This window comes from Ammospiza nelsoni, chromosome 6 (assembly GCF_027579445.1).
Source record: "Ammospiza nelsoni isolate bAmmNel1 chromosome 6, bAmmNel1.pri, whole genome shotgun sequence".
Classification (NCBI taxonomy): Eukaryota; Metazoa; Chordata; class Aves; order Passeriformes; family Passerellidae; genus Ammospiza; species Ammospiza nelsoni.
In genome coordinates this window covers 62,349,922-62,486,821 of record NC_080638.1, presented here as the reverse complement: position 1 = coordinate 62,486,821, position 136,900 = coordinate 62,349,922, and the positions used below count along the sequence as shown (strand labels likewise).

The window sequence follows — 136,900 nt, the reverse complement described above, 5'->3', positions numbered from 1 at the left end:
GCTCAAATATCTCCCACACCCCCTCTTCTCCCACAATATGCAACATATTAAACCACTTTCTATTGTCCATCAGATGTTTTGAGCCTTTGCCTCTCCCGTTCTGGCTTTTCTCCACCTCCAGAAGGCCTCCTATTCTTCTGCCTTTACAAATACCATTTCTCCCATGGAGCTGAGGCTCAAAGAAACCCAAATGTCAGGCAACACTCAGTCACCATCCCTGGGGCTGGTGACTCTGTGGTGTCAGAAGTAACACCCTGAATCGTTTATCCACTGTTAGTCAGCACGAAGAGACACCAAAAATCCCAAATAATTCATCTGATGGGTCTGACATTTCTCTGGGAAACATCTATTTGGGAATCATTTACTGGATGGAGAAAAAAAAAAAAAAAATCCCCAAATTCTACCATCAATTATTCCCAGCTGCTCTTCAGGCCCTTTTGGGGGAGAAGCCACTTGATGGGAAGTGGAGTTGTTGAACTCAGCCTGTGCTGGTGAGTTCCAGGTGGTGAAGGAGGGGAGGGACACTGTGCCCAGCACCCTGTGAGATTCCAGAGGGGCAGGGAGTGCTGCAGCACCAGCCCAGCCCTGGCACATCCCGTTATCTCCCCTGCCCCAGCCCTTCCCTCCCCAACGGCTCCTCGGGAAATTGGCTCCCAGCCCATCAGTTTTCCCTCTCTCAGGGGGAGGAGGAGCTGCTCTGACGGGCTTTTTGAAGGAACTGGGGCCTGGGGCATCCCTGAGACACCCTGGACAACTCCCACTCTATGGATGCGCCCTGGTGGGGCTCTGGAGCTTGGCAAAAAATCCCCAAATTGTGGAGTGGAGAAGGAAATGCAGCCCTGGGGATGGGGCTGGCCAGCAGTGCTCAGGGGTGTGGGGATGGGGATGGATTTTCCTACTGTGGAACTGCCAGAAGCTCCAGCCTGGGCCACCCATCCCCACTGGATGGCACTGGGATGCTTCACCACCAACCCAAGTGGTTCCAGAGTCCTGTCCCCACCCCACAGCCCCAAAAATGCTCTGAGGTGGGTTTATTCTTCATCCCCATGACCAGGAGTATGACAGCAGCAGCTCAGGGAGGGGAATGGGCAGTTGATTTGGGAATCCCCCAAATCCCATGGAATGGAGGTGACTTGGGAGCTCCTGGAAGACACAGGGTACCTGCAGCCAAGGGTGCTGTGGTGCCCCTGGTGCAGCCCCACATTCCCTGTGAAACAAGGATCAGGGAGGGCCCCACTGAGGAGCCCCAGTTCCTCAGGGAGGGGAATGGGAGCACCCAGATGGGGAGAGCAGGTGGGACACACTTTGGGACCAATTATCCCCCAAAATCCCCCAGCTCCCTTTCCTGTGGCATCCTGAGAAGGATCCATGAGGCCTCAAGCTCCCTCAGGATGGGGCTCACTGCCCCAGGCCCAGGCAGAAGGAAGGAGAGGCAGCGGAAACCCCAGGGGCAATGTTCCCATTGCCTGATCCCAGGAACAGCCAAACCCTCGGGAATGAGGGACTTGGGGCAAGGGGCAGGGAGCTCTGCAAGGCTCCATAAATCACACCTGTCCTAAAAATCACACCCTTGGGACAAATCCTACGGAGAGGAGAGGAGAGGAGAGGAGAGGAGAGGAGAGGAGAGGAGAGGAGAGGAGAGGAGAGGAGAGGAGAGGAGAGGAGAGGAGGAGGAGGAGGAAGAGGAAGAGGAGAGGAGGAGGAGCAGGGCACCAAGGACGGAGCCGCTGGGCTTTGGCTGCCTTTGCTCTGAAGGAGAGTTTTTATCGATTCCCACGTCAGAGCTCTCTGAGAGCTGGCTGATAACAGGTCCCTGAGCAAAGCACCGACTCCACAGGGCTCTGTGGGGTGTTTGGGGACACGGCCCTGATGGAGAAGGACATTTTCACCCTGTGTGAGACACCAGACCCCAGTCACAGGTCCAGGGGAAGCGACTCAGCATCATCCCCTGTGACCTTTTCAGCCCCCCCGAATCTCTGCTGTCTTGTTTTTAACCAAAACCAAAGATATCTGCCCACAGCAAGGGGGTTGGACTGAGAGGATCTTCAAGGTCCCCTCCAGCCCAAACCATTCTGGGATTTTGGGATTCCCTATCCTGGCTCTTCCTGCTGTGTTGGGGGTGTGTGTGAGCACAGGTCACCCAAATTCCCCGATCATACCCCACAATGAATGGCTGCATCCAAGGGAATCAATCACAGCCATTTTCTCCTCATTTTCCAGATGGAGAAGTCCAGGCTGGACACACAGCAGGGACTTACAACCCCTGAGGATGCAGTTCCCCACTGGAGCAGGGATCACTCTGCCCAGGATTGCTGGGGTGGAAAAGCAGCATTGGTTAAAAAATAACCCCAAATTGCTTCCTTTTGAAGGGAAATTAACACTGTGAAGCTGCAGGCAAACAGGGGGGTTGTGCCCTGATGGACACCAAGCTCAGATTTCCTGGTCACATCCACACATCTCTCCACCATGGATCACTGCAGATCTCAGAGAGCTGGAAAAGGAGATTTGGGGGACACAACCAGAAAAATCCATCTATTGAAGGGGTTGTTACCTTTTATTTGCCCCTCAGACACCTGGGCTGCCCTGAGAAGCTGCAGCACATTTGGGAACCTGTTGTCTGGGGGAAGGGGAGATGGATGATGCCCAGACAGCTGCATGGCTTTGTGCTTTTCCAGCCTCCAGCGGAAGGATGGGATGGAGCAGCCTGGTAATGCAGTTAGAGCTGGAAAAATAGAGACAGAGCAGGGCAGAGTGCTTTAATCAGCTCAGAGTTATTGAATCAGCTGGCTGGGATGAACTCCATCTCCGAGCAGAGCGCGCTGAAGAGATCAGCAGCTCCCCCAGGAAAGGGAGGTGGGCTCCCAGCTGGCTGGGAAGGGAAATTGTGTTGGGAATCCCCCAAATCCCGTGGAATGGAGGTGATTTGGGAGCTCCTGGAAGACACAGGGTACCTGCAGCCAAGGGTGCTGTGGTGCCCCTGGTGCAGCCCCACATTCCCTGTGAGACAAGGATCAGGGAGGGCCCCACTGAGGAGCCCCAGCCCCAGTTCCTCAGGGAGGGGAATGGGAGCACCCAGATGGGGAGAGCAGGTGGGACACACTTTGGGACCAATTATCCCCCAAAATCCCCCAGCTCCCTTTCCTGTGGCATCCTGAGAAGGATCCATGAGGCCTCGAGCTCCCTCAGGATGGGGCTCACTGCCCCAGGCCCAGGCAGAAGGAAGGAGAGGCAGCAGAAACCCCAGGGGCAATGTTCCCATTGCCTGATCCCAGGAACAGCCAAACCCTCGGGAATGAGGGACTTGGGGCAAGGGGCAGGGAGCTCTGCAAGGCTGCAAAACCTACCCTGAGGATCTCAGCAGCCCCATAAATCCCACCTGCCCTATAAATCACACCCCCTTGGGACAAATCTCACCCCTGATGTGGGAGCTTCAAGGCTGGAGGAGGAGGAAGAGGAGGAGGAGGAGAGGAGAAAGGACAAGAGAGTGGAGAGGAAGAGATCCCGGTGGGACAAGAGCAGGAAAGGTTGAAAGAATTCAGGTTGTTTACCCTGGAGAAAGAAAGAATGGTGATAACATCTTGAGGTAGATAAAAGAGGGTTTGTGTAGGGAGGGAGGGATGGAAGAGGGAGGAAATGCCCTGTTCTGCCTTTCCACAAGGGATGGGCAAAGAGCAATGGAGAAATCACCTGGAGAAAGACTCAGAGTGGCTCTTTGGGGAGGCTGTTCAGATGGGAGGGAGTGAAGGAGTCACCCCACCATCAGAGGGTTTTCAAAGCCAGGAAAAGGAGTTCTGGGTGGTCACTGTGCCCACTCTGTGCCAGCAGGGCTCTCCCACCTGCTCTGGCCAGAAAAAACCTTTTGCTTGAACTGGAGGATGCTGGATCTGCAACAGCTCCATTCCAGCTTCATGTGGCACCCTGTCCATGGCAGCAGTGTTGGAACCAGCTGATCTTTAAGGTTCCTTCTAAACCGTTCTTTGATTCTGTGATTATCCACAAAGGTGGGTTGAAGTTAATGCCAGGCACAGCCTTGCAGGTAAATCTCAGCGTGGACACTCAGCAGGAAGAGAGTCCAACCCAGTCACCAGGAGAGGAAACTGCAGCAACCAGCTGGGGCTTGGAAAAGGGGAAAAAACCCTCCAGCCAGGAAAGAAAATAACCTGCTGGATGGAGAGCTGCCTGTCAGTGATGGCTGTTTAACCATGGCAGGGAATCAGAGCGCTCGAGGAGCTGGATGTGTGTGCAGGAGGACAGGAGATGGAGGTGCATGCCAATATTTTCTGGCAGGGCTGGCTTGGAAATATCCTTCAGCTCCTTAGATAGCAAGGCGGAGATCCCGAGGCGGAGGAATGCGCCGCAGACGTGGGAGGCTGGGAGGAGCAGCCTTGGCCATGGCAGCAGGAGAGGAAACATCCTGGAGACAAGGAGAAATTCAGGTCAATGCTCTGCAGTGCCTTGACAGGCCAGCAGGAAGCTCTTGGGAAGGGGAATGGCACAGAGGGGGAATTGGTTCAGGTGAGGTCACCGAGGGTCCCACCGAGGGATTGGGGCAGCCCTGCCCCAAACCACAGTGAGGTTTCACAATGGGAGGTTTGGTTTGGATACTGGGGAGGAATTCCTGGCTGTGAGGGTGGGCAGGCCCTGGCACAGGTGCCCAGAGCAGCTGTGGCTGCCCCTGGATCCCTGGCAGTGCCCAAGGCCAGGCTGGATGGGATTGGAGCAGCCTGGGACAGTGGAAGGTGTCCCTGCCATGGCAGGGGTGGGATGGGATGGACTTTAATGTTCTTTCCAACCCAATCCATTCTGGGATTCTCTGGTGGAAGAGATCATGGAATTGTAGGATTCTGGAATGGTTTGGGTTGGAAGGGACCTTAAATCTCATCTTGTTCCACACCTGTCAAGGGTGAAACCTTCCACTGTCCCAGGTGCTCCAAGCCCTGTCCAGCCTGGCCTTGGACACTTCCAGGGATCCAGGGGCAGCCACAGCTGCTCTGGGCACCCTGTGCCAGGGCCTGCCCACCCTCACAGCCAGGAATTCCTTCCCAATCTCCCATCCATCCCTGCCCTCTGGCAGTGGAACTCATCAGAATGAAGGTGGTTCTTCCCCATGATGGATGTCATGGGATCAGCTGGGATCTGCAAGGCAGAGCCCTGGGGACCAGGAACTGGAGGAACAATTGGGAAGTTCAGTGCCACCTTCTCAGGGATGGATGGGGATACTGGGCAGATTTGGCATCCCAGCCCAGGCCCCTGCTGCTCTCCCACCTTGGGAAGTCAAGTGATGAGCAGATTTATCACCTTGCTTGGCTCCCAAAGCTCTCTGCACCAAGCACTGGCTGCTTTAGGGAAACCCCATCCCCATCCAACAACCCGAATCCTGACACATCCTGATTTTTCTTTCTTAAAGGGAAAATCCATGAGGTTGTGCTGCCAGGGTGTTTATTCCAAGCCTCTGGTCCCCTGTCCTTCCTTGCAGGGCTGTGGAGTGGCCAGGCTTTGCTTCCAGCTCTCCAGTGTGTCTGGGACACTGGAGATGCTGCCAGCTGGACAAGGATGGGTTATTCCAACATTTTGGGACACTGGAGATGCTGCCAGCTGAACAAGGATGGGTTATTCCAACATTTTGGAACACAGCTGAACAAGGACGGGTTATTCCAACATTTGTTCCTTGCAAGGAAACACCTCTGCCTCCTCCTCCTCCATCTCCAAGCGATGACACCGGGTGGTGACACAGCCAGGACAAGGCAAGAACTGTGATAGCAGCACTGGAAAGAATAAGGGAAAAAACCCACAGTAAAAACCCCAAAGTTCCTGTAAATCACCATGGAAATTAGGCACAGTGGAGATTAGACACAATGGAAATTAGGCAGTGAATCTTGCAGGTTCACTCCTGGATCTCCAAGGAGAGGTCCCCATGTGGCCATAGGTGACCTGTCCTTCCTGGAGGGGACCCCAGTGGAAAGGTGGCACCTGCTGCCCAGCAGAGCCAGCCCCCCCTCAGGAGAACCCAAATCCTGGCAGCAGCACCTCAGGCACCTCCGGGGGCTTTGGCAGTGACACCACAGCTGCCACCCTCATACCCGACCTGTGCTCGTGCAGGTGACATCCCAGGTGGCACAGGGAAGAGCAGACTCCATGCTTTGGGGAGCTGCAGGGAGAATGACAATCCCAATTTCTTTTCCCTGGGAGAGGTGCCAGAATCCCAATTTTTTTTTTTTGCCCTGTCAGGCAGGGCCACCCTGCTGTGTCCTCGTGTGTCTCCTGCCACCAACCCACCACCAGGGCTGTGCTGCTGTAGGCCACTCACCTGGAACAGCTTTCTCTGGAACCTTCCCAGTGTGGAGAAGCCCAGAGCCAACTTTCCAGGCAGGGTTGTAGGAAATGAGAAGTGCAACAAGAGAGAGGCTGGTGCGTTCCTGCCATCCTGCATCCCACAGCATCAAGCAGATGGGGGTGTCCTGTGAGGAAAAGCAATTTCAAGAGGGGAAAACAAAAAGGCAGGAGGTGTTCTTTGCAGGGTGGCTGCTCCAGAGATCATGGGTGACACTTCCAGCAGGGCGAGGAACGCTGCAGGGTCAGATCCCAGCCAATACAGGAAGATTTGGGCTCATTTCCAGGCACTCTGGCTCCTGGCCAGCCGCTTAACTCTCAGCATCTCAGCTCCTGCAGCTGGAGGAGAGAGGGGCAGGGCTTTCTTCCCAGCCTCTGGCATCTCCTGGGCTGGGAGCACTTTGGGATACACATCCATGAGTGTGGGGGGGACTCTGGACAGTCACCCCCAGGAAGTGCCCCTGGAATGATCTTAGCCTGATTTTTTCCTGCTTTTTTTGGGGAGCTGTTTGCTTCCCTTGGCCACGTGCTGGGATGGCTCCTCACTCACCTTTTCCAAGGGAATTTGGCATCACTGGGGAAGGTCTGGTGGTCGGCACAAGGCGGCCTCTAAAGGAATTCCAGGAGGGACAATTCTGTCTGTCTGTCTGTCTGTCTGTCTGTCCCTGCAGGACCCTTCTCAGGCAGCATCTCCCGTCCTTCACCCACAGCATTCCTGAAAGCAAACAGACAAAAGGCCAAGTTCACCAAATCACAGCATCACAGAATATCCTGAGCTGCTTGGAAATGCAATTGCCGTGCCAAGAATTGTTTTAAATAGCCTCAAATTTCCAAAATAGACCCCAGGATTAGCTCAGACACCACACTACATTCACACTGCTGATTAAGATGGTTTTATCCAAAAATCCTCTTCTGAATTAAAAGGGAAAAAAAATTACTTGTAGTATGTTATTCCCTTGAAGAAACACACATGTCTTAGGGTCATCCAGTCCAGCTCCTGGCTCTGCACAGATCCAGGACAGAGATCTCTCCAAAATTCCCTCAGGCATTTCCCAGCACAGCAATCCTCACACAAAATGCATCAGAGTGGGAATTCCAGGCTTCTGGAAAAGCATTTCTGTGGCAGGAGAGCTCCCAGAGGCTGCAGGGACCCAAACTCCAGGTGAGCATCCTGCTGCTCCTGCTCTCCAGGACACTTCTCCCAGGAGCTGGGACCTTCCAGAGCTCACAGAGGCGATTCCCAGAGCTGCTGCAAACTAGAAAACCTTATGTCAGGAAGAAGTCACAAGGCATCCTAACCAGAAACATATTTGGGGAGTGAGTCAGTGCAGGGGGAAGCAAAAAAGAAAGTTGCACCCTTTAAGTTGATGAAAAAAGCATATGGCAACAGCCAGTATTGTGAACAACATTCCCTGCTCCAGCAACTGAGCCAGGGAAAAAAAAATCGTGACTCAATCATTGCATTTCATCCAAATCTAAGAAAAAATCTTGTTGAGGACGGGGTATTTGCAGGCAGAGCCAGCCAGAGCTGAGTTAGCTGGTTAATTAAATAATTGTTTGGAGGGGGGGGGGTAATTTTGCAGCAGGTTTTAGGCTTTAAAAGGCCTGATTGAAACACAGCTTTGGCCGTGGAGTAACAAGTGAGCGCTGCAGATGTAACTGGTGCACAAAATAAATCCATCCCTGCTCAGGTTGCACACACAGCCTCTCCTGAGGGCACAGCACAAGCCCAGGAGCAGCCTGATCCAGGCCCAGGAACAGCTTGCAGCCAGAGCTCCTGCTTCCCCACCAGGCTGGGAACACGTCCCCATAAATCCTGAACCCAAGCAGGCCAAGAATGCCATCAGGATTATGAAGGAGAGCTAGAAACTGGCCAAATGTTTGCTGCAAAATCCATATGACTCTGCTCTCCTTTGGGGATGCATTGCAGGGCTCAGGGCTGCAGATTTCCCAGGCATTCCCAGGCTGAGGCCGCTCAGGATTGAAATTCACTGCAGGAAGAAGCAGTGAAACCTCAACTTTTAATTTTTTTATTTTTTTTTTTCCCTTGTGGCTGCAGATGTCAGAGCTGTAACTCTGAGGGAGCCCCAGCACTTGGGAAGGGAAGTGAACAATCCCTAGAAAGCAGCCTGGGGATGCTGGGTGGGAGCTGCCACATCAGTGCCTGGGTTTGGGTGGCTCTGGGACAGGAATCAGCTGCTCCTGAAAATGGGCTGGAGATGGTGCAGCAGGGCTGGGACAGGCTCAGAATCAGGGAATTGTTTAGGCTGGAAAACCCCTCTAAGGTCGAGTGCAACCACTGTCCCTGTCCCCAAGTGCCACATCCTCACAGCTTTTAAATCCCTCCAGGGATGGTGACCCCACCACTGCCTTGGGCAGCTGTGCCAGGGCTGGACAAACCTTTCCATGGAGAAATTTTCCCCAATATCCAATCTAAACCTCCCCTGGTGCAACCTGAGGCTGTTTCCTCTTGTCCTGTCCCTGTTCCCTGGGGCAGAGCCCAGCAGTTCCCTGGACACAGATGGTGCTGTGGGCTCTGGGAGATCCCATCCAAGCACACAGGACATGCAGAACTCTGGAAGAGTTAAATCCCAGCAGGACAAGCCTTGGGACAGCCACGATTTGGGTGAGTTCAGATGCGCTCAGGGCGAGTAGAATAACTGAAGAATAATTGGGGGGACAAAGGTTGATGGTTTTGAACAAAAAGAGAGTGGTTTAAATTAAATATTGAGAAGAGATTTTTCCCTGGGAGGGTGAAACCACAGGGTGCCCTGGATCCCTGGCAGTGTCCCAGGCCAGGCTGGACAGGGCTTGGATGACCCTGGGACAGTGAAGGTGTCCCTGCCATGGCAGAGGGTGGCACTGGATGGGATTTAAGGCCCTTCCAAGCCAAACCTTGCAGGGATTCAGTGAGTGAGAGGGTGCTGTGGGCAGAGCTGAGCTCCCACCCTGCTCCTGCCCACGGCTCTGGCTGGGAGCATCAAGCTCTGACATGTGCTGCACACGTGCTGCGCTGGCTCATCCCCATCAGGCTGATCCCCATCTGGCTGCTCCCCAGGCTGCCAAACTTCTCCTTGATTTAATCTGCTCCTCCCCTGCCTGGGCTGCCTCCCCTCCTCCCTCCCCGGGCAGATGTGGTGTCTCCGAGGCCAAGGTGGATCCGTGACAGCGCTGCAGGGAACGTTTCTGCCCTCTTCCCTTTCCTGCAGCCACCACGAAGCCGCCTCACCTCCCTGCCCAGCTCCTGCTGGTGTTTAATACCTCGGTTTTGTACCAAAATAACCCCCCACACGCTCAGCTGCATGCGAGGAGGGGCAGCCTGGAAGGCAGAAAGGAGAATTCCCAAGGAGTTTGCCAAGAGACTGAACCATCCCATCTGAAGGGGCTTTGGAAACACAAAATATTCACTCTCAGTGCGAGCCCTCCCTGCACAGCATGCAGGGCCACGTCCCAGATCCTTTTCCAACAGGATCTCACCTTGGCCAAAGCACAGAGCCCAGAAGCTGTGGAGCTATTTGGGAAAATGCTGCTGGAATGTGGTGGGGAGATTGCTGGAACAAAGGGCTGTAAGGAAAATGGAATCACAGAATTGCGGAATGGTTTGGGTTGGAAGGGACCCTAAAAACCATCCAGTGCCACCCCTGCCATGGCAGGGACACCTCCCACTGTCCCAGGCTGCTCCAAACCCATCCAGCCTGGCCTTGGGCACTGCCAGGGATCCAGGGGCAGCCACAGCTGCTCTGGGCACCCTGTGCCAGGGCCTGCCCACCCTCCCAGCCAATAATTCCTTCCCAATATCCAATCTGAATCTCTCCTCTTTTAGTTTGAAACCCTTCCCCTTTGTCCTCCTTTGAAAGTGGAGTTTGTTTTGGAAGTGCTCTGTCCCTCTTTGCAAATTACTCTAACCTAAATTTCCATACTGAAAGTGCTTCTAGCAAAGCTGAAAGTACATCAAAGTTATTTTTAAACTTCAGTACTGGTCACTTAAAAAGTAATTAGGGATGTGAACGTTTCTGACAAATGCTGCATCCTGGAAAGTCATCAGAGCAGGACATTGGCACTATAAGGCTCAAAGTATGGATGTTCCTCATTTGGACTTTCAGCTCAGCACAGCAGGAGTGGGATGGAAAGGTGGGAAGATAAAACATCTGTGCATGTTTTGGCTCTTCTCATCTTTCAGAGGGTTTTTTTTGCCATTTTGCATTTCCAACAGGAAACCCCTGTCCTGAGAGCAGGGGGGGCTGTTCCTGCCCAGCTGGGCTCACAGAGACAGAGGGCAGGGATGGGGGCAGCCCTGCTCCAAACCACAGGAGGAGCTTTAGTTTGGATTTTGGGGAGAAATCCTCAGCTGGGAGGGTGTGAGGCCCTGGCACAGGGTGCCAGAGCAGCTGTGGCTGCCCCTGGATCCCTGGCAGTGCCCAAGGCCAGGCTGGATGGGATTGGAGCAGCCTGGGATAGTGGAAGGTGTCCCTGCCATGGCAGGGGTGGGATGAGATGGGGTTTAAGGGCCCTTCCCACCCAATCCATTCTGGGATTCTCTGGCAGCAGCACAACCTCATTTTTAGCTTTGGGAAGGTGTGAGAGACACCAGCAGGTGAGAGAGACCCCAGATCCCAGCTCAGCAGAGTTGCTCTCCTTTCCCTCCTCCCATGGCTTTGGTTTCCAGCCAGTCTGAGCTTGGCAGGCACAGGAACAGGAACAGAAAACCAGAATGGAGCGGTGAAATGGGGAGACAGAGCTGCCCCTTGAGAGCACAGTCTGGGACTGGCCTGAGATGAGATCCTGACTGGAAGAGCCATAAAATGAGCAAGAACAAACTGGATGTGGGGTCCTTGGAGCTAGAGAAGTTTGGACTTCCCCTCTCCCATCCCAGCCCCACTGGGGGCTGGAATCAAATCAACTTTAAGGTCCCTTCCCAAACCATTCTGGGAATTCTCTGTCCGTGCCCACAATCAGTGAGGCCCCAGGGAATGGGCAGCAAGAGCTGCTATTTTATTTAGGAAACAAAGGGAGGAGTTAATCCGTGGCAGATGCTCACAGAACCACCAAATGAAGCCCCTCTCTTTTTGGATAAATCATCAAGGATTTCCAAACCACCAGAGATGGCTCCTTTTTGCTCCTTTTTGCAGGAAGATTCTCACTGCCAAAGGGGAAGGAGTGGCCAAGGTTTGCTGGAGAGCTGCAGAGGGAGAGAGGGGAAAATTGGCTGGAATTTGCTTCCCTGTGGCAGCAGGGAGCACTGACCCCCAGGGTGACCTGAAACTTTTCCAGGTGTTCCTCTCCCTGCTTTGGGACTTCTCTTGGGAGAGGAGAAGCGTTGACACACCCAGAGCTGCGCTGGCAGCGCCGGAGCTTCTGCAAAGGCGCGCAGGGAAACACAAAACTCTGGATTTCTATGGCAAAGTGGGGCTCAAATGGGTCCCCAGGGAGGCAGGAGAAACACGAGGAGCAAGGAGGCAGCCCTGGGAGAGTCCAGCCCTGGCTGAAGTGCCAGAATTCATTGACAAGGACAGAAAGTGCTTTGTCAGGGCTGGGGCTGAGCTGGGAGCAGCAAACAGAGCGGCACAAACACAGAGAGGGAACATTGCAAAGCCATCCTGGGAGTGAGCACATCCAGAGGGGATGCAGAGCTTTCAGCAGAACTCTTGGGGATCACAACAGCAGGATTTGCCTCTTGGGGGTCAAACGGGTTCCAGGATTTCCCCTAAAAGTCTTGAGGCTGCTCAGACAAGCATGAAACCAATGGTGATTCCAGCAGGAATGAAATCCCAGCACGGCAGAACAGGTTGGAGTGCAGTGGGGAAGAGACAAAAGCCCCCAAAAAAAGAGGGAGCAAAAACCCAAACCAAGAGAAATGGTGGATTTTTTTTTTTTTTTCTTTTTAAGGAAAATTATTATTATTAAATACAGCTCAAACTGGGCCTTGGTGTGTAAAAGCTTTCTGATGGTGACTGAGGATGTTTGGCAGAGCCTGGGGAGGTGACCCTGCACAGGTCAATCACCTGCAGTCCCAATTCGGCAGAAAAAAGATTTGTGGAAGCAGAAATCTCATCTCCAAGCTAATAACAGAAAAACGGGGAACGAGGAATTCCAAATAAACTCACCTGGCAGAGGGCACACAAATATACATTAACTAACTCAGTGCAAACAGTTGACACAGTGACTCATGAACTCAGCTTGGAAAATAAAAATCAATTCCCAACAATTCAGACACAGCAGAGTCAGCTCAAGAGCCAAGCATGTGGGAAAGGAGCACCAGGAGAGCAGGAAAAACAGGTGGCAAAATAGAAATGTGGGAACGTGAAATATGGTTCAGCTCAGCCTGATAGTATTAATTAGGAAAGGAGATAAAATAATTGAAGTTGGCCAGCCAGACTGTCCATGGTGAAATAAAGCAAAGGGTGTCTGACTGCAGAGACTCTGGCACTGGAGCAGGGAGGGAGTGAATGCAAATGGAGAGGAAGCTGCAGCAGAACCAGGACAGAATAATTAGGAGCAAAGGGACAAAATGAAGAAAAAGAATAAAATTCACGCTCATTATCTGCAAAAAATGACCTTGTAGCAAAACCATTGTAAGCAACAAAGTTGGACAAAGACCTCAAGGCCAAGTTTGGAAAACAGGTCGGTATCAGGCAGAGGACTGACAGCAGTGAGGAACATTCTCTTATCTTGGTTTCTCAAGAAAAACCACCAGTCAACACAGCTTGGAAAGCTCAGCATCGTCCTTGCAGAGGAAAACAAGTCAGTAATTTGCAGCCAGGACATTCCAGCTCCACACTGTGACACAGAGCATCTGACCAGGGAGTTTGGAGCAGCAGACGTGACCCTGCCTGAATTCTGTGCTGCACCACAAGAGAAATGGGGCAAACCCTTCCAGCACCTTCAGCACCTGCTCTGCAACCAGGATTTCACCTCTGAAGCAGGAGGAGGGGTGGTTTTGGAGGACTAAAAAGATGAAAGGCTGTTTAACATCTCTGCATACAATTCAGAATGAGTCCCCATTGATTCTTTCAAGGTGTGCTTCATATTCGGAATTTAGCTCGGGAGATTAGCTGGTGGTCCAGGAAGTTGCTAATTAGGGCAGAATCACAAATAAACACACCCTCAAGTCAGGAAAAGCACAAAGGGGTGATCAGGTATTGGCTCTCACTGTCCCTTCTCCTCCCAGCAGTGAGATTCACCCCTCAGCTCTGCCTTCCCCCTGATTTTCCAAGGGGCACGCAGCACCTCCAAGTCGGATCTCCTCCCTTATATGGAGAGCAGGCAGCAAGTCCCAGCACGTCCTGAGGCCAGGGGAACAGCTATTCCATAAATCTGAAACATGTCCTGGGCTACAGCAGGCTTTCCACAGACCACAAGAATTGCAGGAATTAACCCCTTTTGTTTACATCCCTTAAAAAAGGATCCAGGGTGGATCCAGTGGTGGAAAGGGAGAAGGCAGCAGCACCACAGCCCAGCTCAGAGCCCTGAAACACCAACCATGCACATTTGGAAACGTTTTGCACGGTCTAAATATAAAAGGAGATTCTCCTTTTTGTGTTTAAGTTGTCCTCATTAGGAGGAGTTGATTAAACAACTTATCTGGAGGGGCCAGTCCTGTAAACACGAGGCTGTTTGCTGGAGCAGAGGCTTCCTCCTCTCAGGGGGTTATTTTCCTTTCCTGGGATTGCTCATCCACCAGGGTAAACAGGTCAGGCAGGAGAGCTCCAATTCTCTGAGGCCAGATGGGATTTTTCACAGATCCACACTGAAGCAAGGTCCTTTCCACCAGGAATGTTGGATATTCACTGCAGTGCTGTTTGTGTCATTTTCCCATTCCCCTCCACTCCTCCCTTCCCTTTCTCTTTGTCTTTCCCCCCTTCAGAATTATTCCCAAATCCCTAACTCCAGCAGAGAATCCAAACTCCCAATTCTTTCATGGAAGGAGCAGCCCAAATAAACAGAATTTGGGAGAAGAGCCCCCCTCTCCCCCCAGGCAGGGAACTCTGGGCTTTCCACAGCTCCAGCCACTGCTCTGGGCTGATGCTGCCGCATCTGCTCACACCGAGAACACAACCATTCACTCACCAACACCACAGCCCAGGTTTTTTGCTATTTTACAATATTTTGCTGTTTTAACTGAAGTTCAGGCTCTGCAGCTCCCACATGTGCCATCCAGATCATAAATACCTCAGGCAGAGGCAGCTCGGAGGGCAAATATCCAACACCAGAGCCTTGCTCTAAAATCTCAGCAATGACCCTCTGGTGTTTTATTTGGAGATCATTCCCTTTCATCCCAACACTTCCCTCTTGACTTCTGAATTAGTTTCAGATACAAACTTAATCTAAATGTTGGTATTCTCAGGCCTCACCAAGTTTATTTTATGGTGCCTCCCCCCCCTGCACATAAATATACACATCCATATGTTTTCATACAAACACACACATGTATGGATTTAATTATGGTAAACAAAGGACAGCTGGGTCCTCTGCAAACCAATCTCACTTTTGGAACCTGAAAAAGCAAAGGCACTTACCTCTGAGAAGAAGGTGACTGATCTCATTTGTGTGAAACCACAAATATTTATTTTTAATGAAAAAATACTTAAAGTGTGCCACAGTGTCCATATATTCATTTGAATAGTAGTACAAAGATATGTATTTCTGAGAAAAAGTCTTAACACTGTAGAAAATAAATGTGGTTCTTAAATTATGTCAAAAGAAATCAGTAAAAAAGTTATGTTTTATACACTGGAATAAAATGAAACGATTAGAGAGAATAATAAATTATAATTACAGTATTTCAAATATTTGCCTCATGCTTTTTTTTTTCTTTTTTTTTTTTCTGTTCAGCATTAGTTTCTAAGTGTGTCACATAGGATAGGACCTCAGAAGCCAGCAGTCAGAATGGGCTTCCAATGTGGGAATAATTGGATGTGGAGCTGAATAAAGTCCTGGAAAAATGACACCACTGCTTGTAATTCACAGGTACATAAAACATCAGCACATGGCAGGTTTAGGTTTGTACTGAACATGTATTTTTTGTTGTTAATGGAAATCAATTTAAGTTTGGTTTGTTGTTGGTTTTTTTTTTTTTTTGTTTTGTTTTTTTTTTAACCCACTAATTTTAAAAAATATTTTAATGAACTAAACAGCAATTATGGTCATTAACAAGGATGTCACCCAAGCACAACTGCTCATGGGATGCTACAATGCTGTCTTGGCTCTTTGTACAGCCCATGTTGACAGGAATTTGGAACCCTTTCAGGTCTAATTCAGCACTGCAAAACGTTGAAAACTATAAAGTGCTTTGAAATACAAATAACCTCTCCTCTTTAGAAATAGGAAAACCCCCCAAACATGCACTTAAACCTGAAACCTCCATGCCACAGGTCCTGCAGCTCTGCAGTCAAACATCTGCTTTGTGCCGTTGGTTTTTCAAGTTTCCTCTCCTGTCCTCAGTCCAAAATTCAGAGAGTGTCTAAATTGGATTTGTCAGTCTCTTCTTGGTCTTGCTTGTACATGAAGGTGAGCAGGAAGAGGGCAATATCCAGAGATGACCAGTAAGCAGTGTGGGAGGTGACTGCAGACCAGTATCTGCTCTCCACCAGACCTTCCCTGAGCTCAAAGTCGATCCTGTGCTCCAGTTCCACTGGGAAAGGAACAAGAAAAGGAACAAGAGGGATGTCAGAGCTGCAAAAACAACCGGGGTGTTTCGGGTTCTGATTCTGGACAAATACACACTCAACATCTCTGTGTTTACATTTCACAGGGCACTCAACAAAACCAAGATTTAATAATGTAGAAATACATTTTAATGCACCTCTTACATTTAGCACAAGCCTAAGAGAGTTTAAAAAAAAAAGCAAAAAAAAAAAAAAGAAAACTATTCTTGCTCTTAGACATCTTTTCTGAATGATTCTGTGATTCTCAACTTGGGAAAAGACAGGTTTTTTTTCAAGCAGCTGTTTTCCTTATAGTAACTCTATAAATATATTTATTTATACTTGTTATGATAACTACAGAGAGATATCCAGCAAATGCTGAGGCCCCACTAGGAAACTTTTGGAAATAAATGGATTTCTTGCATTTTTAGTGTCTACACAAGGAGACTACACCCACTACTACAAGCCCTTCCTGCAAAGTCATCCCTCCACAGCTCTGCCCTTTTAATATCCTGATTATTCCAAGCATATTTCAGCAGTTACCCTTTTATTTCAATGGCTGCTTTGATTAATGCCACATTCAAAGCAATTACCGCTGCATTTGAACTGGGCCAACGTGAACCTATTGCTAAGGCACTTCAGAAATAAAATAAAATAAAAAATACAAAAAACCCAAAAGCCTGCTGAGCTACAAAAGCCAAAGGCCCAGACTGGGTGGAAAATGCAGCCGTTTCTCAAAGGCAGTTTGAAGGAATTTGGATTCTTGGCTGGAGGAGCGCGGGCAGGGGAGCATCGCACGGGCATCGCCCCGATTCCCCAGAGCTGCTCCCCACTCTGCAGCAGGCACAGGGAGCCAGAGCCTCGGAGCAGCAGCAGACAAGCAGAGCCATTTCCAAGAAGGAGAGTTTATCCACACAAACCCCAGTGGCTGGGCAGGAAGGGCCATCGGAGAGGCCCCTACGGGAGCTTGGGCGGGAGCCAAACCCCAGCAGAGCCCTCTGAGAGCAGAGCTTGGTGGGGATTGCATCACTCAGCTCCCAGCCCTGCTCCACGCTCTCCTTCTATGGAGCAGGGATGGATGTGGGATCCATGCAGGAAGCTCTCAGCGTGCCAGCCCCCCTGACACGACCCCCTTGGCAGCTCTGCCACGTTCCCTGTGCTGCTCCTCTGCTTCCCTCACGTCTCACCCCAAGCTTCCTGCCCTCAAACACTGACTCAGACAGGTTTTCTGTTGCAATTCGTATGAACAGACAGCAATCCATCATGTGAATGCTGTCACAGGACACTTGTGACTCCCTCAATTGCAAAAAAATCCCCTGTGTGTCCTGCAGGAGTGTCAAGGGGGAGCTCAGAAATAAATCCAAGGATGAATTTCCTGAGAGGAAGGACCTATGCTTTTCAAAAATCCCAGCTGCTAAAATTGCACTTTCTGTCCTGAGCAGTTCAGATCAGGACAAGGGCAGCTTCTGTTTCCAGTCATACGTGTCCTAAAATCCAGATTGCTTCAGAATGGGAAATACAAGGGGGAATTGGGAGTTTAGGTGGAAAAAAAAGGGTTTAAAATGTCAGAGGGCAGGGTTAGATTAGAAACTGGGGAGAAATTCCTGGCTGGGAGGGTGGGCAGGCCCTGGCACAGGGTGCCCAGAGCAGCTGTGGCTGCCCTGGATCCCTGGCAGTGCCCAAGGCCAGGCTGGACAGGGCTAACCTGAGACAGTGGAAGGTGTCCCTGCCATGGGAGAGGTGGAATGGGATGAACTTTAAAGTCCCTTCCAATCCAACCCAGGAACAGATTCACAAAATCCCAAAATGCTTTGGGTTGGAAAGGACTTTAAAAATCATCTTATTCCACCCCTGCCATGGCCAGGGACACCTTCCACTGTCCCAGGCTGCTCCAAGCCCTGTCCAAGCTGGCCTTAATATTCAACATTTATTATTTTATGGCAAACCCACAACAGCAAACTGCATTTATGGCATTTCCAGCCCCCACCCCACTCTTGTTTCCCTGGACCCACAGGGTGGGCACCCCTCACCTGTGGGTTCGAGGAATCCCGAGCTGCTGTGGGGCAGAGGTGGGGTCCCAGCAGTCGTGGCCTTCTTCTCATCCCCCTCAGGGCCATCTTTTCCTGTCTCCAGGGTCTGGGGGGTGGCACTGGACCTGCCAAACCTGGAGAAGAGCATCCCACCGAGGCCCTTCCCGATGCTTGCGGCTCCTGCATCCAGCACAGAGGGGAAAAAACAACCAAGATGCATCAATCAAACTGCAAATTAATTAAAGCACCCCGCAAATTAAAGTCACTGCAGCACCCCTTAATAAGAGCTGAGGGATGGGAAGCACTCCTGCTGCTTTCCTAGGGTGGGAACATCAGACTGGAGTGGGCTCTGTTCATCCCCAAACCCATCTCATTACAGCAAAAGCTGTAATTTGGAAGCTGTGTTTAGGGGGAAAAAGAGAAGCATGAAACACATCTGCAGAGAGAAATCTGACACTTTGAAGGATGTGTTGTGATTCCTCTTTCATAAATTCTAAGATAAGACAAAAATGCTTTCTAACAACGTTGGTGCCTTCTGCACTTAAAAATCCCAACAGCACATTTAAGACATCTCTCTTATTCTTATTATATTATTATTTCTTATATTCTTATTATTTCTCTTAGGTCCACTGCTGTAACAGACCTTTAAAAATGTTACATCATCCTTTAAAAGGACTATTTGGGTAGCTCAGGAAGAGGGATATAAAAGTTAAGAGTAGTTTTGTCCTGTTTTATCCCGACTCTGCTGCCACCTCATGGACAAGACATCCAAGTCACTACAGAAAGCCCCCAAAAAGGCACTCTGCTCTGAAATACCACATATCTCTACTTCAGGAAAAACTGCTTTGATATTCTTATTTGATTGGGAAGACTCCTGGCACTAGGATTCTCCCAAATCCCACACAGGGAGCTGCAGAAAAGCCTCGAGTCAACAAAAACTGCAAGTGCCATGATCAAGTATAAGCTCCAGTGAAGGGAATTTAAGCTCACTTAAACCAGGGCTTATTTTGAGTCAGAAAGCCAGAAAGGAGCAGACTTTATATGAAACCAGCCTGAATTTCCTATTGTAGAATCATGAGTTAAAGGTAACTGTATTGGGTTACATGGTGTGATTTTTCTGCTATTGGCTAATAGCAGAAAATGGAATCAGAAGACAAGCTTTAATTTAATTTTTTTTTCCATGAAGCAGAGTGGAAATTGTTAAATCACCAGGATGTTACTTCAATGAGACAGACAAAAATAAGGCAGCAATAGCATGAACTAAATAATCTCCCCCAAGCTATGACTCCAATGGACATTAACTGGTTTTTATTTCAAAGTAAATGTCAGCTGGGATTAAACCAAGTCAGACACCTACAGAAATCACTGAACCCATCCTCTGCCAGCAGAGATTTTGGGGGTTGGAGTAGAAGATCTCCAGAGGTCACTTCCAACCTCAGCCACTCTCTGATTTTGTGCAAGGGACAGGGATAGAATCATGGAATGGTTTGGGTTGGAAGGGACCTTAAAGCTCAGCCAGTTTCAATTCCCTGCCATGGCAGGGACACCTTCCACTGTCCCAGGCTGCTCCAAGCCCTGTCCAGCCTGGCCTTGGGCACTGCCAGGGATCCAGGGGCAGCCACAGCTGCTCTGGAAAACCTCAGGGCCTCCTCACCCTCACAGAGAATTCCTTCCCAATCTCCCATCCATCCCTGCCCTCTGGCACTGGGAGCCATTCCCTGGCTCCTGTCCCTCCATCCCTTGTCCCCAGTCCCTCTCCAGCCCTCCTGGAGCCCCTGAGGCACTGGAAGGAGCTCCAAGGTCTCCCTGGATCCTTCTCTTCTCCAGGTGAGCACCCCCAGCTCCCATCCCATCTCCACAGTTTCGTTAGGACTGCACCCCAACCCCAAGGAGCAGCAAGGCACCCCAAGTATTTTGCACCCCAACCCAGGGACAGAGGAGACATGACCTGTTGAAGCTCTGGGTGCTGAGAATTTCAGACTTTCTGTGCTGCCAGGCTCTGACCCCCAGGAGAACACTGCACTGACCTGAGGCCCTGGAGAAGCTTCCAGAATGGAATTATAGCACTGGGATTGTGGTTGTGGGGTTTGAATAGAAGTGTGTGATATCACAGGGTGAGAAACTTGGAGTTTGGGGTTTTAGAATAGTAATAGACATAAAGCAAGATGGATGTTTTAGTGTTGGAGGCTGCTCCTTCTTTGCCTTCTCCATAGGTTTGGGTGGTTTTGTGTAATTGGACAGAAAATTCCGCACCGCAGACTGATCGAGTGATTGGTTATTGGGTTAAAAGTGAAAAAAAGTTCAGCTGTCATTTCTTAATTGGACAGTTTATCCTTAAAAGACCTTGTATAGAAAGACAGTTTGCCATTCTGCAGCTTGTTAGTAGGATGCTGCAGAACTTACCACTTGTAACACAGATAAGAAATACCAAACATCCAAGCCTGAACACGAAATACCATCCCAAGCCCCTTGAATCCTGACATCAACAGAGGCAGAAAAAGAAGCTGAGAACCAGCAACTACCCAGAATGCTGCCTCTCCCCTCCCAACCCAGGGAGAGAGGGAACATGACCTGTTGGAGCTCTAGATACTGAGAATTTCAGACTTTCTGTGCTGCCAGGCTCTGACCCCCAAGAGAACACTGCATTGAACTGAGGCCGTGGAGATGCTTCCAAAATTGATTGATAGCACTGGGATTGTGGGTGTGTAGTTTGATTAGAAGTGTGTGATATCACAAGGAGAGTTTGGGGTTTTAGAACAGTAATATATATGGAGGAAGATGGATGGTCCATCCTCTTCACCTTCTTCTCCATGAGTTTGGGTGGTTTTGTGTAACTGAATAGAAAAGTCGGCAATGCAGACTGATCGAGTGATTAGTGATTGGGTTAAAAGTGAAAATAATTCAGGTGTCATTTCTTAATGGGATAGTTTAGCCTTAAAACACCTTGTACAGAAAGACAGCCATTTTGTAGCTTGTTAGGATGCTGCAGAACTCACCACTTGTAACACAGATAAGAAATAACAAATATCCAAGCCTGAATGCGAAATTCCATCCCAAGCCCCTTCAACCCCAACCTCAGCAGAGGCAGAAAAAGAAGCTGAGAACCAGCAGCTACCCAAAGTGCTGCCTCTCCCCTCCCAGCCCAGAAGGACAGAGGGCACACTCCTTACCCAGGATGCTGGCTTTGCCAATGTTGGTGATGGACTCCCCGTAGTGGCGCCGCACCATGACCGGCGACGTGGTGGGGCTGGGCGCCGCCGAGGCGCTCTCGCTCTCTGGGGCTGAGGTAGCTTCTTTGCTGGGGTTGAGGAAACTTGGCTTCATGTGCTCGTAGGGGAGGGGGTTGGCTGTGTTGTACCAGTGGATCTGCACGGGTGAGATGTTGCTGTAGTGTTTCAGGATTAAGGGTTCTAATCTGTAGGCCTGGAAAGGGAATTCGGAGTGAAGATCAGTCCTGGGAGGACAGACTGGGAAAAAAAAATCAGTTTTCCTTCCCATCCAGAGCTCCCTCCAACCTCAAATCCAGAATACCTCTCCTAAACAATGCCTAGGAGGTGACACAGTGGTGGGGTTACAGTGTGATTCACTTTTAGTTTCACTATCACTGCCATATTCTCTGGAAAAATCCCTTCCCCAGGATTTCTCTCCTGGGAAGCTGAGAAGCCTCAGAGAAAAATGAAAACAATAATTATCTGATTTGCTTCTGCTGTGTTTTGCTGCTTTGGAATGTGTTTGGACATTGTTTATCAACAGGTAGATGTTTGACTGGTTTCACATGAATTGTTTTAACTTAATGACCAATCACAGCCAGCTGTGTCAGGACTCTGGAAGGAGTCACGAGTTTTCATTATCATTCTTTGTAGGCTTTTGTCTGTATCCTTTCTCTATTCTTTAGCATAGTTTAGTATGGCATTCTTTAATATAATATAAGATCATAAAATAATAAATTAGCCTTCTAAGAACATGGAGCCAGATTCATCAATTTCCTTCCCTCAATGGGGACCCCAGAAGCCACCGCAGTTTCACAGCCTGGAAGATTTATCAGCTGCACAGCTGCCTGTGAGCTCACTTTTGCACATCTCTGCAACACCTGCATTACAACACTTGTACTACATGCTGTTACCAACACACAGGTTCCTAACAGATGGCTTCACTGAGAGAACAAACTTCATGTGAAATTAAGCTGATTCTAACACAATAAACAGGAATTGGCTATGTAAACATTTTGTTTGATGGCTCTTTGTTGATCCCTGTGCAAACCATGAGTTATGTTTATTTAAAAAATATTTTCCTATTGATTATTTATTTATCTTTGTCCACTTAGATGTACAAAAGCATCTTGCATTTCTTTCTTTTAAAACTAAGTGAAGTTACTATTTGCAGAGTGGAACCAATTGTCCCTGTTAATCCAGGAAAATTCTGGAGTAGCTGGAGCTGAACATGACCATGTTTGGACTGAAGTCTGAAGATATTTAAATTCAGCTACTTTAAATAGGAAAGAATCCCCAAATTGCTGTTGTAGATGAAATTCCCAATCCAATTTGCATCAGAGAAGTTACCAAGGGGATGCAGATCAAAGGTCCAGTAACTGATTTGGTAACAGCCAACACTGGCTGCTGTGGAATAAGGAAAAGGCAAAGCCACACCAATAATCCTCTCCCAAATACTATCAACAAACTTTTCCTTGTAGGATCCTTTGGGGGGAAAAAAAAAAAAAATCAGTCTTTGCTTTTCTATATTATCTTGTAAACTGCTCATGAAGCCTTTTTAAACAGCAAAAATATATATTTTAATGGAAGCCAGGAAGTTAAACATAAAATCCTTGTCTGAAAAAGGATTATTTCTTTGGGGAAAAAAAAATCAGAATAATCCCAAATCTTATGCTTATTACTATGAAAAGAGAAGCAAAATATATGTTATTTATGGCAATTACTTGTAGGAAATGTAATTCTACAGTTCCAAACCCCAAGCCATTGTATAACAACCATGAACAAATAATCCCCTGCTGGAACACGCTCGTGTTGAGTCACACACTTTGAAGATCCCACGTTATCCCAGAGCTTAAAGCCAGGCAAGGCAGAGGCTTGAGAGGGCAGCGAGAGACTCACCACTGGATCTGTGGGGTGGAAGATGTTCAGCAGGCGGTTGCAGATGGCTCTGGGCAGGATGTGGTCCTGGCTGCCGCTGGTGCCGGGACGGATCCCACGCAGGGCCAGGAACACGGCCAGGGGGGATCCCATACAGAAGAAATTCTCAACCTGGGGAGACATTTAATAAGGATGGAATTGATGTTTCCTGACACTGCATTTGGTTTCTTTCTCCATTTCCTGGTTTCAGTGGAGGGACTCAAAGTCCTGGTTGGTCCAAACAGGGAAGAACAACATAACATCAATAAATGAGGGTTAAACTGCCCTTGGCTGCATGTTGGGGTGCTAAAAGCAAAAATCAAGTTGGATATTTGAACTCAGAGAGGTCCACCAGCACTGGAAAGGATGGAGCAAGAAGACTTTGGGAGACACGAAAGGAAAAACAAAGCCTGGATGTGGCACTGGGTGCCAGGGTGGAGTTGAGCTGTTGGGGTTGGGTTGCACTTGATGATCTTGAAGGGCTGTTCCAACTCAGTGAATTGAGTCTGATCTCTCCTGGAGCTTCCCAGACCTCCCAGTCCTCCTCATTCTCTTCCTAACCAAGTTCTCCATGATTTTCTTGCTACACACAGATGGTGCTAAGTGAACAGAACAGTGCTTGTCCCCAGTGCCACCATGTCCCAGGAGCAGGAACAGCCACTGGGACCCTCTGATGTCACCCAAAGCTGCTGTGACCTCGCTCTCAACTCCTGCCTCCAACACCAACTGAGTAAATCTGAGCTGCCACATCTGACAAGTCACTGAACCTGCATTCTGGGGTCATTACAACCAACCACAACTCTGACCCCCCACTACCAACCCTCAGGCATCGCCTCCTAAAACCATCAAATGGAAAACTCAGTGGTAAAAGACATTTCCCTAAGTCAAAATGACCTTTCAGCCTTTATTTTCTTACTTGAAAATTTAATTTTACCATTGTCAAATGCTCAGCCAGTGAGAGAAATTGCTGAATTCTTGCTAAATGCACGTGGAGGATCCTTGGAATGCCACGTGCCTTCCCTGTATGTCAGCACATGGAATGAGGGCAGGGGAATAATGGTCCCTTTCATCTCTTGGATTCCAGTGCTGCACAAAACATTCCTCCTCCTCTGTCTTGGCACTGGTACCACCCCTCTTCCTTCCAAAAGAAGTCTCAACTTGATGGAAAAAGTAAAAACTCGACCTTCCGCATGGTTATTCCATGTCACATGCAGCACAGCACTGCTCTGTCATTAAAACTGTGACTTGGTGCAAAGCTCCTTTCCTTTCCTCAAGGCTCCTTTCCTTTCCCCAGCCCAAGTTTCAAACAGCTCTTGTGTGTTGGCAGCTTGGACAAAAAGCTTTTTCATCTCCAAACACAACAGAAAGAGACATTCCCAGTGCAATCCTTTAAACTGAATAAGTAACCTCCAACCCTGTCCATCCGATATTCCTGTGTCAAGCACCTGAAAGGCACAATTATGGTTTTTCTGCTTTAGGGAGGAATCACAGTGCCTGCCAGCTTGCACTCAGCAGAGGACACTCAAAAGGGACTGGGAAAACCCTCAGAAGGTAACTGGTTTCAGAGGGTACAAGGTGTGTGGCTTTTGTCCCACTGCTGTCCCATCATTTCTATTAAGAGTGCTGGGGTCCCCATCCCTGTAGGGTTTTGATGTGGATGTGGCCCTTGGGGACACGGTTTAGTGATTGACAGGTATTCTCCAACCTTAATCCTATGATTCTTAACCCCAAATGCTTTAATCTGCAGCCATTAGACTGTCAGTGCTGTTGCAAGGTGGCTGAAGATCAGGCTGCTGTATTATATTAGTGGGAATAAGAGATCAAAATCTTTCTAGAAAATATTTATTAATTTTGGTTGTTTCTCCTGCAATCAGGAGTGGGGCATTTTCCTGTAAATGTTAACAACACAGGAGATGTGTTTATGTGAAATGACCTTTGAGAGAACTCCTCTCCTGGTTATGATTCATAAACAGAAGACTTAATGAATTTATTTGTATTTTAAGCAGAAGCTGAGCCAAGCAATCATCCATTCAAGTTAGCACTGCAGTATTTTCATAATTAGGTGAAGGAAAAAAAAGCTGAATGAGTCAAGAGAAGTGAGGCAGCAGAGCCCTTCAGTGCTGGGCACAAAGAACACGAGGTACAGGCTGGACCTTCCTGCAGCCTTGGCTGAGTGAGAAGTGCTGAGGAACCCTGAAGTCTTTTGGGCCAGGACATTGCAAGGCCAGACTTAAATGCATTTCCATGGCAGCCCTAAGGAGCAACTGAGGCACATCCTGCTCTCCTCTTCCCTACCATTACTGGAATTCATCCTAAATAAAAAATTCCCAATTTTCATACAACAGAGGCATGCAGGGGCTGGTGTCACACCACGCCCCATGTTCCTATGATCTTCAACCCCTCACCCTTTAACTCCAACTCCTCTTCCAAGGCTGGTGGGGAGAAGGCTGTGATTCTAAATCTTAAATTTACAACAAGGTGTTGGTTTAAACTCCCACTGCTCCTGTTGGTCTAGCAGGCAATTCCATTATCCCATCTGAGGAGAAGCAGAATTAAAGACAAAGATCCCTTTCCCTCAAGTTCCCACTCGTGTGGCTTGCCCAATATTTTATTACAGTACAGCACACCCCATCTCTTCATGTTTTGTGGGGTTTTTCCTCCCTGTGGAGTCAATAATTTAATTTTCTCTATTACTAAGCATGAACCAAGCAAACTGCTGTATTTCTTCCTGCATATGTCTTGCCAAAAGCAACTTTGTGCTTGCTCAACATCAAGCACAACTCTCCCTCATGTGGCACCAGTGACTCTGCCCCATCCTGAGAACCCTGATTTTTTTTTCAGTCCATGGAAGAGTTGACATGAAGAGCCAAGGGATGGGTGGGTGGTTTCTGAACAAGGCTGTTCTCTTTCAACAAACCAGTCACCCTCAGTGAGCTGGACTGCTCTGCTGATGAGCAATCCTGTTCCAGCCACTCCGCTGAAATCCTCCCTTGCCATCATTTCCATGGAAAGCTTCTCCCTCTGGAGCTCTGCCTCAAGCCATGGGAGTCACCAGTGTGAAACCTCACAGAAACAAAACACCTCCCTGTCAGGAAGGGCAAGAAAAAGGATGAACTGCACTGGAAATGCTGCCTGAAGATTACAGAGCAATTCAGGCAGATAAAGTCCTCTTTATCTAAAGTTTCTTCCCCCTTTTTTTCCTCCTCTCCATCTAAAAATCAACTGTCCAAAAACTCTTCAGTTTAAAACCAAGTGAGTGAAGAATATTCTTTCCCAGAGCTGGGGGAGGACCAGCCTGACTCCAGCTTCCTTGATGGGAGAGATAATAGCCTGACACATGCTTTCAAGCACTGATGAAAAGGAGAAGGCTGTGACAACATGAATTATGGCTGGTTTCCTCTTTTTTTATGGCTCAACATTGACCTTGGCTTCCAGGAGCCCTTCTGAACTCATAAGGAAAGAAAAATGGCAAGTTAAGAAACAATAATCCATTTAATTCTCATCTATCATGTCACATTTTTATGGTTTAATACTTCAGGATGGAGTTGAGCAACTGGAGAGTGTTGCACATCCCACCAGGAGCTGGAAAATGCCTTTTCCCAAAGATAAGGAATTCTAGCAATTTGTACAGCTGATTAGCAAGCAATCTGCTTCATGAGATTGAAAGAGTGCTAACTGTCAGAGCAGAATCATTTGGAAGGAAAATCCACTCCTGGAGGAAATTCAATCAGATTTGCTCAGAGATGTGACATGCTAGAAGGAGTCCCCAAGGAAGATGGATTATTCAATGGAGTAGAAGTGAAACTCTTTAAAATATGTGATTGATGTAATCTGCCAAATGGTTTTCACCTTCCCACAGAATTGTGTGTGTATAATAACTAGGTTTATGTATCAAAATGATTTATAATCTATATATTCACATATACATTTACATATAATTTCATATAAACATATATAACAGAATCCCAGAATGGTTTGGGTTGGAAGGGACCTTTTAAAGCTCAGCTCATTCCAACCCCCTGCCATGGGCAGGGACACCTCTCACTACTAGACCAGGTTGCTCAAAATTTATTACAAATACAGCATTGCAATAAATAACCATAATCTATGAATACAACAAAATTTTTACATATATGTACACACACTTCATCCAACATCCAAATTGTTCTGCCAAAATCATGTCTAGGGTCATGGGAAAAAATAAAAGTAAGCAGAATGACTCAAACTGCAGGTGTATTTTTACAGCAAGCAGAAAATTTCAGCAGAAACCTCTTAAAACATACATACCTTAAATTTTAAGACAGGTGGTTTTGATATGGTGGATGCCTTTAACTCATGTAACCTCTCTTCTATCTCTCTCAACCTAGAAAATAGAGATCTTTCTGAGATCCAATAAAAAATGCAGCTTTAACCTCTCTGATCCAAACAGGCATTCCTGTGGGGTCCAACAGTTTTGTCTGCTGGGAAGAGAGAGGGATGGTGTCAGTATTTCCTGGAGCAGCTCAACTCATCAACAATCAATGTCTGTCAAATCCTGTTTCTCTGGCCACAGAAGGAATCAATCCACACATGACAATTCCCCTTCACCACCCCAAGCCTCTGCCCACCCTCCTTCCTCAGGAGCAGCTGACTCACCTCCTGTTTCCTTGGTGATTTTGCAGCCAAATCACCTGCTTTATTTTGTTTTAAACCCCCCCCCCCAGACAACAACAAAGCCCCAGGAAATGGTCTGGGCATTATGGAGTTCTGTATGGAGGTGGAATTTCTGGAGGATGGTGTCCCACCCTTTAAACCTCCACGAAAAAAAGCTTGTTCACCTGCTTTTCTAGCTGGCCTGAATTAAAAAAGCAGCTACAATGTGAAGCAGACATATGGATGGGTAGAACTGTTCCCAGTGCCAGTGAATTCTAGAAGTTACAGGATGTCAGGAGTCTATTTCCCATCACTTCACACTGAAGGGACAGCCACTCACTCTGTGCAGAAGTGCCAGTTGTCAAATGACACTTGGGAATTCTGTGGAAGCACTTCAGGAGATGCCTAAGGAGCAGGAGCAGAGTGCGAAAGTGGCCATTTCTCCCTGATTATATGTTTGTGACAGGCCTGAAGGGTCATCTTATCACTGCAACACTTCATTTGGCTTCTAAACTTCCCTTTTCTCAGAAATCCTTCACTGAGTCCAGCCCTGCAGCTGACAGAGACATCCTGCACCCATCCCTGGTGAGACACATCCTGACTGCCACCACAGCAGGGCTGCTGCTAAATTAATGCTTCCCAAGAACCACCAATACTCAGATTGGTTTCAGGCAGGAACCAAAGCCTGTGATTCATCATTTGTCATCTCCCACTTGAACGACTGAGGATGCTAATTTTAGATTCTCCAATGGGTGCCTCACAGCACCACAACATCCCCAGCCCTGAAAGTATCCAAGGACAGGTTGGATGAGGCTTGGGAGCAACCTGGGATAGCGGAAAGTGTCCCTGCTCAGGGCAGGGGGGTTGGAGCTGGATGATCTTGAAGGTCCCTTCCAACCCAAACCGCTCCATGGGCCAGTGTGGATTCAGAGCTCCCAGTGCTGTGTTTAGCATTATCACCCAGCCCCAGCAGAACACCAACCACCAAAGATAGCAGCCCTGGAGGGCTCTGGAAACACCCAGAGGGTATCTCCAGGGCTGTGTTATCTCCCCTGATCCCTGGCAGTGGGGACATTACCGTTGCTTGGTCAGGTAAAGCTCCTCCAGCAGACGCCGCTCCTCGTAGCTCATCCAACTCTCCTCCAGCTCCTCCTCCTCCTTCTGCAGCAGCTGCTCATAGAGCCTGACTGGATTCCAGCCAGTCATGATGTCATAGGTGATGACACAGCCCAGGGAGTGGGACACGATGGAGACCTTCCCTCCCTTCTCCTCGAACTCGGGGTTCCGGGAGCAGAACAGGGAGTAGAGACGGTTCAGCTCCTGCTGCAGCCCCTTCACCAGCTGTGCCAAGAGGGAGAGGACACAGGGTTTAGTATCCACATCTTGCTGCTCCTGTTGATGTTCAGGAATGTTCCCACCCCACACTGACCCATGGCTGTTAAATCAGGCTGGGAAGATGAGCTCAAGCCCATGGCCAGCAGGAACTGCCTGGCTGATGGTCACTGGCTCCAGAAGCTCATCCCTCCCTCCAGAGCCACCACACAGGACATGTGGTGACCCTAAAACTGCTGCACTGCCCAAGGCATTAAATTGAAATAAACACTTCAATAAATTAAACACTTCAACAGTTCAAACACTTCAAGCTGTGCTTTGAGTACTGAACAGAACACTCTGAGGTGAGCAACACCCGGTTCTCACTGGCACACCAGTGATTGTTGGCACAGTGGCATTTCCCTTCTTGCTGGATTCTATTCCATTTTCTGCAGCACTGAGCACAAGAGCATTCCTCTTGTATCAAGGTTCAGCTCTTTTTTTAATTTAAGGAGGATGGAAGGAGCCTGAGCCACACATGACCTGGAATCAACCTGATGCCTTGTGCAGGCTGTCCTAGAGCAGAGGCTGGATGGAGCTCCAGAATAAAGCAGGGATTCATTCAAAGCATCTCCTCCATGCATCCACCTTGGGCAGCACCAGAGCCCAGCCAGGGCTGCACCCAAGATCAACCAAAATGGCCCCAAAATGCACGGCCGGGCACGGGCTCTGTCCCTGGGATCAGTTCTGCTCCATTTGCACCTTGCAGTTCATTGTCCCATTCCAGCTTTAGCCCCTGCAGTCCCACCCTGCTTGTTTTTCTCTCTCCAGCCCACGGGGTTTGTGCTCCTGGGCTGAGATTTGGGTCATTTGTCCTTGGTGCCCAGCTGGAGCAGGAATTGTTTTGTCTCCCTGCTCTGTGCACAGAGCTCACCATCCCTGAATATGGAGCCCAGACCCTCACACTAAAGCAGCATAGAATGTGAAAAATACAAAATCTAAAACATGAGGCATCAGCCCAAGCCATTTCACCACCTCCTAAGGCTTCTCCCACAGACTAAACAAGCTCAAACACCTCCCAGAAGAATCAATGAGGCAGCAGTGGATTGAGCTGATGTTTTCCCTGTCAGCTGCTCTGCTCCTCCAGAGGGAGCAGGGAAATGCAGCACCTTTATCTGTTTCTGAGCAGATCAAACACTGCAACAAAGGGAACAATTCCTATTTCTTCCAGAAAAGCTGCATCAAATCCCATCCTCCCAGCTGGCCTCTGTGCACAGAGCTCACCATCCCCTAAATGAAGCCCAGACCCACACACTAAAGCAGCACAGAATGTGAAAAATATAAAAACTAAAACCCGAGGCATCAAACTCACATCTCTGCCATAACCTTGGCATCACCCTACTAAACAGCTCATATCCCCTCTTCTCCCTTCATCCCTGTGAGCAACAGGGGACGGGGAAGAGAGAAATCCACTCAAATGGATGTGCTCAGACTGCAGTGAGAGCCTGGATGGGTTCTGGGAAAATATCCTCAAATTGCTTTTGGGTCTCAGTAAAACAGGCTTGAACTCATCAGGCTTTTCCTTCTTCTCCCCAGTGCCTGGCTGAAAGGAGAGGCATCTTCCTCTCCTCCTTCCCTTCCTAGACCTGCACCTGTTGGAAAGTATTCCCAAGGAATCAGACTGAAACAATGCTGCTAAAAAATGAAAAGCCTCATCTCAGGTAAGATGATGACACAGGAACTAAAAAAGACAAAAAAAGAGACAAACAGAGGCAGAATTTGAACATTTGACTTAAACAATGTTTAAAAAACCAGTTTTCTGGTTATAGGTTTCCTGGAGGGATTCTGGGGGAAAAGCAGGAGTGCAACATGGTTCTTAAACATCACAGACCAATCCTAGAGTACTACAGGAATAAATAAATATACAAATGTTGGTCCTATGTTCATGGAGTCTCTGAGAAGCTTATCTGCCCAAACCCAACCCTGTAGGATAAAAAGGTACAGCTTCCCATGAAGTATTTTAGAGAGAAACACTGGAAACCATGAGATTTGGGAACTGGCCAACAAAAAACAAACAAACAACAACAAAAACCAACCAACCAAAAAACCACAAAAAACCCAAAACCAACAAAAAAATCAAGACAAAAAAAACCCCCAAACCAACCAATAAAACAAACAAGCCAACAAAAAAAACACCCCAACAAACAAACAAAAACCCAACAAAAAAAACCCAACCCAAACATCCCCAAACCAAACAAAAACAAACAAAAAAAATCCAGCTTTGCCTGTGAAACTCAGGATGGAAACCGAGCAATGCTTCCAGGCTGTGGCAGGGAGGAGGACAAACAAGAGAGTGCAAATCATTCCCTTGTTAGCAAGAGGAAATTAAAGCCATGGAACATATAATTTCAGCATGATTTTTCAAGAGCCTGAGTCATTACTGAATATAAATATGAATGGCACCAGAAGTGCCAGTGTTTGATACACATTTTACTGAGTGAGAATCCACACAACAAACGCTGTGCCTGCAGCACGGGGAGATGATTACCAGAGCCCTGCAGCAGCTTGCAGAAAGGAGTAGCAAAACACCCATTTTCAAGTATTTTTGACTGTGGTGCTGCCTCTTCTTCCATTTGGGTCTACACAGAGTCTGGGCACAAAATTCCACACACGAACAGGCAGAGCTGGAGCTGGAAATGTCAGTCAGGATGAGCTGCGGCTGGCTGGTATCCTCTCCATTTAAAAAGGTTTTGACTAAAATCCAGAGCAAAATAGCAAGAGCCAGTTGAAATCAAAGTGTTTGGGGATTCCTGCCAGGAATAGGTAAATTATCTTCTGGCATCGTGGCATTTCTATTATAAAGATCTGATCTTGCAAACATAAAACAGAACATTTCTTGCAAAATCCAGGTTGAAAACTGAGTCCAGCCCTGTTTTTAATCCTCCTCCTCACTAAAAACTTGCTGTTACTGGGAAGTTCAGCACAAACATGGATATAACTAAAAAAATATTTTCCAAATAGGTGCACATTTGCAATTTTGCAGACCAGAATCCAAGCCCTGAATTCAACCAAATCATCTGATGAAGACAATTCCTAAACTCCAGAACCCCCAGGTAATTGTGGAGTGGAAGATCTGCTCTGGGAAGGGCTCCAGAATTCCAGGCCCTGGGAATGGTCTGGTTTGCTGCTCTGCCAAAACCAGGAGCCCTGCACCTGCAGTGAGCACTTATGCAGGTTGGTGTCCTGCCAGCAGTCCTGTGCCAGCCCTAAGATTAGAAACTGAACCTTTGTGCTGCAGAGTAAGGGGGGAAAAAAGGAGAAAAATAAAAGGAACTGAAACAAAAATGAATATTCATTTAAAGTCCCAGCTTAAAACCTGCTTGGTTAAGCAGTATATGAAGCTGAGGTAATATTTATTGGGGGATGATGTTTAAGGTCCCTTCCAATCCAAGCCAGTCTATGATTTAATCCTGATTTGCTTTCTTAGTCTTAAGAAGCATAAAATATTCCAACTTGTGAAAGAAAAGTTTGAAGAGGGTTTTAGTGCAGTAAATGCAACATGAACTGCTTTCAAACCTTTTGTAGTTACAGCTTGGTAGGTCCTAAAAGTCCATGTAGAAATACTTCTAAAACCACTTTACATTGCCTAAAATCAATGAATCTTTTGGTAGGATTTAAACATGAAAAATCAGACTGCCTATCAAACTTTCTCTCCTAAATGGCATCACTGTAATAAATTTTTAAAGAGCTGATCTTTTCATGCACAGCTTGTCTTTCTACTCCCTCTAAAGGGTCTTAAGTAAAGGTTCACTGTTAAATTAAAAAAAAAAAAAAAAAAAAAAAAAAAAAAAAAACCCAAAAATAAAACAAATCCCTTCCCAGCCTCCCAAACCCAGGATATCCAAGTGGCTGCTCCATTCTGCACCTCATGGTTGGGTTACAGGTAATGGTGCCCCATCCTGAGCTTGCTGAAAGCTTCTCCTGCTCCACTGCAGCTCCATCCAAGGAATTCCTGCTGAAATCAGCCCTTTTCTCACTGATTGCCCTGCCAGCCCCAAACCTCAGCACCTGCTGCTCCATGGGGTCTACTGTGCTTGGGAAGCACCTGCTGGTTCTGCAGGAATCACCCAAAAATCCCAGGAATGGTGGGAACAGTGGAATGCAGCAAGACCAGACTCCTTTCTCTCTTTGCAGCTCCCCTCTTCCATCCTCCCTCCCAGTTCCCAGCTCATTTTGGGGACTGCTTTTCCATCCCAATGGCATGGAGCAGTAGAGCTGCTTTTTCATCCCAGGTCTCCATAGGGCTTTCCTTACAAAAAGCCTGGAGGTTCCTTGAGTTCCCTAAGCCAGGGATTGTGGCTTTGGTCCCATCTGGGTCACCAGAAACTGATGCCTTGTGCAGGCTGCCCTACAGCAGAGGCTGGATGGAGTTCCAGAATAAAGCAGGGATTCATTCAAAGCATCTCCTCCATGCATCCACCTTGGGCAGCACCAGAGCCCAGCCAGGGCTGCACCCAAGATGAACCAAAATGGCCCCAAAATGCACGGCCGGGCACGGGCTCTGTCCCTGGGATCAGTTCTGCTCCATTTGCACCTTGCAGTTCATTGTCCCATTCCAGCTTTAGCCCTGCAGTCCCACCCTGCTTGTTTTTCTCTCTCCAGCCCATGGGGTTTGTGCTCTGGGGCTGAGGTTTGGGTCATTTGTCCTTGGTGCCCAGCTGGAGCAGGAATTGTTTTGTCTCCCTGCTCTGTGCACAGAGCTCACCATCCCTGAATATCCCCTCAGACCCTCACACTAAAGCAGCACAGAATGTGAAAAATACAAAATCTAAAACATGAGGCATCAGCCCAAGCCATTTCACCACCTCCTAAGGCTTCTCCCACAGACTAAACAAGCTCAAACACCTCCCAGAAGAATCAATGAGGCAGCAGTGGATTGAGCTGATGTTTTCCCTGTCAGCTGCTCTGCTCCTCCAGAGGGAGCAGGGAAATGCAGCACCTTTATCTGTTTCTGAGCAGATCAAACACTGCAACAAAGGGAACAATTCCTATTTCTTCCAGAAAAGCTGCATCAAATCCCATCCTCCCAGCTGGCCCTCATTTTCCATCAGCCTGAGGACACTGAAATATTTCCAAGAAAGGGCCTGGAGTGAAAGGACAAGGGGGAATGGCTTCCCACTGATAGAGGGGATATAGATGGGATATTGGGAAGGAATTCCTGGCTCTGGGTGCCCAGAGCAGCTGTGGCTGCCCCTGGATCCCTGGAAATGCCCAAGGCCAAGCTGGAGCAGCCTGGGATGGTAGGAAGGTGTCCCTGCCCATGGCACGGGTTTGGAATGAGATGGGATTTAAGATCCCTTCCAAACCAACCCATTCTGAGATTATCTCTCTCTATCAGCTGAAGTTTTGCCAATAAATCCTCCTTGCAGGAAACTCAAGCCTGCAGGATCAACTTGCTCAAAAGGCAGCAGCTCACATTCAGATTGAATGAGGTTAGAAGCTCTCTGCCCTTCAGAAACCAAATTAAAGGCAGAGGAAGGAATGCACATCCATGGGCAGCTGGCTTGGGGGCCATGCAATTCCAGGGAAAGCCAAAAACTGACCAAGGAGCAGGAGGCTGGGCTTGATGAGGCCAAGAATGCCCTTTGCTTTCCCAGTTATGTGCCTGGCTGGCACATGGCTTCCAAGAAATCAAAAAATAACAGCTTATCCCCTCCATTCAGGAATCCTGAATTGGCACAGGCCTGGGTTTTGTAAAGGGAGGGAATCAGGTGACACGTCCCTGTCACCTCAGGCTCAAGAACACTGATAAAAAGGGCAGCAGAATCATCTATTTTAACACCTCCTGAACTGCTGGATCATGATGGGAACAAGAAATTGTGGAAGCAGTGAGACATCCAGAGCTGCTGCCCTTTTCTGCAGAGCATTAACAGCATCCCATGCTGGGCTGGAAAAATCCAAACCTCTGAATTCCAGCACCAACAGCCCAAACAGATGTTCAACCTCTAATTTCCAGTACCAACATCCCAAACAGATGTTCAACCTCTAATTTCCAGTACCAACATCCCAAACAGATGTTCAACCTCTAATTTCCAGTACCAACATCCCAAACAGATGTTCAACTTCTAAATTCCAGCACCAGCACCCCAAACAGCTCTTCAACCCCTAATTTCCAGCACCAGCACCCCAAACAGCTGTTCAACCTCTAAATTCCAGCATCCCAAGCTGCTGTTCACCCTCCTCTGAGGGAAAGCAGCCTTGAAGACACAGCATAAATAAGCATGGATAGCATGTTCCTGGCAAAGCAGAAGGAAATTGGGATGTGTGTGTGGACAAACAGCCCCTGGACACACACCAAGAAGATCCAGAACTCCATCCCCTGCTCCATTTTAGGGGCAGATTGTTGGGACTGAAGGGGGTTTTCAAAATTATCAGTGTAGAAAATTACATTCTCCTCTCAATATCCAAAAAATGAGGTTTTTTTCCCCAAGAAAAGAGGGAGCAGAAAAGCCCTGCTGGCACCTGAGCACAGCAGTAACACAGAGCTTGAGTGCTGCTCCTTTCTCTGCGCTGTCTCCACAGGATCCTCACCCATTAAACAATCTTCCCACACCAACAGTTTGAAGAAAAATAAAAACAAGAGACAGGTACCCATGGAAAGGGAGTGCAGCACGCCTGAGCTGTGCACCCTCTGCAGCCTGAAGAGCAGGACTGCTTCTGCAGCTTTGTGGGGAAGGAATGCGAAGGAGATCTGAGGAACAGTGAGCCCTGCAAGCAGCTCATCCCAAATGTCAAGAGAACTCGAGGAGAAAGTGCAAACTCCTTTGAAATTCAGCCAGCAGGAGTGTGAGCCAGCTGGAGGGGGAAGAGGCTCCTTGAAAGCCAAGGGGGGATTGGGAAAGCAAAGCTGAGGAGTTTTTGCTCCACGTGGCCCAGGAGAAGGTGCCAGCAGAGCTGGTGAGGCTGCTGATCCCCAAGGGGACAACAGTTGTCACATTCCCTGATGGAATCACGGGTGGATGCCAGAGGAGTGTCACAACAACAGATGAGAGGCCAGAACGAGCTGTGGCTGTGGGAACAGATGGGAAGGGCTCTGTCTCAGGGATGGCACGGGAAAAGGATCTGTGGAGCTGCCTGAGCCTCTCCCAGGACCCCTCTTGTGCTGAAAAGCTGAGTCCAACCCATTTCTAACAAGTCACTGTGCTCAAGATGAAGTTTAGGTTCAGGCACAGCCACTAACCAATGACTTTGTAAAGCTGAGAACACATTCAAGGGCAATCAAATTAATTAAACCAGCCAAGCAGCTCCTTCACTATTGGGTTCAACAGGATATGCAAAACCAGTCTTGAAACAGCCTCAGCTTAAAATTCCCTGCTTCCCATATTGTTTTCAAACACACCTGAACCAGTTGTCTTTTATTGCTGAAAGGAGTGCACAACAGAATGGTATTTCCACTGCAAAACAACCCAAAGGGATGAAAGCTCTGCTAAAAGTTAATACTTGTCCCAAATTTCAAGAGGTTAGTCATTAATTCTCCTTTTAAATTTGTGTATAAGGGTAAATCATGAAGCCAGTCCAAGGTCAGGACTCTGAGCAATAAGATGTCTAGTTGGAATGAGATTATCCCTAATTTCCTTTCCAACATAAACTATTCCATGATTCTAAGGTGGACAGTGAAGTTTCTCCACTTTTTGCACTAAATATTCTCCAATATTTGCACTAAATCCTTAGAAATCTTTGGATGATGAATGTAAATTATATTTATTCTGCACTAAAGGCATTTTCTGCCAAGCCATGTATCAATAATTCACAGATTTACAATTAGCCTGCAAGTAAGTACAGGGAAGATCAGTAAAAAAAAAGGCACTTAACAGTATAATGAAGGTGACAACTCTGCATTTACTATGCAACAATTAGTCTTTCTAATCTCTGCTGCAAGCATTTATTATTAAAGCAATATGAAGCTCCAGTGACACAGATGTGAAACCAAGTGCCCCAGTGAGGACACTAAAACCCAAGATTGTGTTACCACAGATGGACCAGCGAGGTCAGGGGCAGAATGTGAAATGATTCTTCATTTAGAAATAGGCCTGTGTGCATCACAATATCAATTTATTGTTTTTTTCTTACATCTGGGTAATGTTTGAAGAGGGATTTGGTAGAGAGGAGGACACAGCAGAATTCTCTGCCACAAAACCAGCCCAGCTGAATCTGACTGGGATGTTCAGGGGGCTGTGCTGAATTATTAATGCTGCCTGGTATCACATCACATGCCAGCAGTCAGAGGCACCTTTTGGATATTCTCCTGCCTCACTGGAGAAGAAACAATACCTGAAATCAGAGAGGGGGGCACCCAAACGCTCTGGGGGGCTCAAATGGGCAATGCAGTGCCCTGGGACAGCTCTGTGCTCTTCAAGTGACAGTGACACCTTCCCCTGGTGGGACACAGGGGCTGCCACTTGCAAACCCTTCATGAGCTGCCTAAAGAGTGCTCAGGAGCTTAAAAGGAGAAGTTGTGATACTCCTAAGTGGGGAAAATCCTTGAAAGGGGAAAGAAAATTCCCATCCAAGAATCACTATCACATTTTCTAAAAAATCCTTTGCTGAGGATTTCTCTCCTGGGAAGCTGACAAGCCTCAGAGGAAAAGGAAAACAGTATTTTATCATTTGCTTCTCCTGTGTTTTGCTGCTTTGGAATGCTGTTGGAGATTGTTTATCCAACATGTGAATTGTTTTTACTTAATGACTGATCACAGCCAGCTGTGTCAGGACTCTGGGGAGAGTCACGGGTTTTTCATTATTATCTTGTTAAGCCTCCTGTCTGTATCCTTTCTATATTCTTTAGTATAGTTTAGTATAGCATTCTTTAATATAACACCATAAAACAATAAATTAGCCTTCTAAGAACATGGAGTCAGATTCATCACTCCTCCCCACGATGGGGGACCCTGAAAATGCCACATCCCAGCATTGTGCCCTGGGTGCCCACAGCCCAAAATGCCAACAGGGTCCTGAGCTGTCCCACTGGCACTCAGGGGAGCAGGGAGAGGATTCTGTCCTTGCCAGGAGTGACCTGGTCACTGGAGGACCCTTGGAATGCTCTGCCAGCTCTGGGGCTGCCAGCATCAGGAGGAGCTGCTGGAGAGGCCATGGAGCTGCTCCAGGGCTGGAGCCAGGCTGGGAGAGCTGGGGGTGCTGCCCTGGAGAGGAGAAGGCTCCAGGGAGAGCTCAGAGCCCCTGGCAGGGCCTGAAGGGGCTCCAGGAGAGCTGCAGAGGGACTGGGGACAAGGCATGGAGGGACAGGAGCCAGGGAATGGCTCCCAGTGCCAGAGGGCAGGGATGGGTGTGGGAGATTGGGAATTGTGCTCTGTGAAGGCTGAAGGTTGCCCAGAGCAGCTGTGGCTGCCCCTGGACCCCTGGAAGTGTCCCAGGCCAGCCTGGATGGACCTTGGAGCAGCCTGGGATGGTGGAAGGTGTCCCTGCCATGGCAGGGGGTTGGAATGAGATGATTTTTCAGATCCCTTCCAACCCAAACCAGGCTGGGATTCTGAGAGCCATCAGCTGAATGGCAGCTCCACTCTTCACCACTTTCCTCAGTTTATTTCCCAGAGGCAAAGGAAAGTTTAATAAAATAATCCCCTTTTGAGATCCTTTGAGGATTTCTGTGTGGAAAGCACTTGGAGTGCCCAGGGTACACACAGAATTGTGTTGGGGTGATAAAGCAGTGAGCAGGGACATGAATTCTGAGCAATGTGTGAATCCTCAAAGCCAAGGCTCATCTCCGAGCTGGAAGGAGCAAAGTGACACAAGAAAAACACACTGAAGGTGGGAAAACCATCCAGAACTGACACTGTAGTGTTAAACTCTGCAAAGTTAGGTCACAGAAAATAAAATGGGATAAGGAAGAGTAACTTGAGTGTACTGCTGCCAACACTTCAAGGAAATTAATTTGATTTGATGAATAAAACCAACTTGGTATTTTGTAATCAGATCTAATCATGCTCCTCCTATGTCAGTTCTCACACCCAGGGGATGGTGATGAACCTGTAAAACTGCAATTCTACTGAGCAATGAATTAAATTTTCATGCACTGCTGGCCAGCACACCTGAACTTTATTCACTAATCCATTTCCTATAAGATGTCCACAGACATGCCAAGCATCTAATGCAGTTAGAAAAATATCTGTTCTCAAGCTGCCAGAGAGATTTCCATGGCTTGCCACAAAAATCTGTGTTGGCTTCAGGTACACAACAGGCAGGGAAAGCTGAGAGACAGTGGAGAGCCCTGATCAATGAATTGTGCATCACTGAGCAGGAAGGGAGGTACAGATTTTGGCTTGAAAATTGTGTTGCCAGTCTAAAGGACTTAAACACACCTAATTTGACATTAAATATCCAGGTAGGACTGGGGTAAGGTGACCTTACCCCAGTCTAAACATGCTCAGGGCACCAAGGCTGCAAAAGGATTAACACAACTCCATATATAACACAGCAAACACAGGAAAAAGCTGCAATTCCTACAGAAATTAATCCTAAAACAGCCCCAGAGGGCTTTTCCAGTAGTTGTGAAATACCAGGGATGATACTGGGGTGAAGCACTGTCCATTTTTTATGGGCTGCTTCATTTATTGAGGTTATTATCATTTATTCAAGCCTTATCATTATTTACAGGCCACTATAATTTATAATCACATTCCTGGTTTTTCTCCTCTGGTTAATGGGGTCACTCAAGACCTACAAGATGGGTCAGGGTGGGATGGGAGCACCCAGGATATGAAGAGCCCCCTGATAAAGTGATTAACTGGGGATCATTTTGGTGTCCCTGCAAGGCAAGTGCACACAAATGCAACCAGACTGGGCACGTTTGCCATCCCATCTGTCCCCAGAAACAGCAGAAATAAAGTGACAAATACCCATGGATTTTGTCAGAGGTAAAAAGAACCTGAGCTCTACGGACTTCTAGATATGCAGAAATTAAGGAGAACAGCATTAAAGCCCTTCCCATTTCTCAGCTGTTGATACAGACCCATTTTAGACATCTTTGAATAAATGACATGGATTGTGCTTTTTGTTGTCTTTCTTCTCCTCTGTCCTTCAGGAGGAGTGAGACAGGTGAGGATAAATCACTGCCACCACCTGGGACAGGAACTGCTTCAGCTGCTCCACGTGCTGGGCAATCCTGAGCTACCCACAAATCCCATATGGATAACTCTGTTCTGAGAAGGTAGGAAAGGCTATGAAAGTCAGTGGTTTGGGGAAAAAAACAAAAAAAACCCCCCCAACATTTTCTACAATTATCTCTTCTCCTTTTAATTTTTTTTCCTTTTGACACACCTACAAAGTGTTAACACCTTTTACAAAGGTTTTCCTTAGAGGGGAGCTTCCCTGACACTCCCAAATCCACATTTTTTCAGCCTCTGTGCCCTGCTCTGGTGAATTCACACAAAAAGCAGTTTTCCTCACTCACCTCATCCCTGTAGAGAGGGCTGGTGTAGTACATGATGTCCATGGCACTGCTGTTGAGCATGTCCCTCAAACCCCGCACTTTATCCGGGGTTATGGAGTCCACAGTGTCTGGGAAAATAAAGAAAATGAATTAAATTACATCCAGGAGAATGAGAAAACAGAATAATGGGGTGATTTGGGTTGGAAGGGACCTTAAAGATCATTCATGGGCAGGGACACCTTCCTCTATCCCAGGCTGCTCCAAGCCCCAATGCCCAACCTGGCCTTGGGCACTGCCAGGGATGGGAATGTTCAAAGTTGTGCAAACAAAACCAAAGGAAAAGCACAAGCAGAGAGCACAGATGAGATTTCTGGGGAGAATTCTGCAGCTGCTGGAGGAGCACAAGAACTGAGGCCTGTACCTCCATCGAGGGTCAGCTTTGATCTCCACTCCACTGGAAGGAATTCCACGTGCGTTGCAAGGTTGGAAAAATATTTTTCTTCCACTTTTCTTGCTGTATCTCGCATCCTACAACAAAGAAATGAATGTTTTCCTGTACAGACTACTCTTGGAATTCCCTCAATTTCAAGCTTTTATTATGAAATGCTTAAATTCTCATAGAATGAAAAAAATTCTGTGCACTGCATGCTCAAAAGAGTCTGGATGTATCGCAGCATGGGCTTAACATAATCCACATAAATAAAATTCAAAGGTTTCTGTTAATCCTGGTGGGTTTGGGGCTGAATAGGAAAGGTAAGGATTAGAAAATTAGAAAATAATTAGAAAATCAGAAAATAGAAAATTAAGAATTTCACCTCTGCTTTGAAATCCAGAATCCACTGAAATCAACCACTTGATCAGCACAGAAGGAAAACAATTCCGCGCTTTTAAACACAAAGAAAACTCTTAAAAATTTGGCTTGAAAGAGCAGAGTTTTATTTTAATTTTGCATAGTGAATTGGAAGGCTGGAGAGCTCCAAGGGTGAGAAACAGGATCACTTGTGAGTGTTTTAACTTGCAGGAGCAGATGGAGAGGCTTTTAAAAGATTTTGCATTTTTACAGCATATCTGAACATGAACATTGCTGCACCTCTCCCAAGAGATGAGAAAAACTTAAAATATCTCAACCCCAAAGTATCTCTGACCTTCTCTGGGGGAAAATGGGAATAATGGTAAGTTATGTTATTTAAAAAAAATATTTATTTGTGTTGTGTGAAAAACCCATCATTGAAAAAGGAAAAGCAGCAAGAAATCAGACAAAATATAAAATATCCAGGCATTCTATAAATCATGAGAATCTTTACTTTTGAACAGCTCATCTTTAAAACAGTACTGAAACGTTAGCATAACCCATAAACACAACTGCAAAAAAAAAGCTTGTGAAAAATAGGAAAGATTTCACAATAACAGATTTCCCCAAGCAGCTGTGACGTGTAAAAATTAAGAACCACAAAAGAACTATTTTCTTGTAGAGAAGTCTCCATGACATTTACAAGAGGGACTTCTCCCCCTAACCAAAGAAAGATTATTTTAGAGGTAGTAAACTGAGTAAAATTTTAAGTTTTATTTCTTTACATTATCATTAACAAAGAAAAGGTTGCAGGAGGAGGAGAAGTATCCTAAAGGTTTTGTTCCAATTCTATATTACTAATATTGTTAGTAATTTGTTCTAATTCTTATTACTCTTTCTTTTAATTCCTAGTAAAAAATATTTCTTTACAGTCTTTTAAAGTTTTAACCTACTTTACTTGTCTCCCAGTCCTACCTCACAACAAGAAGTAAATGAGTGCCTTCTATTAAGCACACTGATAATTAACCAACACCAAACCCACCACACTCATTAGTACATTAACCAAAAAATCTCCAATTAACAAACCAAAACCACTACAGTCACTCATCATCCAAAGCAAGGAAATGTTTTATTTTCCTTTCTTTCCTTTACCTCAATCCTGGCCCCAACAGCATCCCTATTTTTGAAGATGAGCACAACAAACCAAATCCAAGTTCCCAGTTCCAAGCATCAATTTTTTATTTCAGTGTTTCAATGTGTTTTCCCCCCTATTACCAAAGCAACCCCCTTTTAATTAATTCTACAACCAAAGGAACAATGACATTAACCTTCCACCTGCACTTCCACCCGGCCAAATGATTTTTAATGACTTTAATCCCTGAGCTGAGGCACTTTCCATGGGTGCATTAATGCTCCTCTGTCCTTCAGGAGAAGTGAGACAGGTGAGGATAAATCACTGCCAACACCTGGGACAGGAATTGCTTCAGCTGCTCCATGTGCTGGGCAATCCTGAGCTACCCAAAAATCCCATATGGATAACTCTGCCCAAACCCTGTTCTGAGAAGGTAGGAAATGCTATGAAAGTCAATGGTTTGGGGAAAAAAAAAAATCTACAATTATCTCTTCTCCTTTCCCTTTTTAAAAAATTTTAATTTTTTTTTTTTTCCCCAGGAAAAGTTCATGATGCTACTAAAAAAGCAGATTAATCATGTACCACATTTTGGAGAGAAGCAGTGAAAACACTTTTCCATCACTGATATTTATTTTCTGATGAAAGAAAAGAAAACCAAAGGAGGAATGGGGAGAAAAAAAAGGGAGAAGGGAAACGAAATGGGAAAAGGGGGGAAAAAGGAGAAAGGAATAAAAGAGAGAAGAGGAAAAGGGAGAGGAAAGGGAGAGGAAAGGGAAAGAAAAGGGCAAGAAAAGGGCAAGAAAAGGGCAAGAAAAGGGCAAGAAAAGGGCAAGAAAAGGGCAAGAAAAGGGAAAGAAAAGGGAAAGAAAAGGGAAAGAAAAGGGAAAGAAAAGGGAAAGGGGGAAGGAAATAAAGGGAAGTGAGAAAAAAAGGGGAAGAAAAAAGGGGAAAGAGAAAAGAAAGGGGGAAGAAAAGGGGGAAGGAAAAAAAGAAAAGGGAAAAAAAACAAGGGAAGAAAAAAAGGGAGGGAGAGAAAAAGGGGGGAAGGGGAGAAATAAAAGGGGGAAGGGAGGAAAAAAGGGGAAGGGGGAAAAAAGAGGGAAAGGAAATAAAAAAAGGGGGAAAAGGAGAAAAAAAAGGGGGAAAGGGAAGTAGCATCCTGTACATCCTTTTTGCAGTCGCTGCAGGCCTGTGCAAACAGCCAAGAAATGCAACTGCTCAGCATCTCTATTTTTAGAGCCTGGTGTGACTGCACTCCTAATCTCCTGGATTCTTGTCCAAAGAGATGGCAAAGGTTTAAATAAAGCAGAATATCCTTCCCGTGATAAGGGAGAAAATAATTCAGCAGGAGGATGTGCTTAAATCAGGGCTGATTCAAGGCCTGAGCTGAGCCATCCTTGCCGGGCACAAAACCCTCCCTGCCTCCCCAACACACAACAGGACATGTGAGAGTCCAAATTCAGCATGGAAATCCTTGATTATAAAGAAGATAAAATTCCAGTGAATAGATGAACATTCCTGGAGTCCCTGAGTGAGCAAAATAAAGGAGATTTTTGAAAACGCCCCCAGTTCCTTGGTATTGCCAAGTCAGCCTCACTTTGTCTGCATGAAGGAGGTGGTTTTGGCTGGGATAAAGTTAATTTCTTTCCTGGTAGTTGGTACCAATTTGGATTTAGGATGAGGATAATGTTGATATTTTGGTTGTTTTGGTTGTGCTCTCCCTAAATCAGGGATTTTTCAGTACCTTGTGCTCTGCCAACAAGGAGCTGCACAAGAAATTGGGGGGGATATGGCCAGACCCAGACTTATTTCTGGATATTATGATTATGATTATGATTATGATTATGATTATGATTATGATTATTCAGTTCTCATCTCAACCCATGGGTTTTACCTTTTCCCAGCTCTCCTCCCCATCCCACTGCAGCTGCAGGCTGGGGTTAAAGTTTGACACCAGCAATGAGGAATTCAGAAACAGTAAAGTTTAGAAGGAAATTAGCCAACCTCAAATTAAAGCTGCTCAGATTAAAAGCAGTAAAAGCACAGGAATACTGTCTGAACAAAACACAAAATTTTACACCACAACAACTACTTGAGGTGAAGAAAATGGTAAATAACCTGTACCTAACAGAGCAGGAAAAACCACCCATTATTTATTATATAATTATTTATATCAACATAATATTTATGCTATTAACAATTCATATAATACTAATATTTATAGATTTATAATTCATTACATAATTATTTATATTATAATATTCATGATATATTTATTATCGAATTATTTATATTATTATAATATTTATTATATATTTATTATAGAATTATTTATTATTATCACTAGAAGCTGATTAGGAAATATTATATAGATATTTTATATAAACATTATATATGTTCCTCCACAATAGGAAATATTGTGGAGGAACAGCTGTTAGACATCCCTAAACCTTTAAATCTTTAAATACAGCAACTACAGAGCTTTCTGCTCTTTGAAAGGGTTCAGTTCTTACTAAAGCTGTTCACAAACTGACACAGAGAGTTTTTAAAAATAAAAGTCAAAGCAAGAAACAGGAGTTTGGAGAAAATAATGTGGTCTTGCAATTCTGGCAAATCTTTTGGGAAAAGCTCCAGGTCTCCCCACCTAAAAACTGAGGTGGCTTTGTGTCCTCATCCAGGAAATGTAAAGGCTGATTTTACTCAGGGGAAGTTGAGGTTCTCCAGCTGTGGTCCAGCACAACAGTCCCAAATTTGTAAAATCCCAGAAGGGTTTGATTTGGAAATGACTTTAAAAATCATCCAGTGTCACCCCCTGCCATGGCAGGGACACCATCACTGTCCCAGTTTGCTCCAAGCCCTGTCCAGCCTGGCCTTGGACATTTCCAGGGATCCAGGGGCAGCCACAGCATCTCTGGCAATTCCAGCCCAGCCAGGAATTCCCAATTCCCAATCTCCCACCCATCCCTGCCCTCTGGCACTGGCAGCCATTCCCTGGCTCCTGTCCCTCCATCCCTTGTCCCCAGTCCCTCTCCAGCTCTCCTGGAGCTTTTTTCCTGCTGGAATAATCCTGCCCCAACAGAAGCACTCAGCTCCATGAGAAAACCCAACTCCAAACTTTAAGGAAATGTTGTTTTTTTTTTCCTTAGACTCCTCATCCAGGTCCAAGTGCACACAAGCTCTGTTTCGAGCCATTTCTGTCACCTGTCTCCCCTGGGTGTCACAGGCTGTCAGAGCTGCACTTCCACCCTCTCATTATCTCCCAGCAGTCACTGAAATCCCCAGGGCAACCCAGCCAGAGGCACTGCACCACATCCCCCACGGATTCTGATCAGCAGTTTGACAGAAACTCTGAAGAAAATTGGGTGTAATTTCCAGGCAATGCAGCTACAGACACAATCCCCCACCACACATACCTGCTCATCTCTTCTGCTATAAAGACGAGGTTATTAATTTTTTTTTCTTCTTCTGGCTCTTCAAAATAAATTTCTTTAAAGATTTTTATTAGATGACAAATCCCTCTACTCACTTGTTAAATTAACACCAACTGAAGCCATAAATCCTCATCTAAACAGGGAGAGAATTCACCTGATACAAATGCATGCTGAAATAGTCACCCCAGAGCAACAATTACTTGAAGCTATGCATTGAAACACAAGGAAACAACTCTAATTTATGGTTTTTCTAAGAAGAAAACCCACTCATGCACAGACTCAATGCACACCTTGAAAGAATTCTGACACATTGCTATTTTCCATGCAAGAAGTAATGGCCTGAAAATAGGTACTTTGATATACACCATGAATAAATTGTGCCTGGCTGCCTTTCTCTGATTAAAATAATAAATAACAAACCCATATTTTCACAGATATACATCCTTGCTTAAATTGAGAATATTCCAGAGGTATGTTAGCATATTTAGAATTATTACTGAGGGGTTGTTTTTAATCTCACGCTACTACATTTGTGTAGGATTTACAAATACTCCATTAAAAACGGGAGCTGCAAACTGATTTAGCTTCAGCTGCTTCCCAAATTTTGCAGAATGATGCTGATGTTAACAGAGCAAACTGCTGAAAGCTTGAAGAAACCATTCATCTTAATTCCAAGTTATCTTTGCAGATTCCCTTCAGTCAGATGATCCATAAGAGAGAAACAGGGAATTGTCTTTAAGCCTTAAATGTGACAGCTTCTTACTCTGAACTCCTGATTTCAATAAAATCACTGAATTCCAGAATGGTGTGGGTTGGGAGGGACCTCAAAGCCCATCCAGCTCCACCTCCTGCCATGGGCAGGGACCATTCCACCATCCCAGGCTGCTCCAAGCCCTGTCCAACCTGGCCTTGGACATTCCAGGGATCCAGGGGCAGCCACCTGAGCATCCTCTTCCTCAGTTCCAGGGCCCTCACCATCCTCACAGTGAGGAACTTCCTCCTAATATTTCATCTAAACCTCCTCTTTGTGTCAGCTTAAAGTCACAACCCTTTATCCCACCACACTGACTCCAAGAGACAGAGCTATGGGATGTTCCCTGAAAAAAAACCACCTCAACTCTGACTCTTCCCTGCAAAGCCATGTGGATCCATTCCTGGATTTTGCTCACAGAACTGGGGAATGATGCTCTGAACCATTCCCCAGCTGCTCTCACCCCCCTGGAGCTCCCTCAAAGGGAGGGCAGCTCTTGTGGTGTTTGTGGGTCCTCAGGATGAGGGAAGAGATGGGAATCTTGACTCCATGTTTCAGAAGGCTGATTTATTATTTTATGATATATATTATATTAAAAATGCTATATTAAAACCTGCTAAAAAAATAGAAGAAAGGATTTCATCAGAAGGCTAGAAAGGAATGATGATAAAAAAAAAAGCCGTGACAGACTCAGAGAGCCTGACACAACTGGCTGGGATTGATCGTGAAGTAAAAACAACCACATGAGACCAATCAAAGATGCACCTGTTGGCAAACCATCTCCAGACCACATTCCACAGCCATCAGATAATTATTGTTTACATTTCTTTTCTGAGGCTTCTCAGGAGAAAAATCCTGGCAAAGGGATTTTTCAGAAAATATGTCAGTGGCAGGCAGCACTCACTGCCTCCTTGAGGAAATAATAGCACTTTATTGAGGAAATTCAGGGCTGGCCTGGGCTCAGTTTGCTGAGCTGAAGTGAGCAGTGGAAGTGGAGCTGTGCTGAGAGATGAGGAAATGGGAGGGAGAGGCTGTTCCCAAAGCTCAGCTGCAGAAATGCCAACTCCACTCTCCCTACGGGCAGCTATCAAAGAGCAACTCAAGACCCAAGGCATGTTCTGCCACTGCTGCTCTCTGAAAACTGCTGTGAAAATTGCTGTGAAATCGCTGCTCCACAACACACACAGACTCATCCCGCTCCAGAGGAGAGATGGCAACTCCAGGATGCAAATCCCTGAGTTTGGGTTTGGCTTGGAAGGGGCTTTAAAGCCCATCCAGTTCCACCTGGCTCCCACAGGCAGGGACACCTTGCATCAAACCGGGATGGTCCAAGCCCCCCCAGCCTGGCCTGAAACACTTCATGGCATCCCATCACTCATCAATAACATAGAGGGGTTTCAGGGTGACAGCCAACACCTGTCCAGTCACCTTTTCCTGTCCTTTCCTGAAGATTTTGGGGTGTTTGCCAGCCCAGCTGGGATCCACACTCCATCCTTCTGAAGAACAACAGGATTTTGCACCATCAGAGGCACTGAAGGTGCTTTGTTGGTCGATCACAGGATCCTGGGAGGTTCAGGTTCTCCATAATCTCCTCCAGCACTGCTTTCCAAAGGGCAGGAAGGCTTTGCCCTGCTCTGGCACAGAGCACTGCACTCCCTGTCCCCTCCCAACCCACTGCACCCACTCCCTGCACCTTCCAGATCTTGAGTGTTGGTTCTACCACCCAAACCCATGAAGAAGAAGGTGAAGAAGGACTAGGATCCAGATAAAATCCCACTTTTTTACACCAACTGGAGTGATCCAGCTTACAGCTGGGATGGTGTGAGCAGGGAAAAGGCTAAACAAGGGATTTGGGGAGGTTGGGAATAGGAACAGCCCTGGGGATACACCCAAACCCTGAGCAGGCTGCTACAGCTCCTGCCCAACACCCAGCCATGAGTTAGGTAATAAAAACACACAAAACAAGCTGCTCCAAAAGCAGTTCATGCCCTAACTATCACCTTTTACCTCTTGGCCTGAACTTCTCTTGCAAGACAGGCTCAAGTTGAAACCTGTAAGGCAATGTTTACCAGCTGGGTGCTTATTTCCTGCACCAAAGGATGAAAAACAAGCATTTAATATGTATTTAATGCAATGCGAGGATTTAAATGGAACATAAAGCTACCAAATACCTGAACAGCTCATATTATAGAAAAGATTTTACAGGAAAATCTTCATTTGAGATTCTAGCAGCACACATTAATGCAGTGAAAGGCTTCTGAGAGGCTCTGCCCAGGCTTGCATAGCAATGGAAATGTACCAAAACAGCTATTCCAAAGTAATTATCCTAATGATAATCCACAATTAAAATGCTTTCTAATGGGACTTGCAATAAAAATGTAATTGGTGATTAGGCCAAGATGCTGGTGCTTGTGCAGACAGCAATTTTTGGGCTGTGAAGAGCAGCACAGACAAATGTGATTTTGGAATCCAAACAGGAGATTCAGACAGAGGCAGAGCCCAGCTTCAGCTGAGAGCAGCCCAGAAGTGACACAAAACTGCAGCTGCTCTGGAAAAGCACAGCAGAGTCACTGCCCTCATTCCCCAAGCACAGGAGATGATGAAATTTAGCCCAGCCTAAAGGTCTGAGCCCTGCCTAAGGTGTGACAAGGTGAAACAACAGGAGATTTGAAAAGAAGGTTGAGAACATGGAGAAGAACATTCCTAGATAGGCAGAGGAAGCCACCAAGATGATCTCAAGAGGGATGGAGCAGCTCTCCTGGGAGAGCTGGGATTGCTCAGCCTGGAGAAGAGTAGGTTTGGGTGAAAAATGTGACATTGAAAAACCTTCAGAAGAGCTGCAGAGGGACTGGGGACAAGGGATGGAGGGACAGGACACAGGGAATGGCTCCCAGTGCCAGAGGGCAGAGATGGGTGGGAGATTGGGAACTGGGAATTCCTGGCTGGGCTGGAACACCCAGAGAAGCTGTGGCTGCCCCTGGATGTGCCCAAGGCCAGGCTGGACAGGGCTTGGAGCAGCCTGGGACAGTGGGAGGTGTCCCTGCCAAAGGAATGAGATGAGTTTTAAGCTCCCTTCCAACCCAAACCATTCCATGACTCCAAATTACACTCAGACGTTGGAGTTCTGGATGCTGAGAATTTCAGACTTTCTGTGCTGACAGGCTCTGACCCCCCAAGAGAACACTGCACTGACCTGAGGCTGTGGAGAAACTTCCAAAATTAATAAATAGCACTAAAATTAAAAGTTTGTAGTTTGAATAGAAGTGTGTAATATCACAAGGTAAAAAATTTAAAGTTTTAAAATACAGTAATAGATATAAAACAAGACAGAAGTTCTAAGTTTAAAGACAGAAGCTAGTCCTTCTTTACCTTCCTCTTCATCTTATTGATGGGTTTGGGTGGTAGAACCAACACTCAATATGTGCAACAACATCTCTCCCTCCACAAATTCAACAAAAACACAGATCAACTTCCATGAAAAAAAAAAATCCATTCCAAATAACAACATGTGAGTGTGTACAGTACAAAGACATCCCAAAGAGATTTATTTTAAAGCCAACACTCTGCCTCATCACAAACCAAGAATTCCAGGATTCTGAGGGCAAATAAAGCCCCCTCCAATAAAGTACGTTCTGCCACAATACCTTGATTTGTATGAGGCAGAAATACAGATTATAAAGCCTTCTCCCTTACAGAAGCATCCCTGTGGTACCAAGAGAGCTCAGAGCTCCTGCTGGGGCAGCTGAATCTCTGCTCCAGCCTGGAGGAGGGGCTGTCTCTTCCCAGAGAGTCCCAGGGAACATCAGAGCTGACAGGAGCAGCTTGTTGCACCAGCTGCTGTGCTACATTTAGATAATAAATGTGTTTAACTACCACGGAAAAAATAAAATTATGTCACATCCACCACAGACCTGCTCATCCAAGCATCCACAAGATGCATCTTTTCCATTTACCTACTCACAGGACACCCTGCAACCACAGCATCCAGCCAGGCTAACGAGGAGGTTGAGCTGCAGTCCTTAATGAAATTAGCAGGGATAATTTGGAATTTCCCTGGACAAGGGGTCTCTGTTTTCAGCTCTGTAACCAGCAGGATCTGCCTAATGATGCAGCAGCACCCTGGGAGCTGCACCAGCTTCTGCTCAAGGTGGGAACCTGAGAACAGAATGCGTCAAATGAGCTCTGGTGGGGTCCAGCTGCAGGTTTGCTACTAAAAAATGTGCATTCAAAAGGCAAAAAAAAACCCCCACTGACATCTTCCCTCCTTAGTTTTGATTTAGATGGTCAAAAATTACTTTTCCTTATTAATTTTCTTCTTCAAAAGGCACCAGTGTGTCCCTAATGGAAAAGCTGGTAAAAAACCACCCCAAAAACCAAACAGCACAAAAATATCATGGATGAAGGTGCTAACAGAAAGTGCCAGTATGGCTTGTGAGAGCTTGGCAGACATTCCTTCTGAAATCTCTCCCTGCAACATATGGGATGTTCCTCACTGATAAGTTTTAAGTTGTTATTTGAAAAAAAAAAAAAAAAAAGGGAAAGAAAAAATAAAGATACTTCAATCTGAAATTATGCTTTAATTTGCAAATTTTGTGCAGAATGCACAATTTATGCCAATAATTAGCATTTTAAAAGGCTATGCAGTGCTGTCTGGTATTTCTTGAGGATGGGAGTGAGATTTATTGAAGCACATAAAGTCTTGTGTCCCTTTTTGAGAAAGTATTTCATATGCAGGGCTGCCAATTAGAGCAGGACTTATGGAATGAATGAACATCTCTGCACTGTGACCTGAGCTGAAGTTAATCCACCCTGTATCTATGGAAAATGGAGGAGGGAGAAAGATAAAGCAGAAAAATTTAATGATTCCAAGGCTGAAGCTTTATTTCTGGTCACTGTTAAAAGAGCAGCTTACACTGAGGCTATGTGCGTTCTGTGTAATTCCATCCCACAAAAATTGAAGTTTTTACATTGATTTTGGTGACTAACTTTGAGCCAAGGGCTGTGGATCCTTTTTCTCTCAACTTTGCATTGCTGGCTCTTAAACAAAGTGAATAACAGAGCAGTGAAGTGGCAGGACAGGGGTGGGGAGCTGCAGGCTGGGGCTCTGAGGTGACAAATGACACACAAGTGACATCAAAAGGTTTACCCTGGCACCCCAGAGGAGGCTGGAGTGGCACCAAGAGCTGTGGGGACACAAGAGGCTGATGACACCATGGCACAGAGTGACAAAGGGAGGGTGACAAAGCTCCCAACACAAAATCCCAGCAATCCCAGCTCTTCCCACGGGAGCCACTGGGTTTGTCAGCGCTGAGGGAACCTGGAGCTATTTGGGACACACCATCCAGATCTGTAATTAACAACTTTTGAGCCTCCTCTTCCAGCTAATGAGGGATTCCTCAGTGCCACCTTGTCCCCCACACAGCTGCCATCAGCACTTGGTGATTTTTCTAGGATTCAAACCCATCTTGTCAGGTGCATAAAATCACAGATTGCTTTGGGTTGGAAAGGACTTAAAGATCACAAAGGTCCAACCCCTGGCACGAGTGAGGATGCCACCCACTAAACCAGGGCCCAAACCTGGCCTTGAACACTGCCAGGAATGGAGCAGCCACAGCTCTGGGAAATATCATTCCCCAGAGCCATCTGCAAACCAAAACACATCCAGTGAAGAGATTCCACAGCCTTTTTGGCCACATTTTGCCTTTCAGCCAGGCTCTGTGCAGAGAACTCCATGAGCAGTCTCACAGCAAGAGCTTCATCCATGGAGGGCTCCTGTCCTGCTGGGAATGACAACATTCCTGTGTCTCCCCATTCCCCCTCTTTCACAGGATGCAATTTGCTTGCCCACCATCCCAACACCCAGCTCTGAGAGACTCCATTCAAAAATTAACTTTCCCATACCACTTAATCAAAAATGTTCTGCTCAGCTCCTTCCCAGTTGTTACACACTGAATTCACCCAGGTGAATTTGCTTTTCCAGCATCCCAACACCCAGCTCTGAGAGATTCCATTCAAAAATTAACTTTCCCATGCCACTTAATCAAAAATGTTCTGCTCAGCTCCTTCCCAGTTGTTACACACTGAATTCACCCAGGTGAATTTGCTTTTCCAGCATCCCAACATCCAGCTCTGAGAGATTCCATTCAAAAATTAACTTTCCCATACCACTTAATCAAAAATGTTCTCTCAGTTCCTTCCCAGTTGCTGCTGAATTCACTGAATTCACCCAGGTACCACTGAGGAACAACATTCCCCAAATGAGGAACCTCTCCCTGCTCAGCAAAGTCACCAACAACAGGAGCCAGGATTTCACACAGAATCCTTTCAAAAGTCAGCAAGTCCAATTCCCACCTTGTCCTGAGAGGAATAATGAATTTGTCTTTCCAAACAAGCTGTGGGTGTGCTGGTAGATAAAACCAGCACTGGGAGATAAATGAAACAATGGGAGGGATTCTCCACTGATTGATGAATGGAAAAAGATATTTGCTTTTGCAAATAAACTTTAGGTGTGCTGATAAATGAAATTAGACATTGAAAGATGAAAGAAACAACGGGAAAGAAAAACCCCTAAATTCTGTAAGAATTAAAAATTAAAAGGGAGGGTTGTACATTAGGGGGGCATCTCTGGTATCAGGTGTTTTGGGGAGTCTGTACCTCTCAAGTACCTCAGAAATGGGGAAAGAGAGAAGGGAAATGAGGCTGGGAAATTTGGATAAAAAGTGAGGCTGCATCCTCCAAAAATGTGAGAGATCCCAGGGGAATGCCCCATGGCCTCTCTCTTTATTTGAATAAAGTCAAAGGATTCCTCTGTCTCCTTTTTGGACACAAACCTCTGGTGTTTGTGGATTAATTTTCCTAACAGTCTCCAGCCCAGAGAACTGAGTGCCACCTCTTGGACATCTCCAGGGATGGGGACTCCAAACCTCCCAGTATGGCATTCACATTCCCTGGAAAAATCCCTCTGCCCAGGATTTTTCTCCTGGGAAGCTGAGGAGCCTCAGAGAAAAGGAAAACAATTCTTATCTCATTTGCTTCTTCTGTGTTGTGCTCACATGTGGAATGTGTTTGGAGATTGTTCACCCACAGGTGATTGTTCCATTGGATTCTGAATTGTTTTGACTCAATGGCCAATCAGGGCCAAGCTGTGTCAAGACGCTGGAAAGAGTCACAAGTATTCATTATTAGCTTTTTAGCTAATAATATCTTTTCTGTATTCTTTAGTATAGTTCAGTATAGTATTCTTTAATATAAAATAGTATTATAAAGTAACAAATTAGCCTCACATGGAGTGAGATTCATCATTGCTGCCTTTATGGGGACATTCCCAGCAAATACAAACCTCCCTGGGCAGCCCCTTCCAATGCTTAACAACCATTCCATGGAGAAATTCCTGCTGATGTCCAAGCTGAGCCTTCCCTGCTGCAACTTGAGGCTACATCCTCTTCACCATTTCCCCAAAAGTCACAAGTGCTGGTGATAAAATCAGAATAAACCTTTGCTCTTTGGCTCACAGCTCTCCCTAAATCCATACATCCCAATTGACATAAAAACCAGTGTACCCACAACACAAAGAATAATGACTCAGGAGAAGAGGAGGAGAAGGAAAACAGGCCAAGACTCAGCCCAAAGCAAAGGCTCTGCTGTCACTCACATTAAGGCTGCTTCAAACACCCCAAAGCACTCACATGGCTGTGTTTTTGATGATTCTTCCTTGGTCCATTTTCTGCCCAATGCCATGCACAACAAACACAATGTGGCTGGTCTGGGGTGGCTTGTCCTCTAACGTGGCTTCTTCTACATAGCCCCTGTGTAGCCTTGTCCCACTGCTTGAAGCTGCAGAAAGAACATTATCCCACATCAGAGACATTCTGCCAGGTGCAGGGCTCCCCTCTGCTGACAGAAGCTTGGCTTTTCTCAGGCCAACACGTTGAAAATGAGATTATATAATAGAGAATCATAAAATTAAAGGATTAGCATCTATTTTTAAATACGTGTGTACAGTACGAAGACATCCAAAAGAGATTTGTTTTAAAGCTAACACTCTGCCTTATCACAAACCAAGGAATTCCAGGATCCTGCACCTGATGGCAAATAAAACCCCCTCCAATTAAGTTCATTTTGCCATAATAAAAGTGCCTATATTTTTAAATCTAGGTAGTTTTACAGCCCTGAAGGATTTAAGCAGCCAGGTGATATCCATAGCCACTTCCACTGCAATGGGAATTAATTTCAGGTATGTTTGAGAGAACAACTCTTCAGAAAAGAGTTGTGTAACTGTGCACCCACTTTTACAGCACAGAACCCTTCTCCTGGGTGTCTCAATCAATGAAATTCCTTCTCTCTCCCCCTTGCTCCCACAGCATGGAAAGATCATGGAAAGATCATGGAAATGACCTGACCACACAAGTGATTAAATGTTGTCACTTTTCCCACCCCAGTTAAAAGAGCTGGTGGAAAATCTTTAAAATTTATCATTTTGATAAGAAAAATTGCTTTATTAAATACACTTTTAAAGCCCTGGAAGATTTAAGCAGCCAGCTGATATCCATAGCCATTTCCACTGCAGAGGGAATAATTTCAGGCATGTTTTGGAGAACAATTCTTCAGAAAACAGTTGTGTAACTGTGCCCCCACTTCTACAACACAAAATCCCTCTCCTGGGTGTCTCAATCAATGAAATTCCTTCTGTCTCCCCCTAACTCCCACAGCCTGGAAAGATCATGGAAATGACCTGTCCACATTAAGTGATGAAATGTTGTCACTTTATCCAGCCCAATTAAAAGAGCTGGTGGAAAACCTTTAAAATGTATCATTTTGATAGGGAAACTTGCATTATTTTGAGCTGATCCAACCTGAAATTCCCCCCTTGTTCTTCAGCTCAGTGACCAAACCCAAACCCAGTTCCCCAGGGTAAATTGGGCATTTTCTCCCTGCTGTGCTGACAAACCCATGGGCACAATGTGCCTCCATCCCCCTCTAGTGACACTCAGGGGACCACACCAGGCACCAGTGCTGGCCTCCAAAACTGGAACTAACAGCTTATTTTGGTTTTAAAGAGGAGGAAAACACCCCAAACCCACTGAGGGCATTTTTTTACCCAAGACAGGTTTTATTTATCAAGTGAGTTTCTCTTTGACATTTCTCCTCCACAAATTGTTTGGGACAGATCTCATTATTTATTACACATTATCCCCAAGGTGTTCTGGATAAATTACTTCATTTCTTCTGGAACTGAAGCACTGAATTATATTATTATTTTAGGAAACATTAATTAAGTGTTCACCCAGGAGTCCTGGAGGGTAAGAGGGCATTAATTACAGGGCAGAGGATGCAGAATAAAGTCAGAGCTGTGACCTGACCTTGTCTGTTCAAGGAACAAACCAGATGTGCAGGTTCTTGTTCTGGTATCCTGCAGAGGACAAATTCCCATTTTCTAGGATGGAAATAATCTGCTTTTTCCTTGAGAGACCTCCCCATTCTCTTCCAACCATCTCAGCTTTGCTGCCTGACTGGGAGTGTTGAGTTTAAATGAGCCTGAATTTCTGCTGGAAATAATTTCTGTCTAAATGCCCTTTCCTGTCAGTTCATACTTTTGTTTTATGAACAGAAAAATGGCTGGATGGAGGTGGGGAGAGGGAAGGTATGGTCATGTATTTAAGGAATGAATCAGAATATCTAAGTACCCAGCAGTAAAATTAAAGTTGCAAAAGGAACTGTAATCCTTATATTATTACAGGAATAATTCTAATTTTACATTGAATTCTAATTTAATTCTAAAGGAATAATCCTAATTTTACATTGAATTCTAATTTAATTCTAATTTTAGCTTCTGGACTCTGCCACTGCAATATTTTCATGTATTTGCTATGTAGGGCTAACTGCTGTATCCAAACCCATCAAAATAAAATTAAATTATAATTTTAATTTAAAATTAAATAAAAATAAATATAAAATTAAAATATAATAAATCAAATATGTAATCTAAATAAAAGAAATTTAAAATTATTCACATCCAAACAGAATAAAATTTAAAAATATTAACATCTAATTACAATTATTTTCACAAGCTAAGGACTCTGAGTACTCATATAAAGTAAAAAATGCAATGGCCCAAGTGGAGTACTCACATTAAAACCTTTTGGAGTTAAACTTCAAATGCTGGCATTTACAATATTCTTTACAATGTTTGGGAAAGATTTACCTTTGGAAAACCCCAACTTTTGTGTGACAGTCCTTGCAATTTTGGATGTTGTGGCATCACTGTACAGATACACCTCATCCACACTGTGCCAGTCCACATGGTTACGGCTCAGCTTTAGGCTGTGAATGGCTGCAGCAAAAAGGAATAAATACATTGAATTTAGGTGGGGAAGAGGGGAAAAAAAAACAAAAACAAAGAGAGGAAGAAGGGTGATTTACAGACAGGTTAAAATCTAGAGCTCTATTATGCTTAAATTTGTGGTATTTCTTACCTTGAGGAATTTTTACACTTTCCTTGAGGAATTTTTTGGGTTTAACCTGAGCAGGACAAGCAGAAGTTTGAAGACCACCTGTGAGGACATTCACATCATTCCCCTCCCACCCTCATTTTGGGGTGGGAATTACCCAAAATATTCCCTTAAAGGGGGCAGAGTGATGGATCCTGAAACACTAAAGGTGGGTGTGATGAGCAGGTGGCTGCCTCAGGTATTTCCATCACTAAAAAGTGGAATTTCAGCCCTCTCTCCCATGCTCTGCTCTAACACAGAGGCTCCCAGGGCTCCCTTGCATTTCTCCCCTTTCAGAAATACCTCAGGGCTGGAAATGCAGCTCAATGAGCCTCTGAATGGGCAATTTCTGGCACAGAACAGAATGCAGCTCTTTGAAAAGCCACTAAGAGCTCTGGTGGTTGGGTTTTTTTTTTTTGCTGTGCACTGATTGTGTTTTTCCAGATTTGGAGCTGATTGAGCCCTGAGCCCGACCTCATGACACACAGCCTGACTGTCAGGATTAAACAACAGGCACGCTGTGATGCAAATCAAAATCATCCCAGGCTTGGAGCTTGCAGGAGCCAAGCTGGGTTACAATGATTTGGATTTCACCAAAATTTGCTGCTGAGGTCTTGTTGAACATGGGGTGCAGAGCAGAGCTGACAACAGGAATAGCCCTGCGACCAAAGAAATGGTGATTTATCTGTCACTGCTCTTGCTGGGAAGTCCAAAGTCATGGAAAACACCCAGAGGGGCTGGTTTGGGGTTGTTTCTTCCACAGCAAGCAGAGCTCTAACCCGTCTCCTCCTTGAATCACCCAAATGAATTTTTTATACTCTTCTAAAAACATTCTGAGAAAGCCTGAGCCAACACAATTTCCAATTTTAACTCTGCTCAGCCAGATGTTGTGACCTTTCTCCAGCAAAATTTTTTGTTTCTTTGCCAAAGCAGACAGACTTGACACAGACTGATGAAAAACTAAACAAAATCTGTAAGGAGCACGGGGATTAAGAGAGGATTAGCACTTGTGTTGTGGTAAACAATTGATTCACCAAAATAACTGGAATTACATCGTTGTTTTCCACTGGCAGAGCAGGAAGAGGAAAGAAATAAGCCTGGCTTTGAAGAGCAGAGATGGTCTGGTCTGTCCAGGAGGTGCTCAGGAATTGTTCCATCTGCATTCTGCAAAATCCCCCTGAGAAAATGATGCTGGGGAAGCTGGCAGAGGAGGGGTGGAAGTCTGATGCCTTTGGAGGGTGTTGTGTTCAACATCCAAAAAAAGAAGAGGAAGAGATGAGGTTGAATATCTAGAAAAAGAGCAATTTGTGGTGGAGTGATCCTCAAATTCCTTCTAGAATCGAGTCCAGCCTCTCTACTGGAAGGAACATAAAGGAACAAGCAGCTTTTCCCTACCCTGCATTAATTATTCTCATTTGGGAAGAACAAATTCCTCACTTTTATGCTGTTCATGGACATGGAGGAACATCAACATCAACTACAAGATGTGGAACCAGCAAAGTATTTCAAATGAAGTTCAGCAGGGCCAAGTGTGAGGTTCTGCACGTGGGTCAGGGCAATCCCAAGCACAAATTGAGGCTGGAGGGAGAATGGATGGAGAGCAGCCCCAGGGAGGAGGATTTGGGGGTGCTGGGGGATGAGAAGATCAACAGGACCCAGCCATGTGTGTCTGCAGGCCAAACGTGCCCAGGGCTGCATCCAGAGAAATGTCACCAGCACAGAGCTGGGGGGGCTCAGGCTGGAGAAGAAAAGGATCCAGGGAGAGCTCAGAGCTGCTGGAACCCTGGGAATTGCTGAGAATTTCAGACTTTCTGTGCTGCCAGGCTCTGACCCCCGGGAGAACACTGCACTGACCTGAGGCTGTGGAGAAGCTTCCAGAATGGAATGGCAGAACTGGGATTGTGGGTGTGGGGTTTGGATAGAAGTGTGTGATATCACAGGGTGAGAAACTTGGAGTTCAAGGGTTTAGAATATAGCAATATATATAAAACAAGATGGAGGTTTGAGGGTGGAGGCTGCTCCTTCTTCTTCACCTTCTTCTCCATGGGTTTGGGTGGTTTTGTGTAATTGGATAAAAAAGTCCCCATTGAAGGCATGGGTGGTTGGTTATTGGGTTAAAAGTGAAAATAATTGAGGTGTCATTTCTTAACTGGACACCTTAATTAATTGGACACTTAATTCTTAAGTTTATCCTTAAAAGGCCTTAGAGAGAGAGAGCTGGGGCTCCATTTTGAGTTTGTTACAGTGAAGTGCTGCAGAACTCAGGGTTTGTGAGACTGTGACAGAGATAAGAACTAATAAACATCTGAGTCCCTACAAGAAACACCATCTTGTGATGACCCTGAAGATAAAACTCAACACAGAGCCCGTTCCAAGGCCTGAAGGGGCTCCAGGAGAGCTGGAGAGGAACTGGAGACAAGGGATGGAGGGACAGGACACAGGGAATGGATTTTAACTGGAAAAGAGCAGGTTTAGGTTGGATATTGGGCAGAAATTCTGCCTGTGAGGGTGGCGAAGCCCTGGCACAGGGTGCCCAGATCCCTGGCAGTGCCCAAGGCCAGGCTGGACAGGGCTTGGAGCAGCCTGGAAGGTGTCCCTGCCCATGGCAGGGGTGGCACTGGATGAGCTTTAAGGCCCCTTCCAGCCTAAATCTTTCAGGGATTTGATTCTGTGATTATTTGACAGTGAGGGGATTATTTAAACCCTTGAGAGTTCAACCAAAAGGAGTTTCTGCTGCTGACAGCCCCAGGGGGTGTTCACAGTGAGACAGGGAACACAAAAATGTGTCTTTGGGGAGGATTTGACAGCAGTCTGAAAAGAAACATCCTAAAAAAAAAAAAATCAAATATTCCAAGTGTGCTTTGCAGGCATGGGATTTTACAGACTGACAGTGGTGGTGTGAAGCTGAGCCTGAGGAAGGGAAAGTGATGTTTTGTGAGGATGAGGAGAGGACAGGACTGACAGAAGGACTGTCCTGTGAAGCTCCAGAGGGCTCAGAGTGGCAGCTCAGGGTGTCCCAGGTGTCAGGGAGCCAGCAGAGTGTGTCACAGCCTGGCTGAGGGAGCCCAGGGCAGAATGCAGATGAGGCAGCAGCACAGGGGAATCTCTTCTTGCTCATCCTCCAGGAGCACAAATTCCACACCTGAGGGGCCTCTCCAGGGCACCAGGCTGGGATGGTGCTGAGCTTCACTGAGAGCTGACTGTCCATAAAGCCACAGGGACAGAAATCTCCCTCTGGACCTGACTCCAAGAACTTGGATTTTAAAAGAGGGAGAACAACTTTTTACATGGGGAGATAGAGAGAGGAGAAGAGGGAAGGGTTTTAAACTAAAGGAAGAGAGATTTAGATTAGATTTAAGGAAGAAATTCCTCACTCAGGGTGGGGAGGCCCTGAGGTTGCCCAGAGAAGCTGTGGCTGCCCCTGGATCCCTCTGCATCCTCCAGGAGCACAAATTCCACACCTGAGGGGTCTCTCCAGGGCATCAAGCTGGGATAGAGCCAAGCTCCCCTGAGATCTGCATGTCCATAAACCCACAGGGACAGAAAACTCCTCTGGCCCTGACTTCTCATGGATTTGTTCCCATGTGGCACCGCCCTGGCACTGACAGCATTCCCACAGTCATCCCTCTGCAGGTGCATCTTCCCCAGATGCACAAAAGCCCTGCAGAAAACCCCTGCACACATTTTTCTGGAGAAGAGAAGGCTCTGGGGAGACCTTGCAGCAGCCTCCAATGTCACTGTCATATTTTCTGGAAATATCCCTTTGCCAGGATTTCTTCTCCTGGGAAGCTGAGAGGCCTCAGAGAAAAATGAAAACAATAATTATCTGAATTGCTTCTCCTGTGTCTTGCTGTTTAGAAATGAGTTTGGGGATTGTTTATCCAACAGGTGATTGTTTGATTGGTTTCATGTGAATTGTTTTGACTTAATGACCAATCACAGCCAGCTGTGTCAAGGCTCTGTTGAGAGTCACAGGTTTTTCATTATTATCTTGTTAAGCCTTCTGTCTGTATCCTTTCTCTATTCTTTAGTATAGCATAATATAATATAATATAATATAATATAATATAATATAATATAATATAATATAATATAATATAATATAATATAATATAATATAATATAATATAATATAATAATAAATTGGCCTCCTAAGAACATGGAGTCAGATTCATCATTTCCTTCCTGTAATGGGGGACCCTGAAAATACCACACTCCAAGAACTTGGAGGGGGATTTTAAAAGAGGGAGAAAAACTTTTAACGTGGGGAGATAGAGAAAGGACAAGAGAGAACGGTTTAAAACTAAAGGAAGAGAGATTTACATTAGATTTAAGGAAGAAATTCCTCACTCAGAGTGGGGATGCCCTGAGGTTGCCCAGAGAAGCTGTGCCTGCCCCTGGATCCCTGAAGTGTCCAAAGCCAGGTTGGACATCGGGGTTTGAAGCACCCTGGGAAGATGTGGAATGAGATGGGATTTAAGGTCCCTTCCAGCCCAAGCCCCTCTGGGATTTTAGTCAGGGATTGAAGGCCAAGTCCTTGGAGATGAGGCCAAATTTTGGGTTCTTTTGTAGCCAGAACTTAGAAATGAAACATTTTTCAGGAGCTCCAACCAAGACCGACACCTACAGCGTGAGCACGTGAAAAGCTCAGCCCTGCTGGAGATGGAAGATGGGATCAGGAAAGGATTTCTTTCAGCTGAAGATATCAGTGGTTTCTATCACACAAACTCAGTTTCACCAAGAGAGATGAACCCTGAGGGGAAAAAAAATCCCCCTAAAAGGTTGAAATCTGAAAAATGAACCTTAAAACACAGAACAGATATTCCTAAAGCCTTGCAGAACCTGACCTCCATGAGGCTTTTGACTCATCTTGAGTCAAAAAAATGGAGAAAAACAGAGGAGCAGAAACCCTGCACTGTGTTGTGCACATGGAAACATCCTCCCATCCTGAGCACCTCCTGCTCACAATTAAACACCTTTTTGAGCTAAATACCTGCTCCTCTCCTTGATGCTCTCATCCACCTGCCAAGAGCAAAGCACAGGGTGGATCTTTCCTCCCCACAGTCTGATGGTGCTCAAGTCCAAATCCATCCAGGGAAAAGCAGCTTTGAAGTGCTCAGGGCTGACTCTGCCTCCAAGGACAAAGGCACTGTCATTCCAGCCAGGATAGAGACCAGAGCAGGGATACAGACTGTCTCAAAACCTCTCATGCATTCTTTTTTTCCCCCCAAGGATTTTTAAATTAGTCTGTCTTGCAAGCAGCAGGTGCCACACAAAGCCTGACACATGGTGCAGGGAGCTGAGAACATAATTTGGCTGCTGCTGTTCCTTCTGAAATGAATCTCAGGTTCTGCTACAGAAACCTGTAGATTTAAAAACCTTTTCTTATTTATTTTTTTAAAAAGAGCCATTAAAAAGGCCATTACTCTTAATTAAAATTTCTCACATTGCTGTCATTTATACACTGCACTTCATCACCTCTCAATTCATCACTGTCACTATTTGTCACACAACCACCTAATTTCAATTTCTTTTTAATTTGAGCACATTCATTACCACAACTGAGCATGATCTGAGAGGAAAACAAATGCACAACATAATTTCAGAATTTCAATTTACAAAAGAAAAGGCAGAACTCCCTTCTTATTGCTTGAATTACACTGATTCACCTTTAACAGACTTGGGTTCACTGTGTGAGAAGAGGCAGGAAAAAGTTTTACTGCAAAACATTTTGATTTCTGGCATTTTCCATTTGGACCCAATCATATAAAAAAATAATTAAAGGAAGCCAAAAGGCAAACATTTATGCATGTCAAAATAAATTCTTAGAGTTCATAACATCCCCAGGAGCTACAAGAACACAAGATATGACAAGAACAACTCCAAGCCTACCACGTACATTTACATTTTAAATTAAAGGCTTTAGAAGTCAGTGAAAGTTTAATCACTCCTGGCTTTAGCAGAGAGAGCCCAGTGAGAAGAACTTGGAGCCTCCTGCAGTCATTAATGGCTCCTGCAGGATCTCCCCCCACTTTCTGAAATAAATGTGCTTCAGCTGCTGCAAAGGTCAGGGCTGTTTTCTGCAGCTCAGCAGCCCTGAGCTATAATCCACACAGCTTCCCCTTTTCCAGGGGACTCATTCCATTCCAAAGCTGCAGCAAAAATGAATTATAACTTAAAATTAAAGATTATTATCCCAAAGAAAGCAGCAAACAAAACATTATCTGGAAGGAACCCTCCATTCCTTCTCTGACAGAATTAATCTCACCCCAGGACTGCTGAAATCCTAAAAAAATCCCTTTTATTTTATTGAAAAAGCCAAATCACACCAAAGAGTGCAAGAAACAAATATTCACAGTTTTCATCAGCCACAAACAATTCTAATAAGAATTACTGCATGACACTATGAGCATCTACTTCTCTCTAGGCCTCACAACACTTCTACTTTTCCTCTAAGCTTTAGGATGCTTTTTCCTTCCTCTTGGAAAGAAATTGCATGGATACAGCTCAAAAAAAACCCTGAAGCATGTAAATCTAACATTTAACTGAGACAAGCAAACTAGAATTTAAAGCTTCCTAAGCCAGGAGCACTACAAAAAAAAAAAAAATTAAAAAAAAAAAAAGAAATCGCCAATTACTGTACCTTGGGAATGCTTTCTCTTAAGACATGCAGCATCTGATTTCTCCTTATATCCTCTCCATTTGAACAAAGAAGGGAGGGAGAAGGGAGGGAGGTAGTAGAGAACTAAAAGTAAAAACACTGAGCTTCAAAGTAAAATTTTTAAAAGGGGTGTCATTTTTTTTTTCATTAGAATCACCATTTTCAGGAAAAAAAAAAGGAAAGAAAAAGTCACATTTTCTAGAAAGAACTAAAATGTATATATTAAAAAAAAAAAACCAACAAAAAACCAAGAGATTTTGTAGCAAGTCCCAAACTCAATATTTTCACTCTTCACAAGCAGTTATGACATCACAACAGAGCTAAAAGCATCAGTAAAAGGCACTGGCACGTGGTGTCACCAGGGTCACCTAAAGCATCATCCCCTCCCTGGTACAGGGTAGAACTTCCTAAATGTGCACTAAAAACTCCATTTTAAGCACAACTCTGGGGGTTTTTCCCCCCAAAGAGCGTAAGAGGATGGTTAAAAGTTAGATTAGACAAAATCTCCTGCTCTTGCCCTGTTCTGCAAGGTTTCAGCACTCCCTCATCCAGCAAAGTGAGTGACATCCCACACTTGTGTCACCTGCCCCAGGTGTGCCCACAGCTCTCAGGGCAGGTGTAAATGAAATGTATTTATTGCTGCACATCACTTCTCCGGGGGGGAGGAAAATCAAAATAAATTCTCAGAGCTACAGCACTGAGGATTCCACAGAATAATTTAATTTGCAATACTGCACTGGCTTTTTACTTCCCTCAGGAAGAATCAACACAGGAAACTCAAGGAAAGTAGAGGAAAAATTGCTTTTCATGGTGAGGGTGGTAAAATACTGAACAAGCTGCTCAGAGAGGTTGTGGAGTCTGTTGCTGGAGAGACTGAAAATCCCACAGGAAACATCCTGAGCAAGCTGCTCTCATCAGAGCAGGGAGGCTGGGTTTGAGCATCCTCAGAGATCCCTCCTGACCTGCACAACTCTCCAAGTCTATGAACAGGAATTTCCCATCTAAAGGTTAACTTAGCTGTGAATTTTTTATACAGTGAGAAAATACTATTTGAAAGCTAAGACAAAAAAAAAAAAAAAAAAAAAAAAAAAAAATCAGCTCTTCCAAATGCAATTTTTAGAGGTTTTGTGGCCTTGACCACACACTGAAATTCTGTAAGAAAAAACCCAACAGAGTTCTGCTGTCTCAAAATCAATGCATCAGAATATTAATTCTAACTATGTCTATCATGGAATCACAGACTATTTTTTGGCAGAGGCACTGCTGGGGTTCATCTGCTCCAATCCTCTCCACAGATCAGCATCAACTTCAAAGTCAGATCCAATTTCAGGTTTGAATCAGGTTGCTTGGCTGATTTCCAGCTGAATTTTGAGCATCTCTCTGTGCAAATACAAAGAGCTGTATCTGTTCCTATCCCACCTTCCTGACATATGGGTCTCCTCGAGCCAGGTCTCATAAGCTTTTGGAGATCTATTTCACACCCAAGATTGTCTAAGGTAGCTGAGCTAAGGCATAAAATCAGCAGGATGGCTTCTGTGGGAGTGCTGGAAACAAAAAGGTTTTAATAAAAGGCAAAATAACAAAGATCTTTACAGAGAAAAACTGATCTAGGTGCAAGAGGCCCCTGGTAAAACACCTCACAAAAGTGATTGGTTTTTTTGTTTTCTTCTTTTTCTAGTAAACTGCCCAGGCTGGACTTTTTGGCTTCTGTCCCATTAGCCATCCTTAAGTTTGAGGTGAAGTTCCCCAGGTCCTATGAGATGTCTTTCCACCTCATTGAGGAGAGAAACTTCTGGGCTTATTTCCTTTTTAAAGGGACAAAAATAGTTTTGTCACTCCATCAACAAAAACCACATTCCTATACCTTCCTATCCCATAAGTAAAGCTTTCAGCTTCACTCCATCATCACTAAATAAATATATCTGAAAAAGGTCATGAAGCAATGGATGATAGGAACTTTACTGGTCTTGTTTTATCTGACAACAGCCTGGATATGCCAGAAATCTCTGCAAAATGCTGCTCCTTTGATGGGCTACTTCAGATAGGTGCTGAACTCACTGCCTGCCAAAGCATGAAGAAAAGGCAGTTTCTAAATCTTCTGTCATTCTGTAAATTTTAAACTTATTTACTGCTACATAGGTGTCCCTCTCCAGCTCTCCTGGTGTCCTGGAGAGGGCTCTGAGCTCTCCTGGAGCTTCTCCTCTCCTGTTGAGCACTCCCAGCTCTCCCAGCCTGGCTCCAGAGCAGGAACAGAATTCCAAAGGGGTCTCAGCAGAGCAGGGGGGACAATTCCTTCCCTTCACCGGCTGCCCAAGCTCCTTTTGATCATAAAATGCCCCATTTCTGCACCCTGCCATTACAACAATAATTCATCTGATGCACTGAAGGGCATCAGGCACCAAGAGGAGCCACTGGCATCAGGCACCATAAACCAAGCTCGTTTTGCAAGGCATGAAATTGAACACTTTGTGAGGATGAAAATCAAAATGCAAACTACAGTTGTAAGCAAAGGAGTGATTTCCAGGCTGCCCCATGGAAAACAGAGCCTGGGGAATCACTCCCTGTCATCTATGCTTGCTGTTCCCTTGTGCTTTCTGATCCCTTCTGCATTTAAAGCTCCTTGTGCTCCCAAAAAAAACCCCAAAGAAACCCAAAAAAAAACCAAACAAAAAAAAAAACAAAAAAAAAACCAAAAAAAAAAAAACGCCAATCTTTTATTTGTAAAGAATAACACAAATATCAGCATGGGCATCATGTTATTTGTTAGCTGCAGGTTGGAGACTCTCCTCCTGAATAATTCTGCACTTTCAGAAGAAGGTTTGCTAGGATTAACAGTTTAATAACATGCCATTTATCCCTCCTATCACCACCAAAAGCCTTGGATGAAGCTTGGTGATTTCCTTGTTAACACGCTGCAATCCAGGATTAATAAATGAATCAGAATTAATAAATTGAATAAAATTAATAAATTTAATTACTGGAGTAATCCTTGGTACAAAGGGGCTGTTACAGCACCTTGTATTAATTTTGCTAAGGAATCAGAGGACCTGGTCAGTTTTTCATCCCTCACAAGGTTTTATCACAGCACTGGGAACAGTCACTGCTTCCCAGTGGATATTTCCAGATTTAGCTCAACTTTTACTGATCATAAACAACAGGTACCTGTACACCCTGATGACACCAAAAACTGCTTCATACAGGATGCAATTACAGCAAAATGGAGCATTTAAGAAATTTATAAACTGAATTCAGCTAATTGTGTTTATTTCACCAGTTGCAGAGCTTCTCCCAGTGCCACTGCAGATGGCATTTGTGGATGCCAGAGGATCCAAGAGGCATTGAGAGGCAAATTAGAATGACAAAACCACTTTTCACACACTGTCAGCTGTAATTGCCCTGCAACTCTCCTATTATTACCAAAAAAACCTTGTTGGAACCTGCTGGTGACTTGACATATATACCATTGAAGTGATGCCATACATAGCTTGGGGGTTTTGTTTGTTTTGGGGCTTTTTTGGTTTTGTTTTGTTTTTTGGGGGTTTGCTTTTTGGTTTTGCCTTTTTTCTTTTCTGACTTTGGTTTTAGAAAAGGCACTGGCACCTGAATTTGGACTTTCTTTTTCTGATCTTTTACGTTTTCATAAATATCAGTGGTCTTATCTTTCTCATCACACTCCCCAGTCCATCCAGCATCAAAACCAAAAATTTCTGTTCATAGTCCAGACTTTATCTGAAAAAAATCCCAACCCTGACCTCTCTTATTTACTCTATAAGGAGAACCCAAGTACCACTGCAGCCTTCCCTCAAAAATTAAACTACCAAAGGCTGGGAGCACTCAGGAACCACAAAGATTTGCTTTCCATGTAAAAAACCATAAATCCCTGCCACTAACAACCCTGAGCTTTGTGCCTCTGGGACAATAAATCAGAAATACAGGTAAAGTGCCTTTCCAGAATGATGACTGCAAAGGCACAGAGCTGTGGCTCAGGGCTCACACCACTTCATGCACCTTTTGGACAGAGCTGTTCTAGCAGGAAATTGTTCTGCAGCCTTGGACAGGTGAAAAGATCTTTTAAAGTAGCACAAATAAGGAAAAAAAATATTCACAAAGCCCTCACTAGTTTTGAAGGGGAGTTAGAAACTCTCTGTAATGCTGAAAAAACTCCCTAAATCAAGAAATGACACTTTGGTTTTCTTTACAGTGATTACAGAATTTATTGCTGGGCTTCCAATTTATGAATAAGGCTTTACTTGTGTGGCCACACATAAGAAGTCATGGCCAAAACACAGCCATTCCCACACTGGGTGACTGCTCTGCACAAAGCTCCACTTCAAAAATAAAGTTTCTTTGTAAAGAATAACAGAACCAAATCCCTGCTGAAATATCTTCAGGGCTTTCTGTACCTGAAGCTTGTGGTTTGTAGATTGTTCAAGCAAGAGACAGCCAAAAGTGTGAAGGCCAAAAATTGTGATTTTTTGCTGTGCAACACCTGCTCTGAGCAATCAATTCAACTGTGTACATTAAATAATAGAGCAGTAATTTCAGTAATTTTGAAAATGTTCCATGCAGCAGACCAAGATTCTCAGCAACACTACCTGAACATCCTCAGCCTGCCCATTAAAATGTAAGGACTTCCCAACAGAATGCATGCCCAAGATTTACTGCAGCTGAAAAATAATAGATCCAGCCTGAATCAAAATAGAAAATGGAATGTGATTTGTAAAAATGATCCCACTCCCTTCAGGGCAGAATTAGGGATGCTGAGAGAATGAGGGATTGCAGAGAACAATCAGCCAGTTTGCCTTTGGACACTGACCCCTATTATCCCATAAAGAGATTTTAGTTTGAAATGAGATTTCAAACACAATTAGAAGATATGAAACACAATGGGAACAAGATATTTCTCCATAACTTTCATTTTTACAGCATTCCCCAAACATGCTGCAGCAGGAAATACCACACTGGAAAATGGGAGAACAAACTGATATTCCCCAATTTCCAGGATAAAAAACCAAAGCAGATCATATTGTTACTTAGGAAAAGCACATCTCAAGTGTCCAAAAAAATGTATTATAGTGATCTAAACAATCTTACCCTCCTTCCCATCAACAGGTTTGGATATTTCCATATCAAAGCTCTCCTGCAGCTGCTGGCCTTTGAAGCGGTTGAGGTGCTCCTGCTCTATTAAATTACTTTCCTCCTCTTCCAGAGGCTGCCAAGTCCCATCAATAAACCACTGGCCACGCATGACAGGGATCTTTTCAGACTCTAAAAAGATAAAAATACAAAAAAAAGAGGGTTTTTTAAAGCAACCAATCACAAACTGAGAGTAGGAAACGGAGTGTAATTGCAAACCTGAGCTAATGAGATTTCCCAGCTGTGTGTGAGGATGTGAGAGAGGGACAGAAAAACAGAATTCCAGAATGTTCTAGGTTGGAAGAAACCTTAAAATGCATCCAGTGCCACCCCTGCCATGGCAGGGACACCTTCCACTAGCCCAGCTTGCTCAAAGCCCCATCCAGCCTGGCCTTGGACACTGCCAGGGCATTTCCAACAACCCAAATTACACATCAATTAGCATAAATGGTGGTATTAAAAATTCAAGTTTGTTTTTTTTTTTTAATTAAATCCAGTGTTTTACTGAGGGCTGGTTTTGGTTACTGCTGTTCTTGTTTCAGTTTCAGTTCTCCAAATGAGGAAAGTGGGGGCTCTGCATTTGCTGTGCATGTGGCAGAAGAAAAATCTCTTAAAAAAATATAACTTGGTGCTTATTCTTTATCAAATTGGGCTTCACTGTTGCCCACACTTACTACAGGGAGCAAGAACTCCCCTCTTACACCCAGGACAATGACATTGTAATTCAGCTTTGAATTCCTCCTCCTACATCTGGAAAATCAAGGAGAAATTCAGTGACCCACAAGCTTCAAAGATCCCAAATCCAGGTTTTTATGGGATTAACAAATTTGGGTTTGCTGAGAGCACAGAGCAGTGGGACCAGGGACCACCAGTGCACACTGGGAGTGTACATATATGTATGTATGTGTGCACATATATATATATATATATATATATATATACATATACATACACATGTACATTCCCAGTGTGCACTGGAGGTCACTGGTCCCATTTATATATTTATATATATTTATACATTTTAATATATTTATTTTAATATATTTATATATATATTTATATAGTATATAATATTTATATATTTTGTGTATATTTTATATATATTTATATATACTTATATATTTATATATACTTATATGTATACAAATTGATATTTTATAAATATATATATTTATATATTTATATACATATACACATATATATAAATATACACACATATACCTTTATATATATAATATACATATACATACACACACATATATACACATATACATATACATACACACACACACATATATATATATATATATATGTTTGTATAGACCGACTCAGCCAAAACCAAACATCCTGTGTGTGCTACACTGACCACAAAGATTTAGCTCCACAAAGCAAATTAGAACTCAACCACAAAAAAAGGCTTAAAAAAAAAAAAGGAGATAAAGGGAAAAAAAAAAAAGGATTCACTGTTCCAAGATCTGCTCTGACCTGGAACAGGGTAGAAAAAAGCTGGCAAAGGAAATTAATCCTTGAAAATATGAGGAAAACCAAATTTCTGAGTAGCTGTAAAATGCACAAGTCATGCAGAAAATGCAATATTTAATGAAAATTTAGATGAATTTAGGAGTCTACACCCATCAATGCAGGGTGAAAGATGAATATTTATTTTTCATGAACTGAAAGTTAACCACACCAGGCTCTTTCCTTAACCTTTGCTGTATTCCCAGACATTTTACACCTGTCAGAAATTCACATTTTTCAGAGCACACAGACCCAGCCAGGCTGCCCTGCCAAACAAAGCTGTGTCTGTAGGAAGAAATGAAATGTGAGGGGACATAAAGGCTCCCATTGTGGCTGCAGCAGTGACAGGGCTATGTCAGATGTTAATCCTCACTGGGAAAATCTGTGAGCAATTCCTTAATTCTTGACTAAGCAGCCTGATGAGGCTCCATTCACTGAATCCACAGGCAGAAATATGTTGGTTTTTTTTTTTTTTTAATAATAATCATATGAATACTATTTTGTACTCCAAACTAAGTGAATACAAGACACCTCTTTTACAGTTCTGAAGGGCTTCAAGTTTTTCACATGGGAATTTCCACCTACAGATTGCTAAAATTCTAACCATCAAGTATTAAAGTAAATATTTTCAGGCTCTTTTTGCCTGAGAGAAACTTTCCCAGAGTGGTTCCTTATAAGAACAGTCCAGAGGACTCAACAGCAGCTCTCAAACAGAACCTGAGCCCTTCCCAGAAAGGCTCAGCCAAGAAAAACTTTGAAATGAGAAAAATTTTCACATGAAATCTCTGCAGAACACTTGAGTTTGGGAATAAATATGATATTAGACTTTGGAAAGGGTGTTAATACGCAAATATAAATTATTTTTAGATCCAAAGACAATTAAGGAGGTTTGAAAAACGGAGTGGGGTAGTTCTGTTGTTCTGTTTTCCAGCTCTGTGGGATTTTAGGGGGGGAACAAGGTATTGCCTTTTTTTTTCTTTTTCCTATTTCTTTAAGCAGTTGCACACTCTCAGAGCAGCCAAACCAGCCTGAACCACAAACTGCTTTTATTTCCCATCACAAGCTGAGGGGGGGGGCAGGTTTGAACCCTGAGCTACAGGAAAACCTCAAGAGAAAAGCACCTGGAAGGGCAGGAGGAGGAGAGGAAGGCAGAAAATGACATTTCCTGCCATCAGCAGCACAGCTTGGCTCTCAGAAACCTGACCACAGAGCCCTGCAGAGCTGAGAGCATCAAATCTGGGATCACAGCACACAGAACCACATTTTGGGGCAGGCAGGAGAGCTGGGGGTGCTGCCCTGGAGAGGAGAAGGCTCCAGGGAGAGCTCAGAGCCCCTGGCAGGGCCTGAAGGGCTCCAGGAGAGCTGCAGAGGGACTGGGGACAAGGGATGGAGGGACAGGACACAGGGAATGGCTTCAAACTAAAAAAAGGGGAGATTAGGAGGGAATATTACGGGGAAATGAGGGTGGGGAGGCTGCCCCTGGATACCTGAAAATGCCCAAAACCAGGTTGGACATTGGGGCTTGGAGCAGCCTGGGATGGTGGGAGGTGTCCCTGCCATTTCAGGGGGTGGCACTGGATGGGATTTAAGGTCCCTTCCAACCCCAAACCATCCCAAGACTCCCTGATAACCTCCAATTCTATGACAACTTGTGGAGAGACTGAACTAGAAACAAGTTTCAACATGTTTCAAAATAATGGCCTTGCAAAAAAACCAGATATTTTAGAGAATTACAACTGTGAAAGATGCATTGCAGTAGGACCCCATGGGATAAAACTAAAGGTGATTGGTGTTAGAAGTAATAACAACATCCTGCAGCAAAAGCTAATAGGCTGGAAAATATAAGGTATTGTAACCAAGAAATAAGTGAGCTTCTGATAAAACTGCATTGAGTTTTACATCTCTTGCATCTCACTCTTCATCAAGACTGATAATGGAATAAAATCTTTTAAAACACCTCTCAGTTACCACATCTCTGTAAAAGCTGAGAAAACCAACAGCAACCAGAGTTCTAAAGGTCCCCAAAAGCAAATGAGACTTCAGTTAATGAAGACAGGGAAGTGCATCCGTGGTAATTCCATGCAATACTCTGGATGGCATGGGGAAATCATTTCACACACAAAAAAGGGATTTTTCAGAGAAATCTGTGACTCTGGGAAAGAGGCTCCTAACCACAGCTCCTCTGTTTAATACTGCACAGGGCTGTCACTGAAAAACTCCCAGGTTTAGTCCAGAAGATTTGATGCAAACTTACAACAGTAAAGAGCATTAAAAAGTGATGAACCAGAATTGCCATCTCAGCACCCAATTTCACAATTCTTCAGCCCTCATCCACCTTCAATAAATTAATTCATGCCTTGCACCATCATATATTTCAGAAAACTTAAACTAAATTCTTTCACTTACTTTTGTTTTATGGAAGAGTTAAAGACACTGGAATTACATCATGTTGTAATTTAATTTATTTTTTGTCAATACAGAATTCCAAATCTACAACATGAAGAGTTATTTATCCTTATCCCTACAATCTCAATCCCTAGGAAAGGATTTGCCTTGATTTCTTTACTGCCTTAAGTCTTACACCATATAATCTGCAGCTGGCAGTGCTTCAGACTGAAAGATATCAACATATTTGACTGGTTATACACTTCCATGGTTTATTTATAAAAGAATTTCTAAATAAATCTGAATGGTGGAGATTTAAAGTAGATGAAAACCACTTAATTTTAATTAGTCACACGTATTTTACCACTTCTGGAGGAAATCAGTTTAAGAGATTTACTCTGCAACAAAGGATTTATTTATTTTTGGACAAATGGGTCTTTTTTTCCCCCTGAAAATCCAAAGAATAAAAGAATACAAGTGCTGTAATTAATGGTGTGATAAGAACACGAGTGATTTGCATTATAATAATCACGAAAATCCTCTGAATAACGAGAATTATGTTAAAATAAAAACTGTAGGCAACATAAAAAATACACCATGTGCGTGTAGTGTATGTGTAAACCCAGCTACTCCTCACATCTAATAGAAATTGGAATAAAAACCTGGCTAATCCATCACAATAAAGTCATAACTGAGCAGCATTTGCCTTAATTTCCCTTCTAAAATAAAAATTCCATCATTCATTTCCTGCCACCACATCGCTGGACAGGGCATAGCCTTAAATTTCAATTTTGCACAGCTCAAAGGAGCCTTTTTCAGGACCTGCCTTGATTCAAAGTGAGATAACTCAGAGATAGGAACTCACTGCTGGCCCAGCCCAGGCACTCCTGGCACTCTGCAGCCATCAGCCCCAAGACACTTATGATGATTTGCCCACAAATGAGATCTAAAAGGTTAATAGAATATTCAGAGGCTCAGAAATTTAAATTAAAGCTGGTGCTTTGCTCAAATTGACAACTCCCAGCTCTCCAAGCCCAAAACCAAGAAGTGAGGCAAGAAACACAAGCTTATAAAACACCACCAGGCTGAGATGTTTTTCAGTGTAGTAATTTCAGATTCCTGATTTTTTGGTGCTGTAACATTTCCTTAAATTTGATTTCCTTCTTCCTGCAGTAGCAAACAATTTGCAGCATGTGAGAATAAAATCTGCACAAGCTGAAGGCAACTTTGGGGCTGCAAATGTGGCATCTAAAACTGAAAGTTTTATATTAACTTTTCAGTTATAGTTAAAAGTTAACTTTTCTTTTATAAAACTGAAAGTTTTATATTTAGTTAAATAATGAAGGGCTCATACATTTACCGAGGACCTGGCCTGAAACACTTCTCTGGGCAACCTGTAGCAGTGCCTAAATAAATAAATAAATTAATAAATACACAAAAATATACTCCAGAATAATATCAAGGGTGCTGTTGGAGAATTTCTAAAAATTTGTTATCCATTCCTATTATATCAAGCCTAAAATCATGTTCTGGGTATATTTCATCAAGAATTTTAGGGATAGGACAAGGAGATAAGAGTTCAAACAGTAAGAACTGGAATTCAGGTTAGATACGTGGAAGAAATTCTTGTCTGTGAGGATGGTGACGTTGTAATAAAACAGCCCCAAACTAAAATTGCATTATTTCATGTTTGCTACCTAACGTAACACACTTAAAACTTTAAAAAAAAAAAAGTTTAACATCGCACACCTTTCTAGCTCTCCCTCACTTTATTTCACAACACAGCAGGTGACTGACTCTTAAATAAACAGAACCATTTGTTTGATGCCAGCCTGGTGACCTCCCTTTGTCCAACCACAGCCAGGTGTGACCGGTCCTGCTCCGCCAGAAGGGAAAATCCTGCAGAGGAGTTCAAGGGTGAAGCCTCAGGAAGCTCCAGAGGGACACAGAGCCTGAGCTGAACAGAGATTTCACTCACTGAGCAGTGAAAATCATTGTTTTGCTGGTTCATCCAGTAGCTCCCAGTTGCTCCATTGAAGCAATTTGTAAATTCCAGGTGCAAGTTACCTTTGAGTTTCAGTCCCACTGGCACAGGTGGGATTTTCCTTCCAGAGCAGCCCAACCTGTGAGCCTCAGTGTTGGCTCCACTGCTGGATCCCAGAGGCAGCAATAGATGTTTCTTCTCTGCTGCAAACATGGAATTGCCTCTGATTTACCAAGACTGCCTCAAGTATTCCAGCAACAGCCTAAAAGTGTTTTTCCCTGAACTGTTTTTGATCATTTCACACTATGAATCCAGCAATGAGGAATGAGAGGCTGCTCTGTGGGGCTGGTTCCAGTCAAACACAGAAGGAACTCCACAAAAAGCGATAAATGCGCTCCAAGTCATCAACTGCAAATCATCCCAAAACACAGAATCACAAAATGTTTGGGTTGGGAGGGAAATTCAAAATAATTTTGTTCCACCTCCTGCCATGGCAGGGACACCTTTCACTATCCCAGGCTGCTCCAAGCCCTGTCCAACCTGGCCTTGGGCACTGCCAGGGATCCAGGGGCAGCCACAGCTGCTCTGGCAATTCCAGCCCAGCCAGGAATTCCCAGTTCCCAATCTCCCACCCATCCCTGCCCTCTGGCACTGGGAGCCATTCCCTGGCTCCTGTCCCTCCATGCCTTGTCCCCAGTCCCTCTGCAGCTCTCCTGGAGCCCCTGCCAGGGCCTCTGAGCTCTCCCTGGATTTTCTTCTCTCCAGGGGAACATTCCCAGCTCTCTCCTAGCCTGGCTCCAGGACATAATTTTATCAGGAAGGATTTTCCTGCTTTAAGGTAACAGTTTAATTACCATATCCACAATTGTTCTTTCCACAGACCTGATCCTGATGGTCCAAGCCAAAATCCCAAAGCTCACTTTACAGGCCATATCAAGCAGGAAGAACTCATAAAAAAAATTAAAAAAAAAACAACCTTAGACTATCAAAACATGAAATGGGCTGCAGTTTTAAAGTTAGAATTTTATTTTTATTGAATTCTTATCCATTAAAGCAGTTCACTAAACTTCAATCCTAGTGCTCTGAGGCACTTCCACCAGTGGCATTTGCTGCTGGAACCACTGAGTTTGTCCTTTATCAGCTCTTTACCCCCCAGGGACACCTGCATTTTTTAAAAAACACAAAAGAACAATTCCTGAGCCACATGACCAAGCATGAGCACCCCCAAAATTGAGAGTGTGCTCCCAGCCCATCCCAAAATGTCACAGGGCTTTTGCACAATGCCACCCTCACACTCTGAGTGTGCTCTCCTGAAAGCCCTGCTGTGCTCCCCAGCTCTGCCAGCGCACACAAACACTTGGAACAAGAGGTTCCTGGAATATCGTCCAAAATAAAGAGCAAGATTGTTTCAGTGCACACCTCAGACCTGCCACTAATGAACAAGATGACAGCAAAGGTTATTGTGCCCTTGGATGGCTTCAACTCCTTCCTTCTCCACCACAGGGATTATTTTTCTGTTTCCTCCTGAACTCCCTTCCTTCCTCCATCTTCTCCAAGCCAACTCCAGAATTCCCTACGCCTTCATCCCCATGTTTAAATTTTCCTTCATTTACAACCTCTGTGGGGTTTCCCCTACCAGAAAACCAGCAGGATTTTCACAGAAACCCAGAATGGTTTTGTTTGGGAGGGACCTTGAAGACCCCCCAGCCATGGCAGGGACACCTTGCACTGTCCCAGGTTGTTCCAAACCCACACAACCTGGCCTGGGACACTGCCAGGGGCAGCCACAGGTTCTCTGGGCAACACTTTTAGTTTCTTTCATTGTAAATTTCACTGCTGGGCATCCCACTTGAACCTCGTGTTTATGTGTTCACTAACCCTGCTATTTACAAAATCTGTGGAGTTTCTGCTCCCCAGCCCCTCACACAGCAGTGACCTTTTCTCAAACCACTCCCTCACCCTCACTGTTTTCAACCTTTCAACCGCTCCTGCTTCTTATTTTAATTTCTTGTTCCTGCTTCTTATTTTAATTTCTTGCTCTTTTGCAGATAATTTTTTCCTGCATTTAATTCATCTAGGCCTTCTCCTCACTAACTGGCACAGCTCTCACACATCCCTGTGCTCCTCCAAGCGCTCTGGACAGGGTGTATGGTTTGGTTGGTGCTTTCAGTGTTGTTTTTCCCTAAAAGAGCATCACACACACAAAAATTCACCTGTCACCAGTCCTTAATTCAACTCTGTCACCTCCAAATTCAATCCCACCCCATTCCTTTGATCTCGGCTCTGTCCAACCCAAGTTCAGGCCTGAATGAACTCAGAGCAGAACTCCTCATCCTTCTCATGCCACAAACATTTCCTGCTGCCACAGTTATAGCAGTAAACACAATTTGTAATCCAAATATTCCCTACACCTCTGCCTTCGTCCTTGTGGACCAAATCCAGCAGGAAAAGTGCTGGCCCACATCAAAGGACAAGCACAACTTCCCAAGCCAAGTCCTTCCTCAGCTACTCTGCTGTAGCTGAGCCATCCACGGGAGAATTATTTTCGTCCCATTTAAAGGAGAAAGACAGATTAATTTTGATGAAATATGGTTAAATGAAATATAAAAGCTGGGCTCAGGGAAGAAACTTGCTCTCAGAGACACTTCCAAGTGCTGCCACCTCAACCCTGGCCTAGTGAAAGAATCCCAAAATTCCCAAGCTCTCTCTGCTGAGAGGCAACAAAAACCCCTGAAAATACAAACAAATGTGATTTAATACATGGAACACTGCAAATCTGGAAGTTATTTCATCTAGGTGTGTTAGGTGACAGGATCCCAGAGTGGTTTGGGTTGGAAAGAACCTTAAATCCCATCCCTGCCATGGCAGGGACACCATCCACTGGCCCAGGGTGCCCCAAACCCTGTCCAGGAACACTTCCAGGCCTTTTGGTCAGCAAGGAATTGGCCAAAAATTAAGCTACAAGATGTTTTTGAAATGATGGCACAGTAAAAACAGACACAAAAAAGAACCCAGAAAGATTTTGAGTAGTGAAAGCAACGTTTCATCTTTACAAAGTGAACTGTCACTGTTTTATTTGCCAAAGGATTACACACCTAGAGATAAAAAAAAAGCCATAAAATTTCATTCAGGACTTCAGCCTTCAATCAAAAGGTCCTTTATAGAAAGGAAATTGTTATCAACCAAGTTCAAAGACTGTCCAACACACTAAAACCAACGTTTAAGTGTGCTGTAAAATGACAAAAAACACTGCTAAAACCAGACTAAACCAAATGAAAGTCACAAACAATGATAAACTCTTGATTTCATTCCCTTAATTTTCATCTTGATCAAGAAGGCAGCTAAAATTGTTTTTTAAAGCAGCCCAATTCCAGTCTGAGCAGAAAGATCTTGATTTTAAGACCCAGTAGTCCATTCTGTATTCACAGGTATTTCCAGATTAAAGCCAGTAAATTATCTGTTATTTCTATACATCTTCACTCAGGGATGGTTCTACTAAACAAATTTGGTTTTAAATACAAAAATTGGCTTTTTACTTAATAGACTTTAGCTACTGTTAGGTAGAAAAATAATATACATTACAAAAACAAACAAAAAAATTTCAACTTTACCAAGCCTTTGTCTTGAAGTGGAATAATTTAAATAAATACACTCAACTTTACAATGTACCCATGAAGAAAAGCCTGGAAAAAGCAAATATCTGACAGGACAAGGGTTGCATGGGACAAACCCACAAGCCAGAAAACAGAATCCAAAAATTCACAGACCATGGATTTAACAGGCTCACACAGGACTTTGAAAACTCCACTGACAAACTCCAGAGCAACATGGTTGTAAAGCAGCCCTCTTCAACTGGGAGGGCTGAAAAGGGCTGGGTAATTTAAGATTTAAACAGAAGACCCTTGTATAAAATATCACTCTTGTCATCTCCCCAGAAAACAATAAACAGCCCTGCTCCAAATGACTGACTTATGTGAAAGCCTACATTAATAATTTTCATCCTCTTGAACCATTTTTGCTGGTTCTACAGCACTAATTAAATAAATCCCAGAGGTCACAAGGTAAGGATGAAATTCTCAGTAATTAATCTGCTCAAATTGTAACTCAGGCTGATATTCCTGATGTTACCAACGGATCCTGCAGCCTGCTGAAAATGCAGATATGAAAATAAATATTCTAGCACCTGCCAAGCTATAACCAACACTTGCCTGGCATTGTGATGCCCCAGGAATTGCCAGCTGAGGAACCAAGTGCTCAGCGTGGTGGTTGTGTGAGATTCCAGCACATGCAGGAAAGAGGGCAAAAAAACAAAGAGAAAAGCTTTTGACCTTTGCTCTGAGCTGAACCATGAATCAGCAAAACCAGCCAGAAGTTTCTGTACTCTCCAACAAGCACCTCAGCACATTTTAAGGCAGTTGTACTCATCATACCTCATGCCTGTGTGGTCAGAGAGGAGAATTCTCCTGCCTTACTCACAGCTGGTTTGGCACATCCACATCAGGGCAGCAGCCACCCTTTGGATCCAGAACTGCACACATGCTACCAAAGGGGAATAATATGGGAATTATGGCTCCACCAAGGCCTTCAAAGGCACAGATAAGACTGAATCCTGGGATCTGACCTTGCTGTTTTCTCAGATCTGCATGCAGCAGTCAGGAAGAATGGGAGAAAGGCACTCACAAGGAATAGAGGCAAGGAAATGTGCAGTGAGGAAGTTAAAGCAGAAGGCACCAGAAGCCCCTTGAAAGACCAAAAGTTGATCTCAGCCTTGCTAAAGGACTGGACCTGCTAATAAGAAAAGACTTGAGCACTGCCCTTAATCAGCTTTCTGAGGGCTAGAAATCATCCCTGTCATCAGTCTGCTCGGGCCCAGCAGTTTATTCTTCCCTGCCTCTGGTGCTAACCTCTGGGAATCTCTCCTTCCCAGCACCAGAAATCGTCTCTGCACAGCCCATGCTGTCATCTGAAACATCTGCTCCTCGGGCTTAATGAGACTGAATCAGCTTCCAAAATGGACAAGGCACGGTGTCAAGAAATTAAACCTTTAAGCTGCTGACGAGTGCAGCCTCTTGCTCCCATTACCAGGAGCAATCCTGCCTCACCTGACAGCTCTGCTCACGCCTTCCCCTCTCTCCCCAGGCACAGTTTCAGCAGATTCCTCCTCCTCCCCTGGCTGTCCTGCATCTTCTCTCCCCAGGAACCATGTGGAGCTGCAGCCAGAGCCAACAGCAAGGGGCTTCAGCGTGGTGACAGGGAGAAGCAGCTCCAGTTTCTGCTCAAGAAGCTGTGCCCAGGCTCCTCTAGCTCAGAATTTGTGTGGGCTGAGACCTCTGCTCGCTGTCTGTCTGCTGGGGTGATGACTTGAAAGACAAACTGTCCCACAAGTGAACTGTATTGTCATTTATGGAGCTGCCCCCTGTAGAGAGGCTGATAAATTAAGAGGGAAAACAACAGAAAGCCTTGGTTTTCATCCCTGAAACAGCCCTGCTGTTCCCCTGAGACTCTCACCTGAGTCTCAAGATGAGAGAAACCTGACTGCCCCTCTGCCAAGCCCACGCCAGGACATGCTCAGCTCCTCTGCAGCTCACTCTGCTCCACCACATCCCCCTTGTCCTTGAGGGAATGCAGTTGGAAAGCAAATCCTCAGCACCAGCAGGTGAGCACAGCTTGTCAGCCTCAGGAAAACAGGGGTTCACTTGTCCAGCAAGACCCTTGAGCCCTTCCCACCAGGGGAAAAGTGCAGGGAAATGGGGTCTCTGCCCCTCTTTAATTTCTGCTCCACAAGGACACACAAATGCAAGGGGAAGGGTGGCACAGGGGGTGCATTCCCACCTCGTTTTGAAGCTGAGGAGGTGAAACATATTTCCCTTTATTGGAAGAGTAGGAATTAAGGATTATGTGTGTATGAGATGCCTGTTGCAATTCCTCCAAGAGGAAGGCAGAAAAATCCCACTTCATGCTTCCTCCCAGAGGGCAGGCAAGGAGAAATTAAATATAAAGCACAAGATAATCTTTTCCCTAGTGGAGAGGACAAGGGTCACAGTGGGACAACCCTTGCTTCCATCATTCCACACTGAAGATGAGGACCAAAGACACATCTGTGGGGAGGAGAGAGTGGACAAACATCTGATGTTTCCACTTCTGAAGGAAAGGTGTGCAGGGAGGGAACTGGGAGAGTGCTGAAAGCAAATACCCACCCTCACTCACCCTCTGCTTGGGAAAAGCAGAGCATGAGAAGGTTCTCTGCCACTTTCCCTCCCACTTTCTTCCACACATGCCAAGAACCGAGCAGATGCCCAGACCTCCCTTTTCCAAGTCTCTGGTGCCAGGTGCATGCCCCAGATCGTGTCCTACACACATGCTTGTGTGCTGAGGGGGAGCTGACAAGGGGAAGATGCTCAGTCCCTGTGCTGCTGGAATGGCTGATGTGCTCAGAACACCCTGACTGGGGGTACCGCTCATCCTCGGGCAGGGGGATGGCCCAGAGTCCCCTCTCTCAGGGATGCCCGAGTCTTTTCCCTCACAATGTCCCTGAGCCTCGGAAGGCGAATTCCCACTCCCTCCTCGCTCAGGGACCTGCTGGAGATGCGCACCGCGAGTTCTCTCTCCCTGGATGATTTATCCTAAATCCCCTATACAGGAACACACCGGCAGTAAGAGTGACCGGGGCACCAAAGGCCACCCGGTGTCTCACCCGGTGTCCCCACGGCGGGGTCACCCAGCGCAGGCTCCGCGCTCACGGGGGATGCTCAGACTCCCTCCCGGGGACCACGGGGCACCACGACCACCCTCCCTCCGCCTCGGCACGGCGGCACTCACGGTTCCAATAGACGGGGTAGCTCTCGGCGCTGGCCACGTCCACCTCGTAGAGCCCGCTCCTCACGCACACCGGCTCCACGGCCGCCGGCTCCCCGCCGCCGCCGCTGCCGCCCAGGGCGCGGAAGGCCAGCTCGATGCGCAGCGAGTCGTAGCCGATGAAGGGCTTCCAGGTCTTGCGGTCCTCGCGGTAGAACCAGCGCACCTCCTCGGCGCCCAGCTCCCGCACCACCTCATAGCGGGGCCGGCCGCCGCCCGGCCGCCGCCTCTCGGGCAGCGCGCTGGCCGCCAGCGAGAAGCCGCTGCCGCCGCTGTCGCTGCTGCCCAGCCCCGCGCCCTCGCCCTCGCTGCCCTCGCCGCCCGTGCCCGTCGAGTACCGCAGCGACGCGCCGGACTCGGCCGAGTCGAAGTCTCCGGCGGCGGCCTCGTCGCTGAGGCTGCGCTCCCGCGGCGGCGCCGCCGGCTCGGGGTCGCCCTCGGAGGAGGAGGTGGAGAGCGCGGCGTGGAGCGGCGGCTGCGGGCGGCGGGGCGGGCGGGCGCGGGCAGCCGCCACCTCCTCCTCCTCCTCCGCCGCTTCCTCCTCCTCGCCGCGGCTCGGCCGCTCGTAGCCGCCGCTGCCGAAGCCGCCGGCTTGGCCGGGCAGGTGACGAGCGCCCTGCGGCGAGCCGGGCTCGGGGTAATCCATGCCGCAGCGCGCCCTGCCCGGCGGGGCCGCCTGGCCTCGCCCCGCCCGCCCCCGCCCCCGCCCCCGCTCCCGCTCCCGCTCCCGCTCCCGCCCCGCTCCGCCCCGCGCCGCTCCCGCTCCGCGCCCCGGCCCGGCCGCGCTGCCGCAGCCGCCGCCGGCTCCGAGCGGGCGGGGGCGGCGCCGCCTCTCGTCACGCGCGGCGCGACGCGGGCGGGGGCGGAGCGGCGGCGGGGCGGGCACGGAACGGAACGGAACGGAACGGGGACACCGAGGGGACAGCGGGAGCGGGGGACACTGTGCGGGACACTGAGAGCGTGGGGTGAGGTGTAGGACACTGAGAGTGACACGGACACTGAGAGTGACACGGACAGCGAGGGACACTGTGCGGGACACTGAGAGTGTGGGACACGGTGTGGGACACTGAGAGTGACACGGACAGCGAGGGACACTGTGCGGGACACTGAGAGTGTGGGACACGGTGTGGGACACTGAGAGTGACACGGACAGCGAGGGACACTGTGCGGGACACTGAGAGTGTGGGACACGGTGTGGGACACTGAGAGCATGTGACACTGAGTGTGTGACACAGACAGTGGGTGACACAAAGAGTGTGGGACACTGAGAGCTTGGGATGTAGTGTGGGACAGTGAGCATGTGACACAGCAGGTGACACTGAGAGTGGAACAATGTGAGTGTGACATAGTGTGGGATACTGAGAGTTTGGGACACTGAGAGCATGTGACACTGAGTGTGTGACACGGACAGCAGGTGACACTGAGAGTGTGGGACACAATGTGGGACACTGAGTGTGTGACTCAGACTCAGAGTGTGGGACAATGTGAGTGTGATATAATGTGTGACAGTGTGACACTGAGTGTGTGACACAGACAGTGGGTGACACCGAGAATGTGAGTGTGACAGTATGACACTGAGAGCGTGACAGCCTCTGACACTGTGTGTGACACTGAGTGTGTGACATAGCATGTGACACTGAGAATATTGGATGTAGTGTGTGACACTGTGAGTGTGACAGAGACAGCATATGACACTGAGTGTGTGACATAGTGTGTGACACTGTATGTGACAGATACAGGGTGACGTTGAGAGTGTGTGGCACACAGCAGGTGACACTGTGTGTGAGATAACATGTAAAACAGTGTGACAGAGACAGTGTGTGGCACTGAAAGTGTGACAGTGACACTGATTGTGTGACATAGCATGTAACAATGAGTGTGACAGAACAGTGTGACACCATGTGACATAGCGTGTGACATGGTGAGTGTGTGACACTGAGAGTGTGTGACATAACGAGTGACAGTGTGGCACAGAGTATGACACTGTGTGACACCAACAAACACAATGTGTAACACTGAGTGTGTGACATCTTCAGACACAGAATGTCACACCCTGTGTGTGACATGGCGTGTGACACTGTGACGTGCTCAGAGTGTAGAACTGTGTGACACCCTCAGACACAGCCTGTGTCCCTGTGTGTGTGTGACACCCTCAGACACAGCCTGTGTCTCTGTCCTTGTGTGACATCCTACAGCCTCATGGGGGATTGAGGAGGGAAGCAAGATACCCCCAAAACTCATCTGCTGCCTTTTGGGGTTCCTGATACCCCCCAAACTCCTCTGCTGCCTTGTGGGGTACTTGATACCCCCCAAAACTCATCCTGCTGCCTTTTGGGGTTCCTGATACCCCCCAAACTCATCCTGCTGTCACCCTGCACAGGAGCACAGGGCCAACAACCTGGAGTCACCCTGGTGGGAAAGAAACCCCAATGCTCCCCCAGAACTGAAGAAGGTGGGGTTCACCCGTGCTTGTTTGTGTGTGTGAGAGAGAGAAAGTTGCTTCCACCTGCAATCCACACCTGGTAATCAGCAGTAGGGGGTGTTGAAACGCTTGTCTGTGTGATAAAACACCTGGCAGCCCTAAAGGAGGAGGGAGGGGTCCCAGGATTTAGAGCTGTGTGGGACAGCTCCCCACCCCAACACACACCCCAGAGCTGGTGAGGGGCAGCCGTGGATCAGCTCCAGGTGCCCCGGCACCTTTCCCAAGGGCTGAGGGCTGGTGTGGGAAGCAGAAACACACCCTGGCTTACTGGGGTGGGGTCACCTGTTTATGAGACACCCCCCACTTTTTGCAACATGCCCTGGAGGGAGGAGAGCAGAGTGATACTGCTGTCTTGGGGACATCTGGGTGGGCAGGCAGCTGATAGCTGCACCTCTGTCACCCCTGGGTGTGCAGTGTCCCTTCTGGGTGTGCAGTGTCCCCTTGGGGTGTGCAGTGTCCCTGTGGTATTTTCAGGGACCCCTGACAAGGGAAGGAATGATGAACCTGACTCCATGATATTAGAAGGCAAATTTATTATTTTATGATCTATATTGTATAAAAGAATGTTGTACTAAACTATACGAAAGAATACAGAAAGGATACAGACAGAAGGCTAAAAAGATAATGATGAAAACTTGTGACTCTCTCTTCAGAGTCTGACACAGCTTAGCCCCAATTTGCCATTGAGTCAAAACAATTCAGAGCAGAAACCAATGAAATAATTGGTTTAAAACAATTGTAAACATTTGTACATTTCAACATGTACATGTTTACATTGTACATTTACAATTGTAAACAATTGTAAATTGTTCACCACGTGTTAGTAAACAATGCCTAAATCACATTCCAAAGCAGCAAAACACAGGAGAAGCAAACCAGATAACTATTGTTTTCATTTTTCTCTGAGGCTTCTGAGCTTCCCAGGAGAAAAATCCTGGGCAAAGAGATTTTTCAGAGAATGTGACAGTGACATGTCCCCACACACACACACACATCACAGCCAGGCCAGGCTGCTGCTCTGTGCCCACGAGCCAGACACAGCCCACAGAACCATGGAATCATTTAGGATTGAGTCCCCACCTTGTCACCCAGCCCAGAGCCACGTCCAGTCCTTCCTTGGACATTTCCAGGGATGGGGACTCCATCATCTCCCTGGAGAGACCATCCCAATGCCTGACAAGCCTTTCTGTGAAGAAATTCCTCCTAATATCCAAACTAAACCTTCTCTGGCACAACTTGTGGCAGTTTCTCCTTGTCCTGTCTCTGTTCCCTGGGTGCAGAGCTGGCTGTGCCCTCCTGACAGGAGCTGTGCAGAGCCACAAGGGCCCCCCTGAGCCTCCTTTGCTCCAGGCTGAGCCCCTGCCCAGCTCCCTCAGCCTCTCCTGGTGCTCCAGACCCTTCCCCAGCCCTGTTCCCTTCTTTGGACATGCTCCAGCCCCTCAATGTCTTGTTCCAAGAGACCCAGAGCTGTCCCCAGGGCTGGAGGTGCCTCAGCAGTGCCAGCACAGGGGACAGTCACTGTCCTGCCCCCATGGCCACTCTGTGCCTGGTACCATCCAGGTGCCCTTGCCCTTGTTGCCCACCTGGGCTCACTCTGGCTCATGTTCAAGCAGCATCTCCAGATCCTTTCCCACAGGTCAGTTCTCCAGCCTGGAGCAGTCCATGGGGTTGTTGTGACCAACAGCCTGGCAGGGGCTGTAGCTGAGTGCACTGATTGAACCCCAGCCCCACCTTCCCGCACCTGCACACCTTTTCTAGGGCATATTCACATTTTCTAGGGCAAGAACAGGGGAAAGGGGATGGCTGGAATCCACCTCTGCATGTGAATCACCCTGTGCTGGCTTATGGTGGAAAAGACATAAAAAAAAAAGACATAAAAAAAAGATATAAAAAAAAACCAGTGTGTGTGAGTGTCCTGTACATCATTGTGCTCCCTCCCCTCAAATCTGTGTGTGTGATTCTCCTGAATTTTCAGCAAAACCCCTCTCACAGCCCCACTGTCAGCTGTGGGGGAAATAAAGCAGGGTACAGAGCGTGTGTTCCCTAAGTCCCCCTTCTCCCACACATCCTCACTGTCTCCATCCTCCAGCCTGCAGTGACAAGGGGACTTCTGTGCACTGCACGGTGCTGGGTGTCCCAAAATAGGCTCGTGCTCCACCTCCTACGTTCTCTTTCAGCTGGGGAATCCTGTTAATGGAGTGTGTTAAAACCCAGAGAGAGACCAGAATGAGTTCAGGCTGGAAGGGGAGGTGAAGCTTTTAAAAATGTTCACTGCTGGCGTGGTGTTTCCCTGAGTCATTGAAATCCTGCTGAAATGCTGCACACGGATCCTTGGGTGCATCAGCAACACCTTCCAACCCTAAAAGCTCCAAGAACATCGTGAAGAATTCAGCTGAAGGAGCTCTGAGCATGCCTCTTCTACCTTTCCAAATGGAGAAAGAGGGAAAAGAGAGGAGACAAGCAAGGAACAGGCCAGGAGCCAGGGGAGGAGGCTGTGCCAGGTTGTTTGGCCCCATTGTTTTAGCAACTGGGACATGATCTGTTTGTTTAACTTATCTTTTGCATTCCTAATGAGCTGCACGAGGTAACCTCACCCTGAAGCCTTGTCCCAGATTTTTCTCCACAGTGGAGAAGGAGAAGGGAATGTTTCATTATGTTGTGGATTGATTTTAAGACACTGATTGTGGGACTCTCACTTTTTATCCCCATTTCCATCAATGCCAGTGTGATTTCAACATCTTTTCTCCTCTGACAAGTTTTTCACCCTTCATGTCACCCTACTCACATTCTCCTTCCTTTTTCTCCTTGTCTGAGATCAAGGGGAAATTTTCCAAATGGACAAGGGGGCTCTCCAAATGTTGTTTACCTGTCTTATGTATTCTCTCAGATCATGGAATGGTTTGGGTTGGGAGGGAAATTCAAAATAATTTTGTTCCACCTCCTGCCATGGCAGGGACATCTTCCTCTGTCCCAGGCTGCTCCAAGCCCTGTCCAGCCTGGCCTTGGGCACTGCCAGGGATCCAGGGGCAGCCACAGCTGCTCTGGCAATTCCAGCCCAGCCAGGAATTCCCAGTTCCCAATCTCCCACCCATCCCTGCCCTCTGGCACTGGGAGCCATTCCCTGGCTCCTGTCCCTCCATCCCTTGTCCCCAGTCCCTCTGCAGCTCTCCTGGAGCCCCTTCAGGCCCTGCCAGGGGCTCTGAGCTCTCCCTGGAGCCTTCTCCTCTCCAGGATGAAGAATCATAGACTTGAGCCCCAGATGTTCCTCACAATCATCATCATCACGAAGCTGAACCATAGCACAGAGAGCTGTGATGTGACTTTTCTTCCTTGCAGACCTATGAGGACACATGGCCTCAAAACCAGTTTATTAAAGGCAAAATTAAGGGAACTCCAGAGCCTGGAGCCCCTCCTGAAGGATTTCTTGTGGCATTCACATTTTCTCAAAAAATCCCTTTGCCCAGGGTTTTTCTCCTGGGAAGCTGAGAAGCCTCAGAGAAAAAGGAAAACAATTCTTACCTCATTTGCTTCTCCTGTGTTGTGCTCACATGTGGAATGTGTTTGGAGATTGTTTACCCACAGGTGATTGTTCCAATGGGTTCTGCTGGGAGTTGTTTTCACTCTTTGGCCAATCAGGGCCAGGCTGTGTCAAGACTCTGTAAAGAGTAATGAGTTTTCATTATTATCTTTTTAGCCTTCTGTAAGTATTCTCTCTGTATTCTTTAGTGTAGTATATTATTCATTAATATAATATAGTATTATAAAGTAATAAATCAGCCTTCTGAGAACCTGGAGTCAGGTTCATCATTCCTGCCTGCGTTGGGACATTCCCTGCAAGTACAATATTTCTGATGGATTTCACTTTGATTTTGGTAGGTCTTGGTTGGGCTGGGCTGGTATGAATGATGTTGGAAGCCCACACTTCTCTCATTTGAGCTCAAAAATGGATTATTTCCCCATTTTTACTTCTGGCAGCTCTGAGGTCACAGATGTGGAAGAGCTTGAAACTTTCTGGCATGACATGGGATTGGGCTCCATCAGCACAGAGTTACATGAAATGAAAAACAAGACCAGAAGTCGAAATTTCATTTACCATCAGAAAGGGAAGTTTTCCTTTGAGTGGAATAAATCTGGAAGTCTTAAAGCCAAGTTACCTTGATTTTGAAAAGTCATTTATGGAGCATTGTGAATTTCCATAGAGGTCCCTTCCAACTCAGGATATTCTATCCTAAGATAAAGAATGGTGGATCCTGGAATCCTTTTATAATGAGACCTTCATAGAAGACTTCAACTTATATTTACATTTATATTTATAATTATATTTATATTTATAGGTGTATTTATATTTATATTTATATTTATATTTATATATTTAGAATTATAATTATAGTTATAACATTATAATTATATTTAGTTATTTTTACTTATATTTATATCTAATCTATATGTCTATTTAATTCTATATTTATAGTCATATTTATAGTAATGGTTATATTTAATAGTATATTTATATTTATAGGAATTTATTTTTATTTTTATTTTTATTTTTATTTTTATTTTTATTTTTATTTTTATTTATCAGTGTTTTCTCTCTGCTGAGTTAACACAGCTGGGAATTTCCTGGGAGGGGTAAGGAGGACCATAAGAAGCTCCTAAGGATCTCCCTTTGTCCAAGAGGAAAAGTAGTGAGAATGTGTGTAACTGAAAGAGTAATGCACTGCAAATCATCTCTGAATACCCACCTATTTTTTAATGTTACTTTAAAAAGAACTTTGTACAAGAAATGGACTTCTCCCTGGAGGGATTTAAAACCCTTGTGGATATGGCTTTGGCAGTGCTGGGGGAATGGTTGGACTCTGTGATCCCAGAAGGCTTTTCCAAACTTAATGATTCCATGACTCTGAACTCATTTTACCACATTCTTCTAATTTTCCTCATTGCACCATTTTATTTACAAATAAACTGCTCTGACCAGTGCAATTTTAAGTAGCGAAATATTTACAGTTTGGAAACACTCTCATGATGGGAGCATCTTTTATTTTCCTGCAGTTCCTACACAGAGCACAATGAATGGCACAAGTGCTTGCAGGAGTCCATTAGAAACAGCCTTTACTCATTGATGAATCCTTCATTTCCAAGCCACTTTAAGACCTTTCCATTAGCTATTTTTAAACCATTTGTTATGCACTCACATTGATCTTGTCCATTTTTTCCCCCTCAAATCAGGGTATTGCACAGCCCTGAGCCAACACCACTCCTGATAACAACTGTGCCTGTGATTTTATTAAAGAACAAGATGAAGTTTGTTCTGTGACAGGAACCATTTGCCATGAACACTGCTGATTGCTGCCCCATCACATCCCCACTCTCCTTCTCCTTCTCAGCTGCTAAAAACCACTTCATCACCTCAGGCTGGACGAGCCAGCCTGAAACTTTGTGGACTTACCTGAGTCACGCTCTCCAAATATTGACTCATTGCTGTTTTTCTTCTTAGAAAAGCTCTCCTGGGCTGTTCATAAACTCTCACATTCCCACCTGGTGTGAGAACAGCCAGCTCTGCAAATGATGACACACATGTCCTCTAGACTCAAAATGTTAGTTGTGCTTTTGATGTTTTTTTTTAAAGTTGCTTGGGTAGGAAGCATTTCATCATCATTATATAACAGGGACATGGCACTCAACTTTGTCCCAAATACAGGCAGGAAATATTTATCAAACACTTCTGCTTTTGTTCTGTTTTGTTTTGTTTCACAGCTATCCAAATATATTTGGATACACAGAGAGTGTTGCAGTATTGGTAACTGGACTCTGCTAAAATATTGTTCATCAAATTAAGCAGAGTTCCAAGAAATCTTTGAGTACAGTGTGATAATTTCTGCACAGGGAGCATTAACTGTGTGGCTGGTTTAGAAAGGATGTTGGTCAACTGGTTTAAAAATCCCCTTTGTGAGTATTTTCCTCTGCTGCCAGACATGTGAGGCTTGTCTGTCTACAATTTTTTTTCCTTGAACACCAGCACTATTGGCACTGCTCTTATGCCAAGGTCAAAGTGCCTTTTGTTGGATCTGAAATGTTCTTCCAAAGGCACAGATCCACATTCCTTTACTCCTATTCCAAGCAGCAGCAGAATATCCCCCTTGCTCCAAAAGACAAGGGTTAGGAAGCAAGGAGAGGTCATTCCTGGGATATCAAATCCTTTCTCCCTCAATGCAGCTTTGTTCAATTGTGCAGCCTTTTTCTTCCTTCTTTTTCCCCCTCCATTGTTCCAGGGCAAACAAAGGAAGAAATCAATGATCCCTGACAGAAATATTTGCTTTTTCAGGCTTTGATCTGGAGAAATCCTGGTGTTAAGAGCTCACCTTTGTGCAGGTGAGGCTCATGGAAAGCCAGGCACAGAGAGATTCCTGGCAAAGGAGCTGGAGATGTGCTGCTGCTGTGGGCTCAGCCACCACTCCAGGCTCCTCCTCACCTCATCCTGGATCTCCAGGGTTGTGGATTTTGTCCTTGGAGTAAGGTAACCTGGACAACATGACAAAGTTGTTGGGATAAGGGAAGAGTTTCTGACTGTGAGCCTGGAAAATAATATTGTGAGAGAGATGTGGGACATGAATTATTGCTCCCTCTTTTTCTAAAAAAAAATGGCCCTGCATTGTCCCCCTGGAAAGAAGGGGACAAAGATGTGAAAGGTAGAAAAGCTTCAAATGTGGGGCTGCACTCAATCTTCTAGCCAAAACCCCTTGAGCATTTTTCTGAGGATTGCTACAGAAAAGTTGGTTGCAAGGCAGGCTCACAGAGGTTAAAATACCTCTCCCATAAATGGGATTGCAATCCAGATGCATGTGGTATTTTCAGGGTCCCCTGTGGCAGAAAGGAAATGATGACTCCATCTTCTTAGAAGGCTAATTTATTATTTTATGATATTGTATTATATGAAAGAATGCTATACTAAAACTATACTAAAGAATAGAGACAGGATACAGACTGAAGGCTTAACAAGATAATAATGAAAAACCTGTGACCTTGTCGGAATCTTGACACAGCTAGACCATGATTGATCATTAAGTAAAAACAATTCACCTGTTGGATAAACAATCTCCAACCACATTCCAAAGCAGCAAAACACAGGAGAAGCAAATGAGATAATATAGTTTCCTTTTTCTCTGAGGCTTGTCAGCTTCCCAGGAGAAGAAATCCTTGCGAAGGGATTTTTCCAGAAAACATGACAGTGACAGATGCATGTCTGGGGTCACAGAATGTCAGAGAGTCCCAGACTGGTTCAGGTGTGAAGGGACCACTGGAAACCACCTGGCCCAAGCCCCCTGTTCAAGCAGGGCCCCAGAGCCTCTTGGTCAGGATTGTGTCCAGGTAGCTCCTGGATATCTCCAGTGAGGGAGACTTCAAAACCTTTCTGGGCAGCCTGTTCAGTGCTGGGTCACTGCACGGTAAAATTCTTCCTCATATTCAGATGGAATTTTGTGTTCCATTCTCTGGATGATGCCTCTTGTCCCGCTGTTGAGCACCACTGAGAAGAGCCTGGTCCATCTCTGGTCCCCTCCTTCAGGTTCTTAAAGCCCTTCAAACCCTTTAAACCCTTCATGCCCAGGTACCTCTCCACTTCTGACAGAACATTGAGGTGTCCCATGTCCAGAGATGCCAACTCTGTGAGCAGGGTTAGGTGATGCCATCTCACTCCTAAGCTATGTCCCTTCTTTGCAAACTGCTCTTCCAGGAGAGCTTTGTCACCTGTTCCTGGCCCTGGGACTGGGGAGTTGCCAGTGTTAGAGGGGTTGTTATCATTGATTCATTTTCCTTGCTGGAGATGGTGAATAGATGGATGAAAATAATGAAGAAAAGTGCTCCTGGTGTTTTCAACCAGCTGAAACAGGATGCAGAAATTCCTCAAAGCTTCACTTTCTTCAGGTCTTTCTTTTAGCCAAAGCCCTTAAAATAGAATCTGAGATTAAATTTATTTCTTTGTATTTTGTCTTTCTTTTTGCTATTTTTATTTCCAGAGGAGATACTGAGAGTTTGGGCACAAAGGGGGCGAATAATTCGTTTTGTAGGTCCAAGAACAATAAATGAAGGTGACACAGATGCTTTTTAGGGACAAAGGGAGAGGTGTTGTGTAACATTCTAGTCAGTGTTGTCTGTGGACTTGAAGTGATCAAGGCTGCAGTCAAAGGCTCTCTATTTTCACAGTGCCAACCACTAAGCCAGGAGACAAAGCACTGAGATCCTCCAGAGGAAACCATCCCAGAGCTTTGGGAAAATGGGAAGCTGGCTCCTTTCTGAAGATGCTGAAGGAAAGAGTAAGAGGTCACTGTCATTTCCACACATGTTGCTTGTTGGGCATCTGAAAGGACACAACCCACAGAGCAAGAGCTGGAAGCACCACAAGGGGAAATAAAACCCCTTTTATTCTGCACAAAACCCTCTGTCTGATGAGTGCCTGAGAAGCCAAGAACAAGACAGGGTTACAAGTCGTGAAAAGTTCCTGCATGCTGAGATTAAAAAAGGAACAAACGAAAATTCCTCCCTCATTCCCTGGGAACGGGGCTGGAATACACAGGGACAGGGTGAGGAGGTTCTGTAGGGGTGTGGGGCTGTGCCAGAGTTCACAGCCATGAGGAAAAATGACATTTTAATGCCCTCAGGGCCAGAGTCACAAGGCCTGGAAGGTCACACACAAATGATTTGTCTCACAGTACACCCCAAAGTGGTGCTGGAGCTGCAGGACCCTGGGAACACTTGGCACTAAAAGTGACTTTGAGGTCACTGTCAAAGTGATCATGTGTGAAATCCTGGCTTTGCTGCCCCTGGTGTGACACTTTCCACTGATTTCAGCAGGGTTAAAAATTCACCTGCTCTCTGGGGTTCATCCTTTCCCTTCCCAAAGGTTTATTATTGCCAATCCCAATGCACTGGATGTATTTCTGGCTCAAACCTGCCATGACTGTTATGCACCATGAATCATAAGAGATATTAAATGTATTACCCAGCCCTCGTGGCACTCTGTTCTAGGAAAGCATGGTAGCAATGCTCATCATCCCATCCTCCATGAAGACACTGAGGGAAATGTCTCCCAGCATGAGACCAGCACTGGAAATCCTCACATACAGCCAGGTACCAATTAAATAACAACTGAAATAGCCCCTGATTGAGGAGACATTTAAGGCTGCACGAATCTGCAGAGATGAAGAGGTTGCAGTCTCTGTCTGGGAGGTGTCACCTGACAGCAGGTGAGTGACCCTGCATCATCTGACACTGTCACACCGAGGGAATGTGACTCCTGCTTCAGAGGGGACCTTTGCTGCCTGTGTGCCTCTGTGCAGGAGGGCTGTGCAGCCAGAGCCACCGTGCTGTCATCTGTCCTGAGCTGCTGGACTGGCAGGTGGTGCCTGGCACCACATTCCAGCTATAAATATTTCACTTGTTACATGGAAACGCTTCCATCAAGGCCTCCAACTCCTACAGGACACTCCAGTCTTGCTCTTTGATGAATATTCCAGCTGCTTTGCTCTGCCCCCAGTGCCAATTTATTAATCTTCTTCCACTGTTAAGAGGTCCCCTCTTTTATGTCATAGCTGGAAGGTGGATTGACCTGCAGTTTTGAGAGGGACTAAAGGCCAAGTGTTCCTTCAGCCAGGCCAGTGGGGCAGGCAGAAGATCTCCTTTCTATTTATAGTGGAAGTTCTATTTTAGCAAGGAGTGAAGAGCCTGGCAAGGAAAGTCAGGAGAGGCGAGCTCCTTCCAGTTAAACATATATAACTTTCACATTTTCCAAGATCCTCTGGGCTGAATTGGGGCAGTCTGTGCTCATATGGTACAGAGAGATCAAAAAGGGGAAAAAAATAAAACAAGAGAGAGAAAGAACAAACATCTGATGTGGAAAATCCTCCTGTGTAGAAAATATGACTCTGGTAGGAAACCTGACTGTGGTGGAAAACTTCCAAGGACCTGGATTGTGGAAAAGGTCACTTGAGGAGATTTCCTCCCTGTTTCTTTGCAGAGGCACACAATCATCTCACCACAAGGGAAAATAAAGCCCCATGAAACAAACCTCTTGCTTCCCATCAACTTGCATTCACTTCCATCCACATACAATCCCAGAATTTCTCATTTATATAACTAACAGTGACATACAAAGTATTTCCAACTCCTCCTGTCTGAGTGCCAGGGTTGGGGACATGTGTGGCCACTCAGAGGACTGAGTTCCTCCTGCTTCTGTCCCTGAGCTGCCACAAATGCAGTAACCAAAACCTTTCAGAGTATTTTCCCTTCTTTAGTGGGTTGAATCATACCCCAAGCATCCCAAAGGCTTCCAAGGAAAGGCTGGTTGTTTATTTAATCCCAGGTCACAGTAGCCCTGTCCCTGCAGGGCAACAGATGATGTTTGTACAGCAGGGTGGGTCTGCACACCAGGATCACTGCTCTGCTCCCCAAAGAGCTGCTTGGTGAGGAAAACAGGCTCCAGCCCTCTCAGATTGGCTCAGGGCAGGTGTGGAATTTCAGGTGGGTGAGGGAGGAGCACGTGTTTGGTGTCACTCTCACTGCACCTGATCCCACACCCTGATCTGAGGCTTTGTTTGTGCCACGGGACTTTTATCCCTGGGTGGTTACCTGGGATTTGTGTTTCAGGAGGGAGGTTCTGGTGACACAGTGCCACGTCTAGAGCTGGTGTCAGCACTGCCAGCAGCCTGATGAGCAGCACCAGCAATGACAGGTTCAGTGAAGTGAACATCCCTATCCAGGTGTAGTGGTTTTGGTCTGTTAATTAGAGATTTTAGTAATTTTTTTGATTTTCTAGCTAATGCACTAATTAGTGTGGTGAGTTTAGTGTTGGTTAATTATTAGTGTACGCACTTCTTGTTGTGAGATAGGATTAGGAGAAAGGTGAAGTAGGTTTAAAATTTTAAAAGGGTATAAAGAAAATTTTATTAACAGTAACTACAAGAAAGAAGTAATAGCAATTAAAACAAACTTTTTAGAACACTTTTTTTTCTCTATATAAGCTCTTCTTTTTAACTTTTCTTTTTTTCTCTATATAAGCTTTTCTTTTTAACTCTGTCCAACAGAGTTGGACAGTGCTGTGTCCAGCTCTGGTGTCCCCAGCACAGGAAGGACACAGAGATCTTGGAGTGAGTCCCCCAAGGAGGACCAAAGGGATGGGGTCACATTCACATTTTCTGAAAAAATCCCCTCGCCCTGGATTTTTCTCCTGGGAAGCTGAGAAGCCTCAGAGAAAAAAGAAAATTAATTTTTATCTCATTTGCTTCTCCTGTGTTGTTCTCACATGTGGAATGTGTTTGGAGATTGTTTACCCACAGGTGATTGTTTCATTGGTTTTCTGTGAATTGTTTTGATTCAATGGCCAATCAAGCTGACTTGACCTGATTGGGACTCCGAAAACAGTAATGAGTTTTCATTATTATTTTTTTAGCCTTCTGTACGTATCCTTTCTGTATTCTTTAGTATAGTTTAGTATAGCATTCTTTAATATAATATAGCATCATAAAATTACAAATGAGCCTTTTGAGAACATGGAATGAGATTCATCATTCCTGCCTTTGTGGGGCAACACGAATACAAAAGGATGGAGCACCTCTCCCACAGAGGAAATGCTGGGAGAACTGGGATTGTTCAGCCTGGAGAGGAGAAGGCTCCAGGGAGAGCTCAGAGCCCCTGGCAGGGCCTGAAGGGGCTCCAGGAGAGCTGCAGAGGGACTGGGGACAAGGGATGGAGGGACAGGACACAGGGAATGGCTGCCAGTGCCAGAGGGCAGGGATGGGTGGGAGATTGGGAACTGGGAATTCCTGGCTGGGCTGGGATTGCCAGAGCAGCTGTGGCTGCCCCTGGATCCCTGGCAGTGCCCAAGGCCAGGCTGGACAGGGCTTGGAGCACCTGGGACAGAGGAAGGTGTCCCTGCCCATGGTGGGGTTTGGAACAAGATAGGCTTTAAGGTCTCCTCTAAGTCCCACCATTGTCAAATTCTGGGATTGCTACTAGTCTTGTGAATTTTTTTTAATTCTCCATCAATTCCATATGCTTCCCTTCTCTGCTTTTTGAAGGCCCAGGCAAAGCCAGCCAAGAATCCACATTTTGCAATGGTTGTAGCTCCTGTAGCATCCATTCCTTTGGATGCTGGAAAAGCAATACCCTGGGAAAGAGGCCAAAGCTAGCAAAAATATGTCAGGTTTCAGGGCTGCTGATAAGATGGGGAAAGGATCTGTTTCCCCCCAGCAGCCACATCATAATTGACAGTTGAAATCAAGGAGTGATTTCTATTTTTATTCATCTTTACTCTTTACTTTACGTTGCTTTCACCAAATCTTTTTGTAGAAAGAAAGGAAGATTATTCAGCCTGGAGAAGAGAAGGCTCCAGGGAGATCTTAGAGCCTCTTCCAGTGCCCAAAGGGGTTCCAGAAGAACTGGAGAAGACCTGGGGACAATGGCCTGGAGTGGCAGGACACAAGGAATGGCTCCCACTGCCAGAGGGCAGGGATGGATGGGAGATTGGGAAGGAATTCCTGGCTATTGCAAGGACTGTGTGGGGAAAAGGAGGGATCTGGGCTTTTTTCCATGGATCCTCTGTTAGTTACACAAGGAACATGCAAACACATCATCCCTCCTCCTTTATTGGTCACTTCATGGCAAACACAGGTGCAAAAGGGCTTGCCAATAATATTTCCTCATTTTCTTGGTCTGCTCAAGCTCATTTATTTTATCCAAACTAAACACTATGCTTAGGGAAAACATCCCTCAGCCTTGTGATCTTCCCCAAGGGCCATGCTGCCTCCCTTTCCCTCACATCCAGCTTTTCCTCTCTATGTGGCCTGTGGTTTTTTCAGCTCATGGATGTACTGGGGAACAAAAAACATCTCTATGTCTGCTAATCATCAACAAAATGATCCATACAGCTCTGTTGCTCCTGCTTTTGGGAGTAGCCTCATCCTCTGACAAGAAGCTCATCCCCTCTGGGGCCACTCCATTGGCTCAGTTTGAAACATTTTCCTCACAGCAGACAGGAGAAGCTCCTTGTCACCAGCTGTGCCTGTCATGCATCAGCTGATAGAGCTTGAGTGGAAAGATGCTTTGGCTTGAGGTGGATCCACCAGTGAGCTTCTCTGAGGCTTTGATTCAGCCAGGGCCCTCCAGGAGCTTCTGTGTACTCTTGCTTTATTTTATTTTACTCAGCTGTTGGTACCTAAGGCACCCTGAAGAGAGAATCACAGAATCCTGGAATTACAGAATCATAGAACCACAGAATCACAGAACTACAGAATGGTTTGGGCTGGAAGGGACCTTAAAAACCATCTCATTCCAACCCCTGCTGTAAGCAGGGACACCTTCCACTGTCCCAGGCTGCTCCAAGCCCCATCCAGCCTGGCCTGGAACACTGCCAGGGATGGGAAGGTGACATGGGGGTCTTTTCTTTTGCCTTCATCCAAGCTTGCTGTGGGTTTCCCTCCATACCCACTGCAAAAGTCAGAGCTGGTCCTTTGCAGCCATTCCCCATCCAGTGCCCTGGAGGCACGAAACTGCTGGAGGAGGAATTGATTGCCCCACAAGCACCCAGCCCTCTCTCCTGCTGGAGGAAGGATTGATTGCCCCACAAGCACCCAGCCCTCTCTCCTGCTGGAGGAAGGATTGATTGCCCCACAAGCACCCAGCCCACCTCCCACTCCTGGAGGAAGGAGGGCTCCCCTGGGAGCTGGCAGGGACCATCCTTGGAGTCGGGGACCAGAAGGACAGGGAAGTGCAAAGAGTAAACCCCTTGATGCTGTAGAGCAGCACAGATCACCCAACCATCTCCATACAGCCCCCTCCTCCTTAACCCCACAGCAACCCACCACAACCACAAGGATGGCTCAAGGCAGTAAATTTTGGAAATTCAGGTTCCTTCTGGCTTGATTTCAGTCTGGATTAACTCTTCTTTAATATCTAAAATAGCTTTTGTGTCAAATTTGATTTGTACAGGTGATGTTTATTTATTTCACATCATTATTTCCCCCTTTTATTTGGCAACAGGATAGCTGGTGATCCAGATATACCTGCTCAAATTATAACATATCTAGAAAGTTCAGAAGGCTTTAATAGCTCTGAATAAATATGATTATGTATGATTTAAAGGCTTTAACCAAGACAGACAATCTCTGGCCAAACAAAGAAGTGTAACCATGTTTGCTCCCCAAAATGTGCAAACTCCAAGGAGAAACTGAAGAAAAAAATCAAGAAAAAGGAAGTGTTTAAACATATTGGCAGAGAGTAAAGTAAAATACTGAATGATCAAATGGTCTGTGGGAGGGCACATGGGGCTCTGACAGAGTGTGGATGTAAACCCAGATCAGAAGGTACCCCCAGGCCAAACAACAGCTTCTCTCTCTCACACACATTTCTTCAAGGCCCCTCTTAGAGAAGGATTAGGGAAAAATCACCGTGGTGAAAGCACCACTGCAGGAAAGGGCTGAGGGAAAGGCAGGAGGAGAGCATTAATGCTGGGGAGGCAGGAGGTGCATGCACAGACCTTCCAACCAGCTCAGGCTGGAGCTTTGGCTGGTTTTGGTTGGAACTGTGTCCTTGCCCCATGAAAAGCAAGCTCAGACCTGTGTCAGAACAGCTGAGCTGGCTGCACTTCCATTGTAGATAAATAGCGATTGATAAAAAGCTGCCAACTGTTTAAATGACTGCCATAGGAGTCTATTTTATTTTTGTTTTATTTAATTTCTTTTATTTTTTTTTTAATTGGAGTTTGCTAGTTTTTCTGCAGCAAGATCGTCCCAAGCATTTGGAACCCATCTGCAGCCACTGCACATCCAACATTGTCCAAAGGGATGTGATGGAAGGATCAGAGATTTAAACTTCCTATCCCCTGTGGCTCCTTACAAGAGTCATTAAAAGCAGGCTTTTCAAACTTATCCTCTGATGATGAGACACTGCTTTTTTCCCCATCCAATTGCCACATTTTCCTTTCCACATCTGCCCTTTGGCAGAAAGAAATGCTCATGGAAAGACAGTCCTGCATCACATGTTGATTTTTTTCATGCCATGAAGATTCAATGAAACAGGAAATATTACAGCCTTTAGAAATCCATATAGAAATTGTAGTATTAGGGCTAATTATAAGAAATTGTCACTTTTCTGGGCCTCACATACAAATCTGAGGTTTTTAGATGTGCCTTTTGTCTCTGCAGGAGTCTGAGTCTTTAGTGAAAGAAAATAAATATACAAGCAATTAGAACCCTTCTTTTTGTGGAGTTTTTTTCCTGAAGTAATCCATCCTAAAGACATGGTGTACAGCGTAAAATACATTGAAAATGTAAAATAAAATACACTGAAAATAAAATACATTGAAAATGTAGATACATTGTAGTCCTGAGGAATTGGAATTGCACCTGAATCCTTGCTCTGCAAAAGGCATGTAGACGTATTTCAGTGCAAAAATTGGAATTTCTGGAAGGTCAATGACCACAGATAAAAATTATTTTGTTAGGCAACACTAATCAGACTGAGACTGCTCTAATCAAAGGTGTGAGGAGTCGGCTTTGGCAGCACAGAGCCCATTAATCCGAGTGCCCGAGATGCTGAAACATTCCTTCATCCAGCATGAGCCAAGCCCTGCAGGCTGCCAAGAGCTGCCTCTGAAATTCATGGGAACTGGGAGTGTGGCACCTGCAAGATGAAGCTTGCTGTAAAAACCTCTTTGGAAAGGAAGGGAATTGCATGCCAGGGGCTGGGGCAGTAAATTGGCTGTGGCCTTGGCCAGCAGGAGCCAGCACTGGGATCATGGTGTGGGGAACTCATAAAGCAGCATGACGAGTGTGCAGCCTGAGCTTTTCCAGGCTGGAATTTCATTCATACAACCCCCATCACATGGGTTTACAATAAAATGGTAAAACCCATGGTTTTACATCAAAACCTTGGGTGGTGTCTTGTGGGACTCACATTCTCTGAACCTGAGAGAAGCAGAGAAAAGAATGATCAAAACAATTGCACAAAACGCATCGTGGAAGGTTGTTTACCTGAAGGGAATTGGTAATTGAATTCTGGTGTAAGTGTTTTGATTCAGTGACCAATTGAATCCAGGTGTGTGTGTGTCAGGACTGTCAGCTGACAGTCACGAGATTCTGGGCAGTTAAGTGCTTGTGAAGATTCAGTTTAGATGTAATATAGAATAATATAGTATGATAAAGTAATTAATTAGCCTTCTGATATCAATAAAGTCCTCCTCATCATTTCTCCCTGCCACAGGGGTCATGCTGAATACTGCAGTGTGGGAACCCAGAACATCCCTCTGGCGGTCCAGGATGGCCAGGACCCCTGCCAGGGGGCTCAGGAGCCCTGGCACAGAGCCCAGAACACCTGTGGGTTTGATTATGACCAATGGAGCAAATTACCAACCTTGTATTTAGGTAAAATAATAGTGAAGTTATCATGGGCTGGAAAAGTAGATTTTAGGGTTTCTGGTATGGGGGTTCAGGAGGCAAGATGGAGGGATCTGGGCATGTCCAGCCTTTCTCCTCCTTTTTCTTGGCCTCCATCTTCTCCTGTGATGGTGGCACTTTGGGATTGGTTTAGAGTAGAAGCTCACTGTCTAACACAGGTGATAGGTATTGGGAAGTTATTGTAAACATTGCATATGTAGTTTTTAGTATAAAGATATAACACTGCCCTGGGGGCAGGCAGAGTGCCTGGAACGGACCTCGGCAGGGCAGGAGAACATTTTACAGATAAGGAACAATAAACAACTCTGAGACCGAGAAATGAAGAGCCCTGACTCCTTCTTCAAGCGCAGGGCTGGGAAAAGAGACTTTGGAACTCTTCCCGGGGTCACTCTTCCCAGCTAGAGACCCCAACACTACAGTGTCTCAGGAAAGTCTGTTTTGCCCAGAGAAAGGAGGAGATTCCCCACCACTGGTGCTGGAAAACATCAGTGTCTTTGCACAACCCTGCTGGGAAAAGGGCAGAGGTTCCCAGCAATGCCCAGCCTTGGCATTGACCTGGAGAGCTCTGCAAGAGGGGTGAGCTTGGTTAAACCTTCACACCAAGTCCAGACAGAGAATGGAAAAAGGCAGATTTTCCCTCTGCCACCTGTTTAAGCTCCAAAGTCAAGATGCACAAAGCCAAACATACTGATGGGATGTGCACCCACATATTCCCACTGTGCTGGCACTGCTGAGGCACTTCCAGCCATGGGGGCAGTTTTGGGTCCCTCATGATGAGATGCTGAGGGCCTGGAGCATGTCCAAGGAAGGGAATGGAGCTGGGGAAGGGTCTGGAGCACCAGGAGAGGCTGAGGGAGCTGGGCAGGGGATCAGCCTGGAGCAAAGGAGGCTCAGGGGGGCCTTGTGGCTCTGCACAGCTCCTGCCAGGAGGGGACAGCCGGGGGGAGCTTCAGCCTCTGCTCCCAGGGAGCAGGGACAGGACAAGGGGAAATGACCCCAGATTGCACCAGGGGAGGTTTAGATTGGGTATCAGGGAAAATTTCCTCATGGAAAGGGTAGTCAGGCATTGGAAGGGGATGTGCAGGGCAGTGGTGGAGTGCCCATCCCTGGAGGGATTTAAAAGCTGTGTGGATGTGGCACTTGGGGACATGAGTCAGTGGTGGCCTTGGCAGTGCTGGGGGAATGGTTGGACTCCATGATGTTAGAGGGCTTTTCCAACCCCAGTGAGTCCATGATGCTGTTCTCCAAGAGGTTCCTCACAGCTCTCCAGTCCCTCAGCTCTGCTGGAGGGTATCTCAGAAATTGTTGGAGCTGTTGTAGTGCCTGGAAATCAGCAGGAGAGGATGAGGTTTCATGGCCAAGACCAATGGCAGAACAAAAAACCAGAGGGCAGAAATGCTCTGCAAAATCTTTTTGCTGATATTTTGTCTTTTGAAGCTCATCCTTGCAGGTATTTTCCTGAATTCAAATTCACTGTTGTTGTCATGAGGGGTTTTTCAGCCATTCCTGCAGCAAACCTTGCTTACCTGGCATCTGACCTCCTTTCTTACTGGTGATTCTTATCTCTGAGTTGAGCAAAGCACATGAAATATGATTTCATCTGCTTGGGAAGCAGGTAAGAAGGATAAGAAGAGATAAGAAGGAGCTGGTTGGCCAGTGAGATGCAAAGGAGATTACAGGAACTTTGCATCACTCCTGCACAAACAAGGTGGCTGATGAAGCCTGTGAGAAGCAATCAATGATCAGGGCTCACCTCAGAATATCTGGTGCACCTGATGTGAATTTTGATGGGACCAAGTCTCTGTGGCTCTTTTTTTGTTTGTTTGGTTTTTGTTTGGTGAGTCTTTGTTTTGTTTTTGTGTGGTTTTTTTTTATTTTTTGTTTAATTTTGTTTTGTTTTTGGGGTTTTTTGTATGTTTTGATTATACACAAAATACCAAAATAAAATGAACAAAAAATATCCCATTATTTGCCCTGTTCCAGCCCCCATGAGCAGGACAACGAAATTTCCTAGAATCACAGAATGACAGAATGTCCTGACTTGGAAGGGACACTCAAGGATCATTGAGTCCAACTCCTGGCCCTGCACAGGGCACCCCAAGGGCCACATCATGCGCCTGAGTGTGTTGTCCAAATGCTCCTGGAGCTCTGGCAGCTTTGGGGCTGTGACCACTTCCCTGGGGAGCCTGTTCAGTGCCCAGTCACCCTCCGTGTGAAGAAATTTGACCCAATTCTGAAGACATCTAACCCAGTCCAGTTCTCTGGGGCATTAGAAGTCAATTTAAGTGACCTCTTCTCTCCTTACACATTTACTTCCTTATTTCAACCAGTAGATCCCATTAATTTTATTGTTTTCAGATCCCAGTTTTACAGGGGAAGATGTTTGGATTTTATTGTTATCATATGCTGTGAGGTTTGACCCAAAATCTACTCTAAACAAGAACACTGTACAAAAAGAAAGTGGCCTTTTCTGATCTGAGGACCTTGCACAACAAGCCATGAACATTTTGTAACAACAGCTGCTCCAGGGGTCCTGCCAGGACATGATCCTGGCTTGGCTTTTGAGAAGGAATTCCTGGCTCTGATGGTGGTGAGGCCTTGGCACAGATTGCCCAGAGAAGCTGTGGCTGCCCCTGGATCCCTGGAAGGGTTCCAGGCCAGTTTGGATGGGTTTGGAGCAGCCTGGGACAGTGGAAGGTGTTCCTGCCATGGCAGGGGTGGGATGGGATAGATTTTAAAGGTTTCTTGCAATCCAAGGCATTCCGTGATTCCATGACACGAGAGCAGAGTACCACGTGGTGTTTACTCACACTAGGTAATTTCTGGACCAGAGCAGCTTTTGGAACGTGCCTTGCTTTATGCCCAGAGCAGCTGTAGGTCCTGCTGACACTCTGAGTCACACTGAACAAGGCTGGAAAAAACAATCCTGGTCCTGCTTCAAACACAGCCAAGCTCCCATCATCTTCCTCAGAGCCAGGATATTACCCTGGGACCCTCCACACTGCAAGCCGTTCCATGCAGATGCACCTCTGATCTTCTTCAAAGCTCCTCTGGTTTTCCTGGGGCTGCAGATGGCTCTGGGATCTGCTGCTGGAGCAAGTGCTCCGAGGAAGGAGCCAGCAAACAGCCAGTCCAGCTCAGCTGTGGCTGCCTAATGGCTTTGCAGGTCCTAAACCTCTCCAGAGCCCTCTGTCTGGGGAGTGGGCAAGAGGGGATCCATCAGGAAGCAGGGGAAGGTAGCAGCAAAATTCAGACCTGAGAGTGTTGCTGAACACTGCTTGAAATTCCCTGGAGATTTCAGGGATGAGGAGGGATGTCAAACATCCTAAAGCCCCCTTTTCCCAAACATCAGTATTTTGGGAAATAAAGTATCCTCTGTAATGTGTGGTGAAAAGGTCAAACCCACTGCAATTTGGGAATATAATACTTCCGACCAGGCCTTTCCTGGGGAAAATATTTCCCAGAAATTTTTGACGTTACCAATCTTGGAAAAGTACTTCTTGAGCCACGAATGGTGGTAATCGGAGGAAAAAAATTAGGCAGATGTCTTGTGTGACCACGAGATGGCAGCTGGAGCCTGGGAAGTCCTTTGCAGACACAGTAGCTCCTCTGGAAAACCAAGTCGTTTGCCAACCCAGCCCACATTTGGGAATATGCACCTGCACCGTGTTGGCTTTGAACATTTTGCATGTGTGCTATGGAATATCTGATTACCCCTTTCATTTCCCTGCTCCTCTGAGCCTTCCTCCATTAGTCAGTATCAAATAAATGGTTTTAAGCAAAGTAATCCCTGCTGATATGAAAACAGCAGCACATCTGGTCTGACACTGCTGTTAGGCTCCAGCCTGCTCTGACACCTAATTCAACAGAGACCTGGAGCCTGATGTTCTGCCCACCTTGTGCCACCACCACTCCTGCCTGCAATTTCTTCTGGAGCTGGACTTTCAGTGGCTGATTATGAGTGGCTACATTTCAGCAGCAGTTTAAGCAGGCCCTTGGATGCCCTTCATCCCTGCAGTGCAATTTGTTTGGGCCCAGGCTCTGCAAAGCTCTGGTGGAGATGCCCCACCAAGATTTAAGAGAGGATTCACAAGCAGTTGAACAACACCTGGATGAAGGCAGTGTGAGCCCTGAGGTTTCTCAGCCCTGTTAAAATCCTCGCAGAGACCAGAGAAATGTGAACTGGAAAGTGGTGCTTTAGGGCAGAAATTCATTATCCTGGAAGAAGGAAGGAATGATCACTTCCATAGGTGGATTTTAAGGCTGTGGAACGAGCACATGGTGTGGTAAAGGTAGTAATTTGGAAATCCTGCTGTGCAGCCATTTGGTTTGGAGTCAGCCTGTGTGAGAAGTGTCAATGCACTTGGCTGCTTTCCCCAGAAGTGACAGCTTGGTACACTCCATCTCCACCTTTCCCAGCTGTTCTGCATATGCCAATGCTGCACAGGAATTCTGCCCTTTGCATAATGGAAAACATGATAAAATTTCCATATTTCCGCCTGTGGGAAATCTCCACGTGGTGTTCAGCCATCGCTGCTCATCTTTAGTCCCTTCCAGCTCTGTAATTAATTCCCTGCTGAGCTGTTGTTCTCCCAGCTGGGGAGTAGATAATCATGACAAAAGCTGAGCAATTTCTCAGCTGAGCCAGGTAACAGCACCTGCCACTTCAGAACCACCTTAAAGAACAAAGGAAAATGGTATTCAGTTTATAATTTCTGTTTATTGTGCTGGTTGGCACTACTGGTGCTAGAGGAAGATGGAATTATTTACCCACATCCCAAGCTAGGACAGACCCAACCCTAAAACCTCGTACCCCCCAAGATGACCATGTTGCCCATGATATCTCCTGCTAGAAGAAAACATCCCTGCTCCTCTCCCCCTTGCTTTCACATGCCACAAGGAGATATTTCCTAGGATCTCTCATGTTTCTCACAACAGCAGGAGGGAGTTCTTGGCAATTGGCAGGTGGTAGGAAGGAGCTGCAGGGAGAATGCTGAGCAGAACAAGGAGGAAATTGTTATGGGCCCTGGAAAAAGGTGGAGAAACATCACAATGATTTCTGCACTTCTTGAACAGTTTGGTTTGTGGGATGGGAGCTGCCACTGCTGTGGGTGAATTTTAGTGAGCTTGCCTCCTTCCAAAGGGCATAAGCTGATTTTATATGAGAGGGGAACACAGCCAGATCAGAGCTGTTCAATTCTCTCTCCCCTGACCCATTGTGAGTCATTTACAAAGGTTCAGACCAAGTTAAAAAAAAAAAAAAAAAAAAAGATGAATTTCAGGGCCTGTGGGTTTATATTTTGCAGCTGCTTTTCTGAGGCCTGATCCAAGGACCAGCTACATTACCAGGCACCTTCCCTCTGACATCAGAGGGCATTAGGATGGGATTTATACATTTGGGAGAGGTTTCCTAATAATTTATTTAAACACTGGAGAGAGCAACAGTGATTCAAGTCAGGCTGAGGGTTCAAGATTAGCACTCAAGAAGAATGCCAAGACCTGTGGATTTGCATGTACTTTGGAAATGGGGCACTAACCCTGGGAATGGTGCAGTCCTCAGGAGGAAGGGACATTTCCCACCCCATTCTCCCCTCATCTTCAAAGCTTTTGTATCCCAGGGATATCCCCTTGCTGTCCCTGGGGCTCTGTGGGCTCTCAGGAGCCAGATCATAGAATCATGGGATGGTTTGAGTTGAAAGGGGCTTTAAAGACCATCTCATTCCAACCCTCTGCCATAGGCAGGGACACCTCCCACTATCCTAGGTGGCTCCAGCCTAGCAGTGAATATTTCTAGGCATGGGGCACCCACAGCTTCTCTGGGCACCTCTGGGCCTCACCACCCTCACAGGGAAGAATTTCTTCCTAATCAGGTCTCACATTGATGGGTTCATCCTGTTCCTGTCCTGCTGCTTGCAGAGCATTGTCCATAACCATCAGCTGCAGACAAACCTCAGCTTCTGGAGATGTTCTCCTGTGCAATGGAATGCATTGGGTCTGTGTGCCTTGATGTGAAAGTGTTTTTGCAGCCAGGAGCTGGGATACCTCTTGATGTCCCATGCAGGAGAAAGAGGGAATTAAAAAACAGGAAAGTGACCTTATAGATCACATCGGGGATTGTGAACTGCAGAATTTGAAAGCCAGGAAAGCTTTGAAAATTTGAAAGTAAGGAATCATAGAATAATTTAAGTTTGAAAATCCCTCTAAAATCGTTGAGTCCCATGGTTTGCCCACTGCTGCCAAGGCCACTACTAACCCATGTCCCCAAGTGTCACATCTACAAGAAATGGAAAAGATGCATTGAGAAAAGTTAACCAACCTCATCCCTTGGTCATTGCAGAGGGCAGTGTCTCCCTGCAGCAGAGCTGTTTGCAGGCTCCAGGGATGTCACTGGGAATGCCTGGCCTGCTGTGGGATGGGACACTGGAAAGGGAATGAGCCTTTGCTGTGCTCAAACAAACAGATCAAGTGACACTTTGGGGTGTCCCTCAGCAGCCCCCAAGCCCCCCTCCCCTGCTCAGTATGTAACAGACCTGTTCCATCACAGCAGTGCCTGTAGGTGAGAGCTCACAGGTGCACAGAGAGCTCCCAGCACAGCAAAACTGCTCCAGTTCTGCTCCCCCAGGGCAGATGGAGTGAGAGGATCAGTGGGAAGAGCTGTGGGCTGTAACATCACAATTATACCCTCTGCTAGAGAGGATCCAGCGTGAGACTGATGGAGAGCTTCATGGAAGTGGGGTCAGAGCTAGGTGATCTTTAGCATCTCTTCTGACCCAAACCAGTCTGATTATTTTTGCTTTCTGTCCGGGTAGTGTGGACAAAGACTTGGAAGATGTCTTGGCTTAAGACCAGGAGCATGCAAAGAGTAGCTCCATCATCAACCTGCTCTCCTGAAGCTACTGAGGCAGCTGAGATCTCTTCAGACACAAGCATCTGTCTCTTGTTGGGATGTTGCTTCTGCAGCCTGGCTCAGGGAAGCACTTGCACAACTTGCCAGCCCATCCCTTGGCCTAGCTCACAGAATTTGGGCTGCCATGGATCCTGTCTGACCAGGGGCAGGCTCACAGCTGTGCCCCAGTTGTGTGGAGAACTCAGGATCATAAATAGAGCTGAAAACTGGGACACCCCTGAGGGTTTGTTTCCACAGTCATCCCCAGCCGTAAATATGAGGGCTGTGATTTCTAAATCCCATCCTCCAGATTTCTTTCTGGCAGATGTCTGGGTCCTTTTGCCATTGCACTCTTTCAGTGCATTTTTTGCAGTGCCTGGTCACAAATTCCTGTGCACAGCATGGGATGAGTTTTTAGACCCAGGGCCTGCAGTGAGCAGGGTTCTGTCAACCAAAGCAAGAGGCTGCTGAAAGCAAGAGGAGTGAAAGGCCAGGCTGGATGGGGCTTGGAGCAACCTGGGCTAGTGAAAGATGTCCCTTCTACTTGGAATGAGATAAACTTTAAGGTTCCTCCCAATATTCAAATCTTTCTGTGAAACAGAGTTATTCTCACCCACAGGAGATTGGGCCAGTCGATTTTTTCTCTGAAGATGTGCCCATTGATGCCACTTCCTTATCTCTTTCCATGAGCAATACATAGAAAGATAAATCAGTGTTTTGTCTGCAGTGCCCACAGGCAGAGAGAAATTCTCGGTGTGGAAGTGTCACCATTGTGATAGTCCTTCGACCTCCGGAGGACAGTGCACTCCTGCCATCTCATGGACATTTCATGAACAGGGAGGAATTTCTCAAAAGGAAGAGGGGATTATGATGAATTTTTCTTCAAATCTGTTTCAACAGTTGAGAATTTAGCTAAGTATTAAGTAGATTAATTTTTTTTTGCCTTTTTGCAGGCTTTTGATTATGCAGTTTTCATAATGAACTCAGTGTGGTTGTTTCCGATTTGGCCCCGAAGCATCTGGCAGGGAGCCTCTGTCTGAATGTGAGACTTGCTGCATCCAGATTTGATTCCTTTTCCTTGGCACAGCTTTGCCTCCTGCTGATGGAAGATTTAAAGAAAAAAAAATACCATGACATCTGAAACACTACCAAAAAACATCAACATGCTTTCTGGCTGCCATCTATTGTGCAATGCAAACCTCTTAAGATTTAATATTTCTAAAACTGCGGTGCACCTGTTAGCAAGAGAAACTACCTTGTCACATGATGACGTGTTTTGCCAAATCACTTTAAAAAAAATTTATTTATTAGCTTTAGAGGGTGAGTTCCCTCCCTTCCCTCCCTGTTTTTCCTCCTCCACCCCAAATTTCTCCATGCAAAAATCCTTCTTCCAAGAACTGATATCTGTAATTATACAATGCGTTTCCCACCCTCTGCTTTTGACTGATCCTTGTCTTCTACCTACAGTGAGAGGTGCAATGACTGGGTGCATTTGTTTGGTGCCTGCTGTACCCATTTTATACCAGATAAACCCCAGTTTGGCCCAGCTGGGAGCCTGCCAGTGCCTGCAAGGTCACGTTGGTTCAAACAGCTCTTCACTACCCATCACTGGACTGAAGAGGGCTCTCCTGTCTGGCCAAACCTCTCTGTCTGCCACAAAAGAAAGTTCCTTCTTCAGCTTGAGTTCGTTTCAGCTGTTTTTCAAGGTAGGTTTCAGCTCCACAGCTGCTTGGCTGGGAAAGGAATCTGAGACAGAGCTGGATGTTGCAGGTGGGCTCGGGTGGGCCAGGATAGCTGGGAGTGAAGAAGCCTCTTGAAAAACAAGTGGCATCACTTCATTTTGCTCCCACCTGGTAGATCAAAGTATTGCTCAGTGATAACGCCGCCTTCCAGGTGTCACAGAGATAAGGTGCTTTGCTCAGGTTACACTTACTTGTTTGCTGTCACTAGAGCAAGCACAGACAGAGTGTGCTCACTTCAGGGATTGCTTTTAAAAAACCTTCTCTTAGTTTTCAGAGGAGTGGCAGCATGGTCCCACTTCCACCTCCCTTTGCCCAATTGTTTTTCTGCTCTTCAGGGAGCAGAAGAGCTGCATGCAAATTGACTTAACTTTGGATCAGAACCAATTCAGCACTATAGGTGTGGTTGAGTTCAGGAAGAACTTGCACAATCTAGATTCTGGAAGAGCACATGTTAGAGAAAGACAAGGAAAGATGGTTTTCTTCTTTTTTGTGGTCTTATTCTTGATAATTGGCCTAAAGTTTGCTTTGGAAATTAGGCCTTCTGCCTATTTCCTGACCTATACCCAAACATTTAAACCCTATCTAGTTGGTTATTATTTAGCAAAATTCCTCTTGCTTCTCTTTAATACTTCCTCGTGTAAGCCTCTGCTGGAGTTTGCGTGTCCTCTGCTTCAGCTCTCCTGGACTCTGCTCTCTGTCTCATTGCTTCTGTTGTGTAGATACTCCACAGTGCTGAGAGCAGGAGCAGCACTTCAGCAGCAGTCTAGAAGGGACACCTGTTATACAGAAATTAAGAAAACCTTTCCCTGAGAAGGGATTGGCTGTGGCAAGGACCCCTCTGGTTTTCTCTTTCATAGAGTTGTTTGTGTGCAGAATATGGGCAGATGTAACTTTGGCAATGTCCTCCTCATCCTCGTGGTCCCCTTGCAGAGCCTGAGCCCCTGTGCTCTGTCAGGGCCCCTGGGCAGGTGGGACATTCCCAGAGGAGAGGGCCCTGCTGTGTCCCCATTCCCCCTGTCCCTTATGTCCCTGTGTTCAGGAGGGCTCAGAGAGGATGGGGACTCCTGCCTGCCTGGCATCCTGTCTGCCTGTTGGGCCTGTCCCAGGCTGTGATTCCTGTGCTGTGTCCCCTGTCCCTGCTGTCCCTGCTGTCATGGCCCACTGCAGTGTTCCCCACCCTACACAGCCGCGGTGGCTCCTGAGCTCTGCAGGGACCTCAGTGACAGTCTGAGTGGTGGCACTCCTGGTTTTCCTGCATTTGGCATCCCGTAGAGCAGAGGTGGATCACAGCACCAAAGGAACAGCAGCCAGAGGGGAGGAAAGGAGCCTGTGCATGGCCCAGGGGTGCTGTGGTGCCCCTCTGTCAGGAATTCCCCACAGCTGACACTTGAGTCCAACGTGAACACTCACAGACACAGCATTTGTTCGGGCATTGCCTTTATTGCATGTTTGCACTTGACAGCAGCTCACAGTGGGAAGACACTCTCCCAAGAGAGCAGGACAGTCAGTGTCAATTTCAAATCAATATAACATATTTTAAACTTTAAAATAATCAAATTCTGATTATAGTCAATCTTATCTTAAAAGAAATTGGTAGACTCTTATATATTAATATTAATAATACAGCAAATAATTATTTTATCAAGAAGATTATGTAAAATTCAGTGTTTAAGATAGAGATTTGGTATACTTCAATTTTGCTTAATTCCTATAATTCCTATTAATTTTGATGAATAATAGTTAATCTTTAAATTAAATACAAACTTCTGTTTCTTAACTATTAATAATTAATATGATTATAATGATATTTTACTTGAGTATTATTCACCATTAAAATTATTAAAATAAAAAAAACCTGAAAATATTTCTAAACTATTTAACAATTTGAATCAATCTCCAGTCATTTGGCCTGATCTTCCTTCAAATGGCTCCATCCTCGAGCAAATGCTAGACCTCTGCAGAGAAAAGGGTTAAAATAGATATAGTCACTATAGATACAGTGAGGAGATAGAGGGAAGAGGGGCAGGGTGTGGCAGGAGCCCTGAGGCTCTGCCCCGGCGCAGGGCTGTGTTGGGCAGCAAGCGCAGCTCTGTGCGCTGGCTGCTCACAAAGATGTGCGGCTCGCCTTGGCCAGCCCAAAGAGCATCCTGCTCACCTTCCTGCTCATTCAAATCAGCCTGGCCATTTTCTTCTTGATCGTTTTCATGGTCGTCCACATCTCCTTCAAGTCTTTCCACGTCCTCTTGAAGCGAAGCCTTCTCTGCTCCATTTCCATCCTGCGCCTTCTGGACTCTTCTTCAGCTCTCTGGGCCGCTGCTCTCTGCGTCATGGCCGCCCTCCTGCGCCTGAGCCAGAGGAAGAAAGAAAGGAGGAGCAGATCAGCAGCAGCCCAGTAGGGCCCCTGCTGCATGGCTGCCAAGAGCAGGGGTCCCCAGCCAGGCTCGGGTGGATCTGGGGGAGCCTGCTCCAGGTCCTCTTCTCCCAGCTTTGCATCATCCTCCAAAGGAATCACCACAGCTCGTGGAAAAGGGAAGGCGAGCAGCACAAGCATAGCCAGGACTGCTTTTCCTGCCATGGTCTGCAGGAGGAGAGAGACAAGGGTTTCAGTGGGGCTACCAAAGGACCTTGTGGGGGCTGCAGTGAGGCCTGGAGGCGCAGGGATGTGAGGGCAGGGAGCAGAGGGCCCCAGGCAGCTGGCAGGCAGCAGGGCCTGTCCCAGTGGGCCAGCAGCAGCCCCGGGCCCTGGCCAAGGCGCCGGCCCCAGGGGCTGGCCCTGGATGCAGGGGGACAATGCAGGCCCGGCTGTGGCGCTTGTGCCCCGGCCCTGGCCCGGCCCAGCCCCGCCACGTGTGCACTCACCGCTTGCCCAGGCTGTGCTGGGCCAGCGCTCCCTGTGGGGGCCTTTTATAGTGGCCCCCATTGTAACACGCTGCCCCTGATGTCACAGGGGCCAGGGGCATCACAGCCGGGCCAGCCCTGCCCTTGGTCCCCAGCCCAGCTCAGGGGCTCTCAGTGGGCCCAGCAATGAAAGCCCCGGCACCCAGCAAGTGCAGCCTCTCTGGGAGGGAATGGGTCCCTGGGGCTCCCCTCACAAAGCAGGCAGAAGTTGCTGGACATTTTCTGTCGAAGGGAGAGGAATATAACTGATAATCTTGAATATGATACATAACATCTACTATGAGAGCCCCAGAGGTGCTTCTGTGATGGCAGTGATTTTTCTTTGAGTGGAGTAAGAGAGGGTGGCTCCGTTTTTCCTGCTTGAGTCTTCCCTGATCCCGTCCGTCCAAGACCTCAGTTATACGTTCCCATTATCAGACATCACTGAGAAGAAATGGTAGCCAGACCACCAGCAGGCTCTTCTGTTTCCAGTAGGAGCTGATGGCTGGGTGTGGCAGAGAATTCCAGGAGTTTTGTACAAGAGGGGCACAAATTGAGCACTCGTGCTGTAGCGAAACAGCTGAGCAAGGTGCAGCAATCTCAGGTCAGAGCGCATTCATGTGCTCCAGCTGGCCGGGCCTCAGCGCCCGCCCTGTGCCCTCCCTCACGCACGGACAGGCTGGGCCCTGCTCGCTGCCCTCACGGTGACACTCCTGGCCCCAGCACTGTCCAAGGGCTTCTCCAGGGGCACCTTCCTGCGGCCTTTCAGTGCCTGCACCAGGCCCAGCAGAGACCTGCAGAGGGGCTGTTGGCAAGGGCCTGCAGGGCAGCGCCAGGGCCAATGGCTTCCCCCTGCCACAGGGCCGGCTGACCTGGGCTGTGGGCAAGGAAGCCTTGGCTGTGAGGGCTGTGAGGCCCTGGCACAGATTGCTCAGAGCACCTGTGGCTGCCCCGTCCCTGCAAGTGTTCCTGTCCAGACTGGATGGGCCTTGGAGCAACCTGGCCCAGCCAGAGGAGTCCCAGCCCATGGCAGAGGGGTAGAACTGGATGGCCTTGGAGATGACTCTGGACACTCACAGATGCAGTGTTTGGTCAAGCACTGCCTTTATTGGAACTTTGGACTGACTGCAGCTCCAGAGGAGACACAGTTTCCCAAGATGGGGGGGCAGGCAGTGTCCTTTCAAAAATCTATCACATATTTTAAACATTTTCAATAACAAATCACAGTAACAATGATCCTTATGTAGAGTTTTTATTTATGCTTATATAATTGATAAATGAAATATTACATTGACAACGGTTTTGAAAGGGTGTGAAAAATTTCTTTGTATGACATCTATTCAACATATATCAATTGTGGTTCATTCACATAATTTGCAGTGATTATTCCAATTAATGATAATTACTACATAATAGAGTGTAGATTTTTTTAAACAGAATGAATATTTGTTCCTATTATAATTCCTACTAAGTCTACAATTGTATTACTACACAATGAAATTATTTGTAGATAAAAAGTAAAATATCAAGAGTATTTCCAAACAAAGCATGAAGTTAAATCAATGTCCATCTAATGCGCGCCCTGGCTGGGTCTCGGGGTATGCCTGACTGGCTGTGGCTGCTCTGGATAGCACAGTCCTGTCCAGCAGAGCCTGCCTGGACTCCCAGCCAGCTTCCAGCCACAGGTGACCTTAGCAAGCTCAGCTCTTAGGTGATATCAGCTCTTTAGTGATTAGCAGCCCTTTTGTGATTTCAGCTCTGTGGCTTGCTAAGAGCCTTGGGGCGGAGATGCAGGAAGAGAGAGAAGAAGGCTGTGTGAGGCTCCACAGAGATGTCTTTATTGGGGTCTTCTGCAAAGGTGTTCAGGGACAGCGTCTTCTGCCAAACTGGGCACAAGTAAAGGTTTTTATAGCATACAGGAGTTTTAGAAATTGTTCAATAGTAAGGGTTGAGGCAAAACTGACCTATAGTCTGTGAGAGAGATAAGCAAGGGTCTGAAGGCGGAAGAGGGGCATCTCAGGCCCAGGCATGATGACTCGGCATTTCCTATCTTAGGCTGCTGAACGCCAGGGAGGCCTTGCAGGCCCTGGGCCTGCTATGTCCATTCATGTGGCCCAATCCTCCTTCAAATGCCTCCATCCTGGAGCAAATGCAAAGCTTCCACAGGGAAAAGTGTTGAAATAGATAGAATTAATATAGGTACAGTAAGAGAGAGGGAAGATGGGCAGGCTGTGGCAGGAGCCCTGAGGCTCTGTCCCAGTGCAGGGCTGTGCTGGGCAGCAAGCGCGGCTCTGTGCGCTGGCTGCTCACAAAGATGTGTAGCTCGCCTGGGCCAGCCCAAGGAACATCCCGTTCACATTCCTGCTCATTCAAATCTGCTTGGCCATTTTCTTCCCGATCATTTTCATGGTCCTCCACATCTCCTTCAAGTCTTTGCACGTCCTCTTGAACCGAAGCATTCTCTGTTTGATTTCCATCCTGCACCTTCTCGCCTCTTCTTCAATTCTCTGGCCCGCTGCTCTCTGCTTCATGGCCTCCCTTCTACTTCTGAGCCAGAGGAAGAAAGGCAGGAAGAGCAGCTCAGCTGCAGCCCAGTAGGGCCCCTGCTGCACGGCTGCCGAGAGCAGGGGTCCCCAGGCAGGCTCTAGGTGGCTCTGGGGTAGCCTGCTCCAGGTCCTCTTCGCTCAGCTCTGCATCCTCATGTGAACCGATCACGACGGGCCGTGGGCAGTGGAAGAGGGGCAGCAAAATCAGGGCACTGACTGATTTGGACACCATGGTCGGAAGGAGGAGAGAGACAATTTGTGTTGCTTTGCACAAGAGTTGTACCCACGTGTTATTAGGGAATGTCCGCTCTTGTTGAGCCAGAATGCTCTAGCACGGGTGAGAATCTGGTGTCAACGTCAGTTCATGGGCTCCATGTAGCACAAGTCACCCATGTTTAACAATATATAAAACTTCCCTCAGAAGGGATCGGCTGTGGCAAGGCCCCTCTGGTTTTCTCCTCCATGGAGCAGGTTGCATGCAGAGTGTGCGCAATGTAACCTCAGGATGGTCCTCCTCATCCTTGGGTTCCCCTTGCAGAGTCTGAGCCCTTGCGGTGTGTCAGGGCTCCTGGGCAGGTGGGATATTCCCAGAAGAGAGGGCCCTGCTGTGTCCCCATTCCCCCTGTGCCTTATGTCCCTGTGTTCAGGAGGGCACAGAGAGGATGGGACTCCTGCCTGCCCAGCATCCTGTCTGCCTGTTGGGCCTGTCCCAGGGATCCCCCAGTCTGTGATTCCTGCCCTGTGTCCTTTTGTCCCTGCTGGCCCTGCTGGCCCTGCTGTCATGGCCCACTGCAGTGTTCCACACGCTACACAGAAGCCATGATGGCTCCTGTGGTCTGCAGGGACCTAAGTGACAGTCTGAGTGGTGGCACTCCTGGTTTTCCTGCATTTGGCATCCCGTAGAGCAGAGGTGGATCACAGCACCAAAGGAACAGCAGCCAGAGGGGAGGAAAGGAGCCTGTGCATGGCCCAGGGGTGCTGTGGTGCCCCTCTGTCAGCAATTCCCCACAGCTGACACCTGAGTCCCACATGGACACTCACAGACACAGCGTTTGTTCAGGCATTGCCTTTATTGGATCTCTGCACTGACTGCAGCTCCCAGAGGGAAGTCACTCTCCCAAGACAGGAGGGCAGTCAGTGTCATTTAAATTAACAAATGGTGATTATAGTCAATCTTTTCTAAGCAACTATCCTATCTACTAAAGTATCTTTGTATTTGTTCCTAGTCAATAATATATATATTATATATCCTATATATTAACATTTTAGAAACCTAAGTACTTTAATCATGAAGATTGTGTAAAATTCACTGGTAAAGAAAAATTAGAGTATGCTTCAATTTTGTTTCCCTAATAAAATTCATACTCATTTTGATGAATGATAGTAATTAAATAGTATAAAGAATACATGTGCTTACGTAAATAATACCTATTATTCCAATATTGATATCTAACTACAGTATTACTCTACAATAAAGGTATTAAAATCCTGAAAAATATTTTAAAATAAGATTTTGAAAATATTGAAAATATTTCTAAACTATTTCGCAATTTGAATCTATCTAGAGGTATTTGCTTGGAGCCTCATTCAAATGGCTCTGTCCTCGAGGAAATGCAAAGTTCCTGCATGGAAAAGGGGAAAGAGAGACACCAATATAGATACAGTGACTATAGATACAGTGAGGAGATAGAGGGAAGAGGGGCAGGGTGTGTCAGGAGCCCTGAGGCTCTGCCCCGGCGCAGGGCTGTGCTGGGCAGCAAGCGCAGCTCTGTGCGCTGGCTGCTCACAAAGATGTGCGGCTCGCCTTGGCCAGCCCAAAGAGCATCTCCAGCAGGAAGCTTTTCTTCACACAGGCCACGGCCTGTGCTGCTCCAAAAGCCTGCCCTGCCTACCTTCAGCAACTTGTTTGTGTCCCTATTCATTTGAATCAGCCGGGCCATTTGCTGTTCCATTTGTCTCATGGTCCAGCGCATTTGCTCCATTTCTCCATATCTCTTTATACGGAGCTGCCTCCTCTGCTCAATTTTCATCTCCCTCCTTCTGGCATTTTCCTGAGCTCGCTGGGCTGCTGCTCTCTGCCTCGTGGCTACCCTTCTGTGCCTGAGCCACCACCACATAAGCATGAGCAGTGGCTGAGCAATTTGCCAGATCTGGGGCAGGTAGCGCAAGGCAGCCAGGAGCCAGGGTCCCCAGCCAGGCTCAGGTGGCTTTGGGGGAGCCTCTTTCATCTCGTCTGAATGATGCTGGTACCCCAAGGCAGGCAGGAGCCAGGATGCCCAGCCAGGCTCAGATGGCTCTGGGAGAGCTGGTGTCACCTCTTCTACAGGGTGCTGGTAGCCCAAGGCAGTCAGGAGCCAGGATGCCCAGCCAGGCTCAGGCGGCTCTGAGGAAACCTCTTTAATGTCCGCTGCATGTGGCTGCTCATCCCCATGAAATCTGTTCACCACAGACAGTGGGAACGGTAAGATGAGCAGCACAAGCACAGCCAGGACTGCTTTTCCTGCCATGATCTGCAGGAGGAGAGAGACAAGGGTTTCAGTGGGGCTACCAAGGGACCTTGTGGGGGCTGCAGTGAGGCCTGGAGGTGCAGGGATGTGAGGGCAGGGAGCAGAGGGCCCCAGGCAGCTGGCAGGCAGCAGGGCCTGTCCCAGTGGGCCAGCAGCAGCCCCGGGCCCTGGCCAAGGTGCCGGCCCCAGGGGCTGGCCCTGGATGCAGGGGGACAATGCAGGCCCGGCTGTGGCGCTTGTGCCCCGGCCCTGGCCCGGCCCAGCCCCGCCACGTGCGCACTCACCGCTTGCCCAGGCTGTGCTGGGCCAGCGTTCCCTGTGGGGGCCTTTTATAGTGGCCCCCATTGTGACACGCTGCCCCTGATGTCACAGGGGCCAGGGGCATCACAGCCCAGCCAGCCCTGCCCTTGGTCCCCAGCCCAGCTCTGGGGCTCCCAGTGGGCCCAGCAATGAAAGCCCCGGCACCCAACAAGTGCAGCCCCTGTGGGAGGGAATGGGCCCCAGGGGCTCCCTGCACAAAGAGGAAGAAGATCCCCCAAGCTCTTCTTAAACACAAACAAATATCATCAATACTGTTGATTTTAATCAATAATATCAATTATGAAAACACCAGAGGTGCTTTTGTGATGGCGCTCCTTGTTTTACAACTCGAGTTGGTGAGCATGGGTCAGTTTCTCCTGCTTGTGTCTTTCTGGATCCAGCCCCTCCAAGACCTCTGTGAAGGCTTCCCATGATTGGACATCAGAGATAAGGAACTGTAGCCAGACATCTCCTGGATCCTCTAGACCCAGAAGCTGCAGACAGGTGGTTCTGGCAGATGATTTGAGATGATTTGCACTAGAGTAGCACAAATTGGCCGCTCATGTTCAGGTGTTGTCATGGAACACCTGAGCAAGGAACAGGAATCTGATGTCAATTTGCATTCATATGCCCTATGTTACAGAGGGCTCCCCAGTGCTGGAATTAAGAATGCTTTCCCGCAGAAGGGATCTGCTGAGGCAAGGACCCCTCTGATATTCTCCTTCATGGCCCTCCTTGTGTGCATAGTGTGGTCTGAAGTAATGTCAGCAACATGTTCACGAGGTTAGCCAGCTTGCATCTTCTCATTCTTGGGTTCCCCTTTCAGAGCCTCAGCCCCTGCGTTGTGTCAGGGCCCCTGGGCAGGTGGGACATTCCCAGAGGAGAGGGCCCTGCTGTGTCCCCATTCCCCCTGTCCCTTATGTCCCTGTGTTCAGGAGGGCTCAGAGAGGATGGGGACTCCTGCCTGCCTGGCATCCTGTCTGCCTGTTGGGCCTGTCCCAGGCTGTGATTCCTGTGCTGTGTCCCCCTGTCCCTTCTGGCCCTGCTGTCCCTGCTGGCCCTGCTGTCATGGCCCACTGCAGTGTTCCTGCACACCCTACACAGCCACGGTGGCTCCTGAGCTCTGCAGGGACCTCAGTGACAGTCTGAGTGGTGGCACTCCTGGTTTTCCTGCATTTGGCATCCCGTAGAGCTGAGGTGGATCACAGCACCAAAGGAACAGCAGCCAGAGGGGAGGAAAGGAGCCTGTGCATGGCCCAGGGGTGCTGTGGTGCCCCTCTGTCAGCAATTCCCCACAGCTGACACCTGAGTCCAAGGAGGAAACACACAGACACAGTGTTTCGTCAGGCATTGCCTTTATTGGATCTTTGCACTGACTGCAGCTCCCAGAGGGAAGACACTCTCCCAAGACAGGAGGGCAGTCAGAGTAATTTTCAACTCACAATAACATATTTTAAACATTAAAATAATCAAATTCTGATCTTATCTTAAAAGCAATTTATGCACTGTTTTTTATTAATATTAATAATACAGCAAATAATTATCTTATACTGAAGATTATATAAAATTCAGTGTTTAGGATAAAGATTTAACATACTTCAATTATGCTTAATTAGTATAAATCCTATTTAATTTGATGAATACTAGATAATCTTTAAATGCTAACTTCTGTTTCTTAACTATTAGTAATTATATAGTTTTAATTATATTTTACTTGCGTATTATTCTCTATTAAAATTTTCAAAACAAGAAAACTATTGAAAAATAGAGTTATTTAAATGTAAAATATTTTAAATAGTGAAAATATTTCTAAATTATTTAAGAGTTTGTAGAATCTGCAGACATTGGGCCCGATCTTCCTTCAGGTGGCTCTTTTTTTGAGCAAATGCAAGCCCTCTGCAGGGAAAAGGATCAAAATAGATAGAGTTAATACAAATAAAGTTTAGAGATAGAGGGAAGAGGGGCAGGGTGTGTCAGGAGCCCTGAGGCTCTGCCCCGGCGCAGGGCTGTGCTGGGCAGCAAGCACAGCTCTGTGCGCTGGCTGCTCACAAAGATGTGCGGCTCGCCTTGGCCAGCCCAAAGAGCATCTCCAGCAGGAAGCTTTTCTTCACACAGGCCACAGCCTGAGCTGCTCCAAAAGCCTGCCCTGCCTACCTTCAGCAACTTGTTTGTGTCCATATTCATCTGATTCAGCTGGGACATTTTCTGTTCCAGTTTGTTGACGGTCCGGCCCATTTGCTCCATTTCTCTGTACGTCTTGCTAAGGAGCCGCCTTCTCTGCTCAATTTTCATCTCCCTCCTTCTGGCCACTTCCTGAGCTCGCTGGGCTGCTGCTCTCTCCCTTGTGACTGCCCTTCTGTGCCTGTGCCACCACCACATAAGCATGAGCAGTGGCTGAGCAATTTGCCAGATCTGGGGCAGGCACTGAAAGGCAGCCAGGAGCCGGGGTCCCCAGCCAGGCTCAGGTGACTCTGGGGGAGCCGGTGTCATCTCCTCTACAGGGTGCTGGTACCCCAAGGCAGCCAGGAGCCAGGATGCCCAGCCAGGTTCAGGTGGCTCTGAGGAAACCTCTTTAATGTCTTCTGCATGTGGCTGCTCATCGCCATGAAATCTGTTCACCACAGACAAGAGGTTATATTGGCGCACACTCTGCATGCAACCTGCTCCATGGAGGAGAAAACCAGAGGGGCCTTGCCACAGCCGATCCCTTCTGAGGGAAGTTTTATATATTGTTAAACATGGGTGACTTGTGCTACATGGAGCCCATGAACTGACGTTGACACCAGATTCTCACCCGTGCTAGAGCATTCTGGCTCAACAAGAGCGGACATTCCCTAATAACACGTGGGTACAACTCTTGTGCAAAGCAACACAAATTGTCTCTCTCCTCCTTCCGACCATGGTGTCCAAATCAGTCAGTGCCCTGATTTTGCTGCCCCTCTTCCACTGCCCACGGCCCGTCGTGATCGGTTCACATGAGGATGCAGAGCTGAGCGAAGAGGACCTGGAGCAGGCTACCCCAGAGCCACCTAGAGCCTGCCTGGGGACCCCTGCTCTCGGCAGCCGTGCAGCAGGGGCCCTACTGGGCTGCAGCTGAGCTGCTCTTCCTGCCTTTCTTCCTCTGGCTCAGAAGTAGAAGGGAGGCCATGAAGCAGAGAGCAGCGGGCCAGAGAATTGAAGAAGAGGCGAGAAGGTGCAGGATGGAAATCAAACAGAGAATGCTTCGGTTCAAGAGGACGTGCAAAGACTTGAAGGAGATGTGGAGGACCATGAAAATGATCGGGAAGAAAATGGCCAAACAGATTTGAATGAGCAGGAATGTGAACGGGATGTTCCTTGGGCTGGCCCAGGCGAGCTGCACATCTTTGTGAGCAGCCAGCGCACAGAGCCGCACTTGCTGCCCAGCACAGCCCTGCACTGGGACAGAGCCTCAGGGCTCCTGCCACAGCCTGCCCATCTTCCCTCTCTCTTACTGTACCTATATTAATTCTATCTATTTCAACACTTTTCCCTGTGGAAGCTTTGCATTTGCTCCAGGATGGAGGCATTTGAAGGAGGATTGGGCCACATGAATGGACATAGCAGGCCCAGGGCCTGCAAGGCCTCCCTGGCGTTCAGCAGCCTAAGATAGGAAATGCCGAGTCATCATGCCTGGGCCTGAGATGCCCCTCTTCCGCCTTCAGACCCTTGCTTATCTCTCTCACAGACTATAGGTCAGTTTTGCCTCAACCCTTACTATTGAACAATTTCTAAAACTCCTGTATGCTATAAAAACCTTTACTTGTGCCCAGTTTGGCAGAAGACGCTGTCCCTGAACACCTTTGCAGAAGACCCCAATAAAGACATCTCTGTGGAGCCTCACACAGCCTTCTTCTCTCTCTTCCTGCATCTCCGCCCCAAGGCTCTTAGCAAGCCACAGAGCTGAAATCACAAAAGGGCTGCTAATCACTAAAGAGCTGATATCACCTAACAGCTGAGCTTGCTAAGGTCACCTGCGCCTGGAAGCTGGCTGGGAGTCCAGGCAGGCTCTGCTGGACAGGACTGTGCTATCCAGAGCAGCCACAGCCAGTCAGGCATACCCCGAGACCCAGCCAGGGCACGCATTAGATGGACATTGATTTAACTTCATGCTTTGTTTGGAAATACTCTTGATATTTTACTTTTTATCTACAAATAATTTCATTGTGTAGTAATACAATTGTAGACTTAGTAGGAATTATAATAGGAACAAATATTCATTCTGTTTAAAAAAATCTACACTCTATTATGTAGTAATCATCATTAATTGGAATAATCACTGCAAATTATGGGAATGAACCACAATTGATATATGTTGAATAGATGTCATACAAAGAAATTTTTCACACCCTTTCAAAACCGTTGTCAATGTAATATTTCATTTATCAATTATATAAGCATAAATAAAAACTCTACATAAGGATCATTGTTACTGTGATTTGTTATTGAAAATGTTTAAAATATGTGATAGATTTTTGAAAGGACACTGCCTGCCCCCCCATCTTGGGAAACTGTGTCTCCTCTGGAGCTGCAGTCAGTCCAAAGTTCCAATAAAGGCAGTGCTTGACCAAACACTGCATCTGTGAGTGTCCAGAGTCATCTCCAAGGCCATCCAGTTCTACCCCTCTGCCATGGGCTGGGACTCCTCTGGCTGGGCCAGGTTGCTCCAAGGCCCATCCAGTCTGGACAGGAACACTTGCAGGGACGGGGCAGCCACAGGTGCTCTGAGCAATCTGTGCCAGGGCCTCACAGCCCTCACAGCCAAGGCTTCCTTGCCCACAGCCCAGGTCAGCCGGCCCTGTGGCAGGGGGAAGCCATTGGCCCTGGCGCTGCCCTGCAGGCCCTTGCCAACAGCCCCTCTGCAGGTCTCTGCTGGGCCTGGTGCAGGCACTGAAAGGCCGCAGGAAGGTGCCCCTGGAGAAGCCCTTGGACAGTGCTGGGGCCAGGAGTGTCACCGTGAGGGCAGCGAGCAGGGCCCGGCCTGTCCGTGCGTGAGGGAGGGCCCAGGGCGGGCGCTGAGGCCCTGCCAGCTGGAGCACATGAATGCGCTCTGACCTGAGATTGCTGCACCTTGCTCAGCTGTTTCGCTACAGCACGAGTGCTCAATTTGTGCCACTCTTGTACAAAACTCCTGAAATTCTCTGCCACACCCAGCCATCAGCTCCTTCTGGAAACAGAAGAGCCTGCTGGTGGTCTGGCTACCATTTCTTCTCAATGATGTCTGATAATGGGAACATTTAACTGAGGTCTTGGACAGACGGGATCAGGGAAGACTCAAGCAGGAAAAAGGGAGCCACCCTCTCTTACTCCACTCAAAGAAAAATCACTGCCATCACAGAAGCACCTCTGGGGCTCTCATAGTAGATGTTATGTATCATATTCAAGATTATCAGTTATATTCCTCTCCCTTCGACAGAAAATGTCCAGCAACTTCTGCATGCTTTGTGAGGGGAGCCCCAGGGGCCCATTCCCTCCCAGAGGGGCTGCACTTGCTGGCTGCCTCATGGTCCTCCTCATCCTTGGGTTCCACTTGTAGGTGGGACATTCCCAGAGGAGAGGGCCCTGCTGTGTCCCCATTCCCTCTGTCCCCTATGTCCCTGTGTTCAGGAGGGCTCAGAGAGGATGGGGACTCCTGCCTGCCCCGTGTCCTGTCTGCCTGTTGGGCCTGTCCCAGTCTGTGATTCCTGTGCTGTGTCCCCCTAGCCCTGCTGGCTCTGCTGGCCCTGCTGGCCCTGCTGTCCCTGCTGTCATGGCCCACTGCAGCGTTCCCAACCCTATACAGCCACGGTTGCTCCTGAGCTCTGCAGGGACCTCAGTGACAGTCTGAGTGGTGGCACTCCTGGTTTTCCTGCATTTGGCATCCCGTAGAGCAGAGGTGGATCACAGCACCAAAGGAACAGCAGCCAGAGGGGAGGAAAGGAGCCTGTGCATGGCCCAGGGGTGCTGTGGTGCCCCTCTGTCAGGAATTCCCCACAGCTGACACCTGAGTCCCACATGGACACTCACAGACACAGCGTTTGTTCAGGCATTGCCTTTATTGGATCTCTGCACTGACTGCAGCTCCCAGAGGGAAGACACTCTCCCAAGACAGGAGGGCAGTCAGTGTCATTTAAATTAACAAATGGTGATAATAGTCAATGTTATCTTAGTAACTATCTTATCTAAGCAACTATCCTTGTATTTGTTACTATTACATAATATATATAATATGCATTTATTTTAATATTAATAAAATTGTTAAGGATTTTAATCAAGAATATTATTTTAAAGCACTGTTAAACAAAAAATTCTGAATACTTCAGTTTTGTTTCATTAATATAATTCATGGTCATTTGGATGAATGACAGTAATTATAAAATATAAAGAATAAGGTTCGTTATCTAAATAATACTCATTATTCCAATATTGATATCTAACTATGTTAATTTTCTACAATTAAGGTATTAAAATCTTGAAAAACATTTAAAAAATATTGAAAATATTGAAAATATTTCTAAACTATTGATTGAATTCAATCAATGTCAAAGCATTCAGCCCAATCCTCCTTCTAATGGCTCCATCCTCGAGCAAATGCAAAGCTCCTGCATGGAAAAGGGGAAAGAGAGACACCAATATAGATACAGTGACTATAGATACAGTGAGGAGATAGAGAGAAGAGGGGCAGGGTGTGTCAGGAGCCCTGAGGCTCTGCCCCGGCGCAGGGCTGTGCTGGGCAGCAAGCGCAGCTCTGTGCGCTGGCTGCTCACAAAGATGTGCGGCTCGCCTTGGCCAGCCCAAAGAGCATCTCCAGCAGGAAGCTTTTCTTCACACAGGCCACGGCCTGGGCTCCTCCAAAAGCCTGCCCTGCCTACCTTCAGCATCTCGTTTGTGTCCCTATTCATTTGAATCAGCCGGGCCATTTGCTTTTCCAGTTCTTTCATGGTCCAGCGCATTTGCTCCATTTCTTCGCATCTCTTCTTAAGGAGCCGCCTTCTCTGCTCGATTTTCTCCTTCCTCCTTCTGGCCTTTTCCTGAGCACTCTGGGCCGCTGCTCTTTGCCTCCGGGCCGCCCTTCTGCGCCGGAGCCACCAGCCCACAAGCATGAGCAGTGGCTGAGCAATTTGCCAGATCTGGGGCAGGTAGCGCAAGGCAGCCAGGAGCCGGGGTCCCCAGCCAGGCTCAGGTGGCTCTGGGGTAGCCGGTGTCATCTCCTCTACAGGGTGCTGGTACCCCAGGGGAGCCAGGAGCCAGGATGCCCAGCCAGGCTCAGGTGGCTCTGGGGTATCCGGTGTCACCTCTTCTATAGGGTGCTGGTACCCCAAGAGAGCCAGGAGCCAGGGTCCCCAGCCAGGCTCAGGTGGCTCTGGGGGAGCCGGTGTCATCTCCTCTACAGGGTGCTGGTACCACAAGGCAGTCAGGAGCCAGGGTCCCCAGCCAGGCTCAGGTGGCTCTGGGGAAGCCTCTTTCATCTCCTGCGCACGATGCTGCTCATCCCCACGGAATCTGTTCACCACAGACAGTGGGACCGGGAAGATGAGCAGCACAAGCACAGCCAGGACTAATCTGTCCGCCATGGTCTCTGCAGCAGGAGAGAGACAAGGGTTTCAGTGGGGCTACCAAGAGAGCTTGTGGGGGCTGCAGTGAGGCCTGGAGGCGCAGGGATGTGAGGGCAGGGAGGAGAGGGCCCCAGGCAGCTGGCAGGCAGCAGGGCCTGTCCCAGTGGGCCACCAGCAGCCCCGTGCCCTGGCCCGGCCCAGCCCCGCCACGTGTGCACTCACCGCTTGCCCAGGCTGTGCTGGGCCAGCGTTCCCTGTGGGGGCCTTTTCCAGCTGCCCCCATTGTGACACGCTGCCCCTGATATCACAGGGGCCAGGGGCATCACAGCCGGGCCAGCCCTGCCCTTGGTCCCCAGCCCAGCTCCGGGGCTCCCAGTGGGCCCAGCAATGAAAGCCCCGGCACCCAGCAAGTGCAGCCCCTGTGGGAGGGAATGGGCCCCAGGGGCTCCCCTCACAAAGCAGGCAGCAGTCTCCGGGCATTTTCTGTTGAAGGGAAAAGAATATAACTGATAATCTTAAATATGATACATCATATCCACTATGGAAACACCAGAGGTGCTTTTGTGATGGCACTGTTTTTTCTCTTAGTGGAGTAGGTGATGGTGGCTCAGTTTTTCCTGCTTGACTATGCCTAGATCCAGCCTCTCCAAGACATCTGTGAAACTTTCCAATTATTAGACATCGCTGAGAAGGAAAAGTAGCCACACCACCACCAGGCTCCTCTAGATCCAGAAGCAGCACATGCCTGGTTGTGGCAGAGAATTTCAGGAGTTTTGTACAAGAGTGGCACAAATTGAGCACTCGTGCTGTAGCGGAACAGCTGAGCAAGGTGCAGCAATCTCAGGTCAGAGCGCATTCAGGTGCTCCAGCTGGCAGGGCCTCAGCGCCCGCTCTGGGCCCTCCCTCATGCACGGACAGGCCGGGCCCTGCTCGCTGCCCTCACGGTGACACTCCTGGCCCCAGCACTGTCCAAGGGCTTCTCCAGGGGCACCTTCCTGTGGCCTTTCAGTGCCTGCACCAGGCCCAGCAGAGACCTGCAGAGGGGCTGTTGGCAAGGGCCTGCAGGGCAGCGCCAGGGCCAATGGCTTCCCCCTGCCACAGGGCCGGCTGGGCTGGGAGGGAAGCCTTGGCTCTGAGGTGCGCCTCCAGCTCTGCTTGTTTCCCGCTTCCCTGCATGGTTGAAAGATCCCAGATGAGCTCCCATCTTTCAGCAAAATTATTCCACACACATCCAATATTTATGTCCAGAAAGGAGACAGAGGAATCCTTTTACTTTTTTCAAAAATAGGGAGAGGCCCTGGGGCATTCCTCTGTGGTGTCTCAGACTTTTGGAGGATGCAGCCTCTCTTTTTATCCACATTTCCCGCCTGCATGCTCCTTCTCTTTTTCCCCATTGGCTGAGGTACTTGAGAGGTACAGACTTCCTGATATGCCTGATACGAAAGATTTCCCTCTAATGTATAACCCTCCTTTTAATATTTCATTGATAAGGAATTTAGGAGTTTTTCTTCCCCATTGTTTAATTCATCTTTAAATATCTAATTTCATTTATTAGCCAACCTAAACTTTATTTCTAAAAGCAAATATATTTTTCCTTTTAACAATCAGCAGAATCCTTCCAATTATTTCTTTTATCTCCCAGTGCTAGTTTTAATTACCAGCAGACCTACAGCTTGTTTGTGAAAAAAAATCCACGATTTGTCTCATGTTGTACTGGAACACCCAAGCAATGCGCAAAAATCTCACGTCAAAGTGCATTCATGTGCTCCATCTGGCAGGGGGCACCTGCTATAGGAATAAGGAAAAGCTTTCCCTGAGAAGGGATCTGCTGCGGCAAGGACCCCTCTAGTTTCCTCCCTCATGGAGCTGTTTGCATGCAGAATCTGGGTTGAAGAAATCTTAGAGACCCCTTCACCTAAAATCAGACACCTTGCACCATCTCATCCTCGTGGTCCCCTTGCAGAGCCTGAGCCCCTGTGCTCTGTCAGGGCCCCTGGGCAGGTGGGACATTCCCAGAGGAGAGGGCCCTGCTGTGTCCCCATTCCCCCTGTCCCTTATGTCCCTGTGTTCAAGAGGGCACAGAGAGGATGGGGACTCCTGCCTGCCCCGTGTCCTGTCTGCCTGTTGGGCCTGTCCCAGGCTGTGATTCCTGTGCTGTGTCCCCCTGTCCCTGCTGGCCCTGCTGTCATGGCCCACTGCAGCGTTCCCCACCCTACACAGCCACGGTGGCTCCTGAGCTCTGCAGGGACCTAAGTGACAGTCTGAGTGGTGGCACTCCTGGTTTTCTTTCATTTGGCATCCCGTAGAGCAGAGGTGGATCACAGCACCAAAAGAACAGCAACCAGAGGGGAGGAAAGGAGCCTGTGCATGGCCCAGGGGTGCTGTGGTGCCCCTCTGTCAGCAATTCCCCACAGCTGACACCTGAGTCCCACATGGACACTCACAGACACAGCGTTTGTTCAGGCATTGCCTTTATTGGATCTCTGCACTGACTGCAGCTCCCAGAGGGAAGACACTCTCCCAAGACAGGAGGGCAGTCAGTGTCATTTAAATTAACAAATGGTGATAATAGTCAATGTTATCTAAGTAACTATCTTATCTAAGCGACTATCCTTGTATTTGTTACTATTACATAATATATATAATATGCATTTATTTTAATATTAATAAAATTGTTAAGGATTTTAATCAAGAAGATTATTTTAAAGGACTGTTAAACAAAAAATTCTGAATACTTCAGTTTTGTTTCATTAATATAATTCATGGTCATTTGGATGAATGACAGTAATTATAAAATATAAAGAATAAGGTTCGTTATCTAAATAATACTCATTATTCCAATATTGATATCTAACTATGTTAATTTTCTACAATTAAGGTATTAAAATCTTAAAAAATATTTTTTAAAAAATATTGAAAATATTTCTAAACTATTGATTGAGTTGAATCAATCTCAAGGCATTCAGCCCAATCCTCCTTCTAATGGCTCCATCCTCGAGCAAATGCAAAGCTCCTGCATGGAAAAGGGGAAAGAGAGACACCAATATAGATACAGTGACTATAGATACAGTGAGGAGATAGAGGGAAGAGGGGCAGGGTGTGTCAGGAGCCCTGAGGCTCTGCCCCGGCGCAGGGCTGTGCTGGGCAGCAAGCGCAGCTCTGTGCGCTGGCTGCTCACAAAGATGTGCGGCTCGCCTTGGCCAGCCCAAAGAGCATCTCCAGCAGGAAGCTTTTCTTCACACAGGCCACGGCCTGGGCTCCTCCAAAAGCCTGCCCTGCCTACCTTCAGCATCTCGTTTGTGTCTCTATTCATTCGAATCAGCCGGGCCATTTGCTTTTCCAGTTCTTTCATGGTCCGGCGCATTTGCTCCATTTCTTCGCATCTCTTCTTAAGGAGCCGCCTTCTCTGCTCGATTTTCTCCTTCCTCCTTCTGGCCTTTTCCTGAGCTCGCTGGGTGGCTGCTCTCTGCCTCGTGGCTGCCCTTCTGCGCCTGAGCCACCACCACATAAGCATGAGCAGTGGCTGAGCAATTTGCCAGATCTGGGGCAGGCACTGCAAGGCAGCCAGGAGCCAGGGTGCCCAGCCAGGCTCAGGTGCCTTTGTGGGAGCCTCTTTCATCTTGTCTGCATAGGGCTGATACCCCAAGGCAGCCAGGAGCCGGGGTCCCCAGCCAGGCTCAGGTGGCTCTGGGGGAGCCGGTGTCACCTCTTCTATAGGGTGCTGGTACCCCAAGAGAGCCAGGAGCCAGGGTCCCCAGCCAAGCTCAGGTGGCTCTGGGGGAGCCTCTTTCATCTCCTGTCCACGGTGCTGCTCATCCCCATGGAATCTGTTCACCACAGACAGTGGGAACGGGAAGATGAGCAGCACAAGCACAGCCAGGACTAATCTGTCCGCCATGGTCTCTGCAGGAGGAGAGAGACAAGGGTTTCAGTGGGGCTACCAAGGGACCTTGTGGGGGCTGCAGTGAGGCCTGGAGGTGCAGGGATGTGAGGGCAGGGAGCAGAGGGCCCCAGGCAGCTGGCAGGCAGCAGGGCCTGTTCCAGTGGGCCAGCAGCAGCCCCGGGCCCTGGCCAAGGCGCCGGCCCCAGGGGCTGGCCCTGGATGCAGGGGGACAATGCAGGCCCGGCTGCGGCGCTTGTGCCCCGGGCCTGGCCCGGCCCAGCCCCACCACGTGTGCACTCACCGCTTGCCCAGGCTGTGCTGGGCCAGCGTTCCCTGTGGGGGCCTTTTATAGTGGCCCCCATTGTGACACGCTGCCCCTGATGTCACAGGGGCCAGGGGCATCACAGCCGGGCCAGCCCTGCCCTTGGTCCCCAGCCCAGCTCCGGGGCTCCCAGTGGGCCCAGCAATGAAAGCCCCGGCACCCAGCAAGTGCAGCCCCTGTGGGAGGGAATGGGCCCCAGGGGCTCCCTGTACAACGCAGGTAGAATTCCCCACTGATAGGTTTCCAATGGGAAAAGATTTAATCAATAATGTTGAGTAAGTTACATATTGTCAGATATGAAAAGACCAGAGGTGATTTTTCCAATGGGTCTTGTTCTTCTGTGAGTGGTTTTGGGTGATGTTTGCTTAGTTTTTCTTTCTTGACTGATCCCTGATCCAGTCCATCCAAGACATCTGTGAAACCTTCCCATTATCAGACATCAGAAACAAAAAACTGTATTGAGACCTCTTCTGTTCCGTTTCAGATCAAGAAGATGCAGGGGGATGAATCTGGCAGAGAATTTGAGCTGCTTTGGACAGAGCCACAGTGCTGTGTTAGCAGGGACTGGCTGCTTGTGTTGGTCTTTGGATGAACAGAATCTTCATTGCATTCAAGTGAACACATGGTGGTCACAGCAGCAGTGCCTCTTGCCTGTTCCCTGCCCACACAGACCTTCCAGCACAGGTGAAATGCCCAGCATGGCCTTTGAGTACAAAGGGATTGTAGAGCAAAAAGCATCTGTGTAGCCACCACGGTCTTCAGCAGCCTCTGCACCGGGGAGGGCACTGAGAGGAGGCCACTGCTGCTCTTGTCAGAGCGCTGCTCTGCAGGGATGTCCCTTGCCCTGCTGAGTCCCACATCTGCCCATCTTTTTGCCTGGTTTGAGGTCAGGTGGATGCCATCTGCTCCCAGTCCTGCTGTTCCACGGTAGATGTACAGACGTGGAATCGAAAACCTTGAGTATCCCCTGAGTAGCCAGGCATTCAGCTCTTTAGTTTGTCACAGCCCATGTCAGGGGTTGGAACAAGATGGTTTTTCAGACTTCTTCTGACCCGAACCATTGAAGGATTCTAGGATTTCTCCATGACTGACTTTGGTCCCCTCAAAAGACCTCCTATCTCCTCTCTTCTCTCCACCTGTGGAGATCACATTCTGATGCTGCTGGTGGTGTTGGGACAGGCTGGTGGATACTCTTCCTGCCATCCCATGGGTGTAAGCATGACTCCTCTCTGAAATCTTTGTCCCTGAATCAGTGCCTTCAAATAGCAGTTATCTCCCCTCCTTCCTTTTCCATTCAGCACTTGAGTAGACACAACATTTCTCATCGTTTTCCACAGAACAGCACAGATCCCAGTTCCCATATTGTGGAGCCCTCTGCCATAAATCAGCCTGATAGGTTTATTCTCTACGTAATGGGAAATTATGACAAATGCAGCTGTATAATCTAGTTAGTAACTCACCATAATGACTGCTTCTGGGGTGATTTATGGGTTTTGTCATATGTGAGCTTTCAGAACTTTAGAGATTACATTTTTCACACTTTTTTGTTGGAATCTCAGTTTATTAGACTTTACTGCAGCATTAATCACTTGCAGTACAACCCTGGATTTCACAAATGTATCACATCAGCATGAAAAAGGCAGAGAAAACAAGAACTGTTGTGAATTAATGAGCCGGGTAACACATGTCTCACAACCAGTGATGAAACAACCTGTGTTCTTCTTCAAGCCGAAACAGAAAGTCCCAAAGTCTGGCTATTTAATTTTTTTTTTTTTTTTTCACAAAACACAGGCAGCAGCAAAGAACTGAAACAACACAGCCAGGCTTGAAACCTGAAAGATCTGCAAGGCTGAGTCCATCCTAGTTAATGGTGAAATGATGTGTGAATCTGTCCTAGATGTTCAAATAAAGAAGATTGATTCACAGTTATAATATGGCTTATAAGCAAAACACTGGGATTATATAGGAGAAATGCATGTGTCATGAAACAACCAATAAATCAGAGAGACAGTTCCAAGCTCTACTGTGAAGGTCTGGGAAATGTTCAGAGTTGCCATCTATGGAGTTTGGTGCAGGATAAAGTGGAACAAAAGGCCATCATTACCCAAATTGATTTAGTTTGGGCTGGTTTGTTGGGGTTTTTTTGTCTGTTTTTCTTTTTTTCCTTTTTTGTCAGATTATGTTTTATAATACTCCAAGAAATATGTTGAAAAGGTCACCAGGATCCATCAGACACAAGCAGGGGGGCTGGGGTAGATGCAACATGTTCCTTTCACTGGGAGTGCAGACAGAGGGAAGATCTGTTTTGGGGTAAATCACACACGGATCAGGGAGGTGATTGAAACCTGGGCTGGCCAAAGCCTTAGAATCACAAAATATCCTGGGTTGGAAAGGACTCACAAGGATCACCAAGACCAACTCCTGGCCCTGCAGAGGACACCGCCCCAAGAATCCCACCCTGTGCCTTGGCACGTGCTGGTGGGCAGGAGCACACAGCTGGCTGTGGTTTTGGGTGGATGGGTAAGATGATCTGCAGGTGATGAGGAGCATCCCTGCTCTCTGAGCTCCTGGAGAGCTGCAGACACTGATAACTGGTAAGATCACCACCAGGGGCATGACCTGGGGCTGGTGATCTGGTGTCTCCTTTCTGCTGCTGCTTTCTGCTGAAGATAACAGCCTGTTACCAAGGTCTTGTTGCTGAGGTGATAAACGGCTGGCGAGATTCCCTCCCTGCTTTTTTCTGCACAACTTTTTATACTCAGCACCAGGAAGGATTGGGCCAGAATGGAGGCATTTGGGGTCTCAGTGCTGAGACTGAGACAGACAGCCAGGCAGAGCAGCTCCTCCTGGCTGATGCAAACATTAGCCCTGTGCTGGCCAAGGCCAGTGATCCATAGTTATGGTGGTGGTAGGTATTCACTGGGAGAAGAGGAGGTATGAAATGAAGCTTCTGAAGCTGGTTGGTATCCTGGAAGCTGGTCAGACCCCACCTAACCACAGTGGTTGTTTGACCAGCTGAGGTGATGGAATTTATTGGGCTGTGCAAGGACAGTTTTCTGTGGAAACATGAAGGACTTTCAGGGGGGATGAAATACGGCCTCATAGGAGAAACAGTTGGGCTGAACACTCTTTATTCCAGCTACGAATCTTTGCTATTAAGAGCAACAGATCCCACCTTTCATTAAACCAGAACATCATCATCATCATTATTATTATTATTATTATTATTATTATTATTATTATATTATTGAAGAACATAAATGACCTTTCTTGTTTATTTTATTAGCATTTTAAATCATCTTGTCACCCATTGCATGAGAAGCATGAAACATTAGATGTTACCAAAGTGTGGCACCTGCAATGAGATGGAAATACTGAATCTCCTTTTGGAGATGTGGGAGTCACAGGCTCAGGTTTTTAGTGACCAGCAGGAGATGGGAGACAGGCATTGCACAGACACAGAAGGTGACAGACGTCATGGCCAGAGTTTCCCTGTTGGGTAAAAGCAACTCTGCTTGTACATGCTTTGATTTTAAAAACACAAAATGAGTCAAAGCCATGCTCCTATGTTTTCTGCCTTTGCCTTGATACAGGCTGGGACAGATGGTTTCCATGAGTATGTTGCACCCATTCCAGACTTCAGGCACCAATGCTGGTCCTCAACAGATAAAACTCTGCTTTGCAGGAGGCATCACACCTCAAATGGAATTTGGAGCAGAAGTGTTTGTTTTGAGGCCTGGGCAGAGACAGCTCTGCTGGGCAGCCCAGGGCTGGGAGAATCACCTGTGTCCTGCTGGGAAAATGTGGTGGCAAGAGGGTGAAGGCAAGTATGGAAATAAATCCCGTTTTGGGGAACACTTTGGTCATTTGGATTGAGATGATCAATACAGAAAAAGTGTAGACCTCAGTGGATAAACCCCAGCAAGTGCCACCCTCTGCAGGTCTTGGATGTGTCAGTGGAATTTCCGTGGAAACCCAGGGATGAGGCAAGCAAGAAGAGCATGCCGGGGACTACAAAGCTGCAGGTGCTCACTCCAGTATCACCTTGAGCCCAGGAGATCAGCAAAGCCTCACCTTGCCTGCTCCTGTGCACAGCCAGAGGCTGGGGCTGGACAAGGTCTTGGACCAGCTCAGCCCAGCTCTGTCTAACCCAGCTGTACCTGGCCAAGAATAGGGTCCAACCCCAGGCTCAGCCTGTGTCATGGGGGAGAGATTTAACCTTCATCATCACAAACACAGTCTATGCTTTACATCCGGAAATGACCTATGGGTGGAGCATGAAGGACATGGACACGGGACACCCAAAAAATCCACCATGCAGCACAAGACCTTTAGGTGTTAGCAGTGTGGCAAGGGACAAATGCAGCTCAGAGCTTCTCAATCTACGCCTGTCAGTCTTCAGGAGGAGAGTCAGGGTGAGGAAGGGGAGTGGGAGAAGATCTTTGTGTGCTGGCCTGGTGGCTGCTGGTGCAGGAAGTGATGGATGCTCATTCCCAGCCCTCCCCCAGTGGCAGGAGACCAGTGGTGTTCCAGCACTCCAGCACAGGCAGGGAGGGCCTGGCTGCTTTGGGCAGCTGCCTGATCTCCATGTGCCTTGAGCCGTCCCGGCTGGATGCTCTCAGCTCTGACATGGTCTGGAGGAGAGAAAACAAGAGACATTCCTGCTGTGTGAGGGGAGCACAGGGAGCAGAGCTGTCCCACAGCGCCGTACATCACGTCCCGCTGACAGATCCTGACTGCAGCAAAGAGGCTGCAACCCAAAAATAGCCCCTTCCCTCACACATGAAATGAATAGATGGGAAGGCCTATGTGCACCCACACCTCTGTGTCCTGTCCTGTGCCCCAGCAGAGGAGCATCAGGAGTATCAGGAGAGGGATGCTCCCTATGGCCTCCCAGGAACAGGGTGGATGTGCCAAGGCTGGTGCAAAGATGCCAACCCCACCTGGTCCTGCATCTACCCACTGTATGTCCCAGCTCTTGGCCTGCAGCACCATGTGCATCTTCCATTTCCACCACCTCTGGGCTGTCCACATCATCTCAGAGAGCTGCTTTTCATGGAAGGCGTTTGTAGTAAGTCCCATGTGATGTTTTACCCATATTTTTGGCTTTACACTGAGAGAGGGAAGGTTTAGATTAGATTTTAGGAAGAAATTCTTCCCTGTGAGGGTGGGGAGGCCCTGAGAAGCTGTGGCTGGCCCTGGATCCCTGGAAGTGTTTCAGGCCAGGTTGGCTGGGGCTTGGAGCACCCTGGTCTAGTGGAAAGTGTTCTTGCCCATGGTAAGGGGTTGGAATGAGATGATCCTTCTAACCCAAATAATTCCATGATTATGATCTTAAGATTTTATTATATTCTATTGTAGCACAGAGCAAAATGTCCCCATTAGGCTTGCTGGCATCTTCCTGTTGCTATGCTGAAAGCCTGTTCGTGCTCTTCTTTCCTTCATCATCCTTGGAGGAAAACTGTCTTTTATTTTCTGCTGGAGAAAACGGAGAGCACCTTTCATCCCCAGCCCTGAACACTGGGGAGTGAAACAAAGGTGGTGGACTAATGCCATTAAAATTTCTTTGTCCCCATGCCCATATCTCCATGTCTGCTCCCAACCCAGGGGTGCTGGGTTTCCTCCTGGGTAGCAGCGCCAAGAGGGTGGAAAATTGGGGATGAATTGTTGAAAAGGCTCAGTTTGTGGCTCAAGTTGACGGCTCTGCTCTGAGGTCAAGGACCTGCTGCTTTTGCCAGCAAAAAGAGCCCAGATGTTTTTCAATTTACACAGGCGAACTCACTGAAGGCAGGTTAGCACTGTCATGCTGCATGTTTGGGAAGGACCCCTTCTTCTCCAAGGCCCTGGCATAAAATACACTCTGTGAAACAGGAGGTCAGAGTGCTGAAGTGATTTAAGAGCCTTTGCTCTGACTCAAGGATTTTGAAGGGGTCTTCGTGTTTGTTGTGTTTCTGGATTCTAATATCAATGAGAGAATTAAATCATTATATTAAAACATCAAAACACTAATGCTTTGTTTTCATTGGCATGAACCAAAATGATCTAACTCAAAAGCCATGAAATATCAGTCTTTTTTTTGCTGATGAATAATAAGATCTCTGGCTGCATGTGATAGTAAATTTAATAATGTCAGTGATTTGAAAGGTTTGAGTCCTAAACGTGAAGAAATGTGTTGTACCCCCTCCACCCTCCACCTTTTATTCTCCCTTCCCCCCGCACTACTGTCAGGAAGTTTTGTGGTAAATAAGCCAAAATGTGTAGATTAGAGCCCATCTCATGTACCAGGTGAGTGCCAAACTCCACATACCCAGTGCAAACCTCCATCTCCCAGGTGGTCTGAATTTGCTTATAGCTGGGTCCTGTAAGCAGATTTAATATTTCATAAGCACTGCTCCATCTCATGCCTATATTATTGACACCACATGGAAGTCAGGAAATTGGTTCTTTCTGGGAACAGTTTGCAGAAATATGCAGCCTGTCAGCTCCTTTCTCATGGGGTGCATTAACAGAGGGGCTCGCAATTACAAGTAATGAACCTTCTCCAGATGTCTGCAGCGACTCAGCTCCAACTTTATCTTCGACGGACGAGATGGACTTGACAAGATGGATTATTTGTGGATATAATGTAGCAACTTTGCGAAACGTGGAATTCCCAATTATTGCAAGGCAAGGCGAAGCATTCGGTAGAGGCGAGAACGCTGAAGTTTATCCACTGGATAAACAACAACCCCAAAGGAAAGAAGCTGTGCCATTTCCCCCCCTCTTGAAACCACCAATGTTCCCATGCTGTTTTAATTCTTCCTCTTTACGATACCGTTTATGTTACACACATTAAAGTTAAGTCATGTCTTTAATAAGATGGAAACTGGAAGTGAGATTTTGAAGAAAAAGGAGCTTGGAGTCCTAAATTTACTCTGCGCTTGGAGGGAACAGAAAAAACAACAGAAAGGATGGGATATACCAAAGAAAGCAATTTTAATTGTCATCTTCCATGGAAAATTGAACCCAGTCGTTCCCCACCGCTGTGAGTGCCAACGTACTGTGCTATATATGGCTGGGTGCTTATTTTAGCAGCTCAGCTGCACAGAAAAAGTGCAACCAAAGTGAGATTTCTCGGGTAAAGTTGTGCCTGCAAATGATGCATAGGGTTTTCTGGGTTGTAAATTTAAAAGCAGGTATTTCAGGGCCTGTGCCAGATAATTGGGACAAATCTCTTTCACTTTGGGTTTGACTAAGAGCGATAATTTCATGCTAATGCCCTCTTAAGGAAAACTTGTCAGGTGTGGCTAAAGAGATGCTGAATTATCTTTCTTTCAAATCTGAGGTCTCCTGGTACCCAAGTTGTAAGACTGGGGTCTCCTTGGGGAAGTATTTGTTGATCTTCTTGGGCTGAGCAGCAGGTTTGTTTGATGTGGATCTTCAAGATAAAATTACTGTGCTCCAGATGTTCCAGTTTAAATGTTTGTACATAGGGATTTCCTTGGTTGTTGAAGAGAGGAGACTCAAAACAGACTCGATCATTCATGCATCTATGCCTAGCACATGTTTTGCTATGTTTGGGGAGGCAAATGTCAAGAGGAGCTTTTATAAACAGGCCTTTCTTTCTCAGAGCATGGTTTGTTTACCAGGTAATATGCAGAGCAGGCTTCTGCAGTGCTAACAGCAATCTGTTGACTTAAACTATCACTCCTTTCCCACCAGCTCCAAAAAT

General features: G+C 46.7%; 1 protein-coding gene across 1 annotated transcript; it reads right to left on the bottom strand.

The window, feature by feature from the left end:
* Positions 1 to 15,377: 15,377 nt before the first annotated feature.
* Positions 15,378 to 82,295, bottom strand: DDHD1 (DDHD domain containing 1). Its single transcript, XM_059475022.1, has 12 exons — positions 81,614 to 82,295; positions 68,866 to 69,039; positions 56,825 to 56,953; positions 54,309 to 54,456; positions 40,941 to 41,047; positions 40,541 to 40,647; positions 28,841 to 29,103; positions 27,418 to 27,493; positions 23,113 to 23,262; positions 21,175 to 21,427; positions 18,005 to 18,184; positions 15,378 to 15,961 (listed from the first exon to the last, which is right to left on the bottom strand). Exons 1-12 carry the CDS (start codon positions 82,293 to 82,295, stop codon positions 15,780 to 15,782), a joined length of 2,451 nt encoding a protein of 816 aa, XP_059331005.1. The 3' UTR covers positions 15,378 to 15,779.
* Positions 82,296 to 136,900: the final 54,605 nt, after the last annotated feature.

Bases quoted from the DNA above. Each gene is read 5' to 3' on its own strand.
- DDHD1 (XM_059475022.1), bottom strand. From the start codon at position 82,295: ATGGATTACCCCGAGCCCGGCTCGCCGCAGGGCGCTCGTCACCTGCCC. The intron at 40,648-40,940 runs GTACAGGCCTCA...TTATTTTCCCAG, and splicing joins AAAGCTGACCCTCGATGGAG to ACACTGTGGACTCCATAACC. The intron at 29,104-40,540 runs GTGAGTGAGGAA...CTCTTGGCACAG, and splicing joins GCCCTCTCTACAGGGATGAG to CTGGTGAAGGGGCTGCAGCA.